Below are 144,179 nucleotides of genomic sequence, written 5' to 3'. Positions count from 1 at the left end.
CGCGGTGGTTTGGCGAAAGCTTCAAGTGATCGAAAAAGGGTCAGAGGACGGCCCACCTTGACAAGACGTGATGTCTACGGTTGCGGCTGACGTTCTTGGAGACGGTGGTAGAAGGTTTGCAGGAGAACGACTTGATGTGACGCAAATAATTGCGATGTTTCACAGAGCCGACGTGGTAGGCAACCGCTCCTGTCGATCGACGCCAGCGCCCCCCCCCCATGTCGGCGCAATGGCCTAGCCTTCCGCATGCATAGCACACATCAGTTTGTCTACGATAAAGCGTGCACCGTAACATACTTTGCTCACACATCTCGTAGTTAGGCACTTTCAAGCCATCGAAGAGAAAGATGACCGTTGTGGTGTTTTTTAGGCGCTTGACCTCTAGTGCTCTTGGACTTTTTGGTTGAACAATCATGCTGATCAGCTGCTTGTGATTGAAGTTTAGGCCGATGACTCTGAGGACCTCTTACACGTGTTGTCTGGTGCGGCCAAGTATGAGCTGACCTCATAGCTGGCCTTCCCGACTGTGATTGCTTCGACTCTTGAATATGGTCTGGCGTTCTTTTCAGCCAGCGTACTCATGACGAAAATGTTCTGCGTGTGGTTGGGGCACTCAATGTCATCGGCAATCTCGGCTGGGCGGAGTTGCACTGCCAACATCAAAGCATGGGCCACTTTGATTTGACTAACATTCTTGACGTTCATGCCTCCTCGGGGTCTGACGATGACTCTATAGTGCTCCCTTGGTAGGTTAGGAAGTCTTGATGCAGCGATGAGACGCTTCTTTACGCCGGTGAGTGCACGACCTCCGCCGAGGACGCCACCACGTTGTATCAAACTTGCATGCGCGTCTTGCTCGGACGCACCGTGTTGCTTGCGCTTCAAAATGGCCAATGTCCAGTCGGACTCAAGGCTCTCTGCAAGGGTAATGTCCACCCCTTCTACTTCAACTTGCATAGACATGTTTTTGTTCACAAACGCACGCCCGCGCAAGAGGCCGCGCGAGGCGTGGCACGAGAAGTGCGGGAAGCGTTCGGCGTGGCCTGGCTGAAAAGTTCAAGAATTTCCACAGTGAGATCACTCACCGAGAAAAGTCCGGTATCGGTGTGATCGGTACCAGAAACTGCGTCGAAGGACTTGAAGCTCAACCACAGGGGCCAGGAAGTTGCATTTGAAAACATTTAGTGAAACAGGAGCCGACGTTCACACAACTGCACTAGTCAGCGGCCCTGGCCGGAATCTATGTAATAAGTGAAAGAAAAAAAACCTAACATAAACCATTAACAAATAAGAAAAGGTACGCATACGCCCACAGAGAAGGATAATAACGTGTGACAGCATGAAGTGTGAAACTTGTGCACGGCGAATATGACCGCGAGACATTCCTGCTCTGTGACAATATAGATAAGTATTTGAGCCTTTCGGTTTCATTCGCATAATTCCGCGCAGCCACTCAAACTTTCGCACTGGCACACCAAAAAATAGAGGCTCCATAGGGCAGATAAGCAGGCATGATCAAACTAATTCTAATAGTAAATGAATTGCAAACTTGTGTATACAAGCTGTAGTAAATCACCTAAAGATAAAAAAGGAATAATCTATAGTTTATAGCCCACCACAGAAAGCGCACATTGGAGAAAGAACCTGACCAGACCTACGTAGGTAAAAAATTAGTTTCGGCATCCGGCAGCGCAGCCTCGCAATTGCGATTTCTAGCTTACGCGTCTTACAATATGATCGGCCCCATGGATATAAAAACTGGCACATCTCACGTACAGTAAGAATCGGTGATACGTGAAGCACGAATTAGGAAGGTTGATATGCCTCTTTAAGATGTGCACATTGTTACGAGGCGGACGTCAATTAGGCCGTACATGATTTCCATGTCATGGATATCATGTTTGAACGTGTCATTTACATTTGTCGTCTATTCACAATACGTGATACCAAATCGGGTATGTATGGAGGTAGCCAAACGGTTGCGAGCTCACTATTAGCGTAGTATGTAGTCTTACATGACACGCATGGCATGATCTTGTTCGGGCGTGTCGTTCACCTTCGTCGTCCATCGACATCAAGTATTACCAAACTCGGTGTATGTGAAGCTATCGGGGCAGCCGCGAGCGCACGATGGGCGTGGCATGTCATATTCTTACATGAAGCAAACCTCCTAATTATCATGTTTTCGCCAGTCATATACCTTCTTCTTCCATTCACGTCACGTAATACCAAATTTCATATATGTGATGAATCCAAAACGACCGCAATCGTATAATGCGAGTAGCATGTAGTCGTGTTTTGCATGACATGACTGTCATGATTATTATGTTTGCACCTGTAATATTCCTTCTTCATCTATTCCCGTCACGTAATATGAAATTTGGTTTATCTGAAGCTAGCAAAACGGCTGTGATCGCGCTATTGGTGTTGCTTGTAGTCATGTCCTAAATGACACGCATATTATGAGTATCATGTTTGGACGTGTCATTAAATTTCATCGTCCGTGCACGTCACGTTATACCAAGTTTGGTGTATGTGAAGCTAGCGAAACGACCAAGAGTGCACCAAGAGAGTTGTGTGTAGTCAGCCTATATGACACGTCTGGCGGTTCAGCCTACACGAAGCTAATAGATGCATGCAAACGACGTGTAAAAAAAACTACAGTATGGCCTCAGAGACAAGCACGCACATAGAGGTGGTATCGGAGGCTGTATAATACACCTAATCACTAAAAAAAACCATCGACTCATCATTTTCAGCAGTTTCAGTTCTCTGAGGCTTGAAAGGTTCCCAAAGACTGGAGCGCTGCGAACTCAAATCAGCCGCAGGAGCCTATGGGAATGTTCTGTCTTAGCTTTTTGTGTTTTACTTTGTTTGAACGGCAACGTCGGTGCCACTTGCAACAACACTTCAACCTCTTCCGAGATGGAGATTGTCGCGGAGCAGCAGCAGCAGCTCAAGGTTCGCGATGCCTAACGCAAACGTCTGCACAGGCAAGGATATCCAGAGCTCGGGATCAGGGAATCACAAGAAAGGCATTGGCGTCTAGTTGCAAACCTTGAGGTCTGGGACACCGACGTCAAAGCCAAGCGTCCACGTCGAGCTACCGCTGCTTCCACAACAAAAAACCAACACGAGTCTACGGCGAAGGTAGACAGGCTTTCTAGAAAAGTGGAGTGGCTGTGAACCGAGAAAGCGACCGGACGATCCAAGCGAGACTTTCTCGACTGGAGCTTTGCTCTGCATGTGCGACTGACTTTGGTTCGAGAACAGCCTGCACAGGGTTGGTAGCATTCAGAACCAACAACACCACCACCGATACTGCCTCGCATACGCTCATTGTTACCAATAGAAATAAATGGTCTAATTTTTTACTGCAGCAACCTTAGTGTCGTAAATATGAACCGGCGCTTGTTAAAGCCAGTTCGGTAACGGAACACGTGCACGTGTCGTGATGCTTATCAAGTAATCGCCAAAAACGCGGAAGTTCGAGTTTACCCGTCGTACATCCCTTTCTGATCCTGCGAAACGATCACCTCCAATATCAATCGTCGGCACCGCCACGAGAAGTCCCGCAGATAGCCTGTTTCAGCCAGATAGCTTAGTGAATACTTATTACCACTCGCAGAACATGTTGCTTCTACAGGGCACGCTGTCGACTGGGATAAAGTTTGCATCATTGCCAAAGAAAGAAAGTTGTTACCACGATTGCACATGGAATCTCTGGCCATTCAAAATACTGCGCATACGTTGAACAGAAATATTGGGACACTCCCCCCTGTGTACGCGCGATGTCTGCAACACGTGATGAAACGTGCATAAGAAGAGCGCACTACGCCATTTGCGGTCACTGTGAACAAGGCTCCTGTGTGGGGAGCCGAAACATCTTTTTGCCTTTTGTGTATTTCACCTTGGTCGGCGTTTTTGTTACTTTGCACTTATTAGTACCTTTACACTGGTGAAGCATAAAAAGCCGCAGAACCCTACACTCGCATGGTGGCGAAGCATCCGACTAGGCTCAACAGCTGGGGAACGATTCGCCGCTTCGTAGATTTATCGAACATCTTGAAGGCCGCAGTTCGCGCCTTTCATGGGCATTTGCACGTTGTACATCATCCCTGTGGGGTCACAGCAATGCTCTCTATACAAACAACTTCATTCCTTACCCAGATGAGCGCATGCTCATCGTTTCATTCGCGCTGCGTGCGAATATTGTATTGGTCTGTCACAATAAACCTTGGGCAGGGTTCGCCGCACAACTTCTTGTAAGACAGTAGGTGAAGGATTACGTCAAACGTGTCGTAAGTGCCAATGCTGTAAAGCACCCCCTCAGCACCCACACTGTTTTTTTAAGGCCAACACACTATCCAACAGATCACTATAGACCTGCTCTGGTCTCTCCCCAAGTCTGACGATAGCAAGCGTTCCTTAGATCGATCGTCGTCGCCAGTGACTACAAAACACGATATTGTGAAACGAAAGCATTACAATGAAATACCGCGATTGAGATTGCCCACTTTTTCATGAAGGGCACGGTATTTTCACACGGAGAATCAAAGTTGTAATATGTAACCGTGCACCAGCTTTTACCACCAAAATGATAGAGCATGTCCAGCAGATTCGTGAAACCACCCATCGTAAAACTACTGCTTAAGATCCGCAAACAACAGGCGCACAAAGAGACTAAACAGACTATCACCGGCACAATTTTCATGTACGTAGATTGAAACTGCAAAAACAGCAATGACGTTCTGCCATAAGCCACGTTCGCTTACAACACTTCTGTTAAAAAAATTACTGGGTTCAAACCGTTTCGGTTGCTTCACGGCAGGAAGGCAACCCATATTCTGGCTACTATGCTTTCACTCGCAGGTGCGACGTTAGGGTCAACATGAACGAATTAATCCGTCTCACGGATGTAGCTCGCAAGCTTACAGTAAAAAGAATTACCCAGTAAACCATGGACTCCAAGCGATAGAATGCTCGTCAGCGCGGAGTTATTTGTCAACCCGGAGATCAAGCATGGCTTTGGACTCTCATTAGACAACGGTGACATTCAGAAACGTTCTTGCACCACTAATTTGGTCCCTATTGAGTTCCCGGTGCCTCAACCAAAGGGATCTACGAAGGTCTTACCCAGCCGCGCAGGGGCGTCTGTGCAAGCAGGCGTTTGGTGTGTAGCAACACCACGGACCCAAGCTAACGGCGAAGCTCCGACTCCCTCCCACGCCTAGCCGTGCGTGGCCCTGGCGTGTTCGGAGAAAAGGGGATCCTGGGGATTGAGCCGACGCCGGATGATTTGACGTTTAAGGCCCCCTGCCAGAGGCAACAAACCCCTTTGGCTTCACGTAGAGGGCACCCCTGGGCTGACCCACCCAGGGGAAATCGGCAGTCACCTTTTCCTATCTCTCAGTCCCCACATCTTCGCCTGTATCTCTCACTTTTTATCTGTCCTGTCATCTTCTTTCTTCCATTTACTTTCAACTTTCCTGGCGGCGAGGGTTAACCTTGTGTAGGTATCCAACCATGGGTAATTACATTAGGTTATAGCGGCGATGCATGGCTGGCGTCTCCAAGTGTTTGTGAATTACCTTTGCAGCCTCCCCTTGTTGGGCTCGTTGGTGGGTGGCCACCATCGCCACCGAAATAAACACTCTCCGTATGACAAATGCTTTTCCCCTTTCCTGATAGCTCCCTCAAAAGGTGGCGCACCGAACAAGCAATCACCCTAAGCAAACCAAAGCAGAGCTTCCCAATGTAACATGTCATCGGTAGCCAAAACGAAAACAAGACAGTCCGAGCAATTTCACCGTTCCTAGTGTCTAATACTCTTACGAAACGAATTGGCCCAGGGTACAAAATCACTAAAATGGGAAGTGGCGATATCCTATCGGAGGTTCGAGACAAAACACAACACGACAAACTATCTAGAATTGTATCATTTGGGGACGCTCCTGTTTCAGTGGGCCCATAGAGGTCTATGAACACTGTCCGTAGAGTAATTTCTGATGAATGCCTTATTGATCTGAGCGAAAGCGAACTGTTAGATGGATGGCAAAATGAAAACATTGTGAAAGTACAGAGAATAATAATCAGGCCTGACAAGAAACAGACTTCTACAAAACACATAATAATCACCTTTGAAACAAGTGACCTACCAGAATCAATAGAAACCAGCTAATGTAAGTTGCGTGTAAGACCCTACATCCGCAATCATCGTCGATGTTTCAAGTGTTAACGTTTCGGGCGTGGATCGCAGAGTTGCAGAGGGCGCACCACTTGCACCAAGAGTGCATCCATGCAACACAAATCGCACGACTGCAGATCAAAAGCAACTCGTTGCTCAAACTGCGAAGGAGATCACCTTTCCTATTCACGATCATGTCCCACATAGAAAAAAGAAAAACAAATAGTAGAACTCAAGGTCAAATTCACACTGTCATTCCAAGAGGCACGTAAGCGTTTCGCACTTCACAACCCCTCTTATCCCTCCTACGCAGATGTGATGCGCCGGTGCGCCACGCCACATCTTTCTGCACCCGCGATTGTCACACAGAGTGTGGCCGCGGTTTTGCCATCAGCTCCCCCGGCTGGAGCAGCCTGTATTGCTCCGCCACATGACATGACAAACACGGCCAGCAGACCCCCTCACTGCAAGCGCAGTTAGGTCCGAAAGTTCTGTGAATATGCCTGCCCAGCAGGCACCATCCACCACCTCACAAGAGGTGATGCATACAAGTCCGACTCCTCCGGCGCTTCAGACGCCGAAGGATAGGCGCAACTCCTTGGAGCACGCCAAAAAAGAAAAATCTCAAATCACAGGGCCCCCAAAAGGCCCTGTACCTAACGCAACACTTTGTACACACAGCACCACACTACATTAAAATGACACAAGTACTACAGTGGAACGTCAGAGGACTGTTGAGAAACCTCGACGATATCCAGTAACTTTTACACAAACATACACTTAAAGGGCTGTGCGTACAAGATACACACCTGAAACCTAAACACACCAATTTTTTACGTGGAGGCGGAAATGTTGTAGGCCCGTGTGCTCAGATTTGGGTGCACGTTAAAGAACCCCAGGTGGTCGAAATTTCCGGAGCCCTCCACTACGGCGTCTCTCATAATTAAATGGTGGTTTTGGGACGTTAAACTCCACATATCAAAACCAACTTTTTACGTCATTACGTTATCTTTCGGAAGGACCGGAATGATGCAAGTGTGCCATCCGGTGGTGTTGCCATTATAGTCAATCAAGGGATTTCATGCACACACCTACCACTACAAACATTCCTTGAATCGGTGGCTGTTCGAGCAGTTCTTTTAAATAAGCTCGTCACCATCTGCTCTCTCTACATACCTCCACAACACCACCTTGAAAAGCATGAATTCGAGTCCCTCATAGACGAACTTCCAGAACCTTATATTCTCCTTGGAGATTTCGATGCACATAGCAATCTATGGGGTGACTCTCGCTGCGATTCTCGAGGTCGCCTGATTGAACAGTTCCTTTTTTTCTTCTGGTGTGTGCCTGCTGAATCCGAAGGAGTCAACATATCACAACATCGCTAACAATACGTACTCAACAATAAACCTCAGCATAACATCCCCGTCAATCCTGCCTCTACTTAAATGGGAAGTCATTAATAATCCGTATGGTCGTGACCAATGTCCTATCGTTATCAGCACATCAATAACAAATACATGTCTTGCACATGTTCCCCAATTGCTCACCCACAAAGCCGATTGGGAAAAGTTTCAAAAAAATTACTGTATTATCTTTGACTGACATGGCGGCGTTGAGCATAGAGGATGCTTTATACTGCTTTACCGCTTTCTTGGTTGATTCAGCAAAAAAATGTATTCCACAAAAGTGTTGACCTTCAAGCAAACGACGAGTCCAATGGTGGAATAATGAGTGCCTTGATGCTCGAAAAAAAAAACAAACACGGCATGGAAGGTGCTTAGAGATTCGCCCACAGCCGAGAATCTTGTAAATTTCAAGAACGTGAAGTCGTAGGCAAGGAGGACGCGCCGACAGGCGAGAAGGGAAAGTTGGCACAAATTTTTATCAGGCATTTACTCACACACAGATGAGTCGAGAGTCTGGCGCATGGTTGGTAAAGGGGCAGGACGAAACGCACATTCACTCCCTCTAGTGAACACACAAGGGGAGAGGTTGGAATACCAGGCAAGCACTCTCGGAGCGCACTTCCGACAGGTCTCGAGCTCAACACACTATAGTAAAGCGTTATGAAGATACAAAACCACAATAGAAAAACAGAGATTAGAGCGCAAGCCCACAACACATGAGGCATACAATGAACCTTTCTGTTTGGCTGAACTACCAGCCTCACTTTCCTGCTGCAATGCATCAACCCCAGGCCCGGACCGTGTGGCATATGAAATGTTAAAACACCTGCCCACTGAAACCCAGAAAGCTCTCCTCTCTCTGTATAATGCCATATCGTCTTGCGGCGAGCTACCCTCAGCCTGAAAGGAAGCTATCGTTATCCCAATTCAAAAACAAGGCAAGGACCCGACCTCAGTTTCCAGCTACAGGCCAATAGTATTAAACAGCTGTCTCTGCATGGTCTTCGAAAAAATGATTAACAGGCGCCCGGTGCGCTTCCTTGAATTTAATGGCCTACTTGACCCATACCAGTGTGGGTTTCGAGAAGCTTTGTCCACCACTGACCACATATTCCGTATCGATGCACAAATTCACGACGGTTTTGTTCATAAGCATTTTTTTCTTTCTGTGTTCCTAGATATAGAAAAGGCATATGACAGTGCTTGGCACTTTGGCATATTGCGAGACTTGTCACATTTAGGTGTGCGGGGTAGAATGCTGACAATTATCGAAAGCTACCTGACGATACGCACATTCCGTGCCCGAGTTGGCACTGTCTTATCTCGAGTATTTGTCCAAGAAACAGGAGTGCCACAAGGAGGTGTATTGAGCTGCGCACTTTTCATAGTTAAAATGAATTCCTTGCACCTGTCTCTCCCATGAAATATTTTTTACTGCATAAATGTCGATGATATACACATTGGTTAGAAATCGTGCAACATCTCAACGTGCCAACGTCAAGTTGAACTAGGGTTAAACAAGGCGTCTCAATGGGCAAACGAGAATAGTTTTATACTCAACGCGCAAAATAGCACTTGTGTCTTGTTCAGCCGAAAGAGGGGTTTTTATCCTGACCCCGACATTGACCTGCATGGTCAACCTCTGTCAGTGAAAACCGAGCACAAGTTTCTTGATCTCATTTTAGACATAAAAAGTAACCTTCATCTAACACATAAAGTATTTAGAGAACAGGTACTTAAAACAATGAACATGTTGAAAGTGTTGTCACGCACTCCATAGGGTAGTGACACGAAATGTCTATATAAGTTATATAAAAGCCTCGTACGCATACGCCTAGATTACGGTACAATAATCTTTCAGTTGGCAACACTGTCAGCCTTGAAAATTCTAGACTCTGTCCACCATCTAGGCATTCGTCTCTCTATGGGTGCTTTCCGAACTAGCCCTTTGGAGAGCCTGTACGTGGATTCGAATGAATGGTCACTCCACCTGCAAAGATGTTTCCTGTCATTTTTGTACTTTTTGAAGATGAAGGCAGGCAATAAACACCCTTCCCATTTCACAATTAATGATTTGTCTTGTTCTGGCTTGTTCGAGAACTGTCCTTAGTTTAGGCAGCCGCACGCGCTCCGTGTAAGGGGTATGGCCGAAGAAACAGGTGTGCTTCTTCTTGAACACAGTTTGATGGCTCCTGCAACATATCTGCCACCGTGGCAGTGGCAGCTTATAGACTGTGATGTCTCTTTTGTTGAAGTCACAAAGCACGCACCACTTGCACACATACATACATACTTCCTAGAACTACAACATAAATACACATTCCCTGAGTTCTTTACCGATGCGTCAAAGTCAAACACTTCTGTGTCGTATGCAGCGGTTGGCCAATCTTTTTACGAGGCCGGCATTCTTCATCCTTATGCAAGCATTTTCACAGGAGAAGCTTGCGCAATACTTGCGGTCGTAAAACACATCAAACAGATAAAATTGCAAAAGGCGATAATATACACAGGTTCCCTAAGCGTGGTCAAAGCCCTGAATACTCCTAAAAAACACAAGAACCCCGAGCTGGTGTCACTTTACTCACTTCTGTGCACACTGTACACATCAAAACAGCATGTTGTTGTCTGCTGGGTTCCAAGGCACCGTGAGATACAAGGGAACGTTTTGGCCGACAATCTGGCTGCTTCCGCCAACGATACTACTTCCAATAAATCAATACCAATCCCTGCACTTGACTTAAAACCTTTTTTCTAAAACGAAAGCTCAGGGGGTATTGGCAGAGCACGTGGGATAAACACACAGGCAATAAGCTCCATGCTATTAAGCCGCAACTAGGTTATTGGCCACCACTATCAAAATCACGACACACAGAAGTAATACTAACAAGGCTTAGAAAAGGACATACACATTCTACGCATTCATTTCTTCTTTCTACCGGAAATCCACCATATTGTGAGGGATGTGGAAAACCCCTTACGGTTCTCCACATTCTCGTCCAGTGCAATGAGCTAGATGCTCTAATAAAAGACTTTTTTTACTGCCATACCAACAGCAGCTCCCTTTACACCCTGGGTTGTTCATCGGTAGGGATCCGTTTTTTAAACTGCAAACACTTTTCACGCTTTTAAAAGATGTGCATAGCTTTCACCTGATATTTCGAGGTCATCCTTAGCATGACCTCTGTACCATGGTCGTGGCTGCAGTGACTGCATCTTCATCACGGTTTTATTATCATGACATTTTGCCATCCGCCATCACTACACATATCTCACGCCACTGTCATGATTTTATTACTTCATTGTTTTAACCCACATAAGCGCGAGGAATTTTAAAGCCCATTTACAGTCACGCATCATATCATTGTTCATATCTGTGATCAATTGGAATGGCGCTCTTTAGCCATCACCATTGAAAACTTCTCGTCAACAAGGTCTTACCCAAGATACAGCTTGTTAATGCCGTTGTTCACAGCAGCCAGACATCATCCATGTTTCCAGATGAAACAATGCTACCAATTTGGCTGTTATTGAAACCTACGCATGACCTTGTGAACAGAACTTCACCGTCCCATCTTGTGAGCTTGTGTGCGTGTGTTTTCTTTTTCACACGTAATTGCAAATCAGCATTGGGACAATGCCCCTAGAGCAAAGAGTAATTCAAGAGCATAATAGCTTGTATTACATAGTTTCGTTGTTTGCAGGATTGTATGTGCCCTTGTGAAAATGACGATGAAGATAAGCACGCGAAATGCACGGTGAGCTCACTTTTCCAGTGATCGAAGAAGCCTGACGTTCTACTGAAATTCAGTTACATGTTCCTGCCATTATGAAACGTGACAATATCTAGCAGGAACACAGGGAACATAGTTAGTAACTTAAATGCGAGTGCGTGAAGAAAAACTAACATCAGCAGCGTTGACCCGCCTAATAAAAAGGTTAGATATCTGAGACCTAGCAGGAATGATCTGAAACTTTTTGCGGGGCAGTCATGTATTTTACCACAGAGCTACGCCAGGTATTCGAACTGCTTTGGAAGGACATCAATCCAGGCGCAATGTTTGTGAAACGTTCATTGTGGTTGCAGTGCTGGTCATCTCAACTTATAAACATTACAGATATATACCTATGAAACAGGGAATGCGGTGATGGCGTAGTAGAGTATCAGCCTCACGTTCAAGAGGTCCTGGTTCCAATCCCAGCTCCGTTCCAATTTCCACCGGTATAAAACAGTATATCCGCGTGATGATGGAGTTGCATAAAAGGGCCTGGGGTGCGGCCTCACCGGTGACCACCGCCGCTAACGCACTCGTTTATCAGAGAATTGACCACGGTGGTGAAGCATCTAGCCACTACCTTTCAAATGAATACGCCAATTACCGATTGGCCCTCAGTCCCCAGTGGCTGGGAAGCAACTGACCTCGGTGGTGGTGAGATCTGCGATGCAGCAGAGGGTGCTAGTAATTTCTGGCTCCCAAGAGGCAGCCATTGTACTGTAAATTGGGCTGCGTTTAACGCTGGTACCTTATATAGTGAGGCAAGTCTAGCTGTGCTATTCGAGATACTAGAGGGTGGTAAATTGGATATAGTAGGGCTGAGATAGGTTAGGAGAACAGATGAGGCGTATACAATTCTACAAAATGGGCACGTTTTTTGCTATCGTGGCTTGGCTGACAAAAGAGAATTGCGGGTGAAGTTCTTTGTCAACAGTAATATAGCTGGAAACACAGAGAACTACTACAGCAACAATGAAAGGGTTGTAGATATCGTAATTGAACTAAATAAGAGACACGATGAAGGTGGTAAAGGCCTACGTGCCTACATCTAGCCATAATGACGGATTATTTGAAAGCTTCTCTGAATACGTTAAGTTGGTAATTACTAAGGTAAAAACACACTATACTAAACTGATGAGCGACTTCAATGCCAAGGTAGGGAAGAAGCAGGCTGGAGACCAGGCAATAGAAGATTATGGCATAGGTACTAAAATGCGGGAGGGAAGGAATTAGTAGAATTCACAGAACGCAATAATTTACGGATATTGAGCACCTTTTGCCGAAAACAAGTGAACCTTAAATGGACATGTATGAGCCTTGATGGTGAAAACAAGAACAAAATAGATTTTATACTTAGTGCACAGCCAGGCATCGAGCACAGTGTGAAAGTGCTTGGCAAGGTACGATCCAGAAACCATATACTCATAAGGTGTCGAATCCAGATAGACTTGAAGAATAAACGATTGAAAATGATACAGAAGAAGCGAATAAATGAGCTACCACTGAAAGGTGAAGTACAGGAATACAGTCTTGCTTTAGAACGCATACTCGGCTGTTGTTACCAAATTCAGCTTTAGCGTTGACACAATGAATGACAGTTTACGAGTATCAATTCAGAGTACGCAGCGGAAGTCGGAGGTATGGCAGTGTGACAGGACACTGAAAGCTGTCCAAAGAGACGAAGAGCTTCATTAAGGAACGTCACGCACGAAAAGCACAAGCACAACAGATAAAATAGAACTGACAGAAGTTAGCAAGTTTATTCAAAAGCGTACGTTATCCGAGGTAAGAAGTTATAACATGTAGAATTGGGCATGCTCTAAAGAGCAGAAGCGTCAAAGCGTTGGAGAAAAAACTTGCGATAAGCAACAATCAAATATATGCCTTAAGAGAGAAGAAAGGCAAAGTAACTGCCTATCTCAATAGGACAGTTAAAGTGGCGAAGGAGTTTTACAGAGATCTGTACAATATCCGGGCCAATCATGACCATGATGTAAGAACTAGAGGTAACCCAGATTACATCCCACCAGTAATGAGAGAAGTCAGAAAAGCCTTGAAGAGAATGCAAACAGTCAAAGCTGCTGGCTAGGATAGTCGACATCCAATCTTCTGAAAGATAGAAGAAATATTGTGTTAAAAATTACCCAACTTGCTTACGAAGTGTAATCGCACAGAGAAAGTACCAGAATTTCGGAACAATGCTTACATAATCCTAAATCATATGAAAAGGGATGAGAAGGACTTGAACAATTAGAGACTGATCAATCTTGCTCTCCGTCATATACAAGCTATTTACAAAGTTATTTGTTAACAGAATTAGGACAACATTAGAAATAAATCAACCAAATTATCAAGCATAATTTCGAACAGACTACTCAACAATCTACCGCACTCATACTATCAATCAAGTGAGGAAGCAATTCTCAGATTACACCCAACCACCACACATAGCCTTCATAGATTACGAGAAAGCATTTAATTCAGTAGAGATAACAGCTGCGATACAGACACTGCGTAATCGGGGTGTCGACGAAGCATACATAAAAATCCTGGAATAAATCTACAACGAATCAACTGCCACTATAGTGCTCCAGAAGGAAAACTACAGAATGCTAAAAAAAGAATGTATGACAAAGGGATACGTTCTCTCCAATGCTACTTACCTTGTGCTTACAGAAGGTTTTCGGAGGCCTAGAATGGGAAGAGCTACGAATAATATTTAATGAAGAGCACCTTAATAACCTGGGCTTCGCCGATCACGTTGCATTGCTGACTAACTCAGGGGACGAATCAAAATTCATGATTACTAAATGAAACAAGGAGAACTGAAGCTTGGGTCTTAGAATTGACCCGTAGAAAGCAAAAGTAATGCACAATAATCTCGGATGAGATCAGTGCTTCGAGATGGGTAGCAGTGCACTTGAAGTTGAAAAAAAGTACGTCTACTTCGGGCACGTGGTGTCCGCAGAGCCGAACCACAAGCTTGAAGTGACTAGGAGAATACGAATGGGCTGGAGCACATTTGCAAGCATTCTGAAATAATCACTAGTAGACGACCACTATCCCTCAAGAGGAAGATATAATAACAGCCTAATTATGCCGGTACACACATACGGAGTAGGAACCTGGAGGCTTACCAAGAGGGTTCACAGCGGTGGTCGAGTGGTTGAGGTAGTCGGCTGCTAACCCGCAGTTCACGGGATCGAATCCTGGCTGCGGCAGCTGCATTTTAAATGGAGGCAAAAATGTTGTAGGCTCATGTGCTCAGACTTGGGTCCACGTTTAAGAACCTCGGGTGGTCGGTGTTTCCAGAGCACTCCACCATGGCGTCTCTCATAATCAAATTGTGGTTTGGGGACCTTAAACCCCACATGTCAAATACTATACAAAAGAGGCTCAGCTTACATTGAGGATGGCGTAGCGAGCGATGGAAATAAAAGTCATAGGGGTAAACTTACGACACAAAAAGAGAGCAAAGTGGCTCAGGTAGCAAACCGGCATTCCCCGGTGTGAGAGTGGAAACTAAGAAGAAATGGACATGAGCTGGGCATGTAGCGCGTCATGATAATCACTGGTCAATAAGGGTAACTGAGAATAGATTCTTGAATTGAAGAAGGGTGAAGGGTGAAGTTAAGTGACGCAGTAACTGTCTCTCAGGCAAGGACACCACAACCGCGACACATGACGGAAAAGGAGGAAAAAGGTAGGAAAAGAATTGGAGAGGATTGAGAGACATGGGGGTTGGGGGGGGGGGTAGTATAACAGAAGACTGGCAGCTTAACACCACAGGCACAGATATTGAAGTTTCTCGCCGTCAGGTACAATCGGTGTGGTCTAGAGGCGGTCGGTACAGTTGTGCAATCTCGATGTAGTTGAGGAAAGCGCAGGGCAGAGCGCACATGATGGGTCCATCCTACTGGGCAGAGAATGTCATCCACTGTAGCAGACGACAGTCCCACCTGCTTGTAGGAACGCGCGAGCGCTTGGTGTTGCCCGGAGATGGCTTGGAAGGAGAGGAAGAGATGCGCCAAGGTTTCTCTTTCCCCACAGTCAATGCAGGACGGCACACAGAGGAGCGGGTACCAGTACTCGACCATTGGAAATACGCGATTTATGTTTGACCCCTCTCCACGAATATGTTACATGAGTTGCACGCTGGCCATCGAGAGGCGCGGGCTTTTGCTCTCCGGCGCCAATTCGGCTCTAAACAAAACGTACTTTACACGGGCGTCGCCGACCCTTACGGCGGGGGTTAGTATACGGCCGCCATGGTCCACCAAAACAGGCAGGTGGATGCTCTCTCCTTTCGTGCAACCAATGCTAGCCATGCTGAAGAGGTGGCCATAGCTGTGGCTTTTTCACACGACAGTTCTGAAATTGTATTATCAGACTTCAAACGACCTTGCCGAAATTTTCAACTGGGATGTCCGCGAGTAGGTTACCCCCTCCGTGTTCAATAATCTGGAATCCTGGCCATCAGGGCCTCGCAGGCAAAGAGGCGGCGCACGCTGCCCGCGCACTCGTTCCCCGGGCCGCTGCCTCGCCCACCGATGACCCTGTGTTCCAGAAGAGAACGTTCCTCTCCTAACTTACAGAGATATTGATTTGATTGATTTGTGGGTTTTAACGTCCTAAAACCACCATATGATTATGAGAGACGCCGTAGTGGAGGACTCCGTAAATTTCGACCACCTGGGGTTCTGTAACGTGCACCCAAATATAAGCGCACGGGCCTACAACATGCAGCTGTTGCAGCCAAGATTTGATGCCGCAATCTGCGGGTTAGAAGCCGAGTACTTTAGCCACTACACCACTACAGCGGGGCTATACAGAGATAATTACCTCTTACCGGGACTCCCACCGCAGTTTACTTCGGCTCTGCAAAGGACTCTGGAAGATGGACGAGAGAATTCTTCTCTGGCTAATTACCAATACTTCACTCTGCCCGGCAGTGCTTAAACACTTTGGCTTTTCCTTTTCCGGCCTCAGCCAGTAGTGCGCAGGGGTGGCGGACACCTACCACATGGTATGGGCATGCCAGTTCAATCCTTCGTTACCCCCGAACCCAAATCCAACTAGTGATGACTGGGAGGCGGCCCTGCTCTTTTGCCAGGACCTTGTGGCCCAACGAGCCATGCTACAAGGACGGCGGCCACGTTCAATGGGATCGCTGACTAGGGACTCCAGCTAGTACTGCAGGGATGCTGACTCACTAGAGGCTGTTCTCCCTGGCAACCTTTATTTAAGGACGATGGTCTTTCTTGGGAACCTTCGATGCAAAATTTTTGGTCTGTCTGTCTGTCTGTCTGTCTGTCTGTCTGTACCTTTGTCTGTTTGTCGACCCTTCACGCTGTTTTAAACGGCACAAAAATGACCAAACGATGCTCCAAATGGCCAACCCCATCCGTAGCGCCCAACAATATTGCTCAAGGTTCAGCGTTAATACTTGTGCGATTGTCAATTAAAACGCAATTATTTCGCATATCTGAGGCACCTTAACAACACATCAATATTATGTGTATTTTTTACTAGAAAAGGCATACATAGGTAATTTTAAGGATCATTGCTTTAGTTTTAAGGATCAACGCTGCGTTGGCCATGCAACGCTTTCACGGAACTGCAAGTGTTTCTAACGCTTTGCTGAGACGACAGGCTGGTGGCACCTACCCATCGCCTTGCGTTCTACCCTTTATCACCTCAGAGACGGGTGCGCATGGCGCGCGTCCCGTTTTCCAGGATAACTGCTAGAATGCGCTCACGTCTGCGAAGGACTCAGCGCGATTTCCATAAGGAAATTGTGCCTCCCGGATATGTAATAGTGCGCAAAGACAGGGAATCACGTGGCGGGGGTGTTGCGCTTCTTTTCAAGGAAGGTATTCATTTGTCAACAATGCCAGACGTTAAAAATGCTGAAGCTTTGTGGTGCAATAGACACCTACAACACACGATTGCTAAAGTGGGCGTGTTCTACTAGCTCTTCAATGCCGATTGTACATATCTTGAATATCTTTTTGATTACATGCATTGGAATGTGCACGGGGGCTTGATTGCACAAGCCGGGGACTTTAATCTTCTTGGCAATGACTGTTGTTCTTTTCTACCTGAATCTAAACCTCAAAGCACCCTATTGGATCTCATGTTTGGCTTCCATCTCGAGTAGATTGTTGCAGTCCCAACTCGAGTACGGGGAACGTCATCCTCGATCTTGGACCTTGTTTTTGTAAGTAACAGCCTTCCTACAAATGAATCTCGAGTAGATGTACTTGATGGGTTATCCGATCACAAAATATTATGATATTATGCACATTGGCCTTTATTAGCCCACCGAAATTACGTGGCCAATTAAAAGAAATACCCGCATTTAAAAAGGCCAATGATGCGGCTATTATGACGTACCTTGTACAAGAGTACTCTGATTTTTTTTACCTCTGTTCTGATGCTTGCTCTTGCATTGATGCGGTCTGGCTGAAATTCAAATTACATGTCATGCATTGTATGCGGAACTTTGTCTTAATGGTTTTCAAATCAAATCAAGAACACCATCCATAGATCACTCGTGAAATAATCCATACTAAACGCAAAATCAAGAGGTTGCGAAAAACTAAGAAAAACCGGAATGTTCCAGGCTACCGTTATATACTAAACTCACTTACTAGATCACTTAAATACCAGGTGCGTAACGCTAAACAGAAGTTCTGCGGGTCCACGTTAAATGAGTTTATTAAAAACTCTCCCCACAAATTCTGGAAACATATGAACACAAAAATGACTAATCGACCTTCACCAGACGGTCATGACCAAGCAAGAGCTGACGATTTCAACTGATATTTTCGTTCGGTTTTTACAGTCGATAATGACACTGTTAACATAAATGCTTCTTTTTAAAATCAGGATATTCAATTGTTAGGCACGCCTTCTTTATCACAGGCTGGTATTCTGTCGCTGTTTATAGGCATCAATGAAACAAAAAGCTGCGGTCCAGATGGAATCCCAATTGGCTTTCTTAAACGATATGCAGAACCAGTCAGTAAATATCTTTATTTCATATACTCCAAATCACTGGCAGACAGCTGCATTCCAGCTGAATGAAAAATTGCCAAGATTACTCCAATATTTAAATCAGGTATTGCCACTAGTCCTTCTAATTATAGGCCTATTTCGATCACCTGCGCTAGTGGCAAAATTCTTTAACATATCCATGTTTCCAGATAAAACCATTCTACCAATTTGGCTGTTATTGAAACCTACGCATGACCTTGTGAACAGAACTTCACCATTCCATCATGTGAACGTGTGTTTTCTTTTTCACACGTAATTGCAAACCAGCCATGGGACAATGCCCCTAGAGGAAATAGGAATTCAAGAGCATAATAGCTTGTGTTACATGGTTTGGTTGTTAGCAGAATTGTATGTGTCCTTGCGAAAATGACGATGAAGATAAGCACGCGAAATGCACGGTGATCTAACTTTTCTAGTGATCGGAGAAGCCTGACGTCCTACTAAAATTTCTAATTAGAAAATTAGGATTTCTAATTAGCCTTATTGAATTAAACAACATTTTGCATCCAACCAGCGTGGCTTTAGATAAGGACTATCTGCAGTTACACAGATCGTCGAAACACTTCATGACCTGTCTCTCGGCTTTAATGAACGTATTAAAACTGATGTAATTTTTCTCGACTTCTCGAAGGCAATCAATCACGTCTCACACCCTAAACTACTACTTAAACTTAATCACTTGTAAGGCGATGGCCCCATCTTCCAATTGATAACTAATTACTTAAATGACCGTCACCAATACGTTCAGCATGGCATCCACACTTCTGACCTAGCTCCGGTGTTGTCAGGCGTTCCGCAGGGGTCTGTATTAGCTCCAGTTTTGTTCCTAATATATATATATATAAATGACATAACTAACTACGCAGACGTTAAACTCACACTCTTTGCAGACGACTGTATGCTCTACAATGAAATAAGTCATCACGATTATCAGGTGAAGTTAAATATTTCACTAAACAAAAAGCTCAGTGGTGCGCTTATTGGCAAATGAATATAAACATTGACAAAACTGTATTTATGTCCATTACCAACAAGGTGTCTAAGTTTGATGTTCAATACCATTTTCATAATGTGCGACTACGAAGAATTGATCAGTACAAATACCTTGGTATCACAATTTCTTCTTATCTTAGTTGGACAGAGTACGTGCGTCAAGTGTCTAAAAAAGCGATAAGAAAATTATTTTTTATTAAACGGGCCCTGTCATTCGCCACACATGAAACGAAGCTTCTTGCTTACGTCACATTTGTCCGCCCGGTCTTGGAATATGCTAGTATTGTGTGGTTCCCTCACACTGTGAATAATATCGCTATACTGGAAAAAATTCAGCGGAAAGCAGTGCGTTTTATCTTCAACATATGCGGGCACAACGACTCACCTACTGCTCTATTACACCATGCTGGTCTAGCCACCCTTCACTGTAGTGCAAGTTTTTACGGCTTAAACTTCTTTATCTACTTTTACACAGATCATTCCACATAAACCGAGATCTTTACTTGAACTTTTTAGGCACCAGACCGACGAGGCGAAGGCATGCATGGGAACTCGATGAATTGATTGATTGATATATAAGATTTAACGTTCCAAAACCACCATACGATTATGAGAGTCGCCGTAGTGGAGGGCTCTGGAAATTTCGACCACCTGGGGTTCTTTAACGTGCACCCAAATCTGAGCACACGGGCCTACAACATTTCCGCCTCCATCAGAAATGCAGCCGCCGCAACCGCAATTCGGACCCGCGAACTGCGGGTCAGCAGCCGAGTACCTTAACCACTAGACCACCGCGGCTGGGTGGATCTCGAAGAATACTAATTTAGTAATACTACTTTTCCTTATTTGTTCTTACCGCACGCAATTCGAGAATGGAAAACACTAAATCCAGTCATCACACAGCAGCCAAATTGGAAAAATTTATGAAACTAATTGAAGGCGCTGTTCTCTTCTTACCTAGTTAGCATGTACAGTGATCACCTGTTTTTCTTCACGCAGCCCTTCCTGCTTCCAATTGTCATACCAAAGCACTTGTCTGCATACATTTATTGTTTAATACGGTTCTTTGATAATATACCCGATCTGTGTTTCTTCTATGCTTCGTTTCTTTTCGACTCCTGTTTCTTTGTCGGTGTAGGATTGGTGTACTTTGTACCTGGTTATGGCTCAAATAACTATGTATGATTGTTTCATGCCGTACTGCTGTGTTCAGTGATTATGTGTTCTTCATTATTCTGATTTTTCTTGTTTTAAACGTCAAAAGTTGTGACAGTGATGCTCACCCCTGTAATAATCCCCATGGGGCCTTGGCAGTATTTTGTAAATAAATAAAATAAAATAAAAAATGTCGGACGTGTGACGTGACTTGAAGCGCTCGTTCACCTCCGCTGCACGCCTAAGGCACTCTAACGCAGCGCCTCCAGAATACCATTCACCGATTTGCTTGCGCAGAACATCAAATAAACGTTTTGCTCACTCTCTCCAGACGCATGACTATCATCTTTCGACGACATTTGTGTGTAACATACAAATACGGGCCATTTTTTTTAAAATAAATGTTTACTACTACTACTACTACTACTACTACTACAACTACTACTACTACTACTACTACTATTACTACTACTACTACTACTACTACTACTACTACTACTACTACTACTACTACTACTACTACTACTACCCTGGAGGCGGTGTCGGCAATCAGCAGGCCAGCCGGAACCGGTCCAAAGTGCGAGAAGAAGAGAGCGCTCATTTCTTGTCAGTGTATACTGCGGTAGAGGGCGTGGGGAAGAGCAGGCGGCCATACATTAATCGGGATGACTTCGAAAAAGCTCGTGCCGCAGGTTTCGACACGCTGGCTCCGCGAAGTACGTGCTCATTGACAGTGGAACAGAGGGGTCGTGCACAGTCTATGCCAAGTCATCGGCATCCTCGTTCCCTGGGATGTCAACGTACTGAAGAACCACGTCAGCCTTGAAGAACCATGCCCCGCCGCGGTGGTCTAGTGGCTAAGGTACTCGGCTGCTGACCCGCAGGTCACGGGATCAAATCCCGGCTGCAGCGGCTGCATTTCCGATGGAGGCTGAAATGTTGTAGGCCCATGCGCTCAGATTTGGGTGCACGTTAAAGAACCCCGGGTGGTCGAAATTTCCGGAGCCCTCCACTACGGCGCCTCTCATATTCATATGGTGGTTTTGGGACGTTAAACCCAAAATATTAATCAAATCAGCCTTGGTCACTTAGGCTGTGGAGCGACTACGCGACACGCTATGCGAGTGGGGGTATGCGGTCTTCTTTGGCGAGCTGGTGGAGGGCAGATGCCGAGTCCGTGAAGATAGCCGCGCGTGAGACTTGCGGGTATTCATTGATGAGGACAGCAGCAAGGTGGATGCTTACCAGTTCAGCCGTGGTTGATAAGGCACGGTAGAAGAGCCGGCATTGGCGATTCAATGCCAGCTGTGGTGCCATGTAGGCAGTGGCCGCAGAGTGATCATGCAGGACGGAGGCGTCAGTGAAAAACTGTGTCCTACTATTAAGGGTAACTGACTAGATTGATTTACAGAGCAGCAAAGCGGGTGAGGGTGCTACAGAAAGTTAGGTGGGCACATGAGATTAGGAAGTTACGGTTGTAAAAAGTTGCAGTGGCGAACGCAGGACCGAGCTGACTGGCGGAACATCGGAGAGGCCTTTGTCCTGCAGTAGGCGTGGTCAGTCTGGTAATAATGATGAGCTAATAAAGAGGAGTTGCGTCGAGTAATAATAATTATAATGAAGTGCCGCTCGCTGACGTTGGCCTATGCAGCGCAACCAGTGCTACCATCTACACAAGCGCCACACATCAGCGTTGTATCGCGTTGCAGAGCAATGGGTGCGAACAAAGAAGACATGGACGCCAAAGTACAGATGCAAATGAACACCATGAAAACTGTTTTTAATAATATGTACAATGCCCTTTATACAAATGAAGTGTGTCCCCTGTTCCCAAAACGGAACCAAAACCACCACACCACATCATCCCCTTCTTTGAGGGAAAACGCTCCCGTAGTTGCTGTACCATTTGAGTCTTCGGCGCCGACACCTGTACCAGTGCAATTCCCACAAAAGGGAAACGACCCTTTAAGTCTACCCTCTTATAGAAGGAAGCTTCTTCTAGTGCACTTTCGGAAAAGTAGGGGCCGGGCCAAGCACAAAATGAAGAGGCTAAGATGAGGCATGGTCCAGCGGCATCGACGCAGAAACCGCGCGCAAAACGACAACGAGCACAGTGACACATACGCAATCGCCGGGTGCACTTACGCAGGAGGCAGAACAAGAACTGGCACAAAGAACGTGACTGGCACAATTCACGGAATCACCTCCGGCGCACGTAAAACAGTACCAGCCTCTAAAGAAGCACCAACAGTCGGAGGAAGCACAGCCGGAACGTGCACCGCATCAGGTAAAACAGGAGTAGCAGGCATAACTAAAGTAAGGGCAGCTGGGACGTAGGCAGGCGACGTATTATCAGTAGCAGCAGACCCAATCGGAACAGGCGCTTCACTAACAGAAGTAATAGCAGTGAAGAAGTCAGAGCCAAAGTATGCCCACCTGCAGGTTGCACGGCTGGAGAAGGTGCGGTGGGCTTCGCGGCTGTGCCACCACACAGGCCGCTAACCCGTTCCTCCTGATCATGCAGGTTTTTGCCCGCATTATCGCCGACCTGCTACTGCCTGCCTTGCTGGCTGTATCGTCTGCCACCCCGGGAAGCCGCTTACCTGCTACCAACAAAGGCGAACATTTTGTTTGCCCTCTCCCTGGCACCCATGCTTCCGGATCTTCGGCAGCGCCACCCCTCCTTCCGTGTATCGTCGAGATAAATCCAGCCACCCTATCGCCGTCGACAACATCCCCTGCGCAGCCTATAAAACAGCAGCCACCATCCAGCGCGCACTGTGGGCTTCGCGGCTGTGCCACCACACAGGCCGCTAACCCGTTCCTCCTGATCATGCAGGTTGGTAGTTCGTATCCTACGTCTACTAAAAAATCAAGTAACTACTGTTTGGTGCAGCTGCCGAGCCCACAGTGCTGCTGCTTGCTTGTTACCGAGTGTGTGAATGTCGTACGTGCCTTGCTCTTGCTATCGGGAGATGTAGAGACGAACCCCGGGCCAGGTATACTTGCTGAGCCGAAAAAGTTGTCGCAGGGCCAGTCGGCAATATTATCTGAGATGCAGGGTCTTAAATCCCAGATAGCCACCACAAACCAGACTATCACCGATCTTGGAAATCGTATTGCTGACTTGGAAAATCACTGCCAAAATCTTCTAACCCTTCGAGCGGAAGTAGATGCAATAAATACTAATACCACTGAGCTAACGCACCGTGTGTACGACATAGACGGGCGTCTCGATGTCATCGAGAACCGTTCCCGGCATGACAATCTAATATTCTACAATCTCCCTGACACTAATCCTATGGAAACATACACTCAGTCAGAAGAAATAATAATCCAGCACTGCCTTGAACGACTTCAACTCACAATCGAACCGAAAGACATAGAGCGTGCACACCGCCTAGGGCGGCACACCAATAACAACAAACGGCCTATAATAGTGAAATTTTCGTCTTTCAAAACTAAAGAATCTATCCTTTCAAACGGCCCAAAATTAAAGGTACTAACTTTAGCATTGGCGAAGATTTCACACACCCTGTTAGAATAGCCCGAAAAGAGCTCATTGCTTTCGCTAGGAGCAAATCTGTGCCATTTTCACTGCGCTTCCAAACTTTGCACATCGGCTCTAAGCGATACATTTACGACCACGAAGCAGGAATTGTCAAAGAAAAAACTTAGGGATCAGTACGCTGACGGCAAGCGCGCCAACAGCCACGCATAAGCACTAAAGCTAAGCTTTCGTTTTCGGTAATTTATACTAACATCCGCAGTTTTCTTCCTAAGTGCATGCCCCTGTCTAATCTATTAAAATCATCTGGCAGTAGTATACTTTTATTGACCGAAACGTGGCTTACTGACGACATTTCGGATACAGAGGCTCTGGCTGACTTGCCGCACTTTAATCTTTTTCGTCATGACCGTAAGAACGCACGTGGTGGGGGAGTACTAATCGCCACTAGCAAAGAGCTATCTTGCTCCCTTATCAACATTCCTTCACAACTTGAAATATTATGGGTATTATGCCGTGCCCCATCCGAAACAGTATTACTTGGCGTATGCAACAGGCCCCCTCGCTCTGATCCAAACTTCGCCCGCGAACTGAATGAAGTGCTGTCTACGCTTACTAATAAACACCCATCCGCACATATCCTCCTCTATGGCGACTTTAATTTCCCGAATATTGACTGGATAAACGAAACACAACTAATTACAGGAAATGCCGAAGCAAGAGAATTTGTCGATGTTTGTCTGAACTTTAACCTTACGCAACTGGTGTCGGAACCAACTCGTGTAACTAGTGAATCTTCGAACATTTTAGATCTTATACTAACAAACAGCCCCGAAAGCTTAGAATCTATCTCCTACTTACGTGAAATCAGTGATCATAAAGTCATTCATACTACATTAAACTTCATCCCTAAAACACGCCACATTTCCAGCAAAACAATTCATATGTGCAACAAAGGTGATTATGAAGCAATCAATAATGAACTGCGAGATTTCCTGCCTGAGTTTGAATCCAGTTTCGATTCCAGATCTCTTAACAGCGACTGGTTAGTCTTTAGGGACAAAATATTCGAGATAACTAATACATATATCCCAAAGATGAACTTACCTGCTAATCAAAATAAACCATGGTTTTCGAAACTTTTAATAAGGCAGGAAAATAAAAAGAAACGTCTCTTTCGTACTGCGAAACGTAATGGTACTGCGTGCGCATGGGAGAAGTACTATGCTGCAGAAGACGCATATTATGCTGCAATTCGAAGTGCAAAACAGACGTTTTATCGCATTGACTTACCTAAAATTCTAACAAATAACCCTAGAAAGTTCTGGGAAGTTATAGACCCGCAACCGCCGCGTGAAATAACGCTTACTGACCAATATGGTGAGGAAGTTAGCGACGGTGATTGTGCCGACGTTTTTAACATCGCGTTCTGCTCTGTGTTCACAAAAGAAGCCGATTCGCCACTTCCCTCGCCACCTACTACGACGTTACCAATAATGACTCCAGTGGAATTTTTTGTTGCTGGAATTTCGTCCCTTATCGACAGACTTAAACTTTCATCATCGGCTGGCGTTGACAACATTAACTCTAAACTGTTAAAAAACACTAAACAAATTATTGCAGTGTATTTGTCGATGCTGTTTTCATTGTCGCTTAAAACAGGAATGCTGCCAGAAGACTGGGAAATGGGAAAGGTCCTTCCGGTCCACAAATCAGGTAACAAACAGTCACCCCTAAATTACCGCCCCATTTCACTAACCAGCGTCTCATGCAAAATCATCGAACACGTCATATACACTCACATAATAAACTTTCTGGATGCTAACAATTTCTTTCATTCTTCCCAGCATGGATTTCGTAAATCTTTATCTTGTGAAACACAACTAGCTATATTTACTCATGATTTGCACGCTAATCTTCACCGTAACTTCCAGACTGATGCAATCTTTCTAGACTTCGCTAAAGCTTTCGATAAGGTACCACACAAACGCCTGTTACTAAAACTTGCCCAGTTGGATCTGCACCCCAAAATTCTTGCATGGATTTCAGAATTTCTTGCTAACCGTTCCCAGTTTGTCGATATTAGAAATAAACATTCCAGCTCCCTCTCGGTAACATCGGGAGTCCCCCAAGGTTCCGTCCTCGGACCCCTTCTGTTTCTAATATATATTAACGATTTACCCATGCATGTATCTTCTCATATCCGCATGTTTGCCGACGATTGTGTTCTATACCGCAAAATTACTAACCCCTCTGATCAAACTGCACTTCAAAATGACCTTCATCGTGTACAGCAATGGTGCGACCTGTGGTTGATGGAGCTTAACCCCTTTAAATGCAAACTCGTTTCTTTTCAACGCCAGCATAATCCCTTGCATTTTTCTTACGTAATAGCTAACTCTACTCTTGAACAAATTAAATCCTATAAATACCTAGGCGTCACCTTATCCAGTGATCTTTCATGGCACACGCAAATCACGAACGTCATATCATCAGCGAACCGAACTCTGGGTTTTTTGAAGCGTCATTTGCGTCATGCCCCACCTGACATCAAACTTCTCGCCTATAAATCTTTAATCCGAACTAAACTAGAATATGCAGCTCCCATATGGAGCCCGCACCAGGTATACTTGATAAATGAATTAGAGTCTGTGCAAAACCGCGCCACTAGGTTCATACATTCTTCATATTCATATAACATAAGCATATCATCCCTTAAACGTTAAACTGGTCTTTCGAATCTTTCAGTGCGCCGCCGCATTACCAGTCTTTGTTTGCTACACAAGTTCTTTCACAGCCCTCTTAATCAAGCACCCTACATCGTCCCACCGACGCGCATATCTCACCGCACTGCCCACGCGTTTCAAATTGCCCGTCCACATGCTCGCACTACTACTTTTTCTGCCTCTTTTTTCCCCCATGTAGCAGTGGACCGGAATGGCCTTCCCTGTGACGTTCCAGCCATCACGTGTCCAGCAACATTTAAAGAGAAGGTCACCACGCACATTTCCATTTGAAAACCTGTGTGCATTTACCTGTAACCCACCCCTTATGTAATACCCCCTACATGGGGGTCTTTAAGGTATTAAAGTGATGTGATGAGTGATGCTGTGCACGGGCTGCTGGGAGGTGAACAAGTGAAGCATGAGGAGTAAGCACATTCCTCTGAAGGAAGGTGAATGTGTCACCTTCAATTTGAAGCTGAAGTTTCGGTGTGGCATCAAGCCCCAAAAGCAACAGGCTGTGTTTCACCACATAGAAGAGAACACGTTTGTGTCAGTGCTTGTAGACGACATCTGCCAGGAAACATCCTTTTACTTAAATTGGCTTACGCGAGTACTCCAGTAGCATTTTGTGGCAAGCCGTAAGTGATCGGCGAAGTGTTTTTAAAAAAAATATCTTCGTTGATAAGTCAGACAAAAGAGCCAACATCAACGAGGAAACTCAGGCTTACCTTGTTGGTGTTCACGCCTACGTGAATCCCCTTTCCTGGAATCCTGTCGGTACTCAGGTTAGTAACGGTAACAGCGTTTGTTAAATTACACGATTCTTCTTTTTTGCGGTCATCCCATCGCTTCTGCTAGCTTTTGAATTGACGCACTGAAGCGAAGTGAGCCATGTTCCTGCACTTTCTTTGCCTCATGTTCCTGGCAGGGCACTCCAGAGCATTGGCACACTCCGAGTTCAAATTTCAGGGACCACACGAGCCGGAAGCCCTATCACCGTTCAAACTTGTGTGCTTATCAATAACCTGTTTCACTGATGTACCAACGCTGAACTTCTCTAGTTCACCCGGCGTCAGGTCGCTATGCTCATTTATCTCGACCGCTCGAGTTAGCATCAAACTGTAGCCTTCAAAGAACAGACGGTGAAGTATGAGCTGCGACGCATGCCTTGCAAGAGCTGGTCGCGCACCATCCTTTCCGACGCGTCTCCAAAGTCACAGCGTGCTGCCAACTCATGTAACACAACGTAGTAAACCTTGATAGTGTCTCAGGGTAGCTGTCTTCATCACCTAAAGTGGTGCCTCTACAACAGTTCCTTTACCTTTCTGGCGAAATGCTTGTCCACCACGGCAAGTGTGTTCTTTAGAACATGAGTGTCGTCTTTTTTGCCGTCCTTGCTGCTTCTGGCGTCTGTGGTGTCAAGCAGTAGCCTGTAGTAAACCAGCTGTCCTTTCAGGCCAAGCGTGGGGAGCACTATCCGTTGTTGCGACCAGCCTTTGCAGGCACCGGAGACCCAGGACAAAGATTTCGAGGCAGAAGGATGGTGAACTTTACAGATGGTTTATTTACATTCTGTACATGGCCAGCTCTTCGAAAGAGCTGGTTACATTTTCCCCACATTCCAGCATCAAGGAATGTGGGCAGATTGCACGATCCAATTATATGTCATATACAACTTGTGAGGGTGAAGCCCCCCCCTGTCCAAGTTAAGGTCCCCTGTTGATGCGTGGTCACGGCACTGCAAGGTGGCCGCAACATAACTCTTCCTTGTTGCGTGTGTGCCGCTGGGCGATGCGTTTTAAGCTCATGACAGCGTATATGAAGAGGGCCGCCGTAACAAAGCTTGAAGCGGTCCGCCGAAGTGCTCGCTCAATTAGAAGGGAGGTTGGTGACGGGCTGATGCCGCCGTCTCTTTCAAGGAAGATGTTACCGCGTAACCACTTCTCGTCGTCTCGTGAAACGGCTTACGGCGTCGGGAGACGCAGCGCCTTACCTTAAAGCTAGAATAGACAATACATGGCGGACATAGGGATGTTGCCGTTGGGTAAACTGTTTGGATATCAAAGAAGACTGCTCCCTCCACAGCAAGGTGCCGGTCGCAACACCATCTACATCGTTTTTTGAAGAGCTGTTGTCTACTGAGGGCTTCCAAGTAATTGAAAAACGCTCGCTTCCATTGTGTCCATGGCACGTTTGCAGAACCTCACACTGCAGTGGTTGGTGGAGGGGAGGCTGCAGTTAAACATGTTGGCTTCTCCGTTTATTCTCGTCACTTCTAGCTTTTATCCCTCCACAAAGCAACGGGCGTGAGCAAAAAAGACATGGACGCTTGACTACTCATGTCAACGAATGCCATGAAAGCGTTGTTCAATAATATGTACAATCTTCTGTATACTAGAGAGAATATTTCACTGTTTACAAACACAGGCCCTTGATAACATTTGGTTTCGTCCACCGATGTGCCTTCGTAGCATCAGTGGGGAAGAAAAGCTTTATAAAGTAGTCCGCAGATTTTAAACAGTTATCTAGCCACATTTGGCGCTGCTACGCAAACATCTCTTAACTTTAGGCACAGACAATTTTCTTTAACTTTATGCATGTTACTGTTATCTGAAAGACTAAAGAGAAAATTTTCTTAACCTTTAAGTAAACTTGACAAGGTGCTTTCAGTTTCGGTGTTAGGAGAAAAAGAAAAGTGGGTGAAAAAATAACTTGCCGTGAGCAGGAATCGCACCTACGACCTTCGAATAACGTGTTCTGTGCTCTTGTATATTTATATATACATATATATATACATATATATATGTATATATACATAGATATATATAAGGGAAAGAAGTGTATACCTGTGGGCTCGTTTTTTGTGTTTTAACACAATAATAATGAGATCTAACAGACAGTAATGCCAAGGAATGTACAGGGGAAGTTATTAGAACCAATGGAATGTAATTAAGACAGAAAAGTGGATGAAAAAATAACCAGCCGTGAGCAGAAATCGAACCTACGACCTTCGAATAACGCGTTCGATGCTCTAACCACTGAGCTACCACAGCGGCCTTCCCTCCATCCACTTTTTTGGGTTTATATGTGAATTTAGAAGTAGGAGTGACAGTCAGTGCCATCTATGAGCCAAACGACGAGTGTGAAAACACTCTTATACGCATGTTTGGCGTCACGTAGCACGTGAACGTATTATGAGCGGGCAGCTGATTAATAGTCCCTCGTATACAACCTAACGACACCAAGTCTGCCAGTACGAGACCCTCGTTAAAAGAAATAAGGGAAAGATGTGTACTCCTAAGGGCTAGTTTTTCCGTGTTTTGACACAATATTAATGAGATCTAACAGACAGTAATGCCAAGGAATGTACAGGGGAAGTTATTAGAATCAATGGAATGTAAATAAGAAGAAAGAAAAGTGGATGAAAAAATAACCAGCTGTGAGCAGGAATCGAGCCTACGACTTTCGAATAACGCGTTCTATGCTCTAACCGCTGAGCTACCACAGTGGCCTGCCCTCTATCCACTTTTTTGGGTTTATATGTGAATTTAAAAGTAGGAGTGAAGGTCAGCGCCATCATAAGCCAAGCGACGAGTGTGAACCACTCTTTTATGCGCATGTTTGGCGTCACGTAGCACGTGAACTTATTACGAGCGGGCTGCTGATTTCATATCACAAAACGAGCCCTTAAGTATACACTTGTTTCCCTTATTCATTAACGAGGGTCTCGTACTGGCAGACTTGGTGCCTCTAGGTTGTATACGGGGGACTATTGGTCAGCTGCCAGTTAGTAATAAGTTCACGTGCTACGTGACGCCAAACAGGCTCATAAAGAGTGTGCCACACTCGCCGCCATGGCTACTAGTGGCGCTGACTGACACTCCCACGTTTAAATTGACATAGATACCCAATAAAGTGGCTGGAGGGATAGCTGTCGTGGTAGCTCAGTGGTCGAGCATCGAACGTGTTATTCGAAGGTCACAGGTTCGGATCCTGCCCACGGCAAGTTATCTTTTCACCCACTTTTCTTTCTTCTCAATTACATTACAATTGGCCTAATCACTTCTCCTATACCTTCCTTGGCATTATTGTCTGTTAGATCTCATTAATATTGCCGCGTGCATAGCTGCATTTAGCGGTGAGATAGCGACGACATCGAAGAACGCGGATTCGCTCGAGAGGCGCAGCGCAGCAGAGTGAAGAAGAGGACAATCTTAGTGGCCTTCTCTGAGAGCGTCTCTACAAGTCCTACTGTCCGTGTTTTTAAATAAACCCCCTGTCATTTATAACCCGCGACACTGGTGGAGGAGCTGGGTCCTACCACCCCATGATCAGCACCCCTGTGAGAAGCCCCGAGTCGAGCCCTACGAGACAGCCACGCGTGGAGACGCCTGTGTACCGGTCAAGCCGTCGCCTTCAAGGTCTTCAACCAGAATTTGGCCTTTTAAAGGGAGCAACACTTCCGACAACCACCCCTACTCAAGAAATGGCAAGGAGCCCTGCACAGGTGACGGTCCAGAATTTGCGCATTCCTGAACCATTTCATGGCCGGCCGAACGAAGATGCACAAGACTGGCTTGAGCAGTTCGAACGGGTAGCTAAATCAAACTACTGGAGTCTCGATGGAAAGCTCTTCCACGTATACTTCGCCCTTGAAGACGGCGCTAAGACATGGTTTATAAACCGGGAGGCAACATGGACGACATGGGAGGAGTTTTGTCGTCGGTTTCTTGACACCTTCGGTAACGCGGACCGACGCGAAAACGCACAACGCCTTCTTGAAGGACGCACCCAACAGCTGCATGAAAGCGTCGCCATGTTTGCTGAGGATATGGTGCGCCAGTGCCACCGCGCGGACCCCAACATGCCCGAGGCTCGAAAGCTAACCCATCTCATGAGGGGCGTCAAAGAGCAGCTATTTGTTGGTCTTGTGCGCAATCCACCGACAACAGTCAACGAGTTCACCAGGGAGGCCACCGCAATAGAGCGTGCGCTACAGCAACGGTACCGACAGTCTGATCGCCCGGCCACCGGCGCAGCTGCAGGCGCCGCCGCACTTACTGCAAACGACGAGTTTGCTCTACGCCACCTGATTAGACAGATCGTGCGTGAGGAGATCGTGAAGGAGAACGCGAAATACACATTGCAGTCACAGGCGCCCCCGCAGCAGGAGTCCACGGTAGCCTCCGTCGCTGAAATAGTTCGCCATGAACTTCGACAAGCGTTTGCCTCTCCTCAGCAATATTCTGCTCCACCGCACCGTCCAAACTCGTATACCTATGCAGATGCTGTACGTCGTCCATTGGCTCCAGAAGTATCGTACCAGCCAAACGGATACAGCTATGCAGACGCTATTCGTCGACCCACGCCCATGCCAGCGCCGCAGTACCTCGACCCGTATCCTGTGGCAGCCTGGGCTCAGCAGGATTCTGTCAGGCGACCCTATATGCGGAAGACCGACATATGGCGCACTGCGGATCGTCGACCACTCTGCTACAACTGTGGAGAGCCAGGGCACATTTGCCGTTTTTGCCCACATCGCCGAGCTGAATACCGCGGTAGTGCACCTACAGCTACGCGCCGACACTTCGACGAAAGCCGTGCCCCCATCGACGACGACCAGGCTGGCAGGCGGGAAGGCTCTTCTACCTTCCGGACGCGGTCACCATCACCGGCTCGCTTTGGTTCACCAAGCCGCCGTAGTTTTGCTGACGCCGTCAGAGGTCGGTCTCCCAGCCCACGGCGGGGAAACTGAAAGCAGCGACCTCTGGGGGGAAGGTTGCAAGCCGTCGAATTGCTGAAAAACCTCCACTGCTGCCGAAACACGTGAGAGACGACGATGAAGACTTCGCCGAAAAAACTGTGACTGCCGACCTTGCTGTGACGATTGACGGCGTTGAAGTGACGGCCTTAGTCGATACGGGTGCAGACTTCTCCATAATGAGTGAACGATTGGCAGATGAACTCAAGAAACTCAGGATGGAACGGACGGGCCCTTATATCCGAAGTGCTGGAGGCCAGATAATGACTCCCACGGGAAAATGTACAGCAAGACTCACTATTGAGAATGTGGCTTCTGTAGCCACATTTCTGATCCTACCGGAGTGCTGCAAACCTATGATTCTGGGAATGGACTTCTTAAGAGAGTACGGTGCTGTGGTCAACATACGCGACGGTGTGATCACATTTGCCGCTGACAAGTCTGTGACCACTTATCCAGACCGAGAACCCAGGGTGTTACGTGTGGTCGACGACGACGTCTACGTGCCACCACTGTCATGTAGTCTTGTTTCCGTGTGTTGCGCCGTGCACTGTAATGAAGACGCCATAGTCGAAGGCATCACTGACCTTCTTTTTCACCAAGGCATCGCCATCGCTCGCGGTATTGTCAGCTTAGTGGATGGGCGCGCAGACGTGCTTCTGACCAACTTCATGAATGAGCGCCGGCACATCGGTAAAGGCATGGCTGTGGTGTACCTAGAAGAGCTGGACTACTCTCACGACTGTCTTCTAATGCAAGGGGAAGCCGCAGTTCAATCACCTCCACATACACCACCAGTTGATATCGGTCCGAGTCTAACACCGACTGAAAGATGCCGTCTTATGGAGCTGCTCGACCAGTTCAAGGACTGTTTCTCATCGACATCACGAGTGGATCGAACGCCTCTGACTAAGCATCGTATAATTACGGAAGACACAGCAAGACCGATCCGACAGAACCCTTATTGCGTCGCTCAGAAAGAACGTGAGGTAATCCAGCAGCAAGTCAAGAAGATGCTAGAGGATGACGTTATCCAACCATCAAAAAGTCCTTGGGCATCTCCAGTGGTACTCGTGAAAAAGAAAGACGGCAGCTTGCGTTTATGCATCGATTATCGTAAGCTGAACCATGTTACAAAAAAAGACGTTTATCCATTACCACAGATCGATGACTCTTTGGACAGGCTACGGCATGCTTGCTACTTCTCGTCAATGGACCTTAAAAGTGGATACTGCCAAATAGAAGTAGATGAGCGCGACCGAGAAAAGACCGCCTTCGTGACGCCAGACGGGCTTTATGAATTCAAAGTCCTCCTTTTCGGTCTATGCTCAGCCCCAGCCACGTTTCAGAGACTAATAATTACCATTCTGTCCGGCCTGAAATGGAAAACATGCCTTGTGTACCTCGATGACGTGATCGTTTTTTCGGCCACGTTTGAAGAGCATCTAAAGCGGCTACTGTCAGTCCTGTAAGCCATACGGTCCGCTGGACTCACACTCAAACCGGAAAAATGCCACTTCGGCTTCGAAGAACTCTAGTTCCTGGGACACGTGATCAGTCACGAAGGTGTGAAGCCTGACCCAGATAAAACAGCAGCCGTCGCAAAGTTCGCAAGGCCTGTTAATAAGAAAGCGGTCAGGCGTTTTCTGGGTCTCTGCGGTTAGTACCGGCGATTTATAGCAGGCTTTGCAAACATCGCCTCTCTACTCACCCGCCTTACAAGGGAAGACATCGCATTTGTATGGGGTGAAGAGCAAGAAGCTTCATTCAACGAGCTGCGACAGCGTCTACAAACTCCACCTGTCCTCGCTCACTTCGACGAGAATGCACCAACAGCCATCCATACAGACGCCAGCAATGTGGGCCTAGGTGCTGTTCTTGTCCAGTGCCAAGATGGTGTGGAGAGAGTGGTTGCTTACGCTAGCAGAACGTTGACACGTGCCGAGTCCAACTACTCAACAACGGAGAAGGAGTGTCTGGCCGTCGTTTGGGCAGTTGCGAAGTTCCGCCCGTACTTATATGGCCGCGCTTTCCAAGTCGTAAGCGACCATCACTCTCTTTGTTGGTTGACCAACATGAAAGACCCATCTGGACGTTTAGCACGGTGGAGCTTACGGCTCCAAGAGTACGACATGGCCGTAGTGTACAAGTCCGGAAGGCAACACTTAGACGCCGACTGTTTGTCAAGGTCACCGATTGAATCACCGGCTATAGAGGATGATGATTTCTCAGGTTTTTTAGGAGTTGTTGACGCAGCTATCATTTCTCGGCAACAACAAGATGATCGGGAGCTCAACTCGCTTATAGAATTCTTGAACGGACGAGCCGCCACTGCACCGAGAGTGTTTTCGAAGAACTTATCGTCATTCTGTTTACGGGACGGAATTCTGTACAAAAAGAACTTTTCATCAACAGGCAGAAGCTATCTGCTGGTAGTTCCTGGAGCTCTCCGCAGCGAAATTTTACAAGCCTGCCATGACGAAGCCACTTCGGGCCACCTCGGTTTCACAAGAACACTGACACGCATCAAAGAAAAATATTACTGGCCAAGAATCGCAGCAGAGGTTAAACAGTACGTCCGAACATACACTGACTGTCAGCGGCGCAAGGTACCACCTGTCAAACCCGCTGGGCTATTACATCCTGGGCCCGTGCCAGGAACCCCGTTTTCTCAAATCGGAATGGATCTGCTGGGCCCATTCCCAACATCGGACAGCGGCAACAAATGGGTTATAGTGGCGACGGACTACCTCACCCGATACGCGGAGACCAAGGCAATCGCGAGTGGCACTGCAGCTGAAGCGGCTCAGTTCTTCATTGAGAACATTGTTCTGAGACATGGTGCTCCAGCTGTCGTCACAACAGACAAAGGTACCGCGTTTACAGCCGAGCTTTTGCGCACTGTGCTTACGCTCAGTGGCACAGCGCATAGGGAGACGACAGCTTACCACCCACAAACTAATGGGCTTACAGAAAGACTTTACAAGACAATCGCTGACATGCTTTGCATGTACGTCGACGTAGAACACAAGAATTGCGACCGAATATTGCCGTACATCACATTCGCGTATAATACGGCGCGCCAGGAAACAACAAAAATGACGCCGTTCGCACTAATTCATGGCAGAGAAGTTACGACAATGCTTGACGCCATGCTGCCTTACGATTGCAATGATTCAGAGACAGACGCCGCAGACTTCACTGAGCGCGCCGAAGAAGCAAGGCAGCTTGCCCGCGTCAGAATAATGAACCAGCAGCAACTTGACGCCCAACGGTACAACCTTCGCCATCGATTCGTCATTTATCAACCAGGAGATAGAGTCTGGGTTTGGTTTCCTGTACGACGACGAGGCCTCTCAGAGAAACTTCTACGCCGATACTTCGGACCTTACAAGGTTCTGCGTCGTCTTAGCGACGTGACGTACGAAGTCGTGCCCGACGCCTCCTCCTGTTCAAAACGTCGCCAGCATCTGCCTGAGACAGTGCACGTGGTCCGCATGAAACTTTACCACTCTCAGTGATATAAACACTCGATGGCCGCATCTCTACCTGTTGAGCGTCGGGACGACGCTCACTCTGGCGGGAGGGTAATGCCGCGTGCATAGCTGCATTTAGCGGTGAGATAGCGACGACAACGAAGAACGCGGATTCGCTCGAGAGGCGCAGCGCAGCAGAGTGAAGAAGAGGACAATCTTAGCGGCCTTCTCTGAGAGCGTCTCTACAAGTCCTACTGTCCGTGTTTTTAAATAAACCCCCTGTCATTTATAACCCGCGACAATATTGTGTAAAACACGAAAAGCGGGCCCTTAAGTATACACTTGTTTCCCTTATTCATTAACGAGGGTCTCGTACTGGCAGACTTGGTGCCTCTGGGTTGTATACGGGGGACTATTAGTCAGCAGCCTCTTAGTAATAAGTTCACGTGCTACGTGACGCCAAACAGGCTTATAAATATTGTGCCACACTCGCCGCCATGGCTACTAGTGGCGCTGACTGACACTCCCACGTTTAAATTGACATAGATACCCAATAAAGTGGCTGGAGGGATAGCTGTCGTGGTAGCTCAGTGGTAGAGCATCGAATGCGTTATTCGAAGGTCGCTGGTTGGGATCCTGCCCACGGCAAGCTATCTTTTTACCCACTTTTCTTTCTTTTCATTTACATTACAATTGGCCTAATAACTTTCCCTATACCTTCCTTGGCATTATTGTCTGTTAGATCTCAATAATATTGTGTAAAACACGAAAAACGATTCCTTAAGTATACACTTGTTTGCCCTATATATATATATATATATATATATATATATATATATATATATATATATATATATATATATATATATATGTGACACAACGGAAGCGTTGTCAACAAAGATAAATATATTTATTTCTCAACAGTTTCGGGAGGAGTCCTCCCTTCATCAGGGGATGAGTTATACCAACATGAACTTCCAAACTTCGTTGCTGCGGCGTCCCTCTCGCCTTGAAAGATGTTTGCGAGAGTGAAAGAGAACTGACAAAAGAAAGAAAAAAAGAAGAAAAAGGACGAAAAGAAAAAAAAGACAAAGAAAAAAAAGAAATACAAAAGAAGAAAATGAAAAAAAGAAGAAAAAAGAAGAACCACTCTGAACATTGAGCACAAAACCAAATGTAGGTGTACGTCCACATCCGGTTCTTATTCCGTGCTGGTCAGTTCTCGACGTTTGTCGGGCCACCCAAGATTGTCGCCGTGGTGGCGGGAGGGGTCCGCGACGACGTGCGTAAGGAAAGGGTTTCCCCCCCTTAATGGGTCGGTCGGCTCTTTACCTTTCATCTTCGTCCGTTTCCCTTCAGTGGTCATCAAGTGGTAGGCGAACATAAACACTTTTATGTGCATGTGAAAAAAAAAGAAAAAAAAACAAGAAGGGACAGTGTACGAGTCAGTCCGAAAGAACAAACATGGTCTCCAGCTATCAATGTTCAGCTATCAATCTTTGTCACCAAAGTCACACTGTCACTCTGTCCTTTCTTGTTTTTTCTTGTTTTTTTATTATATATATATAAATATATAATTTTACTTATTTATGTATTATATATATATATATATATATTTATATATAACGCACAAAGAAAAATGAACCGGGAGAAATAATTCCAAGGCCACCACTAGGCCCTGCCACTCGTACTGTCCATTCTAATAACGGCGAGCTACACACACACACACACACACACACACAGATATATATATATATATATATATATATATATATATATATATATATATATATATATATATATATATATATGTATATATATATATATATATATATATATATATATATATATATATATATATATATATATATATATATATATATATATTCACCATTTACCACTGCAGTATTTTCAATGCAATTGAAACAACGTTCCTAAACAAAGCATTCACTTTGTTTGGATAAGCCATAGATCAAGCCAAGGGATATGGCCATGCCAAGTGATATGGCATGACCATATCCCTTGGCCTGATTGCCATGGCGGGGCGGGGCGGGTGCCCTGAAGCACATAGAATTGAATGAAAGGGGCATTTTAAACGTCTCTGGCTCCACGTTTACTCTGAAGCAATAGGAAAAATGGCTCGCATCAACTGATGTGCCAATCGGGAAGTTTGTGGTCCTGACGTACATGTGAATAAGTTACGATTGAAATGCGCACTCCCATTGTCTATTGTGACGGACAAGCTTCACTCGCTGCCCCAGATAAGTTGTAGTGAAGCTCGCGCCGTTCAAAGATTCCTTGGCTTTGTCGTGTTGACCGTGTACATCACAGCAGGAACTTTGTAGACTGATACTGTGGTTACTGCATTACTTTCATTGTAAGCACAATCAACCATGTTCACTAAATTTTGTATGCTTCTTAAATCTCCTACCTTTACTTCGTGTAACCACCCGATATGTTACTATCACACTAATTGCTTCAGCCTTGAGCGAAAACTATGAGTTTTTTTAGCGCAATCTCTTTTTTCGTTCAATGAAAAATTGCACCACAGCCACATTCCTCACGCGTGCTTCACATACCATTTACTTGCTTGATACGTTGGAGCTGCCTAAAGTTTATTTGCGACTGTTTTAAGTTTTCGCTCACAACAAATCATGCGATGCCGATATCAAAGCTTCTGAGAAAGTAGCCATTTGAAGCCATGGAGCTCAAATTCTGAACATGGTTTGGACAACCTTGTAAACATGCCGCTCTCAGAGTGCTTTCCCCTTTTGAATTGAGAGAAGAAGAGAAAGAAGAAGCTGTGCGTGATGGCTGGCCATGTTCCTAGATTGGTTAGCTATATAACGCCACTGATTCTGTTCAGTATAGCCCCCTCGGTGGCCACGTACCCACAAGAGAGCGGAAGCGAGTCCACTCCCGATGCCCTCGCTCTGAACTCTGTGCGCCGTGCTCTGACCTGCCTGGAAAGCCGCGGCTCCACGGGTCCCTTGGTGGCCCTGACTCCAAAGCGGCTTCTCCAATTGCATGTACTGCTGCGGCGCCTCCGACATGGTGAGTATGCAGCCCGGTGCAAATATCTCGATGTCCCGCTTCCCCCTCGTGGAATCTAGAACTTACCTGGATGGCCAAAACATGTGCAGGTGATTTGTACCTTGCTTGCATCATACTGAATGCATGAATCATTTGGAAGAGATTGAACTAATAGCAGTAGAATGATTGATTACTGAAACAATCATTCATATCAGAACTATTATCGAATGCTTTTCACTTATGTGGCACATGACTGTTTTTTCTTTGGTGTTGAACACGGTGGTTGCACGATGCGTATCAGCGCAAAGTGTTTGCAACTTCTGGAGCTGCACAGAGTCACTTTACGTCGCTACCAATTTACTACTTGTTCCATGATTGAGGGAGCCGCCAAGTACCATCATCTTTAAGATACGTATTGACTAACAGAACATAGGGTCAAATTATTTCATTTAGTTTTTTTAAAATAAAGTTTTCTTTACAGAAATACTGCCCATCTGAATTCTCGAAATTATTATTAAAAATTAATAAATTATATGCATACACGGCGTAGACTTCTGCAAGGTTTCAATGAGCGAATACAAGAAGGAAAATCTCACAAATGAAGCATTAAGATAAACACTCAGTAAAAATGCAGAAATGCAGGAAAAAGAGACAAAATAGACGCAGCAATATATCTAAATAAAACAGCCAAAAGTCTAGGCGTAAACGTAACACGACCTTGAAGGTTCGTAAAATACGTCAGAGCAATATGTTATTTATAGAAAGGTCTGTAGATAACATAACGACGGGCATTCGATTACAGATGGGGGAGGGAATTCTGATCACTTGCCATTCTCGTTCAAAAAAAAGATTACTGAAATGTCTTGGTGTGACGAGAGAACTCAGCTACTCTTTAGAAGTGGAGCTCTTGGGTCCGGCACCACGCCATCGCCGTCGCCGTCGGGTGAAGGTCCCGTGCTGCTCAAGCGCGCCGAGTTCTACATAGATGGGTACTCCCAATGACCACACGCGCGGCAGCTAGTGCCGGCAGATGGCGCGTGTTCAGACACGAAAGGCGGAGAGGCAGAGGAAACGGCTTAACATTTGAGAATGTTCTCTTAAGAGCTTCCCCCTATAGTCCAAGATAATGACGCGGAACTATTCAAAGCTTATGGGTTTAGGGACAGTGAAGGCCAAATAGACTTTAAACGGGTAGAACTAAGCAGTAGGAGGCTAACTGATGGGTGGCTATAATCAAGGCACGAATAAAATTCAATCCTTAAACACATAGTGATAGTATTTACCTTTATGGCTAGGTGGCGTGAGCCACCACCTGATCTAGGGCCCAGCCGGATACAACTATCCCTCCATCATGCATAGTTCTCGTCGCGCCTTGTCGCTCAGTTCATCAAGTGGTTGGTCCGTTGCCCGAGCTGACGCGCAGCGGGCACCACCAACGCTCCCCAACCCACTTTTTAGAAGCGAAGTAGCTTAAGGCCTGACCACAAGTATCCGTTAAACAGCGTCAGCGCGAGGCTTTTAGAAGCGGTGCCGTGCCCTCTCCTTAGAGCGCACGGGGCTACGCCAAGCTGTGCACATCTCTCTTAATACGAAAGAGGGTTCATTGCCATACCACAAAGACACGCGCTAATGTGCTGCACCTGAAATGTGGGCTAGGGCCTTTAGAGTCGTGTTCAATCTGGTGTGCAGTATGGCCACCCTTACTGCGCATGCCTGTGCGTTCCTCCTTCTCTTCTACGCTCGCCCCTCTCTCGCCTTGCAACGCAAACGCAGGGATCGTCTGCTAACTTACGCTCAATCTCCGACGACAGCGTAGTTCTCACCTACTGTACTTGCCCTACGCCATCTCCTGACGCCGAAAAGAGCTCTCGCAAGTGGTGCCCCGTCCTTGGACTCCTGTGACCATGCTTCCATGTTTCCTATCCCTCCTATCCCCTCATATGCCCTCGCTTGCTGTCCCAGCGCATCGCTCTCTCTCTCTTTATATATATATATATATATATATATATATATATATATATATATATATATATATATATATATATATATATATATATATGCCTTTAATCCTATCTTTCAATTCCTCACCCCATCCCTTGTGAGCTACTGTTGAGGTGTCGCACCCTGATGCAGTCAGTTACAGGGCTCACTTTTCTCCTATTTTGCCTCTTATAACCACTTCCTCTCCCCCCTCTCCTCTTGACAATCGTTTCCGTGGCGTTTGCGTTTACAGCCACATTCCGCCTGTGGGCCCCACCCCTCTATCTCCTCTTCTGCGCTCCCCCCTTTCTCGTCGCGCAACGCCGAAGCAGGCAGTGTCTGCTAACGAGTTTCTTGATTGAAAAAACTTACCACTCGTGCTGCACAATCTTTCACTGGCCACACCATATATATAGATACTAAACCTTGAGCTCCAAGGCAGTGCCGGTGGGAGAGTTTTTTTTTTGCGTTGTTGAACAATAAAAATTTGCAGCGTGTGCGCCAACTAAAAGCGGACAGGTATCTGTGTCTATTCGAACTATTCTGTTCCTCATTGCCCATGAGTAGCGTTTGGTATGTTTCCCTAGGAAACAGCTGTCTATCACTGCGTTTTTTGCACTTTTTCAGGTTCCCCTCTTGCGCAACGCCGTGATTAGCGCTATCATCAACATCAGCGCCCGTGTAAGCGTTAGCGCCCGCTGTTTCACATTTAGATATGGACACCTTCAGTGGGAGATGGTGTAATTTTTCCCACCGCTTCGCTGAAGCCAACAGCGAGATCAGGTGCGTAGTCCTGTCTGTACACGTCAAAGAATCATGCATCCGCAAGCGCCAAAAGAATCGCACGAAAAAAGCGCTTGTCGTCGTGCTCGACCTGCGGGTAGCGAAGGCCTGTGCGAACGAGAGCATCCGAGCGCAAAATAAAGCAAAACGGGCTCTCGGCAAAAAAAAAAAACAAAACAAAAAAAACAACTCACACCTTAGTCGCAAAGGCGAAGTAATGGACGCGATAGCAACAAATTGGAAGGTCATGCGCAGAATGCAAAGCAGTTTAAAACGTTCGCCGCGTTTCTCACGCACAAATGATGTATAAAGCGCACTAACAGGTGCAGATGCACGCGAATAGGTGTCTCAGTTGTAACTTCGCTGTGTCTCAAAAGCACGCGCTTTTCATAAACGGAGACTGCGATGATTGCAGTGACCTTTGTGCGCCAGGTAGCAACAATAAAATCATTCCAGGAAAAGCCCGAGGCCAGCCAAAACGTACAATTCTCCCCTCCTCCCCACCGCGAGATAAAGGTGCTCCCCTGCTCTAAGAAGGGAAAGTACGCAATGGAGATTAGAGCGCGCGCCGCCGCGCGATTTGGCGACGCGTGCTCGTTGAGCCATATAGCTGGTAATGCTGAAAACGCGATATTTCCCCCCGAGATGCTCCTCAGCAGCGGTAAGTGGTAGGTGGCTCGGTGGTTAAAGCCTAGCATTAACGATTCAGAGGATCGAAGTTCGATTTTGCACGGGAGTCTTTTGTGGTTTTTTCTGTCTTGCATTTCCATATACATAGGTACGTATACATAACGTCGGCGGTACAATCCAGCCGAGTGTGTCCATGTAATTGTTATCGCACATCCCATTTTCTAAGAAATGCAGGCGTACGAAACATGTGAAGCGACTTTAAATTGACGTAGTGGACCACCCTGTCTCAACATTGCTGCGGATAGTATTTTCAGATATGAGTTTACCAAGTGCTTTTTCTGGCACAATTGCTGCGTATGAGAAGAAATCTGCTTGAAGAACCATCTCTTTTCCATCGGTGGTATTGGCAACGAAGCAAAAGGTGAACTCGCCGTCGGAGTACCCAAAAAAGAGTTCACTAGTGCTGATGGCCATGCCTTATTTGAATTGTGCGTCACGTGTAACGGATTACTTGGGCAGGACAACGCACCACCGTTTAGCATCACGAACGGCATTTACTACTTGATGAAGTCATACCACTTGCCAAGACTGATTCTTGTCGAAAAATGAATTATCTCACCCGAAATCTCCTTCATGTACATTTGTCATCTCACCAAGCTAAAAGGACAATGCAGTGTCGAAGGACAGTGCCTAAACCGGCCGGTGTACGTTAAAAAGGTGTGCAGTGACTTGGATGTCACTGCACGTCTGCAGTGACATCTAGAGTGGCGTGACTTGAATGTCACTGCACAAGGTGCCGGTGGAAGTTCGAAAGATGTGCAGTGACATGGTTGTCATGGCAATCAACTTGGATGAGCACGGAAACCTCAAGCACTTTCTCACCTCTCCCCGAATTTCGTGGCAGGCCATTCCAATCAAGCCCCTCAAGATACCCCTGCACAAGCACAATACAGTCGTCTTCAAGACCAAGCTAAAACCAGAAATGTTCGATAAAATGTGTTTAATAAACACTTTCAAAATGCATATGGCTGGTCCTTATAACATCTCTAATGGTTTCTTAAGGCGATATTCTGAAAAAGATATCCCAATTTTTTTTTCTAAATTTTCAGTTATCGTTAAACTCGGGAGAAATACCGGCAAACTCGCGCATGGCCAGCACTGGGCCGGTACCCAAGAAGGGAGACCGTGCAACAGTTTCAAACTACAGACCTTTACCTAATAATAGCACAAGTTGGAAGTTCTTGGAGCATATTGTCGCTGGTTTTATACACGAGTTTTGGAAAAATCAAAATATTCTGACACCCCTGCAGCATCGATTTAGAAAAGGGGTCTCTACGGTGACACAACTAGTAACAACTGTGCATGAATTTTTCCAAGTGCTTGATTTATCCGGGCAACTAGATGTGACTAGATGTGCTGTTTCTAGACTAGTATAGCGTTCAATAGGGTTCCACACGAAAAAAAATATTATTTAAACTAGCGAAAATTGGACTACCGAGTGGTATAATACAGTTGATTCGTGCTTACCTAACAAAGAGCAGTTGGTTGATGTCTGTAACTGCAGTTCTGGTGCCTGACCAATCACATTGGGAGTTCATCGGCGCAGTGTGTTAGGGTCTTAACTGATTTAATTTATTTTAATGATATATTAGATGTTATACCTGCAAATGTGACTATTTTGTTATACGCGGATGATAGTGTTATTCTTAAAGAACGTCTGTCTTATGATGATCATGAGGTGGTGCGCAGATGCCTTGTAGAAATTTACACGTTCCAAACTAATTGTGGAATGCAGCTAAATGCGGAAAAAACCACACTTTTGCATCTAACAAGGAAAAAATGTCCCAGTGAATTTCATTATCAACTTCAAAACAGAAAAGTAACTGAAGCCGAAGCACACAAGTACCTTAGCCTCGCACTTACCAGTAAACTAACAAGGACAACTCATATGTCCGATATATGCGCAACCGCCTAAAAAAACTGTGGTTCGTAAAAAGAAAACGCAAATATGCACAATTTGGAACTAAATTGTTACCTTATAATGCAATAGTAAGATCTGAATGAGAATATGTTGCTGAAGTTTGGGATCCACATACTAAGACTGACATTTTGTAACTTGAGCGAGTTCAGAGAAAAGCTGTGCGATTTTTAGAGAAAAAGTATTCCAGGCAAGAATCCCCGTCATCACTGTTGGCACAAAACGAAATGTAGACGATACAAACGCGCATAAAGTATAATCGTCTCGTACTACTACTAGATCTATTACAAGGAAATCAAGACACAGCCACTGATTTTCGCCAAAACAAACGCTCACAAGTACGGTTTTTTTCCCGAATATCGAAAGATTAAAATTTCCTTTCTATTGAAGTAAAGAGTTGAATGATTTCATAGTTGCTTTGGCACACCACTTTTAATTGTAAATTTTCGCGGAATTCAAGGGGGATTTTGTTTCTTTTGTATGCATTTTGTTTATTTCATGTTGCATTGTAGTAATATATTTTCGTTCCTCTAGTTTTTTTTTCTTGTTGTAATGTCTCTCCTGCCTAAGCCAAATTATTGGCCTGCAGTATTTCTAAATAAATAAATAAATTATTTGCTTTAACGAACACTCTCAAAATGTACATCGTCATGTGCGTCCCCTTTCTCAGGAGCTTCGCTCATCTGTTATATTCGCAAACGGAACCAGTGGTGCTTCCTTATAGTGATTGGACCAAGTAGGCCACCCGTAGGGGTGTTTTCGATAGGTATCGTTCCCGAGATCCGATTTCCCGAGGAAGAGAAGGAAAAAGAATGTTCTCGAGCATGGCTTTTTCTAAGCGAGTTGAAGGTCATGCCAGCCAAATGTATTGTAGCTAAACATAACTGATTTTCTTTCTCCCAACATTGAAACGTTTAATTTTTGTATATGGATCCAGTACAGTTGCACACAATTCCTGCTGTGCTCGGACAAAGCTTTTTATACGCTAAAAGGTTAAATTCTGGTGTAGACTCACTCAGGCGCTTCCTGAAGTATTCGTGTCTTGTCATCCGTCGTCTTCACCTGTACGTACTCAATGTAGCCGTTCCATCTAAGATCCTGAGAGATAATGACTCCCATATACATACACTTGTTTACTACCGCTAGAGGCTGATCATAAAAAGAGTAACAAAATTTTAATGCATACTCTTTGCGACTACTTATCATTGCCACGGTTATCGTTTTGTTGAAGGGCATTTGCCATACAGCGCACCATGCTTGAATCAGGTACAAGGACTTTTTTAGTAAAAGCTGATCGCTGGGTGTACTAACTTCTAGATATATAGCACAGTCATCAACAAAGAGCCTTGTTTTAATGGGAATTCTCTGAATGACATAATTCATGTACACGAGAAGAGGGAACTAATAAAGAACTTCCGTGGGATGCATGAAAGTTCTCAAACTGCGCGCGAAGAGTGCATTGAGAATGGACACGACTTGACGTCTACGTGAAAGATGGGCTTCTATCCAAGCTAGCAGTGTGGTGTTCTTCAGTATTGCCTTCAGCTTCCAGAACAATTTTCGATGAAAAACTAGGTTGAGTGCCCTTTCAAAGTCTTGAAGTATAATAATAATGTCAACGTGATTATTTCTCTCTGGAGCCGCTGCTATGTCACGACTAGAGCTGTGCGCCATTGCCGCCACCTGGTTTCCTCGCGCCGCTTGGCGCCGCCGCCGAAATATCCAAGGCGGGTACGTCGCCACGCCATAAAGGCGGCGCGGCGCCGGTACGCCACAATTCGTTGATTTTTTTTATCAAGACGACGCGATGAATGCGCTCACCTCACACGGTTAAGTCGCACAATGCCGTATAATACTAAAGGCTCGGGCCACACTGGTCGTCCCCGCTTTTACCAAAACGACTCAAGTCAACGAGTGTTTTCCCATCACAGTGTCCTTGGTGATCGGCAAGCGCACTGCTGATGCTGATTGAGAAGGCCACAGTTTCAGCTGAAATTTCACAACACGAAACCCAGAGTGGAATCTGGAGCGAGTGTGTACGCGAGTAGAAGTTGTTGTTGGGCTAGTTGGTAGATCATTGAAAAACATTAACTTTAGCGCGCGCACACACACACACACACACACACACACACACGCGCGCGCGCGCGCGCAGTGCTGTGCTGTGCTGTGTTGTGCGTGTTTGATGCCTGGGTGGGTGTGTGCGCGTGAATTTGTCGTGTCTTTGCACTCAAATGATGTTCTGAAATGCCTACGTGGGGCAGGCGAAGCAGATTGAGCGGTGTTTCGATCACCATGGCTTGGAATCGAAAACCCAGCCTCATAAAAACACATGACGACGACAAAGCCAGGCGTGAGGGGTTGTCTTATTTGTTTGCTTATGTATGTGTTTTACGAACGCTGGGTCTCTTTAGATTTCAAGGTATGCACGAACAGGCTAGACACCAGACCGTGCAACCACAATATATTGATGGAAAGTAGAAGCTTCGTGTTTGCTTTGGGTGGATTTCATTCTTGGCATTCGCGGCGCTTGTTCACCGAGAATGAAACAAAATAACATGAACTTATTTTTCTTGCGCCGCTCCCCGACAAACACATACACGCACGCCTGCGAACACTGTAGGCCGGGTGAAGCTGCTGCGTGCAGAATCAAACTGAAACTGAGAACACCCGTAGGCAGTTCGCTAACTAACGGAATTCGACCCTAACTGTGTGCTTCCCATCATTCCCACCATAGTTGAATGACCGCGCCTCTCGAGTCTTCAAGATATAGTACGAATTCGTGTGACCTTCAGCAAACGACAGGAACAAAAAAATAAAAAATAACCGCCGAAGCAGTTTGTACAAATAGTTAACCAGCGAAAGTTGAAACATGTGGTCCTCGTGTTCAGCAGTGTGTTGAACCCGATGCTGTACTGAAGCTTTTCGCAATCATTGGTTGCATGTTCGTACTTCTTAATGAGATTAAACACACGTTTCGCTTGGTCTATTCCAATGTTTATTTCACGTGCTTCACATTGTGCCCCATACAATCACGGTCATAGAAGAGTGTCATTAGTCGTTAAATGATTTTGGATTGCGTTATTCGCATTGATTGTTCTCGAACCACAGGTGATGAGGAGGTGTTGAGAGTTTTATATTTATTTATTGTAGTAAACGCTATCTTTCACATATCACGCTATCTTCTAAAAGACATTGTTCTCTCTACTGCTTCAATATGAGTCTTTGATCACTTGCATAGGCAGATATATATATATATATATATATATATATATATATATATATATTGATAGACACTTTCTAATAATTACGTCCTTCATACCATCTTTTATTTGCTTGGTCACCAACTGTGGCATAAAGAAATTGGATGTGCTGGACATGATCCACGTTCTTGCTGAAAGTCAGATAAATACACGAGACGAGTTCGGTTATAACGACTTCCCGTCACTTCAGCGCCCGGTCACTTGTTGCTGCATGCCGACGCTCTTTTTTTGAACCTTATTTTTCAGTACTGACTATGTGCCTGCTAGTCAAGGAAAAATGTATTCACAACTGATTGTAACGTAGCTAGGACGATATCGACTGCATAAGAAACTGAGGCACAGACATTGTTGGGTCCAATCTGCCCCTGCCCGATGCGGCAGCGCATGCTCCCTTCCCTAGCAGAAAGCTCGGAAGGCGCTTCTTTATATTGAATACTTCCATCCGTGAGATGGCGGTTTTCATAGCCCTTATCAAATTCCAGCCAAAAAAGGGCAAGGGGCAGCGCAGGAAAGTGAAGGCAGCTTCCAGCGTCCTACTCCGGAGCCACGGAACACCACCGGTGCGCTGCACAGACCGAAACGGAATCTAGTAATGGTGAGCTTTGCTCAAGGAGGCAGTTCATACTTTTATGGCATTGGTAAATTTCTTTCAATTTTTCGCAATTACATTTACTCTTTGCTTTCTTCTCCTCCCTCTATAGTACAACCCCCCCCCCCTTCCGTGCCACGCCGCCGCCGCTGGTGAAAACATCGTAGCACTTCGTACCACTTTCTTATATTCGGTGTGCACTTTCTTCACAGTTCTTTCATAATATCTTTCTACGTCGCATATAACACCAGTGTATTTTTTGTGTGTGCACCAGTAGGTAGTGGGTCCAACACTTTCGGAAACAAAATTCCGCTACCGATCATAGCACATTAAAATAAATTCACAGGTCTCTGCCTGAAGTGAAAAGATATTGTTAGCGTTTGAGGTTCAGTGTTTACGATAGTCGGTTACAACCTAAGACAAAATGCAAACTTCGCTCACAGTCGTCGTTGTCCCCCCCAGAGGTAATCTACATGGATACGCCGTTCAGTCACATTTATCATTCCTGTGGCGTCAATTACCTTCAGAATATATTGCCAGTGGGTGTTTCAGGTAGGTGGGTGTATAAAAAGACTTGGTAGTGGCCGACTCTTGCTCAAAAGATTTGAACTTCCTGGCGAATTTCGGCTAAGATTCCGACACCACTTCTCGAGGTGGCGCACTACTTAAAGTAGCAATGGGTAATAGTTACATTAGGAGTGAAATTTTACGTACTCTTATAAGGGACACCACTTAGCACCACCATTCCCTAGGATAGAATGACCGGCGTATCACAGTTATGCAGCTAAAACTTGTATTTTTTTTAAAGTTAGGAAAGCGTGCAGCAAGTCAAGAAAAAGTTAAGCCGGCAGCACGTTGTTAAAAGCAGCTCACCTCCTGTAGTCGGTGCCTCGCACCAGAAGTGCTGCTCGCACTAACGCTCTATTACTCCCAATGGTGCCCGGATTCCAGCGCCACTTCGTGTCGTGAGGAGGTTTCGACCATTGAACATACCGCCACCAAAGGGCGTCAGATTCCTCAGCGCGTAGGCGCGTGCGTGTGCGCTGTACTAACGCGTTGTGTGGTGCTGTGAGTTTGCCGCATCTGTACATAGTCCGACACAAAATGGTGGTGCTAGTGGATTGGCCACCCCCCTGTGCAAAGGAACGCTAGCAAAGAGGAACCTTACAACACCACAATACAGATACTCTAATAAGGAAATTTTTAGGCTCGTCTGATGGGTATTGTTACAGTTGTAAAAGCTTCGAACTCAACATCCTCTCTTTCATGATTGAGTATCTGGCTAACACCGCTATGACTCAGACAATCTCTTGTTTTTTTTACAGATCCAGCTTGCAAAAAGGGTAGGCGCACGCGGTTCTGCGGCGTTGGCACCTGCAGTTCTAACGTAAGCACATTTTAACATTGGAGTTCGCAGCGCTTTCCATTAGAGTGGGGACGAAGCGATGAATTCTCACCACAACCCCTCCCCCCGCCCCCCCTCCATAGTTTGAAGAAGAAGCTTCGTAGTGGATAAAATAGCAATCATGAGGGAATGACGTAGTTCTCACAGGAGTCTGCTTTTGGTCTCCAGCTCCCTGGGGGTAGAACTGGGAAGTATACACTTCCTGGAAGTAGTTTTGCTTGGTTACCAATATTGTAAAAACAACACATGGCCATAATGTTCGACAATAAAGAATGAAGTGACACATGTGGCAAGGTAAGTACAAGGGACAGATTAGGCGCACGAGCCAGGTTATTAGTGGAAACATTTGCACCTTCTTTTCCCATCTGCGACCTCGTGCACACACATATGCTTCGCAGGGTATCGCAGGGTATCGCTGTGACAGGAAACGTCAATTTCACGTCGTAAACGCAAAACATCAATGATGGGTTAAAAATGCAGTGTTATGCTAGGCTTACTTGCACAAGGGAAGGCCGTGGGCGTCGGCAGAAAGTGCCGAAGAAGTATTTGCACCTTCGGCCTCTCTGTCACAGAGCTAATTCCACGTGAAGCCAGCTGGACAAAATGCCGGCGGGCGTCGCAGAGCTATTTCTTTTTTGTAGAGACGGCTGATATGAGTGACGCCAGCGCCTACGGGGAGGTCACCACTCGGAGTGCGTTAAGGCGTCGACAAAATAGCACTTCTATTTCAAACGCGCTCAGTGAGATAGATGCTCGGAAACGACGCGTCAAATGAAATACTGCGGAGGTCACCGCCATGATGCACTACTGCTCTTTATCAAGAACGCTGTGAGAGGAATGTGGTAGATATAAGGGGGCGCATTTTAAGCACTACCAATTATCTGACATTTGAGCTGCGAATGGCGTGCCTGGCATGTCTTGTGGTGGATCCAGAGGTCATTGCTGCAACTCCTGTTTATGGAGCTTTATTTCTTCATCTTCTGATGGTGCGTATTTTTTCAACGTCATTTCCGTGAGAAAAATACGTCTCCGAAGTCTTGGTGAACCTCGGAATAAAATAACTCCGTGTTAGACGAACTTTCGAAGCCCGTCCAAAGTGTGGCAGCTTGGGCTAGTTGGTACGACATGACGATAGTTATAGCGCGAGAAGAGAACGACGACAAAGAGACAAGAAGGACATGAACGACACGAACGCCCTTGTCCTTCGTGTCCTTCTTGTCTCTTTGACGACGTTCTGCACTCATGTCCTTCTTGTCTCTTTGTCGTCGTTCTGTTCTCGCGCAAAAACTATTCTCCCGTCGAAAGTTCAAATGTACTTTATGTAAAATTACCGAATGCAATGTTCCCTTTTCAAGGGTATTCACGAGTTCTCGTAGAAAGTGTATATTATAAATTGTTCTCGAGTACATTGTTAATACAACTTCATTTTTTTACATGGAGGCATCGGTGATAAAGAGAGAATGGATGTTTAAGCTTTTCATTTCGAACGACGGCGTGGTTGCAGGACTGCCGATGCCTGTTCGGCTTCACCGGTGACAGATGTGACGTCTATCCAGGAAGGTGCTGGCTTATGCACTGCTTCCTCCGGGACTGCTACAGCTCTCTAGGGGCCCGCCTGCGCTGCGTCTGTGACCGGACCCTCTATGGTGCCAGGGTGCTCTGTGAGTCGCGGTGCTCCCAGTTGTTTAACTGCGTACTTCTAACTACGAGCGTCGCTCGCTTCAACCTTATTCCGCGTTCCAACTGAACATATTATCAAACTTTTCATACCTCAGATTACCTGTTCGCATATTTTAAGGAAGAAAGCATGAAAGTATTTCATTATCGACCATGATTTAAGAGAATGATTGGTTCATGGAAGCCTGCGTGAAGTTGTCAGCATATCTATATCTATATAAATAAATATATATATATATATATATATATATATATATATATATATATATATATATATATATATATGCAGTCGTCATGCCGTTGTAAGGTAGGTATGATTGAACAGTATTTAAGTGTTTGCTACTGTAGTTTTGCAGAGTTCAGTTCATACTTGAAAAACAGACTGAAGAGAAAACAAAGCAGCCATTTGATGAGAACAGAACTTGTGAAAATTTTACTTTGCATCTATATGCCAATATTCTGTCTTTATTATGGGTCGCACGTTGAAAAACTCGTACACATCAAATAATAACCCAAAACAAACTTGGAATAAGAATTCAAGGGCTTATTACCAAGAGAGCTGTTATTACCAAGAAGCTTATTAAAAAGATAGCTGTTTTTGAGTCCATAAAAAAGACTCGGCGTATCCCGCTCCCTATTGAGATTGGTTTTACCCGAAGCATTCGGGGAGCGATTGTATATGCCGTAATATTTAGGTTCTGAAATAAGTGTTACGAGGGGGATCGATGCGTTTTTTTAAGTGTACTTCTCGCTCTGTGTGCGTTCCTGTAGCTTCGAGCTGTTTTCTCACGAAATAAAAATCAGCAAATGTTCAGCAGTTGTGTTTCACCACCTTATTCTTTTAGGCTTACCATTTCGAATCAAGCCACAAAGTTCATATGGGTTCGTTTTTTTCTTCAAAATGAAACCGTTACCAGCAATAACGACGCCGCAAATACGATTTGCCACCCGCAGTTACGAAGACTAGGCAAACTCGTGTACTACGCATCATTGTCATGGTCGCTGAACAATTGCAGCGCCACAGTCTCCTCTCTTTTTTTACTACTCTACTTTTTTTAGGAAACTCTATAGATATCGATGAGGTGCAGGCACATCAACGTGTCTTACTTCCGTGTATATTATTTTGCTTAACAGTAAAAGGTGTATGCAAGCCTGTTTCTTTATCACAGCCGGGTATCAAGACAGTGGGACTTTCCTCCTGGGAGTGCACTCTGCGGAGAATATAGAACTGAAAAAGCAATAAGATTATATATAGATATCATCATAGAGATATCACTTATATCTTGAACGCATGGTTTTTACGAACCAACTATCAGTTCTGTCTTTGTAAGAAAACGCTTATGCGATTCACATTGTCGTGACGTGCACGTGGATGCGGTGAGGCCACACCACTTGCATTATTTATTTATTTATTTATTTATTTATTTATTTATTTATTTACAGGTACTTCAAGCCTATACTTACACCCTAGCATGAGGGACAACAACAACAAAATATAGAAAGTTGTGCACAGTCACACAACATAATCAGACGCACATATTCTGACAGCTGTTGGCTCTTAGCCAGCAGTGTTATCGCATAAAAACAATGAACATACGCAGCGACAGTCAACAAATAATTCACTCGGGCACTGCCAAGACGCCATAATAATACAACATTCAAAACTAAAGTACACAAAAAAAAGATTGAACTTCTTTTTCAATATCTTCGAATTGCAAAGCACTTATTGGTAAAGAGTTCCAGTCGGCAATGGTCCTGGGGAAAAACTATGCTTGAAAGCACTAGATGCAGCAAAAATAGGCGCCAATGAATATTGATGGCTATGTCTTGTTTTCCTACAAGATGGACGCTTCCCACAGTTGGGCAAACTTATTGTAACTTTACCGGAAAGAACTTTGTGTAGAAACGTTAACCGAATAATTTTCCTGAGAAATTGCAATGTTTGGATGTCATTAAGTTGCATATTTGTGTTGGTGAATCATGTCTTTTATATTCGGTAAAAATTAATCTGACCACCTTTTGTCGAACTTTTTCAAGCAAGGCAATGTGTTTTTTACATTGAAAGTCCAAAACAACCGAGCCGTATTCAAGCTTTGATCTAATACAAACGTTGTATGCCAATATTTTGGTCTCCTTCATGGAGGATTTGTGTTTCCTTTTAGAAAACCACAATTTCCTTATTGCAGCCGTGCATATGCTTGCAATGTGATCAGATCATGGAAGTGTTTCGTTAGAGTGACCCTTAAATACTTGTATTTTTCTACTTCATTGAGTGGGTAATTGCGGAGACAATAACTGTAAAGGCTGAGAGCTTACTTTGTCGTGATCCTCAGGAGAACAATTTTTTCACTGTTCAGTTCTATTCCCCAATTTTGCTATCATTTTTTTATACTTGTAAGAGATTGCTGAACTAACATGTCGTCATTTACAAAACATATTTCTTCAGAAACAACACAATCGTCTGCGAATATTCGCATAGCAATGCCCTAATGTACATCAACTGTATTATTAACAAAAAATAACAATATTAAGAGGCCTGATACACTACCTTGAGGCTCACTGGAAGAAACACGTAGAGAAGAAGAACAACCCCTGGCCTAAACAAAGTGACTTCGGTTTTTTAAATACGCATAAATCCACCGAACAACGCCCTAAGGAAACTCGAGCTTTAACTAAAGTTTTCCACAAGGCACCTTGTCAAAGGCCTTACTAAAATCTAAAAAAAAAGCACATCAGTTGGCCGAGATATATCTAGGACACATGCGAATTCATGCACTGCAGACACAAGCTGCGTTACTGTAGACATATTTTTCGGAAACCATGTTGATATGACGACAAAATATTTTCTGATAAAAGTGTGTTAGCATATCTGGTAACAATATGCTCTAACAATTTACAGCAGCTAATAGTGGTAGAAATGGGACGGTAGTTTGACAAGGAATGGCGGTTGCCTTTTTTTGTTTTTTGAAAATTGTCACAACATGAGCTGTACGCCAATCAGCCGGCATCTCACCACATTTGAGTGATGCATTAAAAACGGCAGTTAGGTATCAGTTTTTTTTTCTGCGTAGTGACGTAGAAATGACTTACCGATGCCGTCAGGCGCTGACGGTTTCTCAAGATTAACGTTATGTAACATTTCCAGAACACCATCACTAGTTATGAAAAAATCATCTGGGAATATAGGTATCGGGTAGCGCAGGTAATAATTCTTTGATTCCTATGAAAGTATTTATCAAACTAACCAGTGGTTACTGCCGGAGCATTTATCAAGACTTGCTCAACTAGTACTTTAGAAACGTTTTCTTTTGTTTGTTTAAGGTAGCATCGAAGTTCATCTGCATCCCACTTGATGAACTCCGGTAGTGTGTCATTAAAAATTCATGCCTAGCATTACTAACACTCTCTAACAATTTTCTTTGAGTTCGGAAAAATACTGCGTACTTGTCTGGCGTTTTTTTCAAACATTTTTAATTTCCTTTGGTCTGTATATTTACTTGGTTTATCTATGGATTATCGAAATGCTTTCGTCTTCTCTTGAATGGCAAAAAGTTTCCTGTGCGAAAGTCCACAATACTACGGAACCGTTGCCAAGCACTATAACATCGCTAACAGATGTGGTGAGATACGTTTTTTAATAATCAATTACTGCAACATCATGCGCTCGATTGAAATCGCTTACTACCACTGGCGCTGTCGCAGATTTACGTTGACCACACTTATCCCAAACAAAGTGCAATATTGTATGATCAGTACCAATTGGCAGATTCCACGTACAGTGGGAATCGATGATATGTGAAGCAGGAATGAAAATGTGCATATGTCAGAAGAAAATCAGCACAACGTTACGAGGTGTAAATCATGTCGTACATGACTTCCATGTCATGGTTGTCATGTTTCGATGTGACGTTTGCCTTCGTCATCTATTAACCTCACGTAATACCAAATTTAGTATATGTGGAGCAAGCGAAATGGCAGCGAGCACGCTATGAGCATGGTATGTTGTCATGTTCTTACATGGCACGCGTGTCAGAACTACCATGTTTGTACCAGTCATATTTTGTCATCGATTGACGTCGTCTTACACCAAATCTGGTATATGTAGAGCTAGCAGAATTGTCGCAGGTGAATCATGAAGGGCCCAATGTACTAATATGTAGCGTTGGCGCGCGCGGACGCTAGGAAAAGCGAAGCTACGTTAGCAAAACGCAAGCACTTACCAGGCGCGGCCAGCGTCCGTCGACGCGGCATGACGGCAACCGGCGCGAAACGCGACATGCTGCCTTTTGCACCGATGACATAAAGTAACGTTACTCTATGCCGATGCGTTACCCAGACAACACTGCGTGTCTCTCTTTTCGTGACGGAGGGACGCCATACGCGCTGAAACGCGCATGCGTTAATGCAACGCAGCGTGGCGCGCGCCTGCGAATACATGCCAGGACCGGCGCCTGGTGTGGCAAATCCGACGAGCAAGCACACCGCTTCATGTCGAAATGTATTGGCGCCTTACCTGTGGCATGTAGTCATGTTTTCGCATGACACACATCTCATGATTATGTTTTTACCAGTCACATACCTTTGTAATTCATTGGCGTCACGTAATACGAAATTTGGCATATGTGAAGCTAGCGAAGCAGCCGCAAGCGCATCATCAGCGTGGCATGTTGTCATGTTTTTACATGACATGCATGTCGTGATTATTTTGTTTGGATATGTCATTTACTTATGTCGTCCGTTCGCGTCGCGTAATACCGAGTTCGGTATATGTGAAGCTAGCGAAATGGCCGTGAGCGCATCATAAGCGTTGGATGTAGTCATGTTGTTACATGACAAGCATCTCATGATTATCATTTTTGCACCAGTCGCATACCTTGGTCATTCATTCACGTACCGTAACACCAAATTTGGTGTATGTGACGCCACCGAAACGGCCGCAAGTGCATCATAAGCGTGGCATGTAGTCATGTTGTTACTGACACGCATGCCATGATTTTCATGTTAGGGTCTGTCGCTTGTGTTCGCCATGCAATCATGTCATACCATACCAGTTTTACAACGTGCCTTGTGAACGAAACCACCGCAAGAGCTGCAGAACCATAAAATGTAAATCATGACATTCATGACATTCATATCATGGTTTTCATGCTATGACTGGTCAATATACTCTTCATAGAGTCATGTTATGCCATACCAAGTTTGGTATTGATAGCATTATTGAAACGGCAAGGAGAGCTAAAAGTTGTAGGCGGCTAGATAGATAGATAGATAGATAGATAGATAGATAGATAGATAGATAGATAGATAGATAGATAGATAGATAGATAGATAGATAGATAGATAGATAGATAGATAGATAGATAGATACGCTCAAAGTCACCGAAGTTCGCTAAGAAATGCTTCGCATTTAAAATTGTTTACACCGTTTACTCTTTCTTCCACGTCGGCGCCTGCCCGACAGCACAGGCAGCAGACAAAAGGTTGTGGGGTTCGCATAAACATGACTGGGGTCGGACGGGTTAACGGGTTGTCCAAGCAGTTGCATTCTGAACTAAAGTTCGCTTTACCTAGCCCAGCGTGTATAGAGTGCCTTTGGCTGTCTCCCTCGACAGACGGTCTATGGCAATATGTAGAAAGCACGTGGTCGGAGGTTTGTGACTCACTCCATCTTTACGGTCATTGGTTTTGCTAACGCCTCACACATATAAGAGAGTGGTGTTTTCGTTGTGGTGTGGATTCACGGGCTGCGCGCTGAATTTTTCGGCGAGCGTTGCTGCGCTTCCAGAAAAGAGGTTTGAATACAAGCTGTTCTCGGTTTGTTTCATTTTCATTTTTTAAATGCGCACGCTGCTACTTGTACGTGTGCCTATAAACTGTGGAATTATTGGCCGACTGAACAAATTTCGAGAGGGGGGGAACTTCTGGGCCCCCTTCTTGCCTACGACAGCTGCCACTTAGAATGCTAAAAAAACCGTAGCAGTCAACGTCGCAGTGGTTGAAAGCTCCAGTGATCATGACGATGGGCCATGCGTTCAGAGCGTCTCCTGATGTTGCGCCGTAGCGTACCAGTGAATCAATTGATTGATATTTAATGTTTAACGTCCCATAAACACCACATAATATTGACAGACGCCATAGTGAAGGGCTCCGGAAATCTTGACCACCTGGGGTTCTTTTACCAGTGAATCAAACGGAACATATAGCGCCAGTCGCACCAAAGCTGTAGGTAGGGTCATTATCATCATCAGCTTGAGTACGCTCACTGCAGGGCGAAGGCCTGTCTCATGATCAGCCAATCAGTGAGGTGTTGTACTATCTGCTGCCACGTTATACCTGCGAATCTTATAATCTCATTAGTTCACCTAACTTTGTGTTTCCCATTCGTGCGTTTGCTTTCACCGAGAATCGAGTGAGTTACCCTTAATGGCGAATGGTTATTCTGCCTATCTGATACGTGCTCGGCTCAAGTCCATTTTTTCTTCTTTATTTCAAGTATGATATCCTTTATCCCCGTTTGTTCCCTGACCCACCCTGCTCTCTTCTTGTCTCTTAAGGTTACACCTACGATTTTCCTTTGCATCGCTCGCTGCATCATCCAGAATTTAAGCTGGACCCTCTTTGTAAGCCTCCAGGTTTTCCTTCATAGGTAAGTACCGGTAAGATGCAGCTGTTATATTTCCTCTTGAGGGTTAGTGGCAGATTACCATTCATGATTTGAGAATGCGTACCGAATGTGATTCACCCCATCTTTATTCTTTTAGTTATTTTACTCTGATGATTCAGCTCTATGGTTACTATAAGTCCTAACTAGACCTAATTCTTTACAACTTCCAACGTCTCTGCATCTGTCGCAAAGTGCTGTTTTCACCCGCAGGGGTGCCTGCGCAAGAGGCGTTTGGTGTGTAGCGACATCACGGACACGAGCTAACGGGAGAGTTTTGACTCCCTCCCACGCCTAGCGATGCGTGGCTTTGCCGTGTCCGGGGAAAAGGGGATCCTTGGGGTGTAGCTGACGCTGGGTGATTGGACCTTTAAGGCTTCCTGGCAGAGGCAACACACCCCTTTGGCCCCGGCTTCAGGTAGACAGCACCCCTGGGCTGACCCACTCAGGGGAAATCGGCAGTCGCCTTTTCCTATCCTTCTCTTCTTACATCTTCCTCTTGATCTCTCACTTTTTATCCGTCCTGTCTTCTACTCTCTTCTGTTTACTTAACTTCCTGGCTGCTAGGGTTAACCCTGTGCAAATAGCCTACCTTGGTCTAGACGCATTGGGTTATAGTAGCATTGTACGGCTGGCGTCTGCAGGTTTTAGCATCCGCAAACTTGTAGCATCCTCTTGTTGGTCTCCGTGGTGGGTGGCCGCCAACGCTTCTGAAGAAAATTAAACGGGCATGCATAGAGCTTTTCCCTTATTAAGTGATCGTACAGCCTTAAAGTGCGTACGCACTGAAGACTTAGGCCTTTTCAATCGATCAAATGAAAACTTCCCCCATTTTCATGTTATACATAGTGAGATAAGTGGCAAGCAAGCCAGAACCGTATCCCCCTTTGTAGTAGCCAGGTGTCTTACAGAAACTCTTGGGGCAGGATACAAATTTACCAAGATGGCCAGCGGAGAAATCCTTCTCGAAGTTCGAGAAAAAGAACAGTTTGAGAAGCTACACAAGCTTTCAACTTTTGGTGACACTACAATCACTATAACACCACACAGATCAATGAACACAACTCGTGGAGATGTATCTGATGCCAATTTGGCTGGCATGACCGAAGCAGAACTTCTGGAGGGGTGGAGAAGTCAGAATGGGACCAATGTACAAAGTATCATCATCAGGAGAGACAAGAAGCAAACATCAACGAAACACCTAATACTCACGTTTGTTTCCAGTAAACTGCCGGAATCCATTCAAACAGGGTACACGAAGACCTCTCTCAGGCCATACATACCAAACCCGCGTCACTGCTTCCAATGACAGAGGTATGGCCATGGCTCCAAAAGCTGTCGTGGCCGCCAGACATGTGCACAATGTGGACACTTAGGCCACGTGTCTGAAAACTGCAAACAACCGCCCCACTGTGTGAACTGTGAAGGAAACCATGCCGCTTATTCATTTTCCTGCGCACACTGGGAAAAAGAAAAGGAGATAATAACATTGAAGGTAAAAGATTACATTTCTTTTAGGAAGCAAGAAAAAGGGTCTCGCCATTCTATGGCCCAACATATGCTGATGCGGCGCGTCAGGGGGCATCGCCATACCAGCCCTCGCCACTTCCTCGGCCCGCACACACTGAGCCGGCGGTTGTGGCACCTGTCCCCAAGGCGGCTGTAGTCCAGACAACACCGCCTACTCCCGAACAGAGACCTGAGACTTCAGGGTCCTCATGTCTCAAGGCCTCACCTCACGAGGCGAGGTTCAGAATCCGAACTACCAGCTCGCACGTGCGAGCATCCAGTGCCTCTGAGGAGGCAATGAATACATTGGTACCCTTGGTGCTGAAAGAGTGGCGTCACTCTTTGGAGCGTGCCAAGAAACAAAAACAGATAACAGGGCCTGGTGATGGCCCTGTTACATGAACTCAAACTCCCCGCCTAAACAGCCAATCGCTTTTCGTACACACAGCCCTACTTTACATTCACCATGGACACTCAAATTATACAATGGAACGTCAGGGGCCTTCTCAGAAACCTTGACGACATCCAAGAGCTTTTACACGAACACTCACCAAAAGAGCTGTGTGTACAAGAAACACATTCAAATTCAAAACACAACTTCTTTCTAAATACATTATGTTCCGAAAAGACCGTGATGATGCCCTGTCATCATCCGGAGGTGTTGCCAATATAGTGAATCAAGAGATTGCATGCACGCACTTACAACTCCAAACATCCCTTGAGGCAGTGGCTGTTTGAGCTCTTCGTTTAGATAAACTGATCACATGTTGCACTGTCTACATTCTTCTTAACTACCAGCTGCAAAAACATGATCTACACTCTTTAATTGATGAACTTCCAGAGCATTATAGCTTCCTTGGAGACTTTGATGCACATAGCAGGCTATGGGGTCACTCTCGTTGCGACGCGCGAGGTCGACTGATTGAACAGTTCTAAATAAAAAAACCCATCTATTATAATCTCGCTAATAATATCTACTCCTCCATAAACCTAAGCATAGTAACGCCGTCTCTCGTGCCTCTACGCCAGTGGAAAGTCACCAGTATTCCGTACGGAAGTGATCGATTCCCCGTAGCTTTGAGCACAACTACAGCAACTGAGTACCAAGTGTCCCCAAATAGCTCATAAACAGAGCCGACTGGGAACAGTTTTACACCATCGCTCGTTCAAGTTGGTGTACGTTGAGCATTAATGATGCTGTCAACTACTTCACAGCGTTTTTGATTGATGCTGCAACAAAATGCATCCCACAAACAAATGGACACCCCGGAAAACGGAGTGTGCCGTGGTGGAACACTGAATGCCGAAATGCACGCAAGCAGCAAAACAAAGCATGGAGGTTGCTTCGGAACTCACCGACAGCCGAAAATCTTCAAATTTTTAAGAAAATGAAGTCTCAGGCCAGGCGAACGCGTTGGCAGGTTAGAAGAGAATGTTGGCAAAAGTTTTTATCAGGGGTAAATTCATATACACAGGAGGCTAAAGTTTGGAACATGGTTGGTAGTGTAGCAGGAAGACAAGTACACACACTCCCACTCGTAAACACACAGGGTGACACCTTGGAAGATCAGGCGAACTTCCTCGGTGCACAGTTCGAGCTGGTGTCCAGCTCATTGCACTATACTGACGCTTTCCGAAAATACAGAACAAAGATATAAAGCAAAAACTCAAACACAAATGTACAAGATACGAGGCGTAAAACCAAGCTTTCAGCTTACCTGAGCTCCAAACATAACTGAATTCCTGCAGTGACTCCGCTACAGGTTCTGACCGTGTCGTGTACGAAATGTTAAGGAACCTACCAATTGAAACACAAAAAACCTTACTTTGCTTGTACAATGCTATCTGGTTCTCTGATGCATCCCTACTTCCTGGAAAGAAGCTATTGTTATTCTCATTATGAAACATGACAAGGACCCTTCTTCAGTTTTGAGTTATAGGCCAATTGCGCTTTCAAGCTGCCTGTGCAATTTTTTCGAAAAAATTATCAACTGCCGACTTGTACATTTCCTTGAAACAAACAATTTGCTCGACCCATTTCAGTGCGGGTTTCGAGAGGGTAGATCCAGCACCGACCACTTTAATCGTATTGAGGCACAGATCAGAAACGCTTTCGTTCATAAGCAATACTTTCGGTGTTTCTCGATATCGAATATGCTTACGATACAACATGGCGCTTAGGAATAATAAGAGACTTGTCCCATCTCGGCGGGTGTGGAAGAATGTTTAACATAATCGAATGTTACTTGTCAAATCAGAAATTCCGAGTTCGAGTAGGCAGCATTCTTTCCCAGACATTTGTCCAAGAAACAGGCGCGCCGCAAGGTGGTGTACTTAGTTGCACACTTTTTCTCATCAAAATGAACTCTTTGCGCTTGTCCATCCCTCGCAATGTGTTTTATTGTACATATGTCGATGACGTCCAGCTTGCTTTTAGATCTTGCAATCTGGCCTCGTGTGAGTGCCAGGTTCAGCTTGGTTTGAACAAAGTTTCCAATTGGGCTAAAAAAACGGGTTCCGGTTGAATGCACAGAAAAACACGTGTGTCTTATTTTTCAGGAAGGGAGGCATCAATTCCGAACCTGATATTCAACTGCATGGGCAACGCCTTTCTGTTAACACCGAACACAAATTCTTAAGTCACTTCCTGCACACCAAGCTAACCTTAATACCACACATTAGGCATTTGAAAAACAAGTACATAAAAGCCATGAATTCTCTGAAAGTGTTGTCATGCACTACGTGGGGAAGCGACAAGAAGTGTCTAGTTAATTTGTATAAAAGCCTCGTACGTACTCGTCTAGACTATGGGGCAATAGCATACCAGCCTGCGACACCTACCGCCCTTAAAATGCTTGACCCTGTTCATCATCTAGGCACCCGCTTCTCTACGGGTGCTTTTTGCACTAGCCCATTGGAGAGCCTGTAAAAGGAAACCGAATGGTTGCTCCACCTAAAGAGATGTTACATGTCTTTTAAATATTAACCTAATGTAAATGCAGACAAGGATCACCCATCACATTCCACAATCAATGACATGTCAAGCCTTGCTGTGTTTGAAAAACGGCCTTGTATGAGACAGCCCTACTCCCTCCATGTGAGGGGCCTGGCGAAGGAAACCGGTGTGCCACTTGAACATCGTTTGATGGCTTCCGCAGTGTACCTGCCACCATGGCAATGGCAGGCCATAGATTGCGACGCGTCTTTCTTAGAGGTTACGAAGCATGCACCAATTGCACACATCGAGACATACTTTCAAGAACTACAGCAGAAATACACATGTCCTGAGGTCTTCCAAGTCTGACACTTCTGTCTCGTACGCAGCCGTCGGCCCATCCTTTTTGGAAGCCGGTGTTCTGCACCCTGATTTAAGCATTTTCACCGGCGAAGCTTAAGCGATACTCGCGGCCGTCAAACACATTGAACAAATTAAACTACAGAAGGAAATATTGTATACAGATTCTCTCAGCGCAGTAAAAGCTCTGAAAACTCTTCAAAAGCACAAGAACCTTGTCATTGTCTCGCTCTATTCGCTCATATGTACAGTCTACTCATCTAAGCAGCATGTTGTAGTCTGCTGGGTGCCAGGACAACGCGAAATTCAAGGCAACGTTCTGGTGGACCAGCTAGCTGGATCCGCCAACAAAACCGCTTCCAATAAACCGATACCAGCTCCTGCACTCGACTTGAAACCTTTTTTCAAACGAAAGCTGAGAGGCTATTGGCAGGTCACATGGGACACACACACAGATAATAAATTGTATGTCATCAAGCGGCAACTTGGTCATTGGCCGCCAGTATCAAATTCACGCCACACAGAAGTAATCCTTGCAAGGTTAACAGGACATACACATACAACACATTCATTTCTTTTGTTTGGGGGTGGTCCGCCTTTCTGTGATAGATGTGGAGAAGCACTCACTGTACTTCACATTTTAATCCAGTGTAAAGAATTAGAAGCATTGAGAAGACAACACCTTCCGTTACCCTACCGACAACAGATACCACTCCATCCTGCTATGTTCATCGGTGGGGAACCACTTATAAGTCATAAATCATTGTTAGCGTTTTAAAAAGAAATTCGTACCTCTCATACTATATACCCCGGCATTCCGTAGCACGACGTCTCCAGAGAGGTCTCCGCTGCGGTGGCTGTACTCAATAAAGCACTTGCGTCATGGCCTTTGGTCTCAAGGGTGTGAACGAGTGAGGCACTTGTTCTAATGCCATATATGTCGACCATCGTTTTTATAACAACAAAGTTTTGTCATCCATCAACACCATACACCTTTCACGGCATGGTCATGATTTTATTACTTCTATGTTTTTAGCCGCCTTAGTGCGAGGAATTTTATGGCCTTTATACAGCCACTTATCACAATCATTGTTCATTTCTTCAGTCAATCGAAATGGCGCTCTTTGACCATCAATTGGCCCTTGCGCCATTAAAAACTTCTCATCATCATCATCATCATCATGAAAGTGCTGTTTTTCTATTGAGAATGTTGCACCTACTTTTCTGGTTTTTGTGTTCAGTTCAGTAATCATGGGCTGCAATTCTTCTCCCGAGTTACTCACCAAAGCAATGTCATCAGAGAATCACAGGTTACTAAGATACTATGCATTACCTCTTATTTCTTACTCTTCCCAATCTAGGGCCCTGAAGATATCCTGTAAACACGCGGTAAATAACATTGGAGAGATCGTGTCTCCCGGCCTTACACCTTTATTCATTGGGAGTGTGTCCCTTCCTTCATAGACAAATGTTGTAGCTGTGAATGCAGTGTAGCTTTCTTCGAGTATGTCTATTTTGGTTTCGTTGATGCCGTGATTTTGTTGTGCCTACATCACTGCTGATGTCTCGACTGAGTCAAATTACTTCACGTAATATATGAAGGCTCTATGAATTGGGTTGTCTTGTATTTCGCGCATTTCCCTATGACCTGATTGAAAGTATGAATATGAACTATTGCGGAGCAGCCTGTAGAAAATCCTGCTTGGTGCTTTCACTTAATGAACTCTAAAGTCGCCTTAAATTTTTAGTTATTATTTTTAAGGCCAGTAGAGAACGGACAGTAATCTGATCGGCCTGTAATTTTTAAAATCGTTGACCTCTCATTTTCTATAGGTTCGGACAGCGCCTCCTCTATTTTTCAGTGCCCGGGTGAGGGAGCGGATTTCAATGGGAAATGGCCGTCGGTGCTATTTCTGCGTTTTGCCGCCAGACACCGCAACCGAAGTAGATATGCCGCCGCGTCGTCTTTAGCGCAAACGAATGCCGCGGCTGCATTCGAAGCTGCTATACGGTTTGGTTTTCGGCTGTATAAGATGTTGTTTAGGATATAACGAAAACTTTTTAAAGTAGAATTGTGAACCACTCGTTGTTCTGGACACCTGGCTCAGTGCAAAGGCACGTGTCGTTCTGTGATCGAGGCGCTCGCGCGTCGTCTGCTAGGCCGATGCCAGGTAGCTGATGCCAATAATCCGCGGAATATTGTTTTGTCACCATGGCGTTCGCTTGACTGAGAGTTGCTTTGTTAACTAACTGAGAGTCGATTTTTGAGAGAAGCCTTTTCCAGGAGCTAGTATTAAAAGCTTGAGTGCTTAATGTTCCCTGATGCTCCCTACTCTCTAGTGTCGTAGCACACTGTGCGCAAGCCTGGAGTTCATAGGCTAAACAGCCCGAAATTCCTCTACACTGCTTCCAGTGACATAGGTCATCATTCGTTCTTTTGTAAAGCATTACTTGTGTTGCCACCGAGAAAAAGCAAGTGTCAAAAAATGGAGAACCATGGCAGGCAATTTCACCATTTGAGAGCTTAAACAATGAAGTCATCGTGAACTAAACAAGAATAGCTCCATATGCGGTGCGATTTCTGCGATCATCGCCTATGTTTTGAACAGGCACTGTTGAAGTCTGAAGTTTAATGCCGACTCTCAACTTGAGCCAAGGTGACAGGCATAAAAAATGCGGCGAGAGGTCACTTCCTTGAACTTGTCTGTGTATTTTAGGACGGCTTGTTTTGGCCTTATTATCCGGCTGCTCAGCTCTGTTTCTTTCTTCTTCCTTCTCGCCTCTTAATTCGATAGCGAGCAGATTACAGCTGAATGGCTGCGTGGTGCCCATGGGCTCCTATGCAGCTTCGGGGCGTAATGTTAGCGTTGCACACGGCAGTGATCACGAAGCAGCGTTTTTACTGATAGAATAATTTGTCGACTGTTCAGATGCAGCACAGTCCCGTTTAGCGATACCAATTCCCTTGTTGTCAACTTCACGTGTAGTCTTCAGCCACCACTACTTATCTATAAAATACTCGAGTTGTAAATGATGACTACATATTAAAATGTAGTACGAAGATTTATTATAAGACCAACGGTTCTGCCTAATTACTGCAAGCACGCTCTCCCTGAACACCAGTGGAAGCTGCAATTACCCGTAGCTACAGCGTACAGTGCATTAAGGTGATAGCTTCAAATGCCTCACCAAAAGTGAAAATTGATCGCCGGTGGCGTCCGGCGTCTTTTCGCGTCAGTGGCGTGAACACGAGTCATGCAAGAAATCATCATTACCTTAAAACGTGATCATATAACGTCACACATCATGAGCATTTGTGACGCATCGAAAGGTCACATAACTTGACGGCATCATATACCTCCTTCGCTTGGTTGAAATGGACTGATCATGAGGGCAGCGCATAACCAGCTGAGGGGCGAAAGCTAGGTTTGTCTCCAATCTTTGAAGCAGTAATAAAATCTTCTTGGGCGCAGAAATATTCCGAAGGGAAGTAGGAAACACTATGTGCATCGAATCAGAAGAAAACGAGGATAGTGTTTGCCTTTCAGTCCTCTGAGGTGAATCCAAAAGGGGATGGGTGATCTTTTTTTTTTGCAACTAATAAGAAGTGGAAAAAAGAAAATCAGATTTTTTTACCGGTCAGATATGCCGAGCAGTTACAGCAGTAGTATATATGCAGGTATGCAAGTCATGAGTTTGCAACAGCTTGAAAAGGAAAATAGAACTTGAATGCTATAAAATTCGGACGCGTAAATTGAACCGGTAGCACAGCCTGACAGAGCTAGTTGAAAAGAGCGCACCGCTATGTTCGCGTTGGTTTTCATCCTCCCTGCACTGCGAAAGCCGTCAGGAAGCTTGACTCCAAATTAACTCGCATGAAAACACGAATTCGCCAGCTTCCTAATACGCTCAGCCTTTCAGCGTCAGCATTCCGTAGTATACTTGCGCAGCGCCATCTTGCGGCAGTGGCGAGTGGAGGCGGAGCACGCTCTCGATGGCCTGAAAAGAGCGTTCGCCCGGGCGCTGAAAAATAGAGGAGGTGCTGGTTAAGATGATGTTGGCGTTTTCCCAAGGTTATGGTACCCTTTGCGTCAAGAGACACTTCGTATATAAGGCGGCCAGTTTTTCTAACACGATTTCTCCGCAATGTTTCTGCAAGGTTGTTACCTTAATCTCACCAGCGGGTTTGCCTCTTTCCATTACTCTTAATGTTTCTCTTTTTTTCCTTGTCGTTGCTGGTAGGATGTCAAACTTCTCTGGGATGTTATTGCTTTTTACGATGTCATTCTGTTTGTTTCGACTTCTGTACACCTCTCTGTAGAACTCCTCCACCATATCTCAATTATCCTATCCATATTGGTTGTGACATTGCATTCCTTGTCCCTTATTGCATACATATGGTTATTGTACATGCACAAGTTTCCCTTCGCAGCTTTAAGGCTTCTACCGCTTTTCTCGGCCTTCTGATTTCTCTCCATGTTATACCTTCTAACGTCGGCTACATAACGCCCATTTGTTAACTACGAAAGCTCCACTCACTCTATTTTTCGTCGGTTGAATTTGATGCTTTCATTGTTCGCCGTCTCTTATTGAGATTCTCTCCTGAGATAGTTTCCCAGCGTCCTGTCTATTGACTGTACCTCCGACTTCCAGTGTACACTCTTTGATGATACTAGTAATGCTGTTAGTAATGCTAATACTAGTGTGGTCATACTAGTATTGCTTATTGTGTGCATGCTAACGTCGGTTACCTCGTTTTTAACCTCGCATCTCTTTTGAAGCCAAACTCTGGAATCCTGTGTTTTCCCTCTCACTGCTAGCTCATTATACGGCTTCCTGCATATCAGTTTATGTCTTTGGTTTTTTAAATCTATCTGAATACGAGCTCTTATTATTCTATGGTTATGGTGTACTAGAATGGGTCAGTGAGCCGTCTTCACAGCGCACCAATAAAACAGTGGTGGTCACTTTCGCGATGACGCCACTAGTAGGGTGCCACCATTGAACGGTGTGCCCAGCGCGCGTACTTTGAATTCGCGTTGCTGGCTTTTGTGCGAATTTCAAATAAAATAGTCACACAATGCAATTAAAAAAAGCAACTGTGAGATTAAAACACATCCAACATATATGGATGTATTCATGAGATGAATAGTGCTGCTTCTGTGTTCTGCTCGCACCATTCCGATCGCAGAACAGAGATTCAGATCGTCTGCTAGCTTAACGTTTTTAGTGCAGAAGGGATAAAAATCACATCGTTATTTGTTTGATTCATGTGTACTCTTGCCTAGCTGTAACACTAACTTCAATTCATGCGACAAGACAAGCTAGCAGGGCCCTAAGAACAATGTTATCAACAGGCGAGTTCCACGAATACCTGCATTTACCTACATGAGCGAGAGAAATAAGCCGCCGTGCTCTTATATAAATAACGCTCAAGCACGTACTGCTTACTTTCTCTAGATTTTTATAATCATTTGTATTTATTTTCCGACCAGCGCGGCAATTATGAGTACCAATCTTGAAGGCTTTGTATCATAGCTGCTCAATAATTACTTCAGAGGGTTCCCACAGATGGCGGCACAGTAGTAAGGTGTAGGCCAGCCGCGCTGACCGTCATTGCAAAACGAGCCACATCTAGGGCGCCAGATGGCACACTGTCCCAATGCATTACACCGTAATACTGACGCAAAGTAGGCTGGCAACCATAGGGGCAAGCTTCTGAGGAGGAAAACGAAGTGGTTCTGTGGGCACGTGCTCTGATGTTCGTGCTTTAGGCCTTTGGTTACGAAAATAAGCGGGCTGTTTTTTGCCTGCGTCCCTGTGCCTTTGCGAAAATTTCTGGCAGAGGTGCGGGATACGGTAGATGATACGGTCCCCAGAGAGCACCGCTGACGCAAGCCTATCGAGTAACTCAGCTGAGCTTACCCCCTTGCACGTACGTTCCAGCCGTCGTCTCCAGGGGCTCGAGCCACAGCACGGTTTGCTGCCTGTATGTCAGAGGGCTGTGAACGAAACACCACCTAACGTCACCGCGCCAGCACCAACGCACCTTGTTGTCAACCAGCCCAAGACGCCGAAGACGTTTCACGGAGCTGCTTTTGAAGATGCCAACGACTGGCTCGAGCATTTTGACCAAGTCGCCGTCATTAACGATTGGACCCAAGAGCGTAAGCTACGCTATGTGTACTACTTCCTCGAGGACATCGCGAAAACGTGGTTTGAGAGCCATGAAGCAACGATTACGTCATGGGACGAGTTCCACCGGCAGTTCCTCAAGGCCTTTGCCCAAGAGGACAGGAAACAGACACCAGAGTGTGCTGTAGAGGCAAGGGTTCAAGGCCCTAACGAATGGGTGATGACTTACGTAGAAGACATGGATCGGCTTTTCAGGCGTGCGGAGCCCTCTATGACCGAATCCAGGAAAGTTCGCCACTTGATGCGTGGTGTTAAAGAATAGATTTTCGCCGGCCTGATTTGAAACCCGCCTGCGGCACTTGCCGAGTTCCATGAGGAAGCCACTGCCATGAAGACGGCCCTTCAACAGCGTGTCAGGCAGTATAACCGGGGTGTACATCCAAGTGCGGTCACTTCGGTCACTCTCGGCAATGACATCAGCGGGCCGCGTGAGCTCATCAGAGCTCTCATTAAGGAGGAGCTACAAAAGATGCAGATGACTGCTTCACCTGTAGAGCAGCTCTCCGTTGCGGAGATGGTATGCGCCGAGCTACAGCAAGCGTTCATGCTCTGCAACAGTCCGAGGCACCACAAAAGAGGCACTGCGTCGAAATGAGCTACGCGGACGCAGTACGACGTCCTCCATCGTGCAGTTCACCCAGCGTCTTTTACCCCTATGAGCGACATGCTCAGCAAATAGAAGTAGGCTTGCGTTCTCGCAGCCCACCGTTGATCGCCGAAGCATGACCGTGGAAGAGTAACATCTCGCGTGCACTCGACCACAGGCTGCTTTGTTTCCACTGCGGGGAAGCCGGACACGTCTAGCGAACATGTCCATACCGCCGTGTGGGTCTCCGTAGATTTACGCCTAATGCCCCTCGTACACGACCTGGCCAGCGACAACAAGAAATAGACAGTTTCATCTCGAATCGTCGCAGTATCGAACATCGGCCGCACGAGCCTCGCTCGTCGTCACCTGCTCGCTACAGGTCACCGAGCCCAAACTATTCACTCGGCGCTCCGAGACGCCGTTCACCCAGTCCTGCAAGTCGGGGAAACCGAGTTCTGTTACCCCCGGAGGTAAGACCGCTGACGCTGACTCTACGGAAGATCCTCCACTACAATGCCAGCGACGGCAGAGAAAACATGTACAGACGCAGTCAAATGTGGTACGAAGAGTGGTGACATCACACATTGCGCTAACTGTGGATAACGAAGAAGTAACGGCGCTAATTGACACTGGACCAGACACTTCCATTATGAGCATTGGTCTTGCCTGCAGGCTGAAGAAGGTTTTTATCCAGTGGGCTGGGTCACAGATACGTACGGCAGGTGGGACGGTGCACAGCTCAAGTCCATATTCACGGATATCTGTATCTCGGAGAATTAGTAATACTGCCTAGTTGCTCGAGGAACCTAGTTTTTGGACTAGACTTTCTGCATAATAACGGAGCCTTGATTGACTTGCAGGAGTCGCAGGTGACGTTTTCTACAGCACACGCTTTAGCATGCAACCCTCACGACAGTTACGTCAATGCTTTGAGAATTGTTGACGGTGACGTCACGTTACCGCCGAAGAGTAGCGTGTTGACCTTGGTAACCTGTGACGTTTTCGAATAATTCAATGACTATGAAGGTATTGCAGAGGCAAATATCCCGCCGCTGCTCAAACGAAACGTCTGCATAGCCCGATGCTTTGTTCGGATAGAGAATAAACACTCTCGAGTCTTGCTGACAAACTTCAGCAGTGAGTTTTAGCACGTCCCTAGAGGCACCAGTGTCACTTTCCTAGGTGAAATTGCCAACTTTTTCGATGTCGGCACATTGGATACGACTTCACCGCATGCAAAAACTTGTGCTGACCTGGGCAGCCGCATTCACGTTAATCCAGACTTGCCAGATTCACAAAAGTGCGGCTCCTGAACCTTTTGAAAGAATGCTCGGACGACTTCTCCACAGCATCTATAGTTCAACGTACTACCGTTACAATACATCGCATTGTTACCGAGCAGTCTGCGCGGCCTCTTTGCCAACATCCATACCGTGTGTCCCCCAAGGAAAGATAGGTTATTAAGCGTCAAGTACAAGAAATGCTGAATGATGACGATATTCAACTCTCGACCAGTCCGTGGGAGCCACATGTTATGCTAGTAAAGAAAAAAGGCAACACACTACGCTTCTGCGTCGACTACCGATGGCCTAACAAAGTCACACAACGTGACGTTTACCCCTTGCCATGGATCGATGACACCTTAGACCACCTACGGCCTGCCTAGTTCTTTACATCATTAGATCTCAAGTCAGGGTACGGGCAAATTCAAGTTGACGAGGGCGAACGTGAAAAAACCGCGTTCGTGACTCTTGACGGTCTTTACGAATTGAAAGGGCTGCCTTTCGGCCTCCGTTCAACTCCCGCCACATTTTAACGCATGATGGACACTGTACTTACTGGAATAAAGTGGCAGACGCGTCTTGTATACTTGGATGATGTTGTGTTTTCAAGCACGTTTGATGAACATCTTTCAAGGCCAAAAAGGGTCCTCACTGCAATAAGGAAAGCAAACCTTTACTATCAAGCCCGAAAAGTGCTACTTTGTCTACCAGGAACTGAAGTTTATCGGCCACGTGGTGAGCCCGGGGGGTGTTCGACCAGATCCGGAGAAGTTGGCTGCCATTGCTGATATCCCTCGTCCTGGAGACAAGAAGGCTCTTCAGCGATTCCTCGGACTCTGTGAGTACTGCGCCGTTTTGTCGAAAGATTTTTGAAAATTGCGGATCCTCTTACAAGACTGATACGGCCAGATGTGCCCTTCGTATGGACGGAAGAACATCAACAAGCCTTCGTAGAGCTACGCAATCGATTGCAGGCAGCTCCAGTGCTGGCACATTTTGACGATACTGCTGACACTGAGATTCACACGGACGCCAGCAACGTAGGAAACGGAGCCATTCTAGTTCAATGGCAGGACGGCGGAGAGCGTGTGATGGCTTACGCGAGCCACAGTCTCACAAAAGCAGAGGCTAACTACTCTGCCACAGAAAAAGAGTGCCTATCAGTTATTTGAGACATTAGCAAGTTTCGACCCTACGTATACGGCCGATAATTTCAAGCGGTCAGTGACCACCACTGGCTCTGCTGGCTTGCCAATCAGCGGCATCCATCAGGCTGCCTTGCCCGCTGAAGCCTCCGCCTTGAAAAGTACAGCGTAACGGTGGTCTAATGATCAGGACATACGCATACAGATGCTGACTGCCTGTCTCGTGCTTCTATTTCCGCCACGTCATCTGACACTGAACAAGATTTATCGTTTCTTGACATCGTCGATGAGGTCTGGATAGCTGAGCCTCAACGTGAGGACACTGAGCTACTACCTGTCATTCATTATCCTCAAGGAGATGACGTTATCATCCCACGTCGGCTCTCACGTTTATTACCATCGTATTGCCTGCAGAACAATGTTCTCTACAAGAGAAATTTTGAGAGCAGCCAGAAAACTTTTCTCCTCGCCGTTCCAACGGCACTGCATGAGAACGTTTTGCAGGCGTGCCACGACGATCCTTCTGCTGGTGACTATGGCTTTGCTGGGACATTAGCGCGCATCCGAAAAAATTACCACGGGCCACAGCTGTGTTCGTCCGTTCAGCGCTATGTCCTCACCTGGCGTGACTGCCAGAGGTGTAAAGTTCCACCCGCAAAGCCCGCCGGCTTCCTCCAACCCTTAGATCCACCTCGAGCACCATTTAAGCAAGTGGGAATGGATCTTCCTAATCTATTCCCTACGTCATCCTCAGAAAATACGTGGATAAACGTCGCAACCGACTATCTGACTCGCTATGCGGAATCCTAAGCCGTGCCTAGTGGAACTGCAGTTGAAGTCGCCAGATTCTTCGTCCACGACATTGTTTTGCGCCATGGTGCACCTGCTGTTCTCATGACGGATCGCGGAGCAGCATTTACGGCAGAGTTAATGCAACAAGTCGTCAAGCTGACGCACACCAACCACCGAAAAGCAACAGCTTATCATCCCCAAACGAACGGCTTGATGGAGCGGTTGAACCAAACACTGACCGATATGCTATCTATGTATGCTGATGTAGAGCCCAAAACGTGGGATGAAATTTCGCCGTACGTCACGTTTGCTTATAATACCGCTGTGCAAGAGACCACAGATCTAGCGCCATTCGAGCTTGTTTATGTTCGTCGCGTCACAACAACGTTAGACGCTAAGCCCCCGTAGAACAGGACACCAGCGTAAATGACATCATCGATGACTTCGTTAAAGAAGCCTAGGAAGCCCACCAGCTTGCGCGGAACCGCATTTGCACGCAGCAAAATTTTGAGGCTCGCCTTTACAACCAAGGCCGAAGGAACGTCCACTATCAACCAGGTGACTATGTATGGGTGTGGACACCAGTTCGATATCATGGCAGATATCATGGCAGAAAAGGCAGATAGACATTGACGCAGCAATTCTCAGCAGCCGAACAGCAAGATCACATTCTTTGTCTTCGGTCAGCCCGAGCTCCACTACCTGGTGTCCGTCAAATCCCCTTATCGTCGGTTTTGTCCACCAGTACACACTCGTCATTTGCACCTTCTTAAAGAGCATCACCTCGATGCTAGATCAGTAGCGCGGTTTTTTATAAAGAAATGGCTTGCGCAGTCACTACCTGGAATAAGGCTTCATGCGTACAATGTGAACCAGTTCGGGACAGTGCTTGTAAAGCCTCGCACTACAGGAACTGTCGGGAACGACCTCGTAAGTAAAACCGCTCAGTCGTGGCAGTACCAGGTATGGCCCAAAGCATCTCCTTAGCAGCTTTTCGGAGAGTCCTCGTTTCGCTATGGGCATCCAAACCCATACTCTGTCTCCAGTTTGTAAACGACTGTTCTGCGGCGAGAATTGTAGTGGCTTGCGTCATACTCTTGCTGCTGCTGGATTCGCAAATCTGCTAGTTATCTTGCCTCTTCCGCTCGTTCTGTAAACATCTCAGTGTACGGGTCAATGTCTTCACATTCATGCACTAGCACCGCATCTAGCATGGTTCGTACTTCCCGTCCGTGAATTAGACTAAACGGGGTCATCCGGGTTGTTTCTTGCTTGGCCGCATTATATGCAAACGTGACATATTGGAAGATTTCATCCTAATTTTTGTGTTCAACATGTAGTTACATTGAAAGCATGCCTTCAATTGTTTTCTTCAGACGCTCTGTAAGCCAGTTCGTTTGCAGGTGGTAGGCGGTGGTCTTACGATGGGTTGTTCCACTCAGTATGAGGACTTGTTCCAAAGAGCTGCCGTACACGCGGTTCCTCTGTGTGTGATTGCGACGCTTGGTGCACCATGTCTCAGGACAACATTCTTGATAAAAAAATTGTGCCAACTCCGCTGCTGTACTTTTCTGGATAGGCTTTGTATCAGCATAAGGGGTAAGGTAATCAATCGCGACAATAACCCAGCGGTTCCCGGCAGTAGAAGTAAGAAGTGGGCTCAAAATATCCGTGCCAATCTGGTCGAATGGTATTCTTCGGACCTGCACGGGCTGCAGGAGACCAGATGGTTTAGTCGGCGGTGACTTCCGTCGCTGGAAGTCGAGGCAAGGAAGAACATAGTGCTTTATGCCTATGGTCAGTTGTGGCCAGTAGTAGCGTTGCTGTCCTCTGGGCAACGTTCTCGTGTAACCTAAATGGCCTGAAGTCACCTTGTTGTGGCGTGCTTCGAGTACTTCGGAGTGAAAAGCTGCTGGGATGACGAGCAAATAGACAGATCCTGTCGAAGAGAAGTTTCTTTTATACAACACTTCACCCCGTAAGCGAAATGATGACCGCGCTTTTACGAAAACAGTTGGTGCCTTCTGAGATCTTATGTCCAGGTAATTAATTAGGGCAAGTAACTCAGGGTCGCCACGTTGTTGCTGCGCAATGGCGCAGCAACAACGCGCAGCATTCCTTGGTCGGGCACATCAAGGAATGCTGTTTCCTCCTCACCGGTTAGAGTTGCTGATTCAATGGGTGAGCAGGATAGACAGTCCACGTCCATGTGGAAGTTCCCTGACTTGTGTACGGGCGTCATGTCGTACCCATGCAGCCTGAGACTCAAACGCGCTAATCGCCCGGTAGGATCGTTAAGATTCTTCATCCAACACAGTGAAAGGTGGTTGCTGATGACTTTGAAAGGGCAGTCGTGTAAATACGGGTGAAATTTTGTCATCGCTCATACCACGGGACCGCCAGGTGGCGCCGAGGAGTACACACGCGTTCACATCGGCTCCATCAATCATCGTATCCAGCAGCGGTTAAAATCATGTGACTACCAGTGAAACTACGGTAATTGTGCAGGAAGACGTCAGGTACACGCTGACACCACTTTTTGAACAAGCGATCCCTGTTTCCTCCGAGAAGTGAAGACCTTCAACAGAGCATGCCAGCCCGCCACGCTAAGCCTCGCGGCGAAGCGGAACGCGGAGTCCTGGCAGCCAGATCTCGGCCCACGTGTCGCGCTGCACCTGCCCGAACCCCAACGTACAACGACCCGCAACTAGCCCAGGCACTTATGGACATGGATGACCAAGACATCGAAAACCAAGTGAGCTCTGCAGTGAACGCCAACGAAGATTTCCTTTCACCTGACGAAGTGGTACAAGGGGAATCTACTATAGCGACGCCGAGAACAAGGAAAAAGATTCTGCGGAGGAACGCGATTACGAAGCCAAGAATGGTCAGTGGCAGGTAGCAATGTCATTGCGACAGCGAAAACAGATCAGGAAACAAGAACGCGCAGCGAGTGATGACAGCGTTGCTCGAGGCGTAACTGAGAGCAACAGCTCCGGCGCTAGAACGCTTGCAGAAGAGCGATGCGGAAGAGCATCTGAAAGGGGCCGACGACGAACGCGCGCGGCGCCGCTGCCCAAAAACGATATGAAGATTATCATGCGGCCCAGACCATGGTTAAATCTGAAAGGACTGAAAGCATACCAGGTTGCGCGAGCAATAGAACATGCAAGCGGTGACCCGGAGGCCTGTAACAGCCACCAATTTCTGCTTCGCCTTCGCAACGGATCAAACGTAATTATTGCAAGCACTCCGTACGAAGATGTAGCAGAAAAGATCTTGAAGATAAAGACACTGGAGCTCAATGGCACCAACTATCCCGTAAACACCTACATATCCACTCCTGCTGGGTACTTGAAAGAAGTGGTACACCGATTAGAACGCGAAACGCCAAAAGCTGAACTCTTGAGCCATCTCTGAGTGCGCACTCAAGGAGCGACAATTGTTCAAGCCCGCATGCTCGGACAGTCACAAACTGCAGTGATCACATTTGATGGACCAATACTGCCACGCTTTGTGTATTATTATGGTGGCGAAATGCCGTGCGTGCCTTATCAACCCACACGGCAATACTGTAAACTCTGCAAGAGCCTGGGGCATAGGACGGATGTTTGTCCCACACCAATGACAAAGGCGTGTAGCAACTGTCGCCTAAGAGACCCACCTGAGGACAACTCTTGCGATCCGGAATGTGCCCTGTATGGCGGACGCCATCCCACGGCGGCATCGGAGTGCACCGAAAAACTCAAACGCATCCCTCAAAAGGGCCGGTCGCTGCTGTTGCACCAACACAGCACACCACAAACCGCTGGCATACTTAAGAGACGCTGGTTTAGCACGGACCGCGATGACTCTGCACCGCCAGGCGGGGCCCGTTTTAGCTCCCGATCCAGGTCTCAATCTAATACCCGATCCAGGTCCGGCTCTCGAGACTGCTCTAACTCCAGGAATGATGGCCACAAGCAGGCCCAAGCAAAGCAACAACAGCACTGGGGCAAGAGGGCGCAGAAAAAGGAAGCAAAGAACCAGGTGAGCTGGGCAGCAAAATCCTCCCTACACTCACACCAAACACCACAACTCATGCGCTTAGAACGAGATAATGCGGGTGAGATTGGGTGACTTAGAAAGCGAAAATAGGGAACTAAAAAAAGCAACAAACGCACCACCAGTAACAAAACTCTATACCCACTCAGAGTGACCAGAAATTGCAGACGCAACCGAATGCAGGAGGCGACTCAATGATTACGTCGTCGATGCTAAAAGAAACATTAAAGGAAGTTATACCGACAGTTATAGAGGAAGTAATAATAAATGTAGATAGAAAGCTCGAGATTCTGGACAATAAAATCCAGGAACAACACGTCGAATTCATGAAAGCCTTGCGAAAGCATGCCACAGGCATCAACATCAGAGAAAAAGCTGAGAAAATTTACAACAGGCCCGGCATGTCGGTCACGAACCAGGAGACGCATAATGGCTAATCATCAAACGCACCGGTCAGAAAAGTGTGAAATATGGCAGCGGAACTGCCGGGGTTTCCGGCGGAAAAGAGGGCAACTGTTGCAGCTGCTGGCATCGCAACAAAATCCACCAGCTGTCATAGCAGTCCAGGAAGCCGGAACACAACCAAAATTATGGGGCTACGAAACTTATAGTACCGGGGACGCAGAATGGAAAGTTGCTGCATTAGTCGATAACTCAATTACAGCAATACGTCATCAGCCCTTTGAAGAGGCGGATGTCCCGCATATCATAACAGAAATAATCTACAAAAGGAGCAATGGTAAGAGCGCCTATATACTTAATATCTATAGTCCTCCAAGACAAAAGAGAGCAACGTTCGACAAGCTCTTTCAAGAGACAGCAAAACTGGCGAAAGGGAATCCATTAATCATAGTTGGGGACTTTATTGCCAGGCATGCAAGCTGGAAATATAAGATGCAAGACACCAAAGGCAAGAATATCGCAAGACAAATAGAGAAACTGGAAATGACTCTGTTAACTGACCCAGAATTACCAACGAGGATAGGCAACAGCGTATCCATGGACACAAGTCCAGACTTGACGATAGTAACAAACTGCCACAGCGTGGACTGGTACAACACCCTTGATAACCGGGGCAGTGATCATTACATACTAAGCACCACAAAACGCACCGGCCAAATCCGCAAACACTTTGGCACAGCCAAAATTACAGACTGGCATGCATATAGAAAAGCGCTAAAAGCGCACGTGACCACCATAGACGACTTGGACGAGTGGTGCAAAGTAATTCGAAATGAAAAGCAAATGCACACCAAAACCGTCGCCAGAACAGATGATACCCCTGAAGTAGACGCTCACCTTCTCCACCTGTGGGAAGCAAGAAGAAACCTCACTAAAAGATGGAAAAGGCAAAAGCGAAATAAGAAACTCAAAGTGAAAATTGAAAAAATAACACGCTAATCAACTCGCGACAGCCTACTGGGAACAATTTTGCGATTCACTAAATGGAACCCTAAGAACAGCAAAGACATGGAATATCCTAAGAGCCATGATTGACCCTCTGAAAACTAAACGCGAAGGACAAAAATCTCTAGAAAGATTATTGCACACATATCCAGGCAAACGAGATGACCTCCTTCAAGACATCTATAATAAGTATTTCGGCGCCCGAGCCATCACACACCTTACCAGGCTAAATACACTGGGCTCCCAAACTCCGAACTAGATGCACCTTTCACGCATGCCGAGTTCAGAGCGGCGATCGTCAGCATGAAACGCAACACAGCGCTTGGGGCGGATCAAATGACCAATGCCATGATTCGCAACATAAATGACGAAGCCACAACAGCGCTTCTAAACTTCATTAACAAACACTGGGTGAATGGCACTATACCTCAGCAATGGAAGCATGCTGTAATATTTATGCTACCCAAATCAGGAAAGAAATTGGCAATAGAAAACCTCCGGCCAATCTCTCTTACCTCGTGCTTAGGCAAAGTATTTGAGAGATTAATAAATACCAGACTTCAACAGCACCTTCAACAAAATAACTTGTTGCCAAACACCATGTTTGGTTTCCGCTCGAACCTTTCGACACAGGACATCCTTCTGTTTTTAAAGGAGGAAGTACTAACAAATGTTCCAAAAGCAGGAGAAAACATTGTCATGGCAATCGACATAAAAGGCGCTTTCGATAACGTAAGCCATAAGGCTATATTAGATGGGCTAGCAGCGACAAACTGCGGTCAAAGGACGTACAAATATGTACAGAACTTGCTTACTAAAAGAACCGCTGTTATCAGATTAGGAGAAGACGAATCCAATGTCTTCCACCCACCGAGCAAAGGCACACCACAAGGCGCTGTGATCTCGCCCACGCTTTTCAACATAGCCATGATTGGTATAGCCAAAAAACTGGAAGGTATTTCCGACATCCGACACTCCTTCTATGCGGATGACATCACTCTATGGACAACCAAGGGTAGCTTGGCAGAAAAAGAAGAGCGGCTTCAACTGGCAGCTAAAACCATCGAAGATTACACTAAAGAAAGGGGACTTCAGTGCTCAGCAGACAAATCGGAACTCATTCGGTTCTCCAAGAGTAAAAACAAAAAAAAAACAAAGGACAGAACCGAGCCTCAGCCTTGAGGTCAAGCTAGACGGCACTATTATTCCAGAGAAAACAACCCTTCGAATCTTAGGGATGTGGTTACAGTCCAATCAGCGATGTCTCCACACACTGGTTATGCTTAAACAAACAGTTCAAGAAATTGTTCGTATGATAGTTAGAATAACGAACAATCGTGCTGGACTGAAAGAACAAGATGTGCTTCGTTTGGTAAAGAGCTTAGTCATCAGCAGACTAACATACTCGCTACCCTACCACAACATGAATAGAGAGGAGAAAGAAAAAGCAGACAAAATAATAAGGATTCTGTATAAAGCAGCTCTGCGACTACCACAAAGCACTTCAACTGCAAAGCTATTAGCGCTTGGACTTCACAATACATTTGACGAGTTGGCTGAGGCACAAGTAACCACCCAGATTAACCGCCTGCTACAGACGCCAATCAGGAGAAAGCTTCTTCAGAGGATCGGCCTCGGTGAACAAGTACAGGCACATGGAAGAGCTAAGGAATTGTCGTGCTCAGTCATAGCCTGGTACAAAATACGCCCCCTACCAAAGAACATGAACCCAGTTTTACATGCTGGAAGACGTAAAGCAAGAGCCGCTTACGTAGATAAAAAGACAAAATATTTGAATACGGTGAGATTTACTGACGCTGCACCATATCAGGCAAATGCAAAGAACATGGTAGCCGTAGTCACAGACCGATAAGGAAACGTCACAAGTTGTGCCTCCATAGCCCAAGCCTCTATCACAGAAGCGGAGGAGATAGCGATCGCGCTGGCAATCAAGGAGGGCAGGGAGCGAAAAGCCTCAATGACGATAATCACAGATTCGAAGGCTGCATGTAAAATTACGAAAAAGGTAGAATATGTAAGTTACGAACCACACGAGAACGGTGTGGTGGAATGGTAGATAAGGAGGAAGACGAAGACAAATAAATGGTTCATCGTACAGCCATCACGCCTTCTGCGTCACACTAGTCGACAGGATCTACCGTGCCCTTCATCATGGCCACATCCAAGAAAGTCATCAACATCCCGAAGTACTCGGGAGCATCTACGGACGTCCCCTTTGACAAGTGGCTCCGACTCTTTGAGGTGAGGACTGCGGCCGCAGCATGGACGGAGCGAGACAAGCTGTGCTACTTCTCCGATTACCTTGAAGGTGAGGCTTTCCGATGGTTTCTCACCGAGGTTTTCGACACAGACGCGTCTTGGGAGAGCCTATGTGAACGCATGAAGGGACGCTTTACGAGCGGCGTCGCGGATCCTTTTCGCCAATTCATTAATTGCCGGTTGAGAACAGGCCAGAGCTTGCAGGAATACTATAATGAAAAAATGTCTCTCGGACGCCTCGCCGACTTAAAGGACACGCACCTTATATCAGGGCTCATCGACGGCCTTCCTGCGCATATGGAGATGGCGCTTGCTGCGCTTACCTCGTCTACACCAGAGGCATGGCCTACAGCTGCACTTCGGGTAGAGTCAACCATGCAGAGAATGAAGTTACATCGCTTTCCACCAGCTCGGAATATACAGATTTACGTAACAAGTGACAGAACTAGTCAGCGTCCACGTAATTCCCCGGTACGAACACCCGTGCGTGAGTGCAAACACTGCGCGATGGATGGCATACCCCGACAGATGCACTGGCATAACGAATGCCCACGACGCGCAGGCATTTCCGTTCTCTCCACCAACCAGGGAAACGAGGAGGGCGACCCAGAGTTCATGTAATTCAGTTTGATGCCCTCATTAACGGGTACCCTGTCAGCGCTACACTTGATACTGGAGCTACAATTACCTGTATCAACGAAGCAGTGCTGAAGGCACTTCGCCTGCAAATAATGAGGAATTCATGCATCTCAGTTCAACAAGTCACATCATCTACCAAAACTTTGGGTCGCGTTAATCTAAAGGTACAGATAGGAAAAGTGACAAGAGAAATTCAGGCTCATGTTCTACAAGGCATGAAGAGCAACTTACTTCTTGGCTTGGATAGTGCTTGCCTCTTTAACTTGTCGCTGGACCTTGACACTATGACTCTACGCCAAGGGAAATACATCCTCCATTCTCGTACACAGAACCAAACCACGGTTAACAAGGGCGCGTCTTTGCAAAGTGTTGAAGTTTGTGATGTACTACATCTAAATAAAACTCAACAGTTGGCATTGAAGCAGCTTATCCACAAGTACGATGACATTTTTTCCAAGTCACAGACAGATATTGGGTGCATCAACGGCGAAATGCATCGCATTCATCTCAACAACAATGTTCCCATTCGTAGAGCTCCCTATCGATGTTCAGAAACTGACAGCGTTGAAATGGACAGACAGATCAATGAGCTTCTCAAGCAAGGTGTCATACGACTATCTACCTCCCCATACGCTGCGCCAGCACTTCTGGCAGAGAAAAAAGGGGAAGGACGCACGCGCTTCTGCATCGACTACCGCAAGCTGAACGAATTGACGGTGCCTGATTATCAGCCCATCCCACGCATCGATGACGTTCTCGATTCTCTGGGGAAATCTACGTACTTCTCGACATTAGACATAACTTCAGGTTACTGGCACGTGAAGATTCACCCTGATGACATTCCGAAAACGGCGTTTGTCACACGTACTGGTCACTACGAGTGGCTCGTCATGCCTTTTGGCCTTCGGAATGCTCCGGCCACCTTCGAACGGGCTGTCAAATTCGTATTGGCAAAACACCGTTTGGAGAACGCCACGAATTACTTCGATGACATTGTTGTCTACTCTGACACGTTTCCAGACCATCTGAGGCATCTGGAGGGCGTTTTGAAAGCTTTCAAAAGCGAAGGCGTCAAGCTGAAATTAAAGAAATGTCAATTCGCTCGAACCTCCATTGAGTACCTGGGACACAAGGTTTCGCATGGCACTGTCACTCCAAAGCAAAGCAACGTGGACGCAATCCTACGGTTTCCGACACCATCACGCCCTAAAGAGTTGCAGCGTTTTCTCGGCACTGTCAATGTTTACCGGCGATACATCGACCACTTCAGTCGAATCACTCACCCACTGACGCGCCTGCTCAGCAAAGACGCCACCTGGAACTGGGATGCGGAGTGTGAACTGGCTTTCACTCAGCTCAAGAAATGCGTGACGGAAGAGCCAATCCTTAACATCTACGATGCCACTAAGCCTTGTGTGCTATACTGCGATGCATCCAACAGAGGTATCGGCGCCGTCTTGAAGCAGGCTGATGATGAAGGTAGAGAGCACCCAATCGCATACCATTCACGGAAGTTACTAAAACACGAAATTAATTACGCCATCACAGAACTCGAATGTTTGGCAATTATTGACGCCATCAATAAATGGCACTGCTATCTACACGGGAAACCTTTCACTGTGATCACAGATCACGCAGCGTTGCAATGGCTTAAAAGCATCAAGAATCCCCGAGGCCGACTTTTCCGGTGGTCCCTGAAACTCTCCATGTACGACGTGAACATCAAACACCAAAAGGGCATTGACAACATTGAAGCTGATGCACTATCTCGAAGCCCGGTAGTTCAACTCCTATCTGCTGAGCAACTGCGAGAGCATGACAACGACAAACCACCCGGAAAGCATACCATTGAGAACGGACTGAGTATAGTGACACGCAGGGGAATACGAAAAGTCTATGTGCCTTTTGCCCTCCGGTCATCTCTTCTCCAAAAAGCTCATGACGCTTTCGGTCATGTCGGGGTAAAGAAGACGCTGCGGCTTCTCTCTCCACAGTACTATTGGCCCGACATCATCACCGACGTGAGCGAGTACAGACGCCACTGCGATACCTGCCAGCGCTGCAAGAAACCGAAGAAGAAACGATTTGGTTCCTTGGAGTCTTTGCCACCAGTGGAACAACCGTTTGATCTTCTGGCCATGGACACTATCGGAGGTTTTGGCAACTACGGCTCATCCAAAAGATTCATTCACTTAGCCGTTGATCATGCCACCCGTTATGTATGGGCTTTCGCACACAAGAATGAGACTTGCGACGCGTACATCTCTTGCCTGAAGAGTTTCTTCGCTGCTGGAAAGCCGCGGAAGTTCCTTTCCGACCGCGGCACAGGATTCACTGCCGGCAAATTTAAGCAGTTCCTCAAGCACAACAATATTCATCAGCTTTTAACAAGCTCACAACGCCCGCAGTGTAATGGCCTAAACGAGCGCACTAATCAGACGATCGTTACTCGCCTCCGATGCAAGATCAACGATGAACCCCGAAAACCGTGGCCGCGTCTCCTCTCGGACGTTGTCGACGAGTACAATAGAACGCCTCACGAACTCACAGGCTACCCACCCTGCTTTCTTATGTATGGCACACCATCGTATCCCTATCTTCTTCCAGGCGTTACTGAAAATCTGCAGGAAGCTCGTACAAACGCAGTCCGCAATTCAGTAGCATATCACGAGAAAAACAAGATCATATATGACAAGAAGTTCCTTCCATTAGAGCTTCAAGTGGGAGACTTTGTTCTATATGAAACACCTTGGCACCCAAACCGCGGCAAACTCAGCGCAATCATGGAAGGACCCTATACGATCATACGCAAGATTTTGGCAGTTAACTACGAGATCGACCGCAGCGTGGCTCCACTCGGTCGCCAGACTGACATCGTTCATGTCGGGAGACTTAAACGATATCATCCACCCCTGCACCTACGTCTCTCTCGGGGGAAGGGGGAAGCGTGTGACGAACCACACGAGAACGGTGTGGTGGAATGGTAGATAAGGAGGAAGACGAAGACAAATAAATGGTTCATCGTACAGCCATCACGCCTGCTGCGTCACATGTATGAAGGCCTTCCAAATTGTAACCAAAGCTCGTAAGGACTTCCCTATTGAATACACCCAAACCATTATCTGGGCGCCAGGGCACGAGGGCGTCCCCGGGAACCAGTTTGCGGATGAGGCGGCTCAAAACTTCACAAATTACCGAGCTTCCTTGCACACTGCAATAGAGGATCCAACGTCCCTAGACCCTAACTTTGGTACAATTCTTAAGTATTACAGGGACAATAGAAAAGTGTATCCAGCACCGCATAAGAAACTCACAGCAATGGAATCGGTGGCATTACGCATAATCCAAACAAACACATACACAGGCTGCATGTATTCTACCCCACAGCATACAAAGATATATGTCCGTGGTGTGGGGCCACACCAACTCTGTTTCACATCACGTGGGAGTGTACGCATCACAACGAAGAAAACCACAACATGAACAATACACAAGAACAATTGGAGGGGCTGCTGTCCAGCTCGGCCATTGTTTATCAGCGCTGGCTGGTCCAACGGGTTAAGATGATGGCTAGGGCCAGCGGAGCCCTGGAATAGGGGCCCGACCATTTGGAATGCTCCGCGTTATGCGCAAATAAAGTTTTCTCTCTCTCTGTCTCCCTCATACCATGACAAGGCATTCTTTCTCAGTCGTGGAGTAATTAGTTGGCGCGTGCTAATGTTCGGCTTACATAGGCGAATACTTTTTCTGTGCCTTCTTGCAGCTGCACAAGCACAGCATCCAGTTCAACATTGCTGGCATCAACGTGTAGTATCGTTGGGGCTTTCTCATCAAACTGAGAAAGCACTGGAGGATTTTGTAGTCACTGGCGCAGGTGCTTAAAAGCAGCTTCCTCATAGTTGCTTCATTGGAAGGCAACGTCCTCTCTTGTGAAGCGGGTTAACGGTGTTGTGATGCGTGCGAAGTCCGCGATGAATCACCTATAACACGCACATAGGCCAAGAAATCGTCGGACAGCCTTCTTATCAGTAGGCACCGGGAACTGTGCAAAGGCTGCAATTTTTTCAGGATCAGGACGAATGCCTGCGTGACTGACAACGTGGCCAAGAAACTGCAGTTCTTCATAGCAAAAGTAGCACTTTTCAAACTTCAACGTGAAGCCCGCGGACCGTATGACTTGTAAAACTACCTCAAGTCAGTTAAAGTGCTGATACAATGTTGCGGCGAAAACTATGACATCATCAAGGTGGACCAAACATGTTTTCACTTCAAACCAGAAAGTACGGTATCCATGATTCTTTGAAAGGTAGCAGGCCCTGAGCATAGACCAAAGGGCAAGAATTTAAATTCATATAAGCCATCTGTGTCACAAAAGCAGTCTTCTCGTGGTCTCTCGGGTCTACTTTGATTTGCCAATATCCACTCCTCCAGTCGATAGATGAAAAGTAACGTGCATGTCGAAGTCTGTCGAGAGAGTCATCTATACGAGGAAGTTGATAAACATCTTTCTTTGTCACCTGATCGAGTTTTCTGTAATCTACATAGAAGCGCAAGCTGCCGTCTTTTTTTACGTGGAGTACAGCTGACGCCCAGGGACGTTTTGAGGGTTGAATGACGTCATCTTCTAGCATTTTGTTGACTTGCTCTTGCATCACTCCGCTTTACTTTGGAGCCACGTGATAGCGGTTTTGGTGAATTGGTCTCGCCAAGTCCTCGGTAATTATCCGATGCTTTGTTAGAGGCGTGCGGCCAACTCCTAATGTTGTCGAAAAGCAGTCTTTGAATTCGGCCAGTAGCTCAAGAAGCCTCTTTTGCTCGTTATTAGGCAAAGTAGTGCTAACGTCGAGAACTGGTGTTGAATCAAGTTTTGGTGCCTCGTCGACTACTGCCAAGCAGCCTTCTTCATCTGTGATATCATCGAAGCAAGCGACGGTTATGCCTTTTGAAAGATGTCGGCGCTCACCACTAAAATTTTTTAGAAGCAAGTCTGTGCGTCCAACGGTGACACTGACGATACCACTTGCGACTGAAATGCCGTGTGTGAGGAGGAGCGAGCTTATTCGGTCTGCAACTCCTTCGCCGTCAAACTGAACAGCAGTTGCCACAGAAGCAAGCGTTCATGACCGAGAAGCGAGAATCACATCGTCTTGAGTTAGACGCAACCGGTTTGGACGCGCCTGTAGACAATCGGGTGCACTCAAACTGTTGCAGAACGTAATCAAACCTTCTGGGATATTGATGACGGCGTCGTACTCTTGTGAAAAGTCCATACCAGTAATTAGATCCTTGCAGCATTCGGCGGGAACGACGCACGACACAATGAACATAAAACCTCCTATGTCAATTCTCGCTGTGCACCTTCCAGAGGGCATCAATAATTGACCACCTGTCGTCCTTATTCGAGGGCCTGTACACGGCGTCTTCACTTTCTTGAGGCGGAGGACGAGGTCGTGACTGATAATAGAAAAGTCAGCACTGGTGTCGACTAAGGCTGTTACTCTCTGGCCGTCAAGAAAAAAAAAACACTAAGGTCGTCGGTCACAATGTCGTCGCTCTCACGTCTTGTTTACTTTACAGTGTCGTATAATGGAGGCTTTTCATAGTCATTGTCATGGCCTACAACCTTACCTCGGGAGTTTGCCGCCCACAGTTTCCCCGGTTCAGGCTGGGTGACTTTCTCGCGTTAAGGTTCGCGGAGGTACGTGGGTATGACGAAGGTGAATGTGCGGGAAAAGGAGAGTGGGATCGACGTCCCGAACCTGGCTGGCGAGTAGGTATTACATCCTCGTCAGAAATACGGTAGTCGTAAAAGTGAGAAAGGGCTCCTTGGAAAGAGGCGTCCTCCTGGCGTGGTATGTTTTTTCGTTTGCATTTCGATCGTCAGAGCATGTTCGAAGAGGGCGGAACGTATTGCACGCGTGCGCAATACGAGTGATCGAATGATTTTCACCACTCTCCTCTCACCTCTTCTCTTCTGTCTCTTTAATTCTCATCCCCCCCCCCTTCACTATAGCTTACCCGTGGAGGTGCCCTCGTTAAGAGAGGCAGTAACGAAACAGCGCTTTTTTTCTTCCTTTTCCTCTTTTACAGCTACTCAGTATCAATGTGGTGTCAGCAATGACGGGCAATATGACCTGTGCCTCCGCAGTTAAAGCATAGTGGACGTCTATCAATTGTGCGCCATGCATCTGTTCTTCGGAGCGGTGGGCGTCTGAGCCTCCCATCTTGCAACGATGTCCATGGTGCTGCTGTGCACGGCTGGTGATACGTCGGTAGGCTTGGCGGTCGGCTCAGGGTCTGCTCTTGCGGCAGTGACCAAGAGGCCGTTGGCACTGGGTGGCATGGCGGCGATATAACAAATGGTGAACGTCGGAGAGCGTCGGCGTAGCTCACGGGACGGTGCTCGTCATCAAGACCAGCGGTAGAAATTGCGTGGCGGATTTCGTCGCGTACCAGTTCAGCGACGGACGCAACGGTAGTTTGAGTGAGCGGAGTCCGACACTTCAGTAGTTCTTCGCGAACTATCTCAGTAATGAGGGCTTGCAGGGAGCTTGAATTCTGAGGTATGGCAGCAACATTGATTGGGGCACTGCTAGACATTCGATCATACGGCCTGCATTGTTGATGGAGGGCCCGCTCAATAGCCGTATCTTCCTTGATAAAGTCAACTACGGTACTTGGAGGGTGGCGCAGTAGTCCGGCGAAAAGTTGCTCTTGAACACCGTGCATGAGGTAGCTTGGCTTCCTATCTTCACTCGTATTTGGGTCAGCTCGACGAAATACGAGTAATATCTTCAGCGAGCACAGCAAAGCTTTCATTGGGTTTTTAAACCGTAGCCCCATCAGCTGCTGCGCCCAGTCCCATCGATCGACATTGGCGAACGTGTCGACAAGCTGTTGTCGGAAGTCGCCCCAAGTTAACAGACTGGCTTCTCTGTTCTCATACCAAATTTTCGCACCGCCGTCAAGGTAAAATTAGGCGCGTGAAAGTTTTAGGGGCGAAGCTCCTTAAAGCGGCACCCGTTCGTCCCTCGTCATTGTGCATAACCAGTCTTACACTTTGACCGGCAAGGTGGTGCCGGTGGGAGATTTTTGCTGTGCGTTATTGAACAATAAAAAAAATCGCAGCGTGCGCGTTAGCGAAAAGCCGAATTCTCCTGTCTCTCAATCCCCATTAGCAGCCATTGGCATGTACATTGAGCACTCTTTGACAAGAAAGGGTCGCTTTGTTATACTCGCTGGGCGTAACTTCCTTGGTTTTAGAAAGGTTTAGCGAGCGTTGGAACGCAGTGCCATGGATTCAGTGATTTTGTGTATACCATGAACTCGAGGTGGTTAAAGGTGGAAAGTAGACACGAAGCTTAAGCCGTAAGAAAGTGTGCGTGTGCCACCTCTCATTTATACTTGGAATGTCTGCTGGATGGCGGTGATTCTATATGCGGAATATATGATGAAAAGATGCGACATGGTGGTATTAGGAGTATTGACTAGATGGACGAACGGACACACAGACAGATGCGTGGACGGACGCACGGATAGCTGCATGGATGGATAGACGCATGGACGGACGCAGGGGCGGATGCAGCGATGAACGCAGGAACGAACGCATGGATTGACGTGCGGACGCACGAACAGACGTACACACCGACGGGCAGATGGACGCATGGACGGTCACACAGACAGACGCATGGACGGATGCAAGCAAGAACGAATAGATGGACGGATGCTTCGCCCCACTCTCGATCATTCACCCCGTGGATATGCAGCGATTTCTCTTTTCGAGGCCACAGATTGATCTTGGCAACACGCTCATAGTGCTCGAACCAGTCATCAACGTCTTCATGGGCGCCACCACTAAAGTGATCGGGAGCCACCGGTTGAAAGATAATCACCTGTGAAGGCTGTGTCGGCGGGGGGCTCTGGGGAGCCATTTGCGGGCTGGCGTTGACCATTTAGTGAAGTAAGCGGCACCTGCGAGGTCCCGTGAAAAGTGAACTCTGGCGCGAGGCCGATAAGCCGCCGACTGAACCGGTGCAGGGGTGTTGCAATAGGTGGCAAAGTGTCCGGGCTAGATGAAGGGCTCCCAGCGGGAGTACGGAGCATTAGGCAGGTTTTCGGCCCGGACCTCTACACCAATGTCGCGGTACAACGCGAACAAAAGGCAGGTAGACGTTGATAGACCGCAGGGCTCAGTATTGGACACTTTGCTATTTATTTTATATATGAATAATCTTTCTGATGTTCTTACCTCTTTTGCCTGTGGTCACTTTGTTCTATACGCTGATGACACAACAGTATCGTCATCTGACAAAAACATTGATGCTCTTGTTCTAAAGTTAAATCTTGCATTAAGTGCCCTCATGAATTGGTGCAGCAGTAATACCTCAGTTATCAACCCCACAAGAACTAAATTTATGGTATTTAAAAGTGCTCAGAGGTCATTATATACTATTGCCTAATACAACTTGGTATTCATTCCATTTCTGCTTGTTTTGATGTCATCTTTCTTGGCATACATCTTGACCCATGCCTCACCTTTCGCTGTCACTTTAACCACCTTAAGCAGAAGACTGCGTTTGGTATCCGCGCATTAATCAAAGCTCGGCCTTTCTTTTCCCGTGAAGCCTTACTGGCGCTGTATTTTGCGTTCATTCATAGTCTATTACGTACGGTGTAGTCTCATGGGGTAGCACTTATGCTTGTCATGTATCATCAATACAGCACCTTCAAAGTCAGTCAATACGAATTGTCACTTCCATAGTTCTTCGCAATCGAACGCCTACACATTACTACGCTCTTACAATATCTTGCCAGTAAATCTTCTGTTCCGGTTGAATCTTGTGACCTTATTCCACAAATTGCTGTATAATCAACTGGCATTCCCATTTATTGCATCTGATTTTTTTCAGAATAACATTAATATGACCAGGTTTGTAGGTGAGAAAAATTTCATGTTACCCCCCACTCATACTAATTATGGGCAAAAAACTTTCACTGTCAGTGCGATATCCGGTTGGAATGCGTTACCTTCTAACATCAAGCGTTGTACTTTATTTACTTTGTTCAAAAAGTCGGTCAAAAATCAGTTTCTCGAATAACCATACTTGTGATTGTTTACCTTGGTGCACGGTGCATGGTCTTGGTGCACGGTAGAGCAACGACAAGTAGTGAAATCGGCCATGAGCGGCACAGGGGCAACATTTGTGTTTTAGAGTAAATTTATAGGCCCAAGTGCATTAGAGAAATGCAATTCAGTTAAATATTTATGTTAACGTAGGAGTGCATATCTGTGCATGTATTCCGTATAAGTTTAGTTGAAAACATTTCTCGATTCTATAGTTACCACGTGACCACTCCCAGGCAACGCCCAGATATTTATGTGCGTCTTAGCTTTTTGCGACGCTAGTACCCTGCCCACTTGATTCACCGAGCCATTTTCCTGATTTAACTTTCTTCTTCAGACAAAACATAGTGCGAATTATTATCACCCCCAACAAAAATAAGGAGCCAAATAAGTTTTATGAATTCGCCTTTAGCCTTTCCTGTTGTGTGGTTTATATTATAGAGAAGTGGGACTGCAGTCGTCGTGGTCATGATGGGGGTGGTCATCGTTGCAGTCGTAGTAGTAGTAGTAGTAGTAGTAGTAGTAGCAGTAGTAGTAGTAGTAGTAGTAGTAGTAGTCATGCAGCTAATGCGACGAGAGGAGCGAAGTGATGTGGAAGTCAAGGGGAGAAAGGGCTGAGCGTCGCCGAAAGTGGCAAGAGAGGCTCGCCTCAAGGAGGAGAAGGGGAGGAACGTATTCATACGCTTGCTTCACTGCGAAAAAAGAAGTACGCTAACGCATGCGGTTTGTGGAAAGTACGCCAATCGAAGACGTTCCAGCACACGCAGTTGTCTTACTGTGTGGGTGCGACGCAAGCAGTACTGCCTTGTTTGCCCTTACCACAGCCGCAACAGAGTGGCGGCCGCGGTAAGGACAGACTGGCATGCTACCAGCGGCGCCCTGCTGGCATGTTACCAGTGGTGCTGGCACGCTACCTGCAGAGCTAGCGCGCTAAGCTCGCAAGCAACCAGCGGTGCCCTGCATGTCATGCACGCTACGAGCGCTTGCAGCACTGTTTGTATTTCAGCGCAGCCGCGATTGTTTTGGGCGAGTGGGTGGGAACAGCAACGCTACCGAGTATTCCAGTTGCACTTCGTGGAGATGCGTGGATGTTTCATGCCGGCTGCACCACGACTCAGCTCACGTATTTACGTCATGAATGTGATGTCGTAACATATAAAACTAACAGATTCCAAACAATAAAAATGGAACAGGACGTTCGGCAGCGGTGCGTCGGAACAGGGGCCTCGCGCTATTAAGCGCGTGAAAATAACCATTAAGCCACAGAACGAACCTTCTGCAGCTTGTTGATGGTGAACCATTTATATACACCAAGTTCTGCTGGCAGTCTTCAGAGCTCAGACTTCAGAGCATTTTTGGTATCAGTAGCGAGATGGCCCGGTGGGGTTCCGAGGGGGGTCGTCATGCCGCACCACGCCACGCGTCGCTTAGTGCGCGTCTACACGTGCATGGCGAGGTCAAAGTGCATACGTGTTCTCTAGCTAGGTGGCTCAATTGTTAGCGTGCGTATCTTGGAATTTCGGTGCCTTGTGCCTCTTGCGCTCCCACCGCATGATTGCTTTGAAGTTGCAATAGTTAGAAAGAACAAAAACGTCCCTTCATCCGCTGCCACGGCTGCGTTTACGAAGGGAGCACGCTGCTCAGACAAGAAGGAAGAATTGTGACAGTTGTTCACGCTCGTATTGTGAATGCTAATTTTGTTCGTCCTTCCTGGTTCAGGCGTGCCCTGCAAGGTTTGAGTTGCTCCCTGTTTATCGGGTGACTTTGCAATTTGTTGCTGTACCATTCATTCCTACGTCCTTGTAACGAAACATTGCACAGTGAACGCTGAACTAACTATGCGTGAACACGACCCACTTTCATGTTATACCGATTCATAAAAGAAGGATCAGCTACGTTTTTTTTATTCAGGATGCTTCTGAGCCACTTGGCGGCAGTTGCAGAAACAGTGAGTGTGAATTTGCAAAGCTCTTTACTTTTTGCTGTCAGTTGTTAGTTCTCATTCTATTTCTTTTACTTAGTATTCGAGAGGAAAACGCATAAGTTTAAAGCATCCCACTGCGTATGCCAGCTTGTGGCACATTAGTATTAGCAGCTATGAAGACGTCAAAATAGGGCGCCACAGATCATTTATACGCTCCAGATATTCTCGCGTCTTGGTGTGGTATGCTTCACTGCAATACAATGGTGCATACTCAAGCTTCAGGTCCACATTATCTGTGCAGCTGGGCTTTACTGGTACGATGAAGGCCTCCAGGGGGCGTACAAGCCGCCGCCACCATCATGGGTCGACGTTGTCCCAATGCAGTCAGACGATAACTTGGAAGCATACACAATGGGTGAGCTCACGAACTTCATATTTTTTGTATTTTACGCGGAACACCATGTCTTGATTTAAAGGAATCACTTTATGGTGAGGGGCAGCACTCGAAGAGCTGACAAGGCGAGATAGGACAATTTGAATTATGGCGCGATATCCTATAGTACACATTTTAAAACCTGCTCCTCCATTGTCCCTAAGTCATGTAACAGTGAAATGACTGTTGGAGACGACGTTAGAATACTCTTCGGTATCACAATTTTCATGCGTTGTCTTGCCTGCAAGGAGCGTGGTCATTATGATGCAAAGCACAGTGCAAGACATTAGGTAGCACAACTGTAATATAAACGCTTCGTGAAAGCTTCACTTAAGAAAGACCTTTTAAAGTAGAAATACCGGTTATTCTTTTATTTCTCAAAATGATCATAGATGGCGTTGACGATGAGATCGACCTCACACTGTACCAGCAAGCTGTCGGCGCAGCAGCGCCTTCAGAAAAACCTGCAGCTTGGCAGTTGTCACGTCGAGATACCAGCAGTAATGGCACGCAGCACCACACGAGTACGAAGGGCGTTGCCTACAGTGAGTGGACATCACTGGTGACCCTTTCCAGTAAAGCTGCTGTAATTCCCTTGGGTTTGGGTATTTGGAAGAAAACGCGTCATTTGCTTACCAAGAACGAGTCGCCAAGGATTGCAAAGGAAGCCTGGTTGCTCAACCAGACGAACCTGATCCGCAACATCTCTACCATGCCGAACACCAGCAAGGCGGTGCCAGAGAGAGGTAGGTGAATTTAACTCATAAGGAGTATTTTATTTCTGTTAAAAATCTTTCAAAACATGACTTGCCATGCGTAGTAAAAATAGCGTTGTTACAACATGGAGGACTTGAAGAGGTGGAAATTTTAAAACGGTCACTACGAACACTAGAGTGCTGGCATGTGTTAGCGAGAGTGCACGGATGTGTTCACTTTTACGGGTTCAGGAACGGCGGCAGTAAATATGTGTTTTTGCGTAATTTCCACTTGCTTTTTTTTTCAGTTTCACCAAGCTAAATCAGAAAGTTGGCTGAGTTTTTTTTTGCAGTCGTCGTCTGGTTTACTTTTTTTCTGTTTTCAAACTCACGAGGTTTTTCCAGGAAGACGTGGCCTGCAGGTGCACATGCAATCGCTTGCATACTTCACATCGCCTTGCTTTTGAATTTAGGAAAATGGGAATCGAAAAATGTATAATCACAAAAACGTCAATAATATTGCCGCATTCCTTCCTCATGTTTTGTTGTAGCTCCGTTAAAATATAAGTAATGATCATCGCAAAGTGCGCCTGCAGTGTTCAAGATGCTGAGGGATTATAGTAGATACTTTTGTTAAGATGATGTGCGCAAGGTGAACATTACAGATTATTCTGGAACTTATGTGGCTCATAGCACAAACGCTGGAATAGCCGATGGCACATGTAAAAAAACCGTCGCGCTTTACCGCTTGTCAGTTGACCAACAGCCGACGCTCTGTTCGCTGCTATTAGTAACAATATATATTGCTGTAATCGAAATTTTAGCTTACCGGTCACCTCAAGTTAGCTCTAATGAGCATTTTGATCTTGGACATGCCGGCTGCTGTCTTCGTCAACATCACGACCCACGTAAGGTGCTGCTCGCTCATGTACAACACATTTCCGTCAGGCCGCGAACCCAGCCCAAACCTCGAAGACAACTCAAAAGACAACTTTCATCGCCGACCCAGCCGCAGGCAGCAGGGCCTACAGACAGAACATGGGCGTCTTCCGGGAAACACCAGGCAAACCAAGACACCAGGCAAACCAAGCCGCAGACACGATGATCATCACCGTGGCACAAGAACCAATCGCGCTTGTGGTCAGTCCAAAGGGCCGCCAACATTCCGCGGATAATCGAGAGAAAACATAGAAAGCTGGCTGGAGACGTTCGACTGAATCACCACTTTGAACAGCTGGTACCCCTAGAAAAAGATTGCCGCGTCTACTTCTGCCTAGAAGATGCCGCGAAGACGTTCGAAAGAACCAGAAATTTATGCTACGAAGCTGGGATCTCTTCTGGACGACGTTCTCGAGCACGTTTACGGGCGTCGTTCACAAGGAACGAGCCACTACTACCTAATGAACGCGTGTGAAACTCGCCAACAAAAACGTGACCACCTTCGTCGAAGAGATGAGCCGGCTGTTCCATCATGCCGCCCCACCATGGCCGAGCAGAAGCAGCTCCGATTCCTGATGCTAGGAATCAAGCAAAAGCTGTTTGCGGGGCTTGTTCGCAACTCACCGAAGACGTTATATGAATGTCCTACCGAGGCGAGAACTATCGAAAGGCCGCTTGAGATGCGGATGACGCAGTACAACCACCGCTCATATTTCAACTACGCCGACACCCATGCAGTGAGGATCGATGACCTGCACGAGACAATCCAAACGATCGTGCGTGAGGAGCTCAGCAAGCTATCACCAACGCCGAAGCTTCAAGTTAATTTGGTCGTCGACATGGTCCGCTAAAAGGCACGGCAACTGCTTGGAATCTCCAGACGCACCGTAACCAGTAGCAGGAAGCTCTGAGCTACGTCGCTGCTTCGTCTTCTCTTCTATTTCCTCACCCCCTTTTCACTGTTTTTGCACCTCAGTTATCCGCGCCGCCGCAGTCCACCGCGACGCTCCTCCAAAGCCGCGTGAGGACGCGCCTTGGCCCCACTGCAGTTCCACCGCCAAACTCCGCGGCCACCCTCACCGACGCCATACCATCCATTTGCCGGCTAGCGCAGCTCTTTTAGGAAGACTGACATCTGGTGCGCCCCTGACCACTGTCCATTATGCTACCGCTACGGTGAAGCCGGGCACAAGTGCCGCCTCTGCCACTATCATCAGATAATACTACAGGGTTTCGTCATCAACGCGCCACGTCCACAGTGGGACGAAAGACCATGCGACCTCGAAACAACACACTGAACTCCCCGAGGATCTACCCGCTCACCATCACCCGGTCACTACCTGTCGCCTCACCGACGGCCGTAAACTGCCCCAACCAGGGACCGCCACCTAAACTGTAATCGGAAAACTAAGGTCAGCAACCGATGGAGGTGCGGTTGCTGTACGATGGACTGCCGAAGATCCTCCACCACCGATGATGATGCCACGACAAAAAAAAAATCAAGAACCACCACAGCCTCAACGTAGCCTTTATGTCGTAACTCCGCGTATTGAAGACGACCTCACGACGCAACGCAGAAACAGTGGAGCAGACCGACGTAGGCCTGTTCAGACGCCCCGACTCAACTACAATGCAGAACAACGAACAAGCGGCCGTGACGTTCTCATCCTCGGCCACAACGTCAGCGGTTTCGTCGGCGCTGCGGCCGACTATTTTGTCGTCAGTAGGACATTCCCACCAAGCTGCAAAAAAGTAAAGACCGCTTGAAGTGGATCTGAAATTCGTGCAGCTGAAGGCCACCTGACAATGCCAGTTAGAGTTTTCACAGCAAACGTCACTCTAAATAACCGAGCATATCCAGCGAGCTTCGCAATTCTACAAAAACGCTCCAAAATTGTGATAACTGGTATGGACTTTTTAAGTCACCAGGACGTCATTATTGACCTAAGGTCTGAGTAAATGCGCCACCGTGGTGTTCTAGTGGCTAAGGTACTCGGCTGCTGACCCGCAGGTCACATGATCGAATCCAGGTGGCGGCGGCGGCTGCATTTCCAATGGAAGCGGAAATGCTGTAGGCCCGGGTGCTATGATTCAGGTGCATGTTAATGAACCCCAGGTGGTCGAAAATTCCGGAGCCCTTCACCATGACGTCCCTCATAATCATATTGTCACGAGGTTGTGATACACGCAGCGCTTGAGAGGAAGCACGCAGGAGTCAGGGCGGTGTCAGGCGAACTGTTTATTGGGCGAACTTGTGCCCAGCAAAACAGGGCCAAACACAACTCACAGCAAGAGCGGCGTGAACAGTCGTCGGCCGACACCGAAAAAAAAAAAGACCCCCAGTGGCGCACTGCGCCGGCTTTTTATACACGCGTCGTAACGCGTTCCAAAGTGGCATACAAGATAAACGCGGCCTGCGTTGCACTTAACAGAAAGTGATAGCGTCTTCCTTCGCAAACGAAAAGAACCGCACGTGTCAGTTTTTTATACACGCGTCGTAACGCGTTCCAGAGTGGCATACAAGATAAACGCGGCCTGCGTTGCGCTTAACAGAAAGTGATAGCGTCTTCCTTCGTAAACCAAAAGAACCGCACGTGTCACTACCCCCCTCTGAAAAAGCATCGTCCCGATGCTAAAGACAGAACATAAGAGAGAGTACATGCAATAAATTACATTAACAATGCGTCACAGCTAATCAGCGCGCGTAATAAGGTTTAAGTCGCACCACGTGTACGACTTCGGGTCGAGCACGGCGTCGTTGGGATGACGTTAAGCCATCTTTTCGCTTGTGTACGCCGCAGTGTGTGACCAGAGGTGCAGTGCTGAAGAAGCGCCGTCGCTATGGCGAAGACCAAGAATCACACCAATCACAACCAGAATCGCAAGGACCACCGGAATGGTATCAAGAGGCCCAAGAAAGGAAACAAGCCTTCCATGCGCGGGGTGGACGCCAAGTTTGTGCGGAACATGCGGTTTGCCAAGAGGCACAACAAGAAGGGTCTGAAGAAAATGCGTGCGAACGAGGCCCTGCAGAAGGAGGCTGCACTGGCGGCAAAGAAGGCATTATAGTAATAATAAACGTGTCATCACATTCGAAAAAAAAAAGACCCCCAGTGGCGCACTGCGCCGGCTTTTTATACACGCGTCGTAACGCGTTCCAGAAAGGCATACAAGATAAACGCGGCCTGCGTTGCGCTTAACAGAAAGTGATAGCGTCTTCCTTCGCAAACGAAAAGAACCGCACGTGTCAGTTTTTTATACACGCGTCGTAACGCGTTCCAGAGTGGCATACAAGATAAACGCGGCCTGCGTTGCGCTTAACAGAAAGTGATAGCGTCTTCCTTCGTAAACGAAAATAACCGCACGTGTCAGTTTTTTATACACGCGTCGTAACGCGTTCCAGAGTGGCATACAAGATAAACGCGGCCTGCGTTGCGCCTAACAGAAAGTGATAGCGTCTTCCTTCGTAAACCAAAAGAACCGCACGTGTCAATATAGTAGTTTTGGGACGTTAAACTCTACATACCAATTAATCAATCAGGTCTGCGTCAACAACAGTATCCACAAAAAAAAAGCATCGCCACCGCATACGCTGTCAAGAAGGCAGGCCTTGAGCGTGTTAGAAGACCAAGACACCATTCCTCCTCGCTCCAGCGTCAGCATTTTCGTCGGCACTCAGGAATCAACATACGTGCAAAACGTCATTGAAGCGGCCAGTACCTGCTGATCAACCGCAGAATTTGCGTCGCCAGAGGTATAGCCAAGCTGCGAAGAGGCAACGCAAGAGTGATGCTCACGAACTTCAGCAACGAGCACAAGCACGTGAGCAAAGGCACGACGGTTGCCTACATGGAAGAAATACTGCAAGCCAGCAACGCTTCACCCTCATTGATTCTACCGAATCTACTCCGACGACACAAGCCCTTAAACCAGCTTTCGTAGTTAATCTGAGCAATATTGCTCTTAGAATACTGCAGATTTTTAAACTAGGAACTTTTATTTTAGTATCATGTATCGGTGGAATACACGCGCCAACTCGCGTGTGCGTTTAGAAGGAAAGTTCTCGTCACGACGCGCCGAAAATGGAGTTATAACCTCTAAATTCTTGTTTTTTGCTTTTTGCTGTAATCGAAGAAAAAGTTGTCTGTCCGGCACTGAACGAGCAGCACGCTCAAAGCGAAAGTTCGGAAAAATACTGCTTTGACACGGAAATGCAGAAGGCCATTGTGAAAAGACATGACCCGAAGTGACAAGTCAGCCTTGTCAAGTACTAAAAAAGGCGGTAATAGTGATAGACGGAGTGTAAAGTGTAATGTGCATATAGAGAAAAAAAGAAGCTTGGGCTTCAGACTTTTGTCAAATGAAAAGTTAAAGCGCCGCGTCACCTCACTGTATTGGCATGCTGTTATAGTACAGTAACATACTCAAACAAAGGTGGGCATAAACTGCAGCAGTTCGAGTGTGCTAAGCTGCGGCGCAAAAGATAAAGCCGTATCTTCAGCTAAAGGACAAAAACCAAGGGGATTCTCTGACGAGGATCTGTATAAAAGATAACCTCCCGGAACTATAGCTGTACTCGGCAGCAACCTTTATTGACCGCACTGTGGCACGCGCCGAAGCTCCGACCTGCCGCCTAGCCAAGCAACAGTGCTCAAGTTTACTGATAGTTTTTTTTCATTTTTATATATAAAAATATGAATATTCTAATATTTACTATGAGAGTCGAACAGTTGCGGGAAGTCATACGTAAAATATGTATTGTTAATTGGTATAAATACCTTCATTTTCTCATGGTTTCTCATGTAGCACCACCTTTTCAGCCCACCCGTTTTATTGTATACATGGCGTCTCGACGTGGTGTGTCAGTGGGCTGACGCACATTTTGGTGGTGGCAATAAATGTGCACTGAACCACCGAAATACGTTTCTTTCACAAAGGAAAAAGACCCTGCCAGCGCCTGATTTTTCGCTTTAAAGCGTCACTGAAGAGGAGCCGAGACTTGATTGAGATTGGCAAACTTTCCTTTCAGAACTCTAATGCTGCCGGTGAGGTAATCACAACTTCATTACTACTGAATAAAATGAAGGTTCAAGATTCATTTCTAAATTTCACACTGAAATCTCCATGCGTGTCAGTTTCTAAAATTATTTTCGTATCTTCGTGACGTACGCGGAATGGAACTTTTTCAAATTTGTATGCTAGATCTATGACACCCACAGACAGCAGCGTACTTATGTTTCATTGATTAGAAACTACATGCCACTTAGTAGACACCTTCGAAATCTACGACATCTAGGTGCTTGATGCGGGAATCTGAAGGTGGCATCTCACTAAATTTCTTTTCACACATTTTCTCGCTTACGAAGCGTCGTTTCACAGCAAGAGTGGCTTTTTGGTATTGTTAAATTGTGCTTATCCACTACGCGAAAAGTCATTTTTGTCTTTAGTGTCTTCAAAGCCAGGGAATTTGAGGTAGATAAATGCCTTTTTATGAATTGTGTAGTTGTCCTCGTATTGTGAGCAAACCAGGAACGCTGAATACGCTGGCATATAAAAATCCGACACACGTCAGCACCCACATAACAGAAGAGACGCCAGTTTTTCGCCAGGAAGCGTGCACTACGTTTGCATAATATGCATGTCTATAGACCGCTCACACCCAGAGAAGGAGTGTGGCCTAAAAGTAGTGCATTTCCTTTCCTCGCTCTCTCCACCTGTGGTTTGGCCGCAGCCGCTGGTGTGTAGGAATCGCCGCGTTTTTCATGCGCAGCGCGTGAAAGGTAAGTGTTTCTTTTGTTTTAGAAGCGAAGCTCCTTATGGCGTGGTTTGTGCATCCCTCGTAGTACGTAACCACCAGTGGCACATACCCGAAATAGCGGTCCTTACGATTTTGACCTCCAAGGTGGTTCCGGTGAGAGATTTCTTCTGTGCGTTGTTGAACAATAAAAGATAGTGCTCAATGCACATGTTAATGGCTGCTAAGGGGGAATGAGAGACAGGAGCATTCGGCCTTTAGGTAACGCGCACGCTGCGATCCCCATTAGCAGCTATTCGCATGTACATTGAGCACGATCTGACAAGAAAGGGTTGCTACGTTATACTCGCTGGGTGTAACCTCCTCGGTTTTAGAAAGGTTTAGCGAGCGTTGCGCTGCATAGCCATGAATACAGTGAACTAGTATATACCATGAACTCGAGGTGGTTAAAGCTGGGAAGTAAACCCGAAGCGCAAGCCGTAAGAAAGTGTGCATGTGCCACCTCCCGTTTAGTCCTTGAAGTGTCCGCTGGAAGGCGGTGCTTCTATATGGAGGATATATGATGAAAAGATGCGAGATGATGGTACTTGGAGTGCTGAATAGATGGACGAACGGACACACAGACAGATGCATGGATGGACGCATGAATGCAAGGGACGGACCCACGAACAGACGCACGCACGGACGGGTGGATGGACGCATGGACGGTTACACAGACGTACGCAGGAACGGACGGAAGCAAGAACGAATGGACGGACGAATGCTTCGCCCCACTCCCCATCATTCACTCCGTGGATATGCTGCCATTTTTTTTTTGATGTGCTAAAGCAGTTGTGCTGCTGAACATAGAAATATGGAACGAGAACAGGTCAACGGGCTACCACAGCACCGTTTTTAGCTGCGATAACTTATCACAAGCACAAAAAAAAATAGGAGCAGAGACTTGCGGGTGCACCTTCCGATGAAATGACTTTGTTTAGGTGACATTGCATTCTTCTCCTACAAATATTTTAGTACATGTGTTTTCTGTCCTGGTGGCCGTTTCTTCATTACACAAGTTTGTGGTTCTGGTGGGCTGCTGATATTCTTCAACATCTGCAGTGAAGAGAAGCAATGCCAAAGCTGAAGGTTAATGCACAAAATGTTTCGTCCAGATGTCTTTTGTCGTAACATCAACGTCTCTCATTTATTTGCTGCTCAGATTTGGGCGCACGTTAAAGAATCCCAGGTGGTCGAAATTTCCGGAGCCCTCCACTACGGCATCTCTCATAATCATATAGTGGTTTTGGGACGTTAAACCCCACAAATCAATCAATCTCATTTATTTGCAAAGGCACGATACATGAGTCAGAATTCCAGGGACTACCGAAATCGAAACACGTGCAATTTCAAGATTATCGAAAGAGCACTTTTCAAACTGCATAATGGAAAGACATGCATGACATAAGTGTTGTTTGGCTTATGAAGGAAAGTGCTGCTAGCGTTTTTTTTTTTTTTTGACGGCACGCCATTTCTCAACTTGTGACAGTTTTGTGACAACCTTAATTCTTTTTTTTTGGTAGTCTGAATGCCGTGAATTATCGATCCACATTCGTTAAAGCCAGGTTGTTACCTCAACACGCACACTGGTTCTAATGCTTCAGAAAAAACCGGCAACATTTTTACGAAAAAAAAAAAATGGCAGCATATCCACGGAGTGAATGATGGGGAGTGGGGCGAAGCATTCGTCCGTCCATTCGTTCTTGCTTCCGTCCGTTCCTGCGTACGTCTGTGTAACCGTCCATGCGTCCATCCACCCGTCCGTGCGTGCGTCTGTTCGTGCGTCCGTCCCTGCGTTCGTCCAGGCATCCGCGCCTGCGTCCATTCATGCGTCCATTCATGCATCTGTCTGTGTGTCCGTTCGTCCATCTATTCAGCACTCCAAGTACCACCATCTCGCATCTTTTCATTATATATTCTCCATATAGAAGCACCGCCTTCCAGCGGACACTTCAAGGACTAAACGGGAGGTGGCACATGCACACTTTCTTACGGCTTGCGCTTCGGGTTTACTTCCCAGCTTTAACCACCTCGAGTTCATGGTATATACTAGTTCACTGTATTCATGGCTCTGCAGCGCAACGCTCGCTAAACCTTTCTAGAACCAAGGAGGTTACACCCAGCGAGTATAACGTAGCAACCCTTTCTTGTCAGATCGTGCTCAATGTACATGCCAATAGCTGCTAATGGGGATCGCAGCGTGCGCGTTACCTAAAGGCCGAATGCTCCTGTCTCTCATTCCCCCTTAGCAGCCATTAACATGTGCATTGAGCACTATCTTTTATTGTTCAACAACGCACAGAAGAAATCTCTCACCGGAACCACCTTGGAGGTCAAAATAGTAAGGACCGCTATTTCGCGTATGTGCCACTGGTTGTTACGTACTACGAGGGATGCACAAGCCACGCCATAAGCAGCTTCGCCCCTAAAAAACGGGCGTTCTCTCAGCGCATCGCCTTTGGCGGCTGCTCGCGTCGAAGTGCACTGACGCGATGCCTTGCTTCCATACTCGTATGTGCAAGACGTTTATTTTCAGTTTCTTTCAGTGTTATACCCACAAGTTCCAGCTGATTTATTGTCCATGCGTGTGTTATGCTGACGAAGGAACAAACACAAGGTTTTGTTTAGGTCGATGACATGAGTCAATACAGGCGTTGTTGCTTGTGGTGTCTTCGTTTTATAAACTTTCTATTTCGACGTTCTGGAGGCTGAACCAGATGAACTGCTAACGATTGTAGAGTTACGTTCAATTAAAAAAAATCAAGGCAAACAAACCGGAGAGTCATTTTGAACATTATTGCGCGCACTTGAAGTGCAGTTGGACAATGGCACACGTATTCGCTTCATTTAATTTACATTTCAACTAATAAACTTCGAGAGTTTCCTTAAAGTGTAACGCGAGTGCTTACTTCCAGCCCCCCACAAGGCCTGCTATAACAAAATATACCAACCATTTACCAATTTACACATGCTGCTTAATGATTTCATTTAAATTCTACACACTTCTTGTTTATCGTTCATCGGCACCGCTGGAGAAACATCTAGTGTGCCGCCACTGCTTTATATGTCAGCAATTTTGAAGCTTCCAGCTTAGTGATTACTGACTAGCGCCTTTACACTCACGAAGCATTGCTTTGCTTTGATTGTGCACCACGAAGAACAGCAGTATTCTGTGATTGATTGATTGATATATGGAGTTTAACATCCCAAAACCACCATATGATTATGAGAGACGGCGTAGTGGAGGGCTCCAATAATTTCAACCACCTGGGGTTCTTTAACGTGCACCCAAATTTCAGCACATGGGCCTACAACATTTCCGCCTGCATCGAAAATGCAGCCGCTGCAGCCGGGATTCGAGCCCGCGACCGGCGGGTCAGCAGCCGGGTACCTTAGCCACAAGACCACCGCAGCGGAGCGCAATATTCTGTGTATTGAGCGCATACGCAGCATACACCGCCGCAGATCACCACTCACCGACGTAGCAGCGAAACGTGGCAAGCGCTGAACGGAGCTGCGGTATAAAAAATTTGGAGGTCACGGGAATACAGGAAATCAAGGAGTACAACTCGATATGGGCTGGGCATCAATCGACGGCAGGGAAGCTAGCAGCAAGATAAAATTTAAGGAACGATTCAGACAAATGGCGGAGGAGTGTTGGGCTCGGAAGGATTTCAGTTATTTGTACATGAGGAATGTCGATACAAAATGGAGGAAGCGAACCAGAAAACGGACGGGTAAAAAAATTGGCAGATCTCCCGTACAGTGGGAATCGATGATATGCGAAGCATGAATGAGGAAAGGTGATAGGTCACTTTAACATCAGTACAACGTTAAGAGCCAGAGGTAAATTATGCCGTACATGATTTCCATGTCGTGATTATCATGTTTGGATGTGTCGTTTACCTTCGCCATGCATTAACGTCACCTAATACCAGCTTTGGCATATATGGAGCTAGCAGAACGGCCGTGAGCGTGCTTTAAGAGTAGCATGTCATCATGTTTTACATAAAATCTTCTGATTATTATCGTATTTGGACGTGTCATTTACATTCATCGTTCATTCACGTCATGTCATACCAAATTTGGTATATGTGGAACTAGTAAAACGGCCGTGAGAACACTATGAGCGTAGCATGAGTCATGTTTTACATGAAACGCATAATATGATTATCAGGTTTGGACGTGTCATTTACCTTCGTCGTCTATTCGCTTCCCATGATACCGAATTAGGTACATTTGGAGCTAGCGCAACGGCGGCAAGCGCGTCATGAAGGGCCCAATATACTTTGACGAAACGTTGACGCACGCGCAGGCTGGGTGCAGCGATGTCACGCTAAAACGCGAGCACTCGATAGTGTTACGCCGGGCGCGACCAGCGCGGCCTGGTGGCAACCGGTGCGAAATGAATTATGTCTCATTTCGCGCCGATGACGTTACTTAGACAGCAAAGCGTCTGCCTCTCCGTATCGGAGGGACACCGTGTGCGCTCAAACGCGCATGCGTCAAAGCAACGCAGCGCAGCGCGCGTCTGCTAGTATTCGCGATTCAAGCAATTCATGCGGCACCTAGGGGCAATATAGGGAAGTTGCGTATTGAGGTCCAAACAGTCCAAGCGCCAGTCATATACGGTAGGGGCACGGTAGGATGGTGCCGCTCGTGAAGAAAAAACGAACGGCCAAGGAGATTTCTTCTTCCCCGGTGAGGCACCAGTGTTAACTTGTTGACTCGAACCTAATAAATGACCGTTGTAACCAGTGACTACATGTCACTGCAGTGCCCGAAGTACCTAAACGAATTCGCAGAGACGCGATGCGCCATGTGCATTGCACGCACAATGCGTCCTCTTTAAGAACGCTGCTCGCGGTTGCGGGACCGCTGAGGCGACTAAAGTAAGATGCTCCACGTCAACAACCCGCTCCCCATCTACAAAGCAGCGTGAACTGCAGTCACACTGCAGAAAACTGAATATTTGTGTTAGCGACAGCGGACGCTGTGACCTCCGTGAATCTGCTATGCTGCAAATCCGCAGCGCCTTCTCATGGTCATTTGAGTTGCGAATATGGCATGCAGATCCACAAATAAAGTGAGTGGGCAGATCCACTGATCTCTACTAGGAGAATATCGGTGACTGGAGTGGCATCACCGGCGTGACACAATAAAACAAACGCTGGCGCGATCGTGAGCCGGTTCAAGTCGCAGTATATTGGCGTCTTGAGTGTGACGTGCATTATTGTTCTTACATAACACGCATCTCATGATTATCATGTTTGCACCAGTCACACACCTTCGAGATCCATTCACGTTACGTAATATCAAATTTTGGCATATTTGAAGGTAGCGAAACTGGTTGAAATTTACTGAGCTCTTAACTACGGCGTCTCTCATAATCATATGGTGGTTTTGGGAGGTTAAACCCCACATATCACTCAAGGTAGCGAAATAGCCGTGAGTGCATCATGGAAGTGGGACTTAGTCATGTTGTTCCATATGACACGCATGTCATGACCATCAGGTTTGGGCGTGTCATTTACCCATGTCGTCCGTTTGCTTCACGTAATAACGAATTTGGTACATGTGAAGCTAGTGAAACGGCCGCAAGCGCATGATGAGCGTAGCATGTAGTCATGTTTTTACATGACACGCATCTCATGATTATCATGTTTGCACAAGTTACATATCGTCGTCCTTTATTCACGTCCTTTAATACCAAACTTGGTTCATGAGAAGCTAGCGAAACGGCCGTGAGCGCATCATGAGCATGGCATGTACTCATGTTGTTACATGACACCCAAGTCATGATTTTGATGTTAGGGTCTGTCGCTTGTGTTCGCAATGTAGTCATGTCATACCTTATCGGTTTTGCAACACAACATGTTAATGAAACCACCACAAAAGCAGCAAGACTCTGACGTGTAAATCATGACATTTATGACATACATGCCATGATTGTTATGTTATAACTAGTCAAGTATGTTCGCCATACAGTCATGATACACCATACGAAGTTTGGTATTGGTACCGCAATCGAAACAGTCAGGAGAGCTAAAAGTAGTAGGCGCTAGATGGATAGATAGATAGATAGATAGATAGATAGATAGATAGATAGATAGATAGATAGATAGATAGATAGATAGATAGATAGATAGATAGATAGATAGATAGATAGAAAGACAGATAGATATAGAGATAGATAGATAGACAGATAGATATATAGATAGATTGATAGATACGCTCAAGTTTGCTAAGAAATGCTTCAAATTTAATACTTAGAGCCCAGCAGGCGGCCGAATAAAAAAGAACTAATGGTTAAGAAGAAGGAGAACAAAACGGAGACCGACATGGGAAGAATAGGCATGATTAAGATGTCGGCACTGGAGATCTATCGAAGTTCTAATCCGGAAGTTGCCAAGCAAAGGATATTTGATAATTCTTGGCGTAGTTTTGCACTGTTTAAGGTCAGTATTGGAGTATCGCCATCTAAGGCTTATCGGGCTAAATAGAAATGAGTAGACATAGTATACAGTGCGTGTGGAGAGGAAGAAGAAACTGTCGAACACTTGATAATGTTCTGTAAAGGGCTTCACCATATAGGTAAGGATGATGGCGCAGAGTTGTTTAAAGCAATTGGCTTTAGGGACCAAAGGGCAAAATAGACTTTAAGCGGGTAGGAATAACCAAAAGGAGGTCATATGATTGGGACAACAATCAAGGTACGAGTGAAAATTACATTCTTGACTGAAAATTTCAGTCCTTAACTTCACTATTTAAAGCAAAAACAAAGACAAATTTAGTTTTTGTTCACTAAGTATTACGGCTAGGTGGCGCTAGCCACCACCCGATCTAGAGCGTGCAGCCATATGTCCATCCATCCACCCAGGCAGCCTTCTTGTGGAATTGTTCTGTAGTCAAACGCGGCCCGTTACTAAAAGTTACAGACTCATTTATTCTTAGCTAATAATTACTACAATGATATAAAATCGGACAGCCGACTGGCGTCATTTTGGCATAATGTTTTCTCAGCGTAAAGTGTAGAGTGCCATAATATGCATATTTCTAGTCAAGTGGGACGCCTTACTGTCAGTCGCGGAGTCAAACGTTTACGATGCAATTTATTTCATTTGTATGAAATGAAAAATAGAACTCTGCAACATGGATATGCCTTTGTCGGACATGAAGCTTGTCGCGAGTATTTTTCCAAGAGAGCTTAAAGCCCTAGCGTGACTCTCTGGTCGAGCACTTTTCTGCCATCTGGAATACCTAGGCTCAAATTTTTGTTTTATTTTTTGCTCTCATAAAAATAAATGAGCCATCAAAAACAACGGCATCCCTTTTTCTGTGGCTCGAGCTCATTCGCACTTCACTGTTACGATTTCAAAGCCTGGGCAAATGTTGACTCTGTCACATGTGGCGTGTACCTGCGTACCACGGCTAGCTCTGCTAATCACCTGTTAAACATGTACTGATATCACGGCCTGCTATATAAGCTAGTATATACCGTACGTTTGTAGAGAAAAAGAAAAGATGACAGGATCCGGAGCTAAGGCTTTTAATGTGATAACAAGCGAGCGATCTTCTATATACAGTGAATTTCACCTGTACCCTTTTTGATATGCACCACTGTAAGGAGACGGCCACTATTACGTCGAGACGTAGGCGGCTACATAGATAGTCCCTTAAAATCGCATTCTGCGTGGAATGGTCGAATGGCAAAGATTGATTTAAGTTATGCCGTAGAAGAAAAGCGAAACGTAGATGGAGCACTCCCCTCTACTAGGCAACACAAAGAGATGGCCAGTCTAACCCATTAAATTATGCTTAGAGACGAACATTTGCTTCGAACTGAAACTTCTTATCAGAGCAGTTCTTCAGGCGTCTTTCGAACCCAGCACCACTTCCGAAGCACAGGTATAGCCTACTTTACGCACTGAAAATGCCGAAGATGTGCCAGTGCGTTAAAATTTCTGAGTAATCTTTATGTGGTGGCAAAGAAGAAGTAAAGAAAAAAAAACCACGAGTGGGTTTCGTTGGCGCATTCATAAGTAGCCACTTGAAGTTTTTCCGTGTTGAATGAACTGTTGAATGACAAGCACTTCAATTCAGTTTTTAAGTTTTGTAGTAAATTCATTAAAAGATTTCTCGTGATCCGAAAGTGTTGCACGGATTGATTTTAATTTAACAAGCGTTCTTCTTTGATTGAGGTATGGTGCTTTTCTGCTGACGCGAGGAAGACAGGATAAAATTCTGGTCACACTTTTGATGGCGGCGAAATGATAGAGGCCCGTGTACTTAACTTTAGGTACGCTTTAGAGAAATCTAGGTGGTCGATATTTTCAAAGCGCGCCACTACGTTGGTGCTTATCAGAATATTCTTGTTGCGTGACATATAAGAATCAGCAACTATTCCAACCAGAGGCCCTAGAATGCTGCTGTTTCTTATATGCAGATATTGCTGCGAGGATCGAGAAGAGCAAGCCGGAGAAAGACTTGAGGCGTGACGCCAAGTTTCTCTACGAAGACTACATGAGCTTTGAAGACGGAGCCACGAGCGGCTTAATGCAATCGTCCGCCATCAGTGCTCTGGGCTCGACGGGGCCCCTGTGGATTGTTGCGTGTCACTACGCGAAACAAAACTTGCTACAACATTTATAAGAAGCATGTAGTCGGTTCCTAAGAGTAATATCCTTACATTGTCCGGAAATAAACGCATACTATTGATAAGCAGTTTCCTGCCCTGTTTGAGCATCCATAAGTTAAATGTAAGCGTCGCAATCTCGGAGACATACGGAAAATTGTGGTGCCACGCAGCAAACGTATGACGTTTTGCATCGAATCCTACAAAAAAATTACAAAAAAAACTATAAAAAGTATGAAAAAGGTTCGGTTACCGAGCTCAATGTCATAGTTGTTTTTGTTTTAAAAATGGAGGTTTGCTGGTTTGGCTACTACATTCCTTGGGGCATTTGACCATGCGCGATTGGCCGAGACATTAAAGGGGCCTCCTGCAATACGTACACAGCTGTTACAAGATCAAAACTCGGGTCACGCGCGGTGCCGTAGCTGTCCGCCTCCACCACCTTCGGCGTCCATAACCACTATCGCAGAATAGGAAAAGAAAACGTAATACCAAGGGCACAGTGGGGCTCGAGTCCGGGTCCGCTGCGTGCCAGCCAAGTATTCTACCACTGAGCCACGCCGTTGTTTTCTTTATTTCCGGTTAAACTTCAAACACAGAGGGCTAAAATAAATATATTACAATGCATAGCAAACATAACAAAATAACAAGGGCCGTAAACCATAATATTATGACACATCATGTTCTAAAATTCCTTCATGGTCAGTAGGGCTTTTACCCTTCCTAAACATAAAGGTACACATTCATATGTTCTTACTACCTCGAGAAACCTTGAGATACTTTCTTTAAAATACTCTCTTGCTGGTCACCTGTTAGGGACATAGTGAAATCTAGTTATTCTAGAGCGCCATATACTGTGCAAGGTAGTCATCATGAGGAAATCGAAGGGTAATCCATCATCAATCCCTATTGTCAAATACCTGATTCAATCAAGGTCTAACGGAAACTTTTTGTTAATTGTCTTTTGTAATACGTTCCAAAAGTATTCTTTTTTTCCAACAATGCGGGAAAACGTGGTCAATAGTTTTTGGTTTGTTACAGATTAGACAGTGAAATCCCCATGGCATATAAACCCCACACTGCTCTAGGAAGATTCCTACAGGAAGAGTCATGGTGTGTAATTTCAAAAGAAAGAACGCTTTTCCACTTGGAGCTGCCGGCATTTTTTATAACTCGTTTATGCACATTCTGACCCTAGCATACTGTATATAGTGTTTTGTACAGTGGGATGCAGAGCGTAGTGTCACATAAATCTTTGTAGTTTTTTTTTCTTTTCAACAGACCGCAGGTAGTCAGTCAAAAAATGAACACTCAAAAACCACACGCTGGCCTCAACCTATGTATCCTTCAACAGCCCTGTGTTAACTTGAGTGCTCACAACAAACTTAAGCAACAGTCTACTTAGTCTTGTATGACGCACTGTTAGCACGAAAGGATTTTTTTGTCTCGCGGAAAAAGAAACACCTAATTACTAACTGCTTGATAAACAAATGTCCTTGCCCAAGGCCTGCACACTTCGCCCCTCTAAACGAATTCATGCAACTGCACCTTTCCCAGGTAGACCCCCGCGCAAATATTGCAAATACCCAATGTTTTCTTTGCACGTCGACTCGGGAATGGTACAGCTCTTGCGTCACATACCATAGCTTAGACACAAAAAAACAGTTGCATGCATTAGCCGTACCAAACATGGATAAGCTGCATTCCACCTATTCGCTTTCTCTTTAATTAATTTTGTTTGCTGTATTCAAAAATCATCAGTACTCTTGTATAACTCGAGCGGAACTCTGAGATAATTAACTGGCGTTTTGTTCATTTAATGGCTGCGAAAAATTCTGGTGTTGAAAGCCAATATCCATTCCAAAAGCCGAGGCAATAACCACAAGTTTATGTGGCTTCCTGTAACTTCGGCTAAAGATTTAGAAACCCTGATTGTTTTACAATAACTTCATAGGAAGTACTACAAATCGCAACATCATCAGCGTATGTGAGTAGTTTGACCTCTGAGGATTGTAATCTAAACCCACTAATGAGGTCGTTCTGCAGTATCGAGCAGCGTAATGTTTCAATGTAGATGCGAAACCACCGTGAACTGACAGGGCAAACTTGACGCACTGAGGGCTCATTTCTAACGAGGAGGCCCAATGTCTTGTGAATTATTGGTCTTGTGCTACCATGTCGATATGCATGGCTGCACCGTGAGTAATTAGCTTACCAACTATAATGTGCTCCAATACAGCAAACAAGATAACGTGGGCGACGCAATCAAACGCTTTCTTCAGATCTAGCTGGCGTATGGCCTCATGAGCTTTACTGATGCCAACACATTCGAGAACATTCCGCATTTTATTAACACTTCTTACTATGAAACGACATTTTATTCCATACGTTTGGTGTTGACCAACGATATCTTTTATTGCTGACTGTAGTCTACAAGCAAAAATTTTCATTAATATATTGTAGTGTACGTTTGTAAGTGCGATTGACCTGTACGTTGGGATTTGCTTGAGATATTCAACCTCATCTGTTTTTGGAATCAGAACGGTACGTGATTCAGCAAAGGACAGCGTAATTTCTTTTTTTCCTATGCCTCGTTACAGACGCCAGCAAGTATAGGAGACAATTCACTCTGAAAACACTTGTATCACTTGGTACAAAGAGCATCTAGTCCCACGGAGACTTGCCGTGATTTAATTTATCAATCACCCGTTCAACCTCAGATGCAGATATAGATAATTTCAACGCGCTTTTCACTTCCTCACTCTCTAGTGGCACGCGTCCTAAATATTCCGCTGTAAATCATTTTAGGTTCACCTGTCTACAATCAAAAAGGTTTTCAAAACGGTTTGAAAATACGCTTAAAATGTTATCGGTATGGGTTATTTTGTTACCACCCTTCTCTATTTATTTTCAATGTAATTCCGTCGAGCGTTCGTTTTTTTTATACCCCTAACGCTCTTTCGGTTGGCGTCACTACAGCAGCTAAAGTCTCAGCCCTATAGCACGAACGAGTCCACCGCGGTAGCATTCTTCGTCAAGTAGCATAAGTTTCTGCTTAATATTACGTATGCCATTTTTATACTTTCCCGGTTGCTCACACTCCAAGTTAATTAGTTGGATGGTTGGTTGTTCCTCTGAGTCCTGGTGCAACCCACCATGGGGGATCGGCCATGAAACTGATGGTGCCTCATTTGTGAGATGAAATTGTTTTACCAGCCGGATAATTTAGATAAGGTTGTTTATCAAAGAACCAATTGGTATACGATACACTAGAAATGAAATAAATAGAGTTATTTCAAAAAACGAGCAAGCTAATATGGTTTGAAATAAAGTGTATTTATGCCTCAGCTTAACATTCTATTCGTTTTGTTGCCTTTAGAAAATCGCATACGGCCTCACAAACGTTCTTGTGGCTTAATTCCTATTCAGTTGCTCCAAAGGAAAGGACCACCAGAAGGGATAAATTTAGAGCCAACCTACGGAGACGTTCTTCTAAAAGTCTCTTTCTTTGGTTTGTATATAACCTGAATGTTAAGAGGAAATGGTGAGGGGATTCACTCTCGTTGCAGTGGAGGCATAGGGGAGACTGTGCCAGACCAGACCTGTGTAGATAAAAGTTTAGGAGGGGGCACTTCGCATCTTAGTCTCGTAATTGATATCTCCGCCATTCTAGAAGAGCACCATCGATTATTCCAGGGGTACTTAAGGTGAGAAAATTCAGATGTGGCGAAGTGAGATTTTTCAAACTGATCTGATATGACAAATTTTTTAAAGCGTGCTATGGCGATAGATGCTAGCGTCGGCAATATAGAAATTATAGGATAATTATGTTAGGCCACTGCGAGTGTATATACATATTAGTTGAGGGTCAAACCTTTATGCCCTAGTATCCATACCAAGCGAAGGAGTCATAAATGTCTTTGGGCAAGGGCGTCAACTACTTTTAAAGCATTGGCCATATTAGGCGCAGTTAATTAACTACACACAGACAAGCACTCTGAACGAATAATAGCATCTGTTATTGATTGAGGTAATTTTCGTAACGCTAAGAGAATTGCAAGTAATTCCGCTTGATAAATAGGTGTAAAATAGGTAAACAAATAAAAAAAAGACCAATCCAACACTGAAGATGCAATTCTGACTCCTGCCTTCTCTTCGCGAACTGAAGCATCAGTTGCAATTACAATCTTTATGTCTAATCTTCCCAGGTGGTCTTTCCAAATGGCATTTAGGTGTCTACTGGGAAGAGCTTTGGAATTAATAGCAAATATATTATCGAATTCTATTTGCATTGTTTGAACAGGTGTTCTCACTTTGTTTTAATAGGGGTTAACACGTACTTCATGAAGGTTAACTTGTAATGTTTCCAAGGGCTTCTGTACGACGGTGACTTGTGGACGCTTTATTCTAGACCACTGTTGGTAAAAAAAGACGTCGGCGTATTAATGAAAACATATTGAAACCTCCTATGTGGGGATGCGTATATTTTTAGGTAGGTACGGGCTGCTAGTATTTGGAACCTAGCGCAAAGAGAAGGCAGGCGCGCTTCCTTATATAAAATATTAATTGTGACAAATTTAGGGAGCCCTAGACATATACGTACTGCTTAACCTTCTAGTAGTACCAGTGGTCTAATTTTGTGGGCGGGTGCTCCAGAAAACAAGACACAGGCAAACTCGAATATTGGGCAAACATACGTACAATATATCATGACCAGCATACCACGGCGTAAACCAAAACGTTTATTGCTGAGTCTACGAAGCATCCCAAGTGCTGGTGCTCCTTTAGCTGCCTTATTTTCTATATGTGGACTCCAATTTAGGTTTTCAGTATGTCACTCATGAGTATTTAATCGATTTCACCTGCAGGGTAAATTCCTGTCTGTAAAGTACGGAAATCTGAAGTGTAGTAGGAAAAACTACGACTGCATTTAAAAGGAAATGTTTAATGATAGATTAATGTCGTCTAACCACGTGTCCAGAGCGTTCATATAAAACTGTAGCATCAAATATAATGTATGTATATCTGTAGCTGTAGCAAAAGAGGCGACGTTGTCAGCGTAGACATACACTTGTACATCATGTTGTACTGGAAATGTGCGCAATAAAATAATAAATAATAATGGTGAAAGTACCGAAACTTGAGGGATACCTCTAGTTTGCTTATACTTTGAAGACGACATGCCAGATTGAGAGCAATAGAATTCTCTATGTTTTAGAAAGGAGTAAATCCATGCCACAAAGTAATTTGGTAAACCGACTTGTGTTAGCGAATTTATTAGTTTAATGTGTTCCACGCTGTCATAAGCTTTGCAATATCTAAAGTTACTAAGGCGGAAACCTGTTTCTTAGAACGAGCTAGTTGTATCCTGCTTTGCAGATGAATATGGGCTCATGAAATGGAGCAACCACGCCTGAATCCAATTTGGCATGGAATTACAATTGCATTTTCGTCCAACTAGTTGTCTAGCCTAATGTGTAGAAGCCTTTCCATTAGTTTTACCAAATTAGGGGTGAGTGAAATGGGCCTAATGTTATCAAAAGTAAACCCCGCTCCATGTTTCTTTAATAAAAGAATTATTGTCGCGATTCTCCACTCAGGCGGAATCCACAAATGTCTAATGGAGTGGTTAACTATTCCAAACAAATGTTGAGGCGATACTTTATGGATTATTTTTATTACCAATGCAGTTATTCCATCAGAACCTGGAGCAGAATTGGGTAAAATTTTCACTACTTGTGCAATTTCCGACGCTCCAACGTCTTCAAAGTCACTACTGTTAACAGAGCACGGCGAGTGGTAAACGTAAGCAGCCGTGAAGCGGCTTTCCAGCCCTTGAGCAATATTTTCTAGAAAAGTAGGCAACTCACTTGGCGTTGAGACTATCGATTCGAGGTTTATTGGTGGTGGGATTACTTTTTGGGCTTTAAGAAAGTTGGAAAGTGATTTCCTGTGGCGAGGCTTTGAAAGGAGCTCGGAGCGTTGGCTATCATAGTTAGCCTTCGCAGCGGCAACTGTTCGCTTAAAAATTGCAGCCACGTATTTTCTGTCCAAGGTCATTCGGATTTCCTTCTCTTACTTTTCGTAGCTTAATGCGCAAGAACAATAAATAAATTTTATTTTCATTCGCTGCTTGGGCTCTTCGCATTGTCCTGCAAGTTTAACTTCGTCATCCATTATATTTCATTGACGCAGCTCATTACCTGATCTAAAAATATTCGAAAGTGATTAAAATGAAATTCATCTTCCACAGCTCTCATAAAAAAGTTTCACCTTTTGTTTTCTCTCCCATAGCACGTTCAACTAAACAATGATCGCTGAAGATGATTCGGTAGACAGCATATGTCTTACAGTGGGCTATATTTCAAGCGACACGTAAATGCGACCAAGGCGTGCATTGCTCTTCCCCTGAAAATGCGTGAAACGCACTTCCCGCGTTCCCTCCATACGTCAGATTTTGTTCACTGTCAATATGTAATGACACATTGCGGTTTGTGATTTTTGTATAAGATATTCCTTGCTATTTTATGTAAACAATGATTAGATTTACGCCCCACTCCTGTAACGGCTCAATCAGCCAACAGTACCTGTAATTGAATAAATAAATAAAATAAATAAATAATTTTTACAGTATTTGATATTTTTACTGACGTGTTGAAATGTCCATGTTGACAATTACTATACTTACGAATATTGTGTACCTTTTTTACGGCCTGCTCGATGTAATGGTAATTTTTCTACATAGCAATGTTATTTCCGAAGAAAAAAAACAGAACACACTGCAGTTTGTATAAATAATAAACGTTATGCTCTGATTTCTCATATTTCTAATAGGGAGGTAATTTGTTACTTAAAAATGCCTCTTTAGCTGATCTAAAATAATTTTTAGGTACTGCTGTCTGAATCCACACGATTGATTTGTTAAGTGGCGTGCAATGTTTTCTCGCAAGAACTGCCAAGAGATGAGCGTATTTGCAATTGCCATGCCCGCAGCCTATTTGACCAAAAAAAAAACTGCAAACGAAAGTACTCCAAAATAACAGTACAAGAAACACCCGACCTTCGCACAAGAATGCTCAAACTGAAACAAACCACTGTGGCGTGATGGCAAGGCCAAAAAAGGAACCTTGTGACAGTTTAATGCAGGTTGCTAGGAGTGCTAGCAGTCATGTGGGCCGCATGATTCAATGAGAGTGTCCGCTATTTACGTTTACTATGTTACTTTATGGCTAAACTGACGAAAAGCTCACCATCAGGTGGCGTATTTATGAAAAGGGCCTATTGTACATAACGCATTCATTTGAACAATGTCGCCAATTGAGGACGTTGTTGAAATCACCAAGTAATGCAGAGAGAGAGAGAAAACATTTTATTAAGTGCATTTAGGCAAAGCATGTAGGAAGGCACCCTTGTCCGGGTTACCTATGACAATTTTGGCGATGAACCTGGCCTGTTGAACCAAGGCCTGGCGCACCTTGTGAGGCCCGGCAGAGAGTGCATCGTCCCACAGCTTTTTGGTTTGGAAGGAGGTGCAGGAAAGCGGGAAGTGGAGGAAATAATTTTGTAGCGCACTCCACCAGTACATGAAATACTGTTGAGAAGCTGCCACAGCCCGGTCAAGAGTTTGCGTAGTGGTCAGGGTATACTTTAATCATGAAGAGGAAGCTGGGGAATGTATACGTTTGGAGTTGGTGGAGTGCACCCGCCCTCACTGTCATTCTTCCTCTCGCGAGAACGACGGTGAGGGCGGGTGCATGGTGCGTCTAGCTCTGGTATGATACGCCAATATGTCCCTTTATGTAAGTGGAGGGCCCACTTGATCTGGACTCCCAGCCTCGCCACGCCGGGCAGCTCGGTGGGTAAGTTCTCGAGCGACCACGTGAGCGCGATCATTACCCGGCATGGAGGCGTGAACAGGAGTCCAGAGCATGCATTTCCGATGGAGGCGGAAATGTTGGAGGCCCGTGTACTCAGATTTGGGTGCACGTTAAAGAACCCCAGGTGGTCAAAATTTCCGGAGCCCTCCACTACGGCGTCTCTCATAATCAAATGGTGGTTTTGGGACGTTAAACCCCACAAATCAATCAGGAGTCCAGAGCAAGTGAATACGTTGTGAGCTGGACATTTCGATGTTTTATGCCTCCAATAGGATGTGGAGGGCTGCCTTGGGAGAACCGTGTCCCATCAAAAAGGCTCGGCATGCATGCTGTGAATCGGTTAGTGTGTAAACCTCCCAGGAGTGTCCAGAGCGTGTCGGACAGCAAGCGCTATACACCAAGGACTTAGCCGTCTGCAGAACTAGAACTCTGCAAAAAGGCAGCTGTAAGTAATGTTGAGTTGCCATCCAACACTACCGCGGTGTACCCGTTGCTGCATCGTGCAGAATCGGTATATAATGTGTTGGCTTCAGCGATGTCACTGAGCATGCGCATCAGGTACCCAACACGGGCGCGCCGGCGTCATGCTCAGGACTCATGCTTCAGGGGAGCGGATGCACCTTCAGGGTATTACGTACCCAAGGTAGGACACCAATAGCGGTGTCTTCGACGTGATTGTGCAAGACGGGGTATCCCAGTCGTGAAAGCACGTGTCGCCCAGTGGGTGTGAGCAAAAGGCGTTGCTTTTGGCTGGTCCAATGAGCTTCTAATAGTTCCGAGAGTGTGTCATGGGTCCCTAGGGCTAGTAGACGTGTCGTGGAAGTGCAGTGTTCCTTGCGAATGGTTAGTGCATATTTACAAGCCAATACACCACTTAATTTAAGTGCGAAATCGCACGAAACAAGCCTACCAGACGGGCAAGAGAAGGTATCTTGCACTACCAGACCCAGTAACTCCTTAATGAACAAGACACAGCGCGCAAAAATCGTGTTGCATGGCTAACAATTGCGTAGTAACGCGCCGTAAACCTCAGCACCATACCGCGGGTCTCTTCATCACCGTCTACTTTTGTATTTTATACAGCTGGTACACCCAGTTGATGATCCACTTGGCTCTATTTCCGCTTGATGGCAAGACCTCGAACATTTAACGTTGCCACTTTATGTTTCGGTGAAAAATCTATGCCTACACAGTGAGAAGTTGGCCCGAGGCATGATGCTTATCTTCAGTGTATAGCACGGAGCTAGACATCCCCAGAGCTTCCAGGTAGATCCGTGCAACTGGAGAACAATGGTGGCCTGTGTTGGCCCGAAATCAGGCAAGGACGCAGCCTTGTGCTACTGTGTCGGAACGAAGTCGCCTTTGCAGGTAACCCATCTTCCTGCTTCACACTCGAAACCTCACTCCGTCCTGCAGACTGTTCGTGGGGTCTTTTGCTAGGCACCCCAACTCTGGTACTCTCGGTCGACACTGAAAGTTGTGCCGTGAATTCCACCGGCTCGGGTTTCTTTGACGGGGTACTTGTGTAGCCTTCCTTGGTTTGGTCGGCTGGCTCTTGAGCAACCTACACAAGTGCCTTGTCAGCTTGTACTGTTCTTCCATCACCACCAACCAATCAGTGTGGCAGTACCTGCTGGAGTATCAGGGTTCACCACGTCACCTGCCCCTTTCGCCGAGTCTTGAGCCTCGGTCACATCCATCACCAACTCTGCTGTGTCTTCATCTTCAGCTAATCCGAAAGCTGATGCGTACGTACGCATGCACTCATCTTCGCTGTGGCTGAACCACCGACAGTGCGAGCATCGGGGTACCTTCACTCCCTTCTAACATGGCCGAAACCCTGGCAGCTCATCACTGCATTGGCTGACCACGTGCAATCACAAGTGCTAGTTCACCAGTCACCCTGAATCTATGCGGCAGATCTTCACCTTTCACGCCACGCATGAACTTAAAAGAACAGTCCATGTGGTTGACCATTGTCGCTGACAATGGTCAACCATTGGACGCGCCAGTGTTCTGAGGTGACTGGTATGACCTTCCCAAAAGCTACCAACTCCGTTCGAATGTCTTCATAGTTTACGTCATAAAGCAATCAATGATAGCGCAGCCACGCCTGCTGATTCTGGGGGTCTACAATGATGCTCCGTCGCTTCTTGACTTTCAGCTCTTTCACGTCCAGCAAGCGTTTCGCAGCGTCCGCGTTGCTCATGGTGATAGCCCACACATGATTTATCTGGTAGGCCCTCAATGCCCACACCTCCGGCAACAGACCCGTGGGGCTGAGTGCGTCTCGGAAATCTTCTACCCGATACGGTATGCCTCACACATCACCACGTAAAAACACAGTGTTTTGTGCGACGCGTCCCTTGGGCAGTAGTGGTAAAATAATCTGGCAAGATATCCTGCGTGGCAAAATATCTTGCGTCTTTTTCTTTGGTCATCCTGTTACCATGGCTAGTCTGTGCCGCAAGCGCCGCTTCTACCAAGCACATGATCTTTGCGTCCAACACGCGTGAGTGCTGACAAAAGAATGACTGAGCCAAGCCGGTGCTTAGGAATGGTTCGCAAACTTGCCTTAGACAGGCTGATGTCAGGAAAGAAATCGCGTTAGTATGAGTAATAAAGTGTTTTAGGGTAGCCAAAGAACAAGGCGTCACATCATGCGAATAGCGTAACGAGTGGATCGGCAATTGCTCCAACCCATTACAAAAGCTTCTTTTAGATCACCTACTAACTGTGGCGCATACCTACTTCAGGCATAATTCCTCATTGTTGTCAGCCCTTGCATGAACAATAAGAACAAAATTCTTCGCAATAGCTTAGCAAATACCACGCTTCTCAAAAGAATGGAGGGAGACGCGGAATGTGAGGCTGCGTTCGTTCGCCTCCTGTGGACGCGCAACTAAATCTGTGTTTCTAGAGTTTTTTTCTTCAAGTGCTCATGAACTGTTGCTCGCATCGGTTCTGAGAAGTCATCAGGATCCTACCGATACCAAATTGGACTGCAGTGAGTGATTTTTGTCAAGTTAGGAACAATTTTTTTTCCTGTGCAGTGGTGCCCAATTTAATCCTAACGATTGGCTTGGGAGACCGCGCTTTTGCTGGGCCTGTTTTCACCTGCGGCCGGCCCTTCGGAGGCCCAGTGCGCTGAACTATTTGCTCACGATAGAGTATGAAGTGCACGAAGAGGATGTTTCAAAAAAAGAGTTTACTCAAGATAACGGTTTGAAGTCCACTGGGGCCAGAAAAGCTGGCGCCAAAACACACACTGTGGACTTTAACGCGCCATCGTCGCAGCCGGGCGCACACCGTAGCAAATCGAGTGGCGCTGCGCTGAAGACCAATGTAATATTGGCGGAAAAGATGCCCTCCCTTCCTCAAGATGACATCAAGATTTTGATCCGGCCGAGAAGTGGACTCAACATCTGGAAAATTGGCGCCGCTACGGTGGCAGACGCGATACTGGTTGCCGCTGGCATAAGCCAGGAAGATTTGTGCCAGGATACTCTATGCCTGATTCTGCAGCAAAATATTATTGTTGTCAGTATTCTGAAGCGCGAAAATGCAGGCCGATACGTTCGGATGAAGCAAATACTTATTTCGGGCAAGGTGCACGAGCTAAGCGCCTATGAGATTGCCCCACACTCCACTTGCAAAGGGTGATTCGCAACGTCCCGCTTCAAGATGGCCCTGATGTGATCTATGACAAGATTAACAACACAAATAAACAACTTGCCTTAGCAGCCATGAGAATAGCTCAAACTGACACGGTCACCATCGCTTTCGACGGGTATCGTGTACCAAACTTTGTCAGGTATGGACCGGTGCTGATACAGTGCTCACTATACCGCTAGCAAATCGATGTGTGTTATGCGTGCGGCCATCTTGGTCATCGCGCTGACGTGTGCCCCACTCCCGGTGACACGATTTGCTGAGGCTGTGGTGCCGCAAGCCCCGACAAGCAACATGTGTGTACTCCTAAGTGCGAACTCTGTGGTGGCCAGCATTTCACGGCTAGCAAAGACTGTGCTCAAAGGTTCAATATCCCGTATATTGTGCGTCGTCGTCACAGTGAGCATGCCAGAATGGCTGGTGCTGCGTCACCATCCCCGCAACGTCACCTCGACACTGCGGACGAGTTCCAGTCTTCGTAACCCACCACGGATGCTTAACGCAGAGGACGCTCCCGCTCCAGGGGACACTCGGGAGGCCGCTCCAGATCCAGACGCCGTGGTGCCTCCAGGGAATGTTCCGGCTCGCATCCAGGTCGACAGAACGTGCCCGGGGAAGTTACACTTCTCAGCCTCTCTCCACCTCAAGGCCGGGGCACGTTTCGTCGGGGCCGACAAGGTCCCACTCCCGCACGCCCACCACCTCTAACAGCAAGAAGCCGACGCTCTCCTGGGCCGACAAGGCCCGAGGAAGACCTGAGTCTTCTAGAGGCAACGAATCCAATCGCAGTTCTCCCCAGGCGAGTGAGCTCGACGAGATGCGATGAGCTAACGAGCAGCTGAGGAAAGAAAACGCGCAGCTTAAGCAAGAAACACGCAGGCTAGCTGCGGAGATGGTGGAAATTAGAAAGCTCGCGTCCTCACCCCCTTCGGCGCAGCCCGCACCAGCCCCGGTCGCCATGGATACGTCTAAGGTACTTCACAGGTCTAGCGGAACCAAGCGCCGAGCGGTTTAGAACACATAAGAAGACGAGGCGGTACACTTACTGTCGGAACTCAATGATTCCTTTGTCATCATGCAGGCTACTTCAGCGAACATTCAAGAAGCCGTGGCGCACCCCAGGATGGGATCAGGAGCACTGAGTGAACGCATAAGCAAGTTAGAAGAGGTCGATGCGAGGACAGACACCGGTCCGACTTTTTTGCAGGTCCCAGCACAATGCATTGTACTTGCGCCACCAACTGAGGGTGCGATTCTCCGGGCTGCTATAGCTGCTCAACCATCCGATCAGCCTAAACATGGATAGTGTGGACGAAAACTTCAGAATCTGGCAATGAATGTGTGGCCGGTTTACTCACAAAAAGCCCATTCGACAGCAATATTTAAGAACTCTCGATGTTAAGCCTCAAATCTTCGCTGTTCAGGAAGTTGTCTCTGGCACCCCCATCAAACTCCAGGGTTACCTAGTAGCGTCATCCCATTCAGGAGGTAGGGGAGTTGCCACACTTATCAGCAAAATGTGCAATTACCTATCGCGTGACCTCGGTGCAGTTCCCGATGGCATTGAGTACGTAATGACTGAAATTATAATTAACTCACCCAAGAAGGGCCTTCGAAGAAATAGACTTTTTATTCTCAACGTATACTGCAGTCCCAGTTATTACAGGGCGAAAGCAAACTCTCTCCTCAAAAGGGCTGTGAGCATGGCCAGTAGTTACCCCCTTGTCGTTGTCGGGGATTTCAACACCCCACACAGCGTGTGGGGAGCTCTCTAATGTTATCGACACGAGCTCTCCAATTTTATCGCGTGGAAACTGTCAGGAGGTCAAATAAGTGACATGACTGATAAATCCTTGTGAAGAATACGAAATTAAGGAAGACTGCTCCCGTGGGCCCTACAGTTGCTGAAACGTAAACATAATAGGGTTTATCTCGATTAGTCATATTCCTGTTCGCACGCTTCGCAAATATGTGCCAGATCAGCCGAATCACAATTTACGTCCAATTTTATGTGCAATGCCTGCATAAGAGGCTTCGGCTATATTTGTGCTCGCAATGTGCGTGATAATCCTGCAACAGTTTCTCGCATATGGTATAAACTCCGATAGTGGTCAGAATGGTGTTTTCAAGACCAGCAAGATTGACTGGTATTTCTTCGGTAAACCACCTTAGGCGGCGTTTTACGTGCCTAAAGAGCACGGAGTTCGGTACTCGCTTTAGGCAGAGTCGATTGGTCTAATTATGTTAAATAGGGGTTTAGTAGGAAAGTTTACCCGAAATTATGTCGTGGAATACGTAAGGAATAAACAAATCCGCCACTGACATTCTGCATTTGTGGCTTTTTCTACGGGATCTTTCCCTTAAAATAAAAGCGAGCACGCTCTTTTGGGTTATCAGTAATTTCTTATCGGCGCAATTGACGCAAAAAGCTGCTCTTGTTTCCTATGCCTGGGTGTCAAACTGTGTAGTTTCAAAGCAAATCGTCCTGTATCACCAAGCTTGAGAGAAGATGACACCTGTTTTGCAGTGATGTGAGTGAGTGTATTTTACGACACAGCTTATACAGTGCGTGAAACTGCTTAGGGAAAATACCTTCACAAGCATCGTGCCAGAAAAAAAAACGTAGAAGAGGGTTAAAGTGTTGGCTGCATATTAATATAAGAATTGTTACTTGTGCGAATCTGTGACTCCGCGCACTGTTGTCAGGCGTCAAGTGAATACGCATACGGCCGCTACTAATGGTATGCACACCATCGCACACAAGGCAGCAGTTTGTAGCGACAAAACTGACGTCTTTGCTCAAGTGGTTGACGTTACGTCGTACCATGATTTATTCATAAAGGCCATTCTTGTCGCCGATCTTACAAGCCCCTGATATGCGTGCAACGATAATTATTTCAAAGACTGCCATTGCACGCTTTTTGGTAATATGGACAGCCCACACACGATTGCTATACGAAAATCTGGTCTACCAAGTACGCAGCAATAATATATATTATTCTGATATAATCATAAAAGATTTACGTAAGACATTGATGCCGCCATTCCAGTTTGTTAAACGACTGTTTCTTTAGGCTTTGTGTGTCGTGACATGACATGACTGTACAAGGTCAGGAAACGTAGAATACTCCATCACAATTATTTCATGCTGGTACGTATTCTGTTCCACTGTTTGTTTAGTTTTCAATAATACATTGTGCCAGGACTAATAGCCCAACATGGCGGCACCTTAACCCATCTGTAAAATAGTAAACCAACCACACAGCTATACAAGTGCAGCGATCAGATAAGAAATATGAATCGCGGTTTACTACGGTGATATTTACTGAATAAACGTATGAAAGGGTGACTGAGCTCCGGTATTAGAGCATCGCAACAAGCCTAAACAGCAGCTGTCAGGATGACGAAGCCTTGTTGCTCCGAAGTGTTGAAGACCAAGTGCGGAGCCGTGGATTCGGTCCATGCGGTGGCCTCGAGGGCTCGTGGCATAATCTCGGCTTTCCGCTCCTCAGCCTCCAGCGTCGAGTACTCCTTCATAGGAGCAAGGCTTCCTCCCTTCCGGTAGTTAGCGCTGATGGTCAGGTACAACCAGACTAACACGAAGCCGAGCGCGACAACCGTGCATGCGGCGCATATGAGGTCTCCACCACCTTCCTCCTCTTGTACTGCATCTGCACGTTGCTGCTGTACGGGCGGCCGTATGTAGTCGTTCACCACGAACTCACTCGCACTGTTCGGTAACACGATGGGCTTTTCCAGCGGCGCCCTCCTCGTTGGGGCCCACAGCAACGGCTTGTGGCGCACCGCTAGCTGAGGCCGCCACAGGGAGGCATGGAACGAGAACCAACGGTTGGTGTGCGTAGCCGATACGGCACCTCCTGCTGTTGCTGCAAAGGAACGTGAATGTTAGCCCGAGAAAATAATATCTCCGAGTTAATGTCGCGAATTCACCTCATGAGTATTAGGAACGCCGTAGTGGAAAGCTCGAGCAATTCCGACCAACTTTTTTTAACCTGCACTGACATAGCTCAGTACATGGGCATCTACCATTTTGCTGCGAAAAACATTGCACCTACACTTTTAAAACCAAAGGTCAACGTATTCAATAACCAAATACTAACCATTTACTTGTCACATAAAGCACTATCCTCTTAGTAAAAGAAGGTAGTAAAATGCAGTTTACTGAAAATTACTACGTAGTCAGGAAGTGAATAGAGCTGACTCGAGTGGTTAATCCATTACTAAATTGTCAGTAACCCCTGCAAATAGAGCTTTACATCTATAATGTTAATTGTTCTTGTGCGTTGCCACGTCAAATTGATTCTATTACAAATTTATGGGATAAAAAAACGAATCGACATGGCCCTCGTAAATTAATTATTGGCTTTTAACTACGTCATGTAACTATACTGTGGTAAGTGCGCATCCCAGCAATATACTTATGGAGTTTTGACCACATGATCATTTTGATCAAGTCAGATTCAAATACATATGTGAATCTCATATGCCTAAGTAAGTTTGCATACTTACATGATTATATGCTCATATGAGTATGAGAACTTCACAAAGTATATTTCTACTGTAGCAGCAGCTTGAAGGTAATATATATACCCCTGCTTTGGGATAACACACCACGCACTAGTTAGCAGTCACAAAATTTATCAGATAAGTGTTCTTTCCTACGCATTATCATGTCCCCTTCTATTTGCTTGTGTGTGTTCCATCACGTAGCACGAAACTTCTATTCCAATGTAGTTAATCACATTAGAGCTTACCTAAAGTTTGCTTACTATGTCATCATTACGGCAAAATGTTCTTCGGCGTCTACAAAAGATCTGGCAACGTAGGTGGCTTAGTAGTTGCTTAGTTCAAAACACTAAAAAAAGTTCTCGGGTTAGTAACGGAGTTACAAGCTGTACTAGCTGGTGGCTAGTAAAAGTATGCCACGAAGGTAGTAATATACTCAGAAAACAAGCGAACACACGTGTTTTTTAACAGATTACTAACTTTTTTTAAGAGTGTACTAACAGCACCCTAACGACGGTTTTCCTGAAAATTACAAGTTTTGTTTATATACTAAACGTGATTTATACATGCAGAATGCTTTATTTACGTGCAACGTTAACAGTTATGGAGTTGTCATTTTGTTTAACGTGATGCGACAAGTTACTTCATTATAATGCGTACTAGAAATGCACTTCTGTGATACGGTAATTTCATTGCGTCTTGTAATAAAGACTAAAAGATAGCTACATTTGAAGATGAAGCTGTGTAAAGGGAGAAGGTTACGCAGATAATTAATTGAAGGGTAGGTGGGCCAGTGCCTCTATCGCGTCGATAACCCGCCCATCTTTTTCAAGGATAGTCATCTATATGCCTGTGGGACCATTATGGACCGTATTTTATACGGAGCTGCGAAGTATTTATCAGCGAAGCAGACACTGTGGATAACGTGTCGTGGTCGTTCACCTATGGCGTTGAAGAAAGTTGTCGTAATGTATAGCAGGTAGGAGGTATCCCAGGAAAGGGGAGTGAATAAGGAAAACAAAAATGAATTTCCTGGCGACGCGGGCTTTGAACGCGCGCCCTCACGGCCCAAGGGCCATATACACTGGGCTACACACTCAGGCTGGCGAAACACGAATTTAGGAGATATACATGAATGCGAGAAGGGAGTGACCACCTAGGCCACTCACACCTCCTTTCTCGCAGCCAATCATGGACGCGTGGGCAGTGGTCAGAGCCCCAGCGGCGTACTAATGTTTCGAGCGAACGTGGTACACCGAGAAGCCGACCGCATGCGATGACACGATGGCGATTAAGCTGCCGCTTGTTTTGCCAGTGCCAATAGTACCTGACGGGAAAAGATGCTTATCACTTCGGACATATCAAATTCTAATACTCCGCTTTATATATCATCTGAAACGCTGGGGAGGCTAGCGACGCTTTTTGCAGTTGATGCATTTGCAACGAAAGAGCTCAATGTTTCCACTAAATAAATTAAAACTTTTTCCTTAACTACAGCGAAAAGGAATTGAAAATATTTCCTGCTCTACGAAGGAAAACACAGTTAAACATCTGTTAATATGGAGCTGGATAGCTTAAGTTCCACGTTATGTGCAGGCTCTCTGCACTGGAAACGTCATGATGACGGCCATTAGGGACTTCAATCTTATGAGACTCTGTAAGTGTGAAGGAGGACACAGTGTTGATCGGTCCCAGTGTTGTTTGTGGTCTCTGCACTCACTTCTGTGCACCCTTCGCACCAAGGATGAGCACAAACTAACGCGAGGGTGCACCAGCACTAATCAGATGTTACGCTAGCGACAATGCGATGCGCGAAGTTATGCGTTTTGGTTGCCGAATTTCTCGCATTGCTACCACAGCGTTGCACCTGATGGTTGAAACGTAGTATAGTGAGAACTTTGTTGAGTGACACAGCTTAATGATGAAAGCTGGGAGCAAATTTTAATGCCTAGTGAAAGAGCTGACAGCTTCGCTGTCCAGTTGTGTTCACGGCATTGAACTGGCTGATTTTTTTTGAAGTTTGCCCATCGTCGTGGCACTCATTCTGTATTCGGATTTGCGTTCACTACCAGAACGTGCGTATGAGTTTAAGCCCAGTGTTCAGGAGCGCTAACTTTGGAAACGCCATTACCTGGCTAGTGAATGCAAAGAATTTCTTTGCAAACAAAAATCTATCTATCTATCTATCTATCTATCTATCTATCTATCTATCTATCTATCTATCTATCTATCTATCTATCTATCTATCTATCTATCTATCTATCTATCTATCTATCTATCTATCTATCTATCTATCTATCAATCTATCTATCTATCTATCTATCTATCTATCTATCTATCTATCTATCTATCTATCTATCTATCTATCTATCTATCTATCTATCTATCTATCTATCCGCCAACGTAGCTAGATATAACATCAGAATTGCGTCAGAGATTGCCAAATTTTACACTGCATTATGACGTCATCAAGATGCCGCTGTAACATCATTGAACATCCCATCCATGACATTATAGCTTGGTGAGTACTAATTCTATCACGAAGGCAATGCAAAGCCGAACAAAAATCTCTACCATTTTGAAGGCATTGTGAAACCCCGACAGGTGCATAAAGATTTCGAAGAGTGGCAGGACGGCAAGATTGCGTCGGCTGTGAAAAAAAAAAAAAAATGACTGTTGCCTTCGAGCCGCCATACGTAAATGCATGGGACTTTGCGAGTTTTTTATATTTTTTGGAAACATTTGGAAGTCGTCACATTGCTCTTTAGTAGTGCGCCTGCTTGCCTCGGTGCAGTCGTAAGTTGAATTCTCACTCCATTGTAAGATCTTTTAAAAAATATTTATATAACTACTTCTCTTTCTAATCTTTGCTTTCGGCCAACGCTAATTTTTACTCACAACCAATGACGCCGACACAGTAATTGTCACGAAACGATCTTTTTAATTCTGCCACGTTAAAGATCAAGCGGATGGCGTCTCCATGACATAAATCTCGTAGCAAAATAGCCACACCGAATGGCTTTCGCGATCGTGCCGAACGCGCACGGGACCCGATGAGGTTTTCGAAGACCATCTTCTATGTCAAGGGGTTCTTTCGGTAAACGTGCCTTGGCCAGTGACGTCTTCGTCAGTGCGAGTCAAGTAACTGAAATCTTCCTGTCATTTACAATCTCTCTCGAAGCTAATCTCCCTTCAATGAAAGCACAGATGTAATTACCTTTGCTTTCGCGCGATATGACCGTTTCGCATAAACATACACATGGTCAGTGCTGCGTAACATGTCCTACTACTTTGCTTCGATCGTTAAAACCTCCTAATATCCATTTAGGAATAAGAAAGAGATCAAAAAATAAATTTCACTACAATTTTGATGACAAATGTATAGCTCTGAAAGCGGCTCCAGTTTGTAACTACGCAAGTTCTTAGGCGATTATCTGCTAAATATTTCCATTGTGGTATTATCAATGAACACTACAGAAGAAATTCAAGAAGGCCATCAGTCTAGCATAGTGGATCAGTGGCTGGGATGCTCGGCTGCTGACCACAGGTCGCGGGTACGATCTCGGCTGTGGTGGCCACACTTCTAACTAGGCGCAATGGTATATGCCCACGAAATGGTCGAAATTACCATAGACCTCCACTAAGAAGTTTCACATAATCCTATTATCGGTTTAGGGCGTGAAACGATAGATCATATTACAATTCAGATCATTAGGACGCTGATATTGCTTTCATAAATGGGAAAAGATTTAGAACCACTTGTGTTGCGGCTTAGGGAAGCAGACTTATTTTTAAGGAAACAGTGAAGCTGAACGGGTTATTGCACACCTGTCACATCGTTAGTCAATATTCACGAGCGTCATGACCATTTGAAGATGCTCTCCGAAAAGCATGAAGCGTTCGTGCTCATCAATTCGTGATCTCTGTTCCTGTATATCCTGGTAAAATATGTGCATCCCTACGCGTGCTGTGCAGAAGATTTCATTGGCTTTTCAGACGAGAAATGGCCAGCGTTTCTTTAGAACAGAGTATCTTTCTCTTTTTTGCCATAGGCCCTTGTTCACCAACCAGTCATGCTTTTTGTGCCATGAATGCATCGCAAAAGCTCCGAAACAGTAATAAATACTGCCGATGTGCTTAACGTAAGACCTTTTTTGTGGTCCTTCCCACTTTGTTGAACATGGTCCTACGCTCTTTTCTATAGTGGCCGATTAGTTTGCTGCGTGAATTCTCGGTAGCCGAATGGTCCCGCCCCAACCACTGTGTCAATAAATTTTTTCGCAGAAGACGGCCAAAAAGCTTGGCACCACCGCCCAACTCACCGTTGCCTGTGACTGGCCATCGGCATCGATGGGGTGGTGCGATTAGAAAGTCTCCGGCAGCGCTCGGACGTGCGGATCAGTCTCCTCAAAGTCTTCGGATGCAACTGCAATCGCCTTCGCTAGGCTTTTGACTCGGTGACGCCAGTTCGCCGAATTCTGCCTCGATACCCTGGGCCGGTACGTAGCAGCCACGGCACCTGCTTCAACTTCTGGCAACTGAGCCTCCTCTGGAAGGGGCGGCGTGAGAAACGCATCTGGTGGTGGAGCGGGAACCACTGGAGCTGCCAACGCACCACCAGGGTTCTGGGAAACTGGCACCGCACCGGGGTCATCTTTCAAGGCAGCTGTACGCGGAGGCTTTGGCGGTGGATAATCTTGCCCCTCGCCTCTCGCAGTGGGGACGTCAGCGCATGACGGTCGTGCACCTGTGGTCGTGGGACCTTGATTCGCAGCCATTTCGTCAGTAATGAGTACAGTTGAGGGAAGGCTATTTTTGTCCTGTAAACTTGTTCTTGTTCACCTGATGATGATGATGATGATGTTGATGATGATGATGATGATGATGATGATGATTCCACAGCCATGGCTCGTACTCACTCAGGGGGATCGACCAAGAATCGATGACCTATTTCAGTAAGATTTTTTTTATTCAATATCGAAACCATTCACCCGAGAAAAAAAAGAAAGAAAAAAGAAAACATACCCTAGGCAGAATAAAAGGAGTGCGATAGTTGTTAGTCACTAGTTCAGATCATACAATCATTCATTACCTTGAATAGGAATCAGCATGGTTATCCAAAGCTCTTGTGTATGTTGGAATATTTTTGCAGGAATAATAATCACGCAATTAAAAGCTCAATTCTTTTACTTTTATTAAGGTACTTGCAAACTTCACAGAAAAAGCTCTCATGGCTGAATCACTGATCGGAAACACCGAAGGAAAGTATATTTTCTATTGTGAAGTTCAGCCCCGGGCGAGCGAATGGGAGGACTAAGAGTGTTTCCCTGAGCAATTTGTATCGGCGACATGATAAAAAATAGCCCTCTATTGTTTCTGATTCTGAACAAAAGTTGCCTAGCGGTGATATCGCCAGACCAGCCCTTTGTGAATAGAAATTTAACGGGGGGAGACGACTTCTAAACCTGGTTCACCTAGTGCTCTCTCTTCTTTTCTTGATGATCATGACGATGGTGATGCTCCGCTTGTCTTAACTTGTCACCTAAAAGATCTTGGCCCATACCCACAAGGGGGATGGGACCCACTGCACGACAGAAAAAAACTGAAACGCAATGCTTCCTAAAACGGAGATATATCAGATAAGAACAAGATATGTAATAATGTACATAAAGAAGAAAAGTTAAAAGGGCAAAAGGATTAGACAAGACAGATTTCAAAGATACCAAAAAAGAAGAAATGGAACAAAGACTATCATCTGGTGGTGTCATTAGCAACGTATACTTCCGGTTGCCTGATTGAATTTATGTGGCGTAGACAGAATAGCACGTGCGGCCCGCACACAACTGACTAGGTTCAAATGATAAACGTTTGAATGCATTAAATGCCAATCTCAGTATACCTACGGGACCCTCAATAATCATTCGACGGAGTGAGGCAGGGCGGTTGCATGTGAGAAGAAAGTGATTTAATGTTTTCGAATCATTACAAACTGCACATAGGTTATTTGTGGGAATCCAGACTTTTCAAGTTCCGGGTGAACTACAAGTGCCGGAACTCTCCAGACTGCTAGAGCGTTGCTTCGTTGTTATATAAGACTAAGAGGCGTTGGAATCGTTCTGCAGCAATAACAAAGAACTGTGGAGCTACTTGTATAACCGGGCTTTAGAGAGGCCGAAGAGAGTGAGTCAGTCGTTTCATTCAGTACAGTTCTAGTATGCCAGGGGACATAAAGAAAGCGAGTTCCCGACAGGCTACTCGGTATTAGAGACCAAAATATTCTCAAAAGAGGAGACTACTTGGCAGACGTTAACTGCATACAATCACAGCAAGCATCTGAAATATTAATATCTTTTGATTGCTCAGTACGTAGCTTTCTAGCAGCCAATGTATTTGCCGGTAATTTGCGAGAAAAATTGATGCGCAGTCAGGCAGTCGGAGCGTAAAAGCCCTATTAAGCGGTCGAGAAAAAAATGCCTACTCCAATTTTCTGAAGATTTTGCATCAGGTCCATCAAATTACAGCGTGAGTAGGAAAACAACTGAGATGTGGTCTTGAAAGAGGCTCTCCCTGATATGCTTTGAAGTAACTTAGCCATTTAAAAAAAATGTAATCGTAAACGACGTCAAGTTGTAACGACCGCAAGGTTTGGGGAGGTAAATTGTAAAAAATAAAACATGAAGTTTTAATAACAGAGACTCGACGAAAACAACTTGGAGCCTTTGATAACGATGCCATGGGCACTTAAAGAACCTCTAGAATTAAAAAAAAACTGACTGAAAACCGGAGAGAGACGCAGTGAAGAGCTGTGAAATTGTTTGGTTGGTAAAATCTCGAAATCTCGAATCAATTGGAATGATTCAAGCTTCCAAATGCAGCACGTTATTCTCAACACACCTAGATAGCCCGAGCCACAGCCGCAGAGGTTGCCTTTCAAACAATAATAGAGGTCTAAATTTGTACTCAGCACTTCCCGAAAGAAGAACGCAACGAAACACCACAATAGGGGGTACCTAACGTTTGTATATAAAAAGGAACGTATATCTACGCATTCTTGGATTCTCTTCTTCTTTTGGCTTTCGAGTGGTTCATGAAGAAGACGAGCCTGCAATCTTCTTCGGGAACACACTAACGCTGGGGGATTGGCCAAGAACCAAGCAGTTCTAACAAACTACTCTTATTTTGTTAATGTTTCAAAATATTATGCGGACCCGATGATGACAATATCTGTGCTACTGCTGATTATAATACTTAATAAAGGGGCCGGCAGCATGAGCCGTGGCTGGTATATTACAAACATCGAGTAAGAGTAGCAGGGGCTTAACAAACGATAGCTCTATTATGAAGGAAAAATGTTGTTCTAGCTAGGCGTCAGCTTTTCTTGAGCCTCTAGCTGCTGCTCTGTACCATGGGTTAACGCTCGCCTTCGGAAGATGACTACCCAGAATTTTTTTTTTATTCTCTTTCTATATTCTCAGGTCTTCCTTTTTCTCCTCCAAGTTAGCTAGTTTATTGTTTTTTCCTCAATTTTTTTATTAGAGTGTAGCCTGTCCTTTCTTTCTCCCTCGTTCTTTATATTTCACTCCGATCGCTTCTCTATCTCAGTCACGCTTTACGTCTCTCTCAGTTCTTCTTTCTCTCGTCCCTAATAGGTTTCCAATTCTCGTAAAACTAAGTTCCCCAAGCATTCTTGCAAAATACGACCTGAAGAACTGTCGCTACTGTCGCTATACTAGTGGACGTCATGTTAGCTGTTGAACATTTCCTTAAAACGGTTTTTAGCATTTTGGTTATGTGAGTGTACTTGTGTGTCACACTAGTTGTGTCCTTATTAGCTTCCATTACTTTTGATATTTGGGATGTTACACCCCAGATGTTATTCGTATTATTACTTTACTCACTTTAATGGCTACCATGAAATGAATATCCGAATCGTTATCCGAGTGGTTATGACGCTCACCTTGGAACTGCGACGCCTCAGGTTCGAGTCCCACATCACAAAGTAATCTCGTTTTTAGTTCCTTTTTCCTCTTATGGCTTTCATTCTACTCTTCTCCTTCTTCGCTTCCGAATCAACGAGCGCAGTTTTCTGTTACTGTTTGGTGCACTAAAGGTGATGGTCATTAATGACGTTGATAGTTTTGTGTCTTGTCCAGAGGTCAATATGGAACGATTCTGTGGGTCAAACGCAGTATTTTTATGCATTCGTCTAGCCCAGTGCGAAGGCCAAAGTCATCATTGTCTCAGCTTCAGAAGTCGCGTTACATCTGTCTGAGAATAAGCAACATCTCCGGTTCAGACGGACTGAACTGTGGACATGGCGCTCACCAAAGCTTGACTTCAAATGCGCTCGTATTAGCTCGCTTACAGGTGAGACCGAGCTTTTACAGCGAAAGCTGTTATGAGATCAATACTCAAGTCACGCGCCACCGTAGTTGTCCGCCGACGCTACCACTGGTGCCCGTAACCACATTGCAAGGAATTAAAAAAAGTAGAACTGTGGTGCCATTCACGCAGTGAGACTCGAACTCTGGTGCACTGGGTGCCAGCTCAGTGTTCTACCACTGAGGAATGCCGGTGCTTGAAACTAGTTAGCAAACACTTACCTTAGGCAGGTTTTATGTCGAAAAAGCAATCGCGTTATTGCGACATATAAAGCGTTTTAGAACAGCGAAAAACAACCAGATTTCACAGAATTCGAATAGCGTAACGAAAAGGTCGTCTAATGCTCCAACCCATTACAAAAGCTTGTTCTTTTTCACCCATTAACTGTGGCCCCTACCCACTTCAAGCATAATTTCTTATCGTCGAGAGCCACTGCATGAAGAATTGCACAAAATTTCTTGCAAATGTTTAGCAGATACCACATTTCTCAGAAGAAAGACGAGAAATAGCATAGCAGAAACCAGACTGCTACCAAAATATTAATAATAACGCCATAGCGGGCATCAAGCAGGTGTGCTTGCTGCAGTTACCCAACGATGGTTTAGAAATGGCTCTGAAAGGCCACTCTTCTAGCTTTCGCTGCGACTATGTTATGCCCTCCACGAAGGCCTGGCGTTTTTTTTTTATGTTGTAGAAGTCATGAACTGTTTTTTATAGCCGTGCCGTTATCCAGTGATTTCTGGTCTTTGATGCTGAAATTAGCTGAGAGCAGTGATATCATTTAGGACAACCGAACTTCAGTTCCCATCCTCAATTATGGCTTATCGGCGCAAGTTATTCCTCACGGCATGTCACTTGCACGTCTAACACCACTGGTCGACCACACAGCTTCCGCCCTAACCACTGACTCACCACTCAATTTTTCATCAACATCACTCTCATCACGTGGCTTTTCCGTCCTTTCACTCCAATAATATCCGACAAGCTCACCTCTCTGATTTTTGCCACGACCTCGCTTCTTATGAGGACATCCGTGACTTCGGCAATCGTATTTTGGGCCAGACGTCTGTGGTAACCTATCGCTTCGATACCTGTGACGCTCGACCAATTCGCCGACGGCCCTACCATGTGTTAGCCCCGCATCGTACTATTATACAGTAGGAAGTGGATAAAAGGCTTTATAAGGGCATAATCGAACCCTCATCTAGTCCCCGGTTCTCACCCGTTGTAATTGGTGATGGGGAAAATAGCTGGAGATTCTGCGTTAACTACCGCTATCTCAATCATATTACCACAAAAAAATGTCAATGCTCTACCGTGCATATATGATGAACTCGATTGCTTACACAGTGTAAAATATTTCTCTTCACTAGACTTTCGCTCAGGCTACTGGCAGGTCGCCGTGGAAGACAAATACAGAGAGAAGATGGTTTTCATGACTCCTGATGAACTTTATCAGTTCAAAATTATGCTTTTTGGATTATTTTTACATCTTATCTTTACGACCTTTTTGTTTTTCTACTACTTTCGAAAACATCTTACCCGCCTGCCCCCAGTGCTTGATGTTTTCCGACGTGCCAACCTGCAACTTAACTTGTCCAAATGTTGCTTTGGGCAGCGCCACATCTGCGTACTATTCCATCTTGTTGATGCGGTGTGCGTACAAGCAGACACTGCTAAAGTCCGAGCATTTCGTGATTTCTCTACATGCCGCTCAGCCAAGGACAATCGAAGTTTTCTGGGACTGTGCTCCTACTTCCATCGTTTTGTCGAGAATTTCGCTGAAGTAGCCCGTCCTTTAACCAGCCTCATCAGAGGGGAGGTCACATTCGCATGGGGTTAACTGCAAGCAAACGCCTTCTCGACGCTCGTTGACATTCTCACCAATTAACCAGTCGTAGCACACTTCAACCTATCTGGCGCCAAAGAACTTTGTACTGCTGTGAGGGACCACGGCGTAGGCGCAGTGCTGGCGCAACGGCAACAAGGAATGCACCGCCCCGTCGCGTACGCAAACCACCCGTTGTCGCAGTCGGAACAAAATTATTCGATCACACAACGCGAGTGCTTAGCTCTCGTCTGGGTTATTGCGAAATTCCGACCGTACCTGTATGGTAGACAATTATCAGTTACTACAGAATATCATGCACTTTGCTGGCTTTCCTCGCTCAAAGACCCTGCGGGTCGCCCAGATCACTGGGCGCTGTGTTTACTAGAGTACACTTTTCCCGTATCCTATTAATCCAGACAGCCCCATCGCGGTGGTCTAGTGGCTAAGGTACTCGGCTGCTGACCCGCAGGTCGCGGGATCAAATCCTGGCTGCGGCGGCTGCGTTTCCGACGGAGGCGGAAATGTTGTAGGCCCATGTGCTCAGATTTGTGTGCAGGTTAAAGAACCCCAGGTGGTCAAAATTTTCGGAGCCCTTCACTACGGTGTCTCTCATAATCATATGGTGATTCTGGGACGTCATACCCGGCATATAAATCAATCATATTAATCCGTACAAATTCCCAAAGATGCCCATTGCTTGTCCCGTTACCCAGCCAATCCCCATGAATTGATGAAAGATGGACAAGAAACCCTCGTCCTCTCAATTACAGCCTTCACCAGCATTGCTGCTGAGCAACGCGCGACTCCTTTTTGCGTCCTGTTATCAATGCTTGCATCATTTCCCTGACTGCTCTTCCGCCGCCGACGTCATCGGGACAAGCCCTACAAAAGCCGCTTGTCTGGCGCTGGACCCACACTTGGCAGCAGTGACGCACATCGGCGCAACGCTAAAAAACTGTTCTCTGTACTGCAGGTTGGTGTACGAATTATGCACAGTTCGTAACTGAATAATTTACGCTGTCGCTGCTGCCTTTCTGTGTTGCTGTGTACCTGCTGTTCACTTGTTCACTTGTTTTGCGTTATACATTCTTTCAACTGCTACTATTCATCATTTCGAAAGACGTGACAAAGCCTACGAATGAAAGAGAAAGCCGATCCGAAATTCCGGAACTTCGTGCTGAAATGAAGTCTTTAACAGACAGTGTTAAGTTTATGAGCGACGAGTTCGAGGACATGAAAAAGCGACTTAGGGAGGCCTCAGAGGAAAGGGAAGCCCTCAGGAGAGCTAATGAAGAGCTACGTGCTAAGTGCAAAGAGAATGATAACATCATTCAGCAACTTCAGAAGAGAGTTGTTCAATCTGAGCAATACTCCCGCAGGTCAAACGTAGAAATTAAAGGGCTTATACAACAGAAAAACGAATGTGTTGCAGGACTGCTTGGAAAAATTGGTGATGTACTTGGTGAGCACATAGCACCTTCTGATATTGAAGTTTGTCACCGTGTGCCCACCCGAGAAGCTGAAAAGTCTAACATAATTGTTCAGTTCAAGAGCGTACAGAAGAGGGGCACTGTCCTTGAGAAGGCGAGGAAGGCCAGGGTGCAAAATAACCAGGTTGGAATTCCTGATGATGCCAGAGTATTTGTTAATGAGCATCTCTGCCCGGCGTTGAAGCGTCTTCTTTCACTTGCCTTGGCAAGAAGGCGTGAATATCAATGGCGCTTTTTATGGACGCGAAACGGAGAGGTACTTGCGCGCAAAACTGAGGCTAGCAGTGGAATCTATTTTGCTTCGGAGGCTGACCTTCAAAAGATCGCGTAGAATACGGTCTACGGAATCTTAAAGTCTTCGTATTCCTTTTGACTGCACAATGTATCGAGAATTTAGCCTACCATCTGAAATATCCCTGCCTTCACACTGGAAAAATATTTCTGCCCTTCATGTGAACTCGCGTTCACTCGCTCATAAGCAAGACATTCTAGCAATGTTTCTTGCCGAGTTTACTTTTTCATTTTGTGTTAATATGTTCTCTGAAACACGGTATCAAGAACACAGTGAAATGCTTATCATAGATGGGTATAGCCACTTCTTTGTTAATCGCGCAGGAAAACGTGGTGGTGGTGTTGCACTGCATGTTAGGCGCGGCATACGTTGCGATGTGCTTGAGGAATTCACCTGCACCACGCCCCAATATGAAGTGCTCAGCGTTAAATCGGACAACATTCTGTCGTGATTTACCGACCACCTACTGACAACGTGTCTAATTTCTTAGAATTCACTGAAAAACATGTAGAGCAGGCTTCTTTTCACAAGTACAAAGTTCTTCCTGGTGGCGACATCAACATTAACATGCTCGATGATGGCACTTCGATCCGCGCAACTGTTAACCTTATGGGTTCCCTCTGTTTCTGTAGCGTTATCAAAACACCTACTCGTGTGACGACATCTTGTCATTCGGCTCTCGATAATTTCATAGTTAACGCTGGTACAAAGATTTATACGGCCGGGACCATCAGCTATGATATCAGCGACCACTGCCCAATATACGTAGTATGCTCATTTTATGTTAATCAAAAATTCTTGCATGATACCACGTTCAGTTATAGATGTCTATCTAAGGGAAATATGCAACATTTTCGCGCACTTGCACTGCGCACAGACTGGTCCTCTTTATATAACAAAAAAGATGCTAGTGAGGCATACGGCGAATTCCTGTCAATTTTCACTCATCTTTACAATTTATTATTTCCACTAAAAAAGGCAAAGTAAGGAAACGTATTAAAAGCCTTGGGTGCAGCCTTAACACGTTAAGATGATAAGTAAGAAAAATAGGTTATTCAATAGATTTTTACGCACGCGTGAAGAAAGCAATCTCGTTTCATTTAAGAAGTTACGAAATGCAATAAACAAAGAACTGCGAAAGGCTAAAGACCACTATTATGAAACCCTTTTTGCTTCGGTACAGGGGAAAAATCGAGAAAAAACGTGGAAAATCATCAACAATGCCATAAGACAAAAAAATGTGAAACAGCCTTTCCATGAAGTCACCCTAAACAATGAAAAGGTCACAGGCGTCGCTTTAACTGAACGCATCAATAATCACTTCGTGAACAAGATGACGTCATCGGATAGCGCGGTCACTGGCACAGCTGTTAACAGATGTATGCGTAGCCTTTTTTTTTTAGCCGACTGATGACACTGAGATTTCTCGTACTTTTTTGGGCCTAAAAAACAGGAATGCTGTTGATGCAGGTGGCATTCAAATCAGACCAATAAAATTTGTAATTAACGTCATCGCAATCCACATTGCATTTGTGTTTGATCTTGTTCTAGAAAATGGCCATTTTCTAAGTGCTATGAAGAAATCCAGGGTCTCAGTGATTTTTAAAGGCGGTAGTCGAAATGACTTAGGAAACTATAGGCCTATTTCTATTCTGTCCACCTTTTCTAAGGGTTTAGAGAAGGTGATCTCAGCTAGAATGAATGACTTTTTTTTGAATAATAACATTCTGTCTGACTGTCAGCACGGATTCCGCCCAGGCAGGTCGACAGAGACGGCATTGTTATGTCAAAAGAAGCTAATAATTGATAACATTGGTGCAGGAAAACTAACTTTAGGTATATTTATAGACTATAGCAAGGCATTCGATCGCTTAAATCATGAAGTTTTAATAAGAAAGCTTGACAGCTACGGTATTCGGGCCGTGGCAAACTTGTTGTTTCGATCATATCTCTCCGGGCGGACTCAGCGCGTTGCTATTGAAAATTTCTGCTCTTCGTATCGCGAAATTAAATCGGGAGTACCGCAGGGTAGCGTATCGGGACCGACCTTATTTATTGTCTATGTAAATGACATTGCTGAAATTGTTAGTGATGCATCCATTGTGCTGTACGCTGACGATACAAGTTTGTTTCTCTCTGGCCATGAACTTGATGATCTGTCGCAGAAATCTCGCAATATTCTTTCTAATCTGTCGGCGTGCTCTCGTAATAATGCTCTAACAATTAACTGCTCAAAATCGAAAGCCATGTTGTTCAGGGTGAGAGACAGCCAGTCTTGTTTCAATCGAGAATTATTAGTAGATGGTGCTCCAATTGAAATTTTGAGGAAATACAAAGTGTTAGGCGTTACGTTTTCAGAACACATGCATTGGACCGATCACGTTGAACTAATATCAAGATTTTTGTCATCTGCCGTTAGTGTGCTGTCTCGCTGTCGGCATTTTTTTCCTGAGAAGGTGAAGTTGCAAATATATTACGCCTTGTTTGAATCGCATCTTCACTATTGTGTGCTTGTATGGGCCACCACCACGAAAGCTAATATTCGTACACTTCTTCAACTTCCAAAACGCGCGCTTCGACAAATAACCAATGTAAGCTATTTTCATCCTAGCGCTCAACTTTTTCAAAAACATAATATAGTACCTGCAACAAATTTTTACGAATACCAACTTTTATATTCATTTTGTTTCGGTTCCGACAATATCAAATCCTTCCTAAAACATACGTCACGACTCGAATACAAAAAAAGTGACTCGCGCACTCGTAGCCAAGACAGGTGGTTAGTACCATTCAGACGCACAAATTATTTTATGCACTCACTAAGACATAGCCTACCTTCGTTGTTAAATAAAGTGCAAGGGGAAACATTAATTCCGAGAACTTTGACTCGCAAACAATTTAGACAATACTTTTGTAAATCGGAATGAACATATAAAAGACATCGTTATTACATTTTCGCATTTTGTGTTATATTATCTACTTCGCGCTCAGTGTTTCAATATACAAAGTATCATCATATTGTGCATCATAGTCATATTTATAGCAGTGCTTTTCTTAGTGTTGTAAATACTATTGTTTCTGATGTATCACAATGTACTGTCACATCTCTTTTCACATATGTATTACATTTCTATGTAATTTTTAAGTACCATGTGTTCGTGGGAAATCACTAGTGTTATTCAACATGTTGCAAGTTCGTAGTTTCACTTAAAATGGTGTATTATAATTGGATATATGCTAAACATCTGTATTTATGTTGGTTTTAGTGTTACTGCAGCCATGTGAGGGCCTTCAGGCACATTCAAGTTGTACTATGCAGCTTTTCGCCTGAAGGACCCCCAACAATTTCGTTGGAAAATAAAAGCATTTCTGATGCTGAATGGTCGGCAATCTCCCCCCCCCCCCTTTACCTCCTGACCACTCCTTACATATGCTCGTCCATCACAACGACGCCCCGCAGTGCTCGTGTAGTGACTAAGGTACTCGGCTGCTGACCCGCAGGCCACGAGATCGAATGCCGGCTTGGGCGGCTGCATTTTCGCTGGAGTTGAAAATGATGTTGGCCCGTGTGCTCAGATTTGGGTGCACGCTAAAGGACCCCAGGTGTTCGAAATTTCCGCGGCCCTCTATTACGGCGTCTCTCATAATCATATGGTGGTTTTGGGACATTAAACCTGACATATAAATCGATCAGTCCTTCACAACGACATCTTGCACCACTACACCTGCCTTGATGGTGCTGATTTTTAGCACGCTGTTTCTGCGCATCTCCGCGCAGGCGTTTTGACCCAGCTTCATCAGTAACCCACCGCTAGACACTTAGAGGTGTAACGCACGTATGACCACGGCCGCCTACGATACTTTTGGCTTGGCCTCTACCGTTCTGTGCAAGAGTACGTTGTGGCGTACGACATCTGCCAGTGCCACAGTACACCTGCCCTAGGGCCTGCTGGTACCTTCCAGCTCCTTGAAGTACCGGATGAGCTATTTTACTGAGGTGGCCTCGATTTTCAAGAACCTCTTCTCGCGTCGGCCACCAGTTATAAGTGGATTGCCATCGCTACCGACTACGCAATGCGGTGTGGCATTACACAAGCCCTCCCCACCAGCTGCACTACTGATTTAGCCGATGTCATTCTTCATGACATCATTCTGCGTCATGGTGCTCCTCGTCAGTTGATCACAGATCACGGTCACTGTTTTACATCTAAAGTAGTCGACGAGCTCCTGCGATCCTGCTATACCCAACACAAGTTCACTACCGCGCACCACCTACAAACCAACAGCCTCACCGAACGCCTCAACCGTACCTCAACCATGACGAATATGTTAGCGATGTACATCTTTAAGGATCACAAAGATTGGGAGATTCACTTACCTTTCGTTACCTTCGCATACAATTCTTCACGTCATGATACAGCTGTATTTTTACCTTTTCATCTAGTACTTGGTTACGACCCGCCTTTACCCATGAACACCATGCTCCATTCTGACGCCGTATCATCCCCTGCCTATGCTCGTGATGCCCTGGCCCGCGCGAACAGTGCCCGCGAAGTCGTCTGGGATTGTTTATGTGCATCTAAACTTAACCAAAAGCCTTCTTACGATCGCCGGCACCGCGACGTACAATACTACCCGGGGTTACTCGCCTTTATGTGATTACCATCATGACGTGTCGGTCTCTGCGAAAAACTTATGTGCCGTCGCGTTGGCCCTTACCGCGTCATACGCGAGGTCACCACTGTGACCCATGAGATTGCTTCACTTCATACCACGTCAGCCACAGCCTCTGTCCCGACTGATATAGTGCACGTCTCGTGACTTAAACCATACTACTCACGCCCCGAGGATTCTACGCACCGGGACAGTGCTTCTGCCACCGGCGAGTAATATCACGGGCTGGATAGATACCTGGGAATGACGCCGACGACGTGCTGAGGCGAACGTGCATGGACTGCAGCAGCGTTGTACACATTTGCTCGCAAATATATTCTTCGCACTTAAATTCTTCCCCGCAACAATGTTGAAACTGACCCTGGTCCCGCTTTACTCGAAGGAAAAGTTGACAAATTTAGTAAACATTGAATGAACATACGTAGACAGTTACTGATATAAAATATTACCAACGTGCACATCAGGAGGAAGTCAAAGATTACGGCAGCGTAATAAAAACTTTGAGCAATGATTGCCTACGATTTTGTCATTCATTCCGAAATTGCCAGAAACGCAACAGGCGGTTTCCACTCTAGCTGAGCATGTTGCTGGGCTTTGCCAAAAGTTATATTGCCTGGAAATCGGCGTCAAAAGAATAATTGGACATTTTCTGGACTTCAGAAAAACTTAACCAACCGATGTGTCTGAGGCTGTAAACCCAGCCCATTTTTCTGCTGTAGGTATGAGCCCATTAATAGTTTAGAGCGCATGTATCAGGTTCGAAAGAGGTGAGATCGTCACCAATCTGTAACATTTATCTTATACAACTTCAAAGAAAAGAGCGAGATATCGACGAAATGCTCGAAAGTGAAAGGAGTAAGTATTCTCAAAGCGTGTACTTTGCTGTCGCAAGCATGTTTAGGAGAGTGCGAAAGAAGCGAAACGAAGCTGCGTGCACGAGCACCTTGTTCAGTACGAATTTTACATGAATGATACGCATATGTGGGATGGAGAGAGCGCTTCTAGTAAGCCATGCTCATCTGCTGGTAATTCATTCGGCCACGTGAAAACACAGAGACACGGGAACTTCTCCCTATGTTGTGGCAATTATAAACCTCTCAACGCGTGCTGCCTTTTGAATAAACTTTGAGATGTTGAAAATGTTTTTTTTTTTCAGCACCAACTAGAACTAAATATTGCCACTGAGCCTTGTCTGAACGAATCTCTCGAAAACTGTGAGTTTATTCCTCCAAATTATGCAACATGTCGTAGGGATTGCGTATCCAGCGGCAGTGGTGTTGCAGTTTGTGGAAGATCAGTTGTATGCGCACAACATTCCTCGCCGCCAAACAGTGAATAGGTTGCATGTGACTTGATTTTATGGTGAATATCAGCATTGAAAATAGTCATGCCTGGTAATATACTACAATCACAGCAGTAGAGTTCAATCAACCGAAGGACCAAGCAGTATTTCGTACAGGCTACTGACAATCAATCATGTGATAGAGAAATGTGCGGGATACAACCGGCACATCCCTCATAGATTGAGAGAAGCACTTGATTTGGTCGAGATATCGGCACTCAAGCTGGCGCTGCGCAATAAGGTCATCAAAGAAGCATTAGGGCATCAAGGAAGTACATAACTTGTATGTCTATACTTACATGTTTTGACATGTTGTTTACCTTCGTCGTATATTCACGTCGCGTCGTACCAAATTTGATATATGTAGGGCTAGCGAAACGGCCGCAAGCACCCTATGAGCGTAGCACGTAGTCATGTTTTACATGACACGCATGCCATAGTTATCATGTTTGGTCGTGCTGTTAACTTTCTTTGTTCCTTCACGTCACGTGATACCAAATTTGGTATATGTGGAGCTGGCGCAACGGCCAAGAGCGTGCAATGGGCGAAGCATGTAGTTATGTTTTGCATGCCACGCATATCATGATTTTCATGTTTGGACGTGTCATTTACTTTTGTCGCCCATTCGCGTAACATGATACTAAATTTGGTATAGGTGGATCTAGCGAAACTGCCGCGAGCGCATTGTGAGCGTGGCGAGAGTTCATGTTCCTACACGACGCACATGCCATGATTATCATGTTTGCACCAGTCATATACCTTTGTCATCCATTCACGCCCCGTATTACCAAGTTTGGTATATGTGAAGCTAGCAAAACGACCGCGAGCGCACCATCAGCGTGGCGTGTAGATTCATGACTTACATGACATGCATGTCATGATTTCCACATTAGGGTCTATCACTTATGTTCGCCATGCAGTCATGTCATACCATATATTTTGCGATGTGTCATGTGAACGAAACCACCGCACGAGCAGCAAGACCACAAAATGTAAATCATGACATTCATTAGATATATGTCATGATTTTCATACTATTAATAGTAAGTTATGCTCATAATACAGTCATGCTATGCCATACTAATATTGGTATCAATGCCATGATAAAAATGCCAGGAGAGCTAAACGCGGTAGGTGGCTAAAAAGATAGATAGATAGATAGATAGATAGATAGATAGATAGATAGATAGATAGATAGATAGATAGATAGATAGATAGATAGATAGATAGATAGATAGATAGATAGATAGATAGATACGCTCAAAGTTACCGAAGTTCGCCAAGAAATGCTCGCATATTGACGCAAGGCTTATTACATGATCTTGTG

General features: G+C 45.7%; 3 protein-coding genes across 3 annotated transcripts; 2 read left to right on the top strand and 1 right to left on the bottom strand.

The window, feature by feature from the left end:
• The first annotated feature begins 49,630 nt into the window (after positions 1 to 49,630).
• LOC142768405 (uncharacterized) lies at positions 49,631 to 108,799 on the top strand. The gene is made up of 5 exons (XM_075870376.1): positions 49,631 to 49,687; positions 51,210 to 51,366; positions 92,571 to 92,684; positions 93,095 to 93,448; positions 108,577 to 108,799. Exons 2-5 carry the CDS (start codon positions 51,276 to 51,278, stop codon positions 108,780 to 108,782), a joined length of 765 nt encoding a protein of 254 aa, XP_075726491.1. The 5' UTR covers positions 49,631 to 49,687; positions 51,210 to 51,275; the 3' UTR covers positions 108,783 to 108,799.
• LOC142768400 (large ribosomal subunit protein eL29-like) lies at positions 97,117 to 97,441 on the top strand. Its single transcript, XM_075870369.1, has one exon. It carries the CDS (start codon positions 97,178 to 97,180, stop codon positions 97,403 to 97,405), a length of 228 nt encoding a protein of 75 aa, XP_075726484.1. The 5' UTR covers positions 97,117 to 97,177; the 3' UTR covers positions 97,406 to 97,441.
• A 15,295-nt stretch (positions 108,800 to 124,094) lies between the features above and the next one.
• LOC142768393 (uncharacterized) lies at positions 124,095 to 129,655 on the bottom strand. Its single transcript, XM_075870362.1, has 2 exons — positions 129,164 to 129,655; positions 124,095 to 124,201 (listed from the first exon to the last, which is right to left on the bottom strand). The coding sequence occupies exon 1, from the start codon at positions 129,617 to 129,619 to the stop codon at positions 129,206 to 129,208; it is 414 nt and encodes a 137-aa protein (XP_075726477.1). The 5' UTR covers positions 129,620 to 129,655; the 3' UTR covers positions 124,095 to 124,201; positions 129,164 to 129,205.
• Between the last annotated feature and the right edge of the window lie 14,524 nt (positions 129,656 to 144,179).

Source organism: Rhipicephalus microplus, chromosome 1 (assembly GCF_043290135.1).
Source record: "Rhipicephalus microplus isolate Deutch F79 chromosome 1, USDA_Rmic, whole genome shotgun sequence".
NCBI lineage: Eukaryota > Metazoa > Arthropoda > Arachnida > Ixodida > Ixodidae > Rhipicephalus > Rhipicephalus microplus.
This window is presented reverse-complemented; position numbering and strand designations above follow the sequence as displayed.

Coding starts and splice junctions, on each gene's coding strand:
- LOC142768405 (XM_075870376.1), top strand. CDS start 51,276: ATGCACTGCTTCCTCCGGGACTGCTACAGCTCTCTAGGGGCCCGCCTG. Junction 51,367..92,570: donor CTATGGTGCCAGGGTGCTCT/GTGAGTCGCGGT, acceptor TTATCTGTGCAG/CTGGGCTTTACTGGTACGAT. Junction 92,685..93,094: donor CTTGGAAGCATACACAATGG/GTGAGCTCACGA, acceptor AAATGATCATAG/ATGGCGTTGACGATGAGATC.
- LOC142768400 (XM_075870369.1), top strand. CDS start 97,178: ATGGCGAAGACCAAGAATCACACCAATCACAACCAGAATCGCAAGGAC.
- LOC142768393 (XM_075870362.1), bottom strand. CDS start 129,619: ATGGCTGCGAATCAAGGTCCCACGACCACAGGTGCACGACCGTCATGC.